The following is a 144,179-nucleotide window of genomic DNA, read 5'->3' as shown; positions in this document are numbered from 1 at the left end:
TCCCCTTGCCCAAACCGCACTGGCTGCCACTTCCAGACATCTTCAATGTTTTGGGCGTATAGACAAAAGTTTTTTAAAAGGGCGGGTGAAAAGTGGGGTACTTTAATGGAGTGGGTTGGTTGGTGAGGTGACTGAGTGAGTGTCCCCTAGTACAGTAAGTAAGTAGTAACAGTCAGGAAGTACAACTAGCAGTTACAATAATCAGTAGTAATCACAAGTAAATTTAGTGTGTGTACACTCAGACAGTGAGTGCACGCACGCAGGAGCTAGTAGCCTATGAACACAGTGACTGAGTGTCCTAGACTCCTAGTACAGTAAGAGTAAGTAGTAACAGTAAGTAGAACTAACTAATTACAATAATCAATCAGCGATCAGAAGGAAATGGAGTGTGGGTGGTGTGTGTACACTCAGACAGTGAGTGCACGCACGCAGGAGCTAGTAGCCTATGAACACAGTGACTGAGTGTCCTAGACTCCTAGTACAGTAAGAGTAAGTAGTAACAGTAAGTAGAACTAACTAATTACAATAATCAATCAGCGATCAGAAGGAAATGGAGTGTGGGTGGTGTGTGTACACTCAGACAGTGAGTGCACGCACGCAGGAGCTAGTAGCCTATGAACACAGTGACTGAGTGTCCTAGACTCCTAGTACAGTAAGAGTAAGTAGTAACAGTAAGTAGAACTAACTAATTACAATAATCAATCAGCGATCAGAAGGAAATGGAGTGTGGGTGTGTGTACACTCAGACAGTGAGTGCACGCACGCAGGAGCTAGTAGCCTATGAACACAGTGACTGAGTGTCCTAGACTCCTAGTACAGTAAGAGTAAGTAGTAACAGTAAGTAGAACTAACTAATTACAATAATCAATCAGCGATCAGAAGGAAATGGAGTGTGGGTGGTGTGTGTACACTCAGACAGTGAGTGCACGCACGCAGGAGCTAGTAGCCTATGAACACAGTGACTGAGTGTCCTAGACTCCTAGTACAGTAAGAGTAAGTAGTAACAGTAAGTAGAACTAACTAATTACAATAATCAATCAGCGATCAGAAGGAAATGGAGTGTGGGTGTGTGTACACTCAGACAGTGAGTGCACGCACGCAGGAGCTAGTAGCCTATGAACACAGTGACTGAGTGTCCTAGACTCCTAGTACAGTAAGAGTAAGTAGTAACAGTAAGTAGAACTAACTAATTACAATAATCAATCAGCGATCAGAAGGAAATGGAGTGTGGGTGGTGTGTGTACACTCAGACAGTGAGTGCACGCACGCAGGAGCTAGTAGCCTATGAACACAGTGACTGAGTGTCCTAGACTCCTAGTACAGTAAGAGTAAGTAGTAACAGTAAGTAGAACTAACTAATTACAATAATCAATCAGCGATCAGAATGAAATGGAGTGTGGGTGTGTGTACACTCAGACAGTGAGTGCACGCACGCAGGAGCTAGTAGCCTATGAACACAGTGACTGAGTGTCCTAGACTCCTAGTACAGTAAGAGTAAGTAGTAACAGTAAGTAGAACTAACTAATTACAATAATCAATCAGCGATCAGAAGGAAATGGAGTGTGGGTGGTGTGTGTACACTCAGACAGTGAGTGCACGCACGCAGGAGCTAGTAGCCTATGAACACAGTGACTGAGTGTCCTAGACTCCTAGTACAGTAAGAGTAAGTAGTAACAGTAAGTAGAACTAACTAATTACAATAATCAATCAGCGATCAGAAGGAAATGGAGTGTGGGTGTGTGTACACTCAGACAGTGAGTGCACGCACGCAGGAGCTAGTAGCCTATGAACACAGTGACTGAGTGTCCTAGACTCCTAGTACAGTAAGAGTAAGTAGTAACAGTAAGTAGAACTAACTAATTACAATAATCAATCAGCGATCAGAAGGAAATGGAGTGTGGGTGGTGTGTGTACACTCAGACAGTGAGTGCACGCACGCAGGAGCTAGTAGCCTATGAACACAGTGACTGAGTGTCCTAGACTCCTAGTACAGTAAGAGTAAGTAGTAACAGTAAGTAGAACTAACTAATTACAATAATCAATCAGCGATCAGAAGGAAATGGAGTGTGGGTGGTGTGTGTACACTCAGACAGTGAGTGCACGCACGCAGGAGCTAGTAGCCTATGAACACAGTGACTGAGTGTCCTAGACTCCTAGTACAGTAAGAGTAAGTAGTAACAGTAAGTAGAACTAACTAATTACAATAATCAATCAGCGATCAGAAGGAAATGGAGTGTGGGTGGTGTGTGTACACTCAGACAGTGAGTGCACGCACGCAGGAGCTAGTAGCCTATGGACAGTGACTGAGTGTCCTAGACTCCTAGTACAGTAAGAGTAAGTAGTAACAGTAAGTACAACTAACTAATTACAATAATCAATCAGCGATCAGAAGGAAATGGAGTGTGGGTGGTGTGTGTACACTCAGACAGTGAGTGCACGCACGCAGGAGCTAGTAGCCTATGGACAGGGACTGAGTGTCCTAGACTCCTAGTACAGTAAGAGTAAGTAGTAACAGTAAGTAGAACTAACTAATTACAATAATCAATCAGCGATCAGAAGGAAATGGAGTGTGGGTGTGTGTACACTCAGACAGTGAGTGCACGCACGCAGGAGCTAGTAGCCTATGAACACAGTGACTGAGTGTCCTAGACTCCTAGTACAGTAAGAGTAAGTAGTAACAGTAAGTAGAACTAACTAATTACAATAATCAATCAGCGATCAGAAGGAAATGGAGTGTGGGTGGTGTGTGTACACTCAGACAGTGAGTGCACGCACGCAGGAGCTAGTAGCCTATGAACACAGTGACTGAGTGTCCTAGACTCCTAGTACAGTAAGAGTAAGTAGTAACAGTAAGTAGAACTAACTAATTACAATAATCAATCAGCGATCAGAAGGAAATGGAGTGTGGGTGTGTGTACACTCAGACAGTGAGTGCACGCACGCAGGAGCTAGTAGCCTATGAACACAGTGACTGAGTGTCCTAGACTCCTAGTACAGTAAGAGTAAGTAGTAACAGTAAGTAGAACTAACTAATTACAATAATCAATCAGCGATCAGAAGGAAATGGAGTGTGGGTGGTGTGTGTACACTCAGACAGTGAGTGCACGCACGCAGGAGCTAGTAGCCTATGAACACAGTGACTGAGTGTCCTAGACTCCTAGTACAGTAAGAGTAAGTAGTAACAGTAAGTAGAACTAACTAATTACAATAATCAATCAGCGATCAGAAGGAAATGGAGTGTGGGTGGTGTGTGTACACTCAGACAGTGAGTGCACGCACGCAGGAGCTAGTAGCCTATGAACACAGTGACTGAGTGTCCTAGACTCCTAGTACAGTAAGAGTAAGTAGTAACAGTAAGTAGAACTAACTAATTACAATAATCAATCAGCGATCAGAAGGAAATGGAGTGTGGGTGGTGTGTGTACACTCAGACAGTGAGTGCACGCACGCAGGAGCTAGTAGCCTATGGACAGTGACTGAGTGTCCTAGACTCCTAGTACAGTAAGAGTAAGTAGTAACAGTAAGTACAACTAACTAATTACGATAATCAATCAGCGATCAGAAGGAAATGGAGTGTGGGTGTGTGTACACTCAGACAGTGAGTGCACGCACGCAGGAGCTAGTAGCCTATGGACAGTGACTGAGTGTCCTAGACTCCTAGTACAGTAAGAGTAAGTAGTAACAGTAAGTACAACTAACTAATTACGATAATCAATCAGCGATCAGAAGGAAATAGAGTGTGTGTTGTGTGTGTACACTCAGACAGTGAGTGCAGTGCGCACACGCAGGAGCTAGTAGCCTATATGAACAGTGACAGTGAGTGTCCCTACGGGTACAGTAAGAGTAAGTAGTAAGTAAGTACAACTAACTAACAATAATCTATCAGTAATCAGAAGGAAATAGAGTGTGTGTACACACAGACAGTGAGTGAGTGCACACACGCAGGAGCTAGCTAGTAGCCTATAAACAGTGACAGTCAGTGAGTGTCCTACTCCTAGTACAGTATAACTACAATACTATTAGTAAAGGACAGCAGAAATACTGGTATAGATGAGAGAAATAAACAGAGGACAGCTGCCCACAGAGGCAAGGCCCCCCTGAGGCCTAAACCTGTAAGCTTGCAGCAGCTGCCTGTCTCTAATGTAACACACAAGCTACTAACTAAAATACAATGTCTAAATAACTAACAACAATATAGGTGTGTATAGGAGGTGTATGTGAGCAAAAACGCTAGGTAAATGACCACAATAGAGCTCTTGCTAAGCCAAAGCACAAAGGAGCAACTCTCTCTCTGTACAAGTCTCAGGCAAGCACGGAGAAACGGAACATGGCGGCCGCTATTTATAGGGTAGGGGCTGGCCAGGGTCCCCCTCTGTGATTGGCTGCCGTCAGAGGGCCTGGGAGCCCTCTGATTGGCTCTAAGGACATCAATCTGGGCTATGACGCTATTCGAGCTCGGTACCGAGCTCGAATAGCGCCGGGTTGCTCGAATAGCTCGAATAGTGAATGGGCTATTCGAGTGTACTCGGATAGCCCATTCGAATAGCTCCAGCTATTCGGAGCTCGAATACCGAGCTCGAATAGCTGAAAAAGAGCTCGAATATTCGAGCTACTCGAATATTCGAGCTCTGCTGAGCACCACTGGTAGCAAGTGCTCAGCACAGGTATCCTTCAGTCTGTTCACAACAGCAATAATCCTTGACCGTCATCAGAGTGTGTATCTATGGATTCCCAGTCTAGATCAACGGGTGCCAGTCAGTAACGGAGGATGAGTGGCACATTTTAAGTGCATTTTACTTTTGTCAACAAATAAGTGGATCTTTTAGATCAAAAGTGTCATACTCAAGTCCTGCAGGTCCAACACTCACCATTCTATGTGGCCCATGAGAGCTTTAAAAGTGCATGATTATAAGCAGTAAAAGATGACAGCACACTGCCTCCCTGTTCAAATGAGCACACTAATTTCAGTGTTTTTGGGTGAAACATTGTCAGTTACAGCAAGGGAGCAGCAAAAACCCATGGAGCTCCCCAGCAACATTAACATAGTGCGCCTCTTGTAATCAAAACCGCCCCCCCCCACTCTCCTCCCCTGATAAAATGCACACACACAATGCTTTTCTTCCCTGTACTCACTTACCGCAGTGAAACAGTGTAATATTTACCTGCCATTCTCCTGCACAGTGTTGGGTCTCTTCTTTTTGTCCTGACAGACGCACACGCCCTCCTTGCATAACTCCAGCTCCCCATCACATGACATTTACTGCCAGTGGTATGCAGCACAGAGCGTGTGGCAGGAAGATCGGGAGACTGGAGCTCTGGATCAGGCAAACATTGCACTGCTCGGATGATCTGCTCTGCAGAAGGAGGAGGATGAAAAAGCACCCATAGCCCTTCTCCCCCACAGTGTGACTTCAATCCAACCCTTCCCGGGGGGCTTTAGTCCCATGTCATGTGACAGGGATGGAAGCCACATAGTTATTGACTGGCTGCAGAGCACTTGTAAACTGAACAGGAAGTGAAGAGGACCTGTTGTATAACTGCCGAGTGCAGGCAATGTATAGGCTCTGTCCTGCTGCCGCTCTGAAGGACCACCCCTCCCAGTTTCCGCTCCTGGGCCCCCTCAGCTTCCCCCACGTGATGGCGGGGGTTCACAGGGACTATTGTTACACACCTGTCCCTTGTTAACTTGGAACAGCTTAAGTGATGTTAACTATAGAGTTGTGCAGATTCTATCTCTGTATTCAACAGTCTCCACACTATATGCACACTAAAAAAACAAAACAAGAACAAACAAACCTTTCTCTGTAACAGAATTAGAGAATATGAATACATTTAAACTGATGCCAAATAAAGAAGAATCTACAGGTGTGAATATGTAATGCAATGATGGGAATCCAGTGCTTTAGTTATATAGAAATATGGAAGTTGCATAAAAATATGTGTACTTTAAAGATAATTACTCAAAATATCCATTTACCGAAAGTTCAATATAGATTCCCTTTAAGTCTTCAATTCATGCAGTGTGTGAACCATTATATACTGGGGATGAAGTAAGAGTAAGATATAAAAGATGTGCGTATTGAGATATTTCCAAAAGCACTCCTTCGTAAAATCTCCCAGGACCAATGCTATTGCTTGATATACCATTTTTCCAATATCCCATTTGCCCTACCAATCTCATTTCCTCATCAATTCTAGTCTTCAATATTTACATAAGGATCTTTAATTTAAAATAGATCTTCAATTACCTTACCATTTTTCTCCTAGTAAGTGTTTTTATGTTTAACTTAACTACAGCGAACCATTTAATCAAAGCCAATATAGAGAATTATACTAAAGCCATTCAAGACTAATTTGTGTAAATTATATACTAAAATAAACTAAATGGTGTAAAGTATAAACAATCACAGAACAAAAAAAAAACAAAAAATGTTTCTGTGGATGTGTTCTGTCCAATGTCCACTCACTCATGATGCTCAGAAACATCAGGGGTGGCATTTGGATTAAAGTCCCCTAAGTTCTTAGGTATTAAAGGTCTCCCCATCTCACTGAGATGTGCAGGTAAGCTAGCTATTTCTTCCTCTAGCAACTTTCAAAGGATGGAGGTATTGGTATGTGTTCCCAGGTAGGTATGAACATGCTTAGTAGAACTCATAGAGAAGCTGATTGATCTGATGATAGATTTGTAAGCTACTGATTTGCTGTGATGACTTCATGATTTAACGCATGATCATGAGCAGCAAGTCAGAGCCTTAAAGGGGCACTGAGGCGAAAAATTGTAAAATGTAAAAGATGTGCAAACATATACAAATAAGAAGTACGTTTTTTTCCAGTGTAAAATGAGCCATAAATTACTTTTCTCCTATGTTGCTGTCACTTACAGTAGGTAGTAGAAATCTGACTAAAGATTTTGGACTAGTCCATCTCTTCATAGGGGGTTCTCAGCAAGGCTCTTATTCTTTATAAATATATTCTCTAAAAAGGATTTAAACAATAATGCTGGCCACTGGCCAGCTTCCCTGCTCGCTACATAGTATTTGGCAGTTGGAAAGAGCAACTGCATTTCACTAAGTGCTTTTGAAAATAAATACATTCCTGAGAATTCCCCATGAAGAGATGGACTAGTCCAAAACCTGTCGCTTCTGTCAGATTTCTACTACCTACTGTAAGTGACAGCAACATTGGAGAAAAGTAATTTATGTCTCATTTTACTATGGAAAAATGTACTTCTTATTTGTCTATGTTTGCACATATTTTAAATTTTAATTTTTTTTGCCATAGTGCCCCTTTAAGGCTCATTCACACCTACCAAAAATCTGTCCAACTATCTTCCAAACGTTTCTGTTGTAAGATAAGTTGGCCGTGTGTATGGCTGGCAAACAACCAGATGAGCAACTGATAACAGGTTGCTTGCCAGATCCAACCGGAGGATCAATCTGACCAACTAGCATGCAGGTGGGGTTGTGTGTACAGCTGTGTATCAGCTGATCAAACTGAACACATGCTTCTCCATAAGGAGTTGGTATCCCTATTCCCAAGCTTTCTTTGCTGGTCTAGTCAAATTTTTGTAACCAATAAAATTAGCCCAGTTTATGGAAATAACAAATTCACCACTTACCAGTAGAGATGTCGCGAACCTGTGGATTTTTGTTTGTGAACTTGTGAATGCGAACTTGCAAAAAAGTTCACAAACTGGCGAACATAGCGAACCGCAATAGACTTCAATGGGCAGGCAAACACTGTTTCTGACCAGAAAACGAAAGTGATGGAAAAGATGTTTCATGGGGTCTAACAGCTGGAGGGGGCATGACGGAGTGGGATACACGCCAAAAGTCCCGGAGAAAATTACGGATCTGATGCAGAGCAGGGTTATAATCCCTTACATTCCCATTGCATTCTTAAATTGGAGGCCTAAAGTGCTTGAAAACATCTTGTGTGTGTAGACATGGATCAGGTAGTGTAAGTAGTGTACTGCTTCACACTGACAGACCAATCTCAATGTGTAACACACCGCAAACAGATGACCGTGCTGGTGTGCACGTTGGCGAGAGTGCAGGCAATGGCGGCTTTCCAGCCCATATGTTTAGGCTAAGATAGCTCAATGACAGAACAACAGTGACTGTCTAGCTGATCGAATTTGGTCTGTCCACAATGAAGCAATGACCTTATTTTATTGGGTGTGCCCCCCAACACACTGTAGCGGTTTCCCCTAGCAACGGGGATGGGAAAGTTCATATACGAGACAGCAGGCTTCCAATTTTGTAAAAGTCAGGCTCCTGCCTGGTTTATTTTTGAAAATAAACAGTTGCCAGAAAATACAAACAGCAAAACAAAACCTTGCTCGGCTGAGCAACTACCTGTCTCACTTTTAGTCCCTAACTGACTACACATAAACAGGGTTTCAATAAGACAGTCCAGCAAATGGCAACTTACATTTAGACATGCAAAGATTAGTTTTTCCTCCATGCGTGAGAGCTCTGTTCCCTCCAGAGTTTAGGAACCCAGTGAGCTACTTCCTGGTCAGCCTGGCTGACTTTTATACAGCACCTGTGCTCCACCCTGCACAGGTGTAAAACCCGGGCTGGGCCAGATGGCCAGGGAACCCACCCACTCTCCCCTGGCCAACTCCAGGACCCTAAACCGGCTCTTGAAAGAGCCTATTTTACTCATGCAGTTTTTTTTTTTTTTTTTTTTTCTCCTGGAGCTTTATCTAACCCAATACCTCAAACGAGGTGACACATATATTCCATCCACAACCTTCTCTTGCAAGGCAACTGACACCCTATCACATATCCCCCCCCTCTGTTCGAACCCGTGGGGTCGGACACTGTTTGCGACCATACAGTGTGTCCTTGATAAGGCATCCGCATTACCTTGCAATTTCCCTGCACGATGTTCAATGATGAAAGTGAAATTCTGAAGGGATAGGAACCATCTGGTAACCCTAGCATTTCTTTCTTTGGCCTGGGACATCCAGGTCAGGGGTGAGTGATCAGTGATGAGCCTGAACTTCCGCCCTAACAGATAGTATCGTAGAGATTCCAGTGCCCATTTAATCGCCAAACACTCTCGCTCCACGATGCTATAGTTCTTCTCAGCAGGTGTCAACTTTCGGCTCAAATAAACCACTGGGTGCTCCTCACCTCTGACCAACTGTGACAGGACCGCCCCCAAGCCCACACTTGAAGCATCCGTTTGCACTATAAACTGGCTTTTAAAATTTGGGGCGATTAACACCGGTTGATTACAAAGAGCTAATTTCAGCTCTTGAAATGCTCTTTCCGCTTCAGGATTCCATTTCCCCATTACTAACTCCTTCCCTTTTGTTAAGTCTGTTAATGGGGCTGCTGTAGTGGCAAAATTCGGGATAAACTTCCGATAGTACCCTATCATGCCAAGAAACGTCCTCACCTGTTTTTTTGTGGTTGGCCTAGGCCAGTCTTTGATAGCTTCCACTTTGTTTAGCTGTGGCTTTATGAGACCCCGCCCAATTATGTGTCCAAGGTAACGGGCCTCCTCTAATCCTATCGTGCATTTCTTTGGGTTGGCGGTTAACCCTGCCTGTCTTATTGAATTTACCACCGCCTGAAGTTTATGGAGATGACTTTCCCAGTCCATGCTAAACACGACCACATCATCCAAATATGCTGCTGCAAAGTGCTGATGTGGGCGCAATATCTCATCCATCATACGCTGAAATGTTGCAGGGGCTCCCTGCAATCCAAAGGGCATGCGTATATACTGGAATAGGCCATAAGGGGTGGAGAACGCAGTCTTCTCTCTAGCTTTATTTGTTAACGGGACCTGCCAGTAACCCCTAGTAAGATCCAGAGTTGTAATATATCTTGCTGGTCCTAATCTCTCAGTCAGCTCATCAATTCTCGGCATCGGGTAGGCATCGAATTTTGACACTGCATTTAACTTACGGAAATCATTACAAAATCTCAGGGACCCATCTGGTTTTGGGACTAAAACAATGGGGCTACTCCACTCACTCGTAGACCTTTCAATGACTCCCAATTCTAGCATTTTTTCAACCTCTTTTTTTACAGCCTGCCTGCGAGCTTCTGGAATTCTATAGGGCTTTAGGCGAACGCGAACTTTGTCATCCGTAATAATGTCATGTTTGATAATGGAGGTACAACCTGGTAACTCTGAAAACACCTCGGCATTCCTTTGTAAAAATTCTCTGACCTCCTGCTTTTGGACGCTGGACAGTGAATCTGCAATTTTTACCTCTCGCACCCCCTCCTGGATGGTGGAATGCACCTGCACAGTGGCTGACATAACCTCTCTATCTTTCCACGGCTTTATCAGATTGACATGGTAAATTTGCTCTTTCTTTCGTTTATCTGGCTGGTAAACTTTATAGTTAACTTCACTCACTTTCTCACGAATTTCATACGGCCCCTGCCACTTTGCCAAGAATTTGCTTTCCACAGTGGGAATCAAGACCAAGACACGATCCCCAGGGTTGAAAGACCTCACCTTGGCTGATCGGTTGTAAACCCGACTTTGGGCTTCTTGTGCTCGTTGCATGTGTTCCCGAACGACTGGCATAACAGCAGAGATCCTATCTTGCATGCTAGATACGTGTTCAATTACGCTCTTGTGGGGAGTGGATTCTTGTTCCCACGATTCTTTCGCAATGTCAAGAAGTCCCCGAGGACGTCTCCCGTACACTAGTTCAAACAGAGAAAACCCCATAGAGGACTGGGGAACTTCTCTAACCGCAAACATGAGATATGGTAGAAGACAGTCCCAATCTCTACCATCTTTTTCTACAACTTTCTTTAACATCCCTTTTAGAGTCTTGTTAAATCGCTCCACCAGCCCATCGGTCTGTGGATGGTAGACCGATGTGCGGAGCTGCTTTATTCCCAGAAGTCTGCACAACTCCTTCATGATTTTTGACATAAAGGGGGTTCCCTGATCCGTGAGGATCTCCTTTGGTATACCAGTGCGGGAGAACACATGCATTAACTCTTTTGCAATGGTCTTAGAGGCCATGTTTCTTAACGGTATTGCCTCAGGGTAGCGTGTAGCGTAATCTAAGATCACAAGAATGTATTGGTGACCCCTGGCTGACTTACCAAGGGGCCCAACCAGATCCATTGCCATCCGCTCAAAAGGTATAACAATAATAGGCAAGGGAACCAGAGGGCCTCGGAAGTGAGCCATCGGGGCCGTCAATTGGCAGTCTGGGCAAGATTCACAAAATCTCTTTACATCGGCAAAGATACCTGGCCAATAGAACCTCTGTAAGACCCGTTGCTGAGTCTTCTCGGCCCCGAGGTGACCCCCCAGGACATGCTTATGAACACCGTTTTGCGAAAGGGTTGGGGCACTACCAACTGCTCGACCAGGCTTTCTCTCATCTGGTTCATTCGGTACAATAGGTCATTTACCACCACAAAATGAGGAAATGCATTTTCCGTCTCAGACCCCTGAGGTGTACCATCAATCATAATGACATTTTCCCAGGCCCTAGTCAGGGTGGGATCCCTCAGCTGGGCTGTCCCAAAGTTATCTCTGGAGACCTCCAAATCCCGCATCGCAGGCTCTATGGAAGGCTCCAGAGGAACTTCGGGTTCACCTGCAAACACAGTCAAGGGAGAAATATCAGCTTCATTGCCATTGGCACCCAGATTACTCAAAATCTCCCTGGGTACCTCATTTTCAGGGGTACAGTTCTCTGAGTCCTTGTTAGGAGATGAAGTTCGGGGTTCTTTACCCCTCCATAATTCTCAGAAATGTGGAAAGTCTCTTCCCAGAATTACGCTATGCAACAGCACTGAGGACACACCCACCTCATGGCAAACAGTTCCACAATCAGTTTCAAAAGTCACAAAAGCAGTGGGATAACTTTTAGAGTCACCATGTATGCAAATGACCCCAATGCGGGGTTCATTAAGCTGATCAGAGTTCACCAGTTTAGCATGCACTAGAGTCACTAAACTGCCTGAATCTAGCAACGCATGAACAAATCTTCCATTAATTTTCACAACTGACATGTGTAAGTCAGTATCAACAGTACATACCGGCCGGGCGAAGAGGGACATCTTTCGAGCGTAGTCACACTCCATAGCCTCCGCAGGTAAGGGACACCGAGCCGCAATATGACCCCATTCATTGCATCTCCAACACTGTATGAGGTTGCGTACTCCCGAGGGAAAGTTTGTACTGCCTTTAATTTCATCTTTGGGTTTCTCACCATACTGTCTGTCACCTCCGGGTTCCCGGGGAGCAGCCCTCCTTCCACCAGCTAGGTGAGGGACTCGCCTCTGCAGGGTAGCCTCCTTTGCTGGAGACCAGGCTAGGAAATCCTCCGCAGCAATGAAGCGCTCAATCATCTCGACCAGGTCGTTGGCTGACGTTGGATCGGCATGGCTCACCCACTTACGCAGTTTAGGAGGCAGAGATCTGAGGAACTGATCCATAGTGACCCTCTCCACGATCTGGGCAGGTGTAAGGGTCTCGGGCTGTAACCACTTTTTTACCAGATAAACCAGGTCATGCATCTGTGATCGTGGTGACACTTCAGGGCGGTAAGTCCACTTATGCACACGCTGGGCCCGTACAGCGGAAGTGACGCCCAGTCGGCGAAGTATCTCTGCTTTTAGTTTCTCATAACTTTTAGCATCCTCTGGGGCCAAGTCAAAGTATGCTTTCTGAGAGTCCCCACTTAGGAAAGGCGCCATCAGTCCGGCCCACTCAGCTGTAGGCCAGGCCTCCCTCTCTGCAGTCCGTTCAAAGGTATGGAGGAAGGCCTCCACATCATCGTGTGGTGTCATCTTTTGAAGAAAGTGGCTGGCTCGAATGGATCCCGTGTTACTGCGAGAATCCGGGTTCCCCTCCCTAGTGCGTTGTGCCAACTGCTGCACCACCTCTGTAAGGGTTTTACGATCCTCTTCCACAGCTGTGGCCACGTCAGATAGTTGTGCGGCCAACAGTCGGTTAGCCTCTTGCTGGGCTTCATTAGTCTGTTGCTGTGCTGCGACCGACTGCAACAACTGGGCGTTGGTCTCTCTCTGGCCTGCATTAGCCTGTTGCTGTGCTGCGTTAGCGATCAACAGTTGTTTGAGAACGTCCTCCATGTCTGAGGATCAAAATTTTTCAGCCTCCTCTTAAGTTTGAAAATTGGAGCCTTTCCCCTTTAAGACTTGGCTGCAGTACTTGCTGTCTCGCGTGCCCGCATCCTCCACCAATTGTAGCGGTTTCCCCTAGCAACGGGGATGGGAAAGTTCATATACGAGACAGCAGGCTTCCAATTTTGTAAAAGTCAGGCTCCTGCCTGGTTTATTTTTGAAAATAAACAGTTGCCAGAAAATACAAACAGCAAAACAAAACCTTGCTCGGCTGAGCAACTACCTGTCTCACTTTTAGTCCCTAACTGACTACACATAAACAGGGTTTCAATAAGACAGTCCAGCAAATGGCAACTTACATTTAGACATGCAAAGATTAGTTTTTCCTCCATGCGTGAGAGCTCTGTTCCCTCCAGAGTTTAGGAACCCAGTGAGCTACTTCCTGGTCAGCCTGGCTGACTTTTATACAGCACCTGTGCTCCACCCTGCACAGGTGTAAAACCCGGGCTGGGCCAGATGGCCAGGGAACCCACCCACTCTCCCCTGGCCAACTCCAGGACCCTAAACCGGCTCTTGAAAGAGCCTATTTTACTCATGCAGTTTTTTTTTTTTGTTTTTTTTCTCCTGGAGCTTTATCTAACCCAATACCTCAAACGAGGTGACACATATATTCCATCCACAACCTTCTCTTGCAAGGCAACTGACATCCTATCACAACACTCATATAGCCGGTTATACCTTCTTTGTGATACGCAAGCCCCTTCATCACCAAGGGGAATTGACACATGTACATGCCTTTTGTTTTGTTGTTGCAGCCACAGCGCAGCCAGAAAAATTAGGCAGGCATGTACACGCACCAGAAAAATTGTTATAGCGGCCCCTTAAAAATTTTGGAATGCACCTGGAGTCCTGGACCCTGTTGGTGGTGGCGGAGAAGGCAGTCAACCGGCCTGCAGGCAGAGATGCTGTGTGGGGACAAACTTAGACTTGGGGCAGGCAGTCACACGGCGTGCTGGCAGAGATGCTGTGTGTGGGGACTGACTTACTCTTCGGGCAGGCCTGACCGTGCTTTGCAGACCAGGCATCCGTGGTCAGATGGACCCTTGACCCAATGCTGTGTGCCAGAGATGACACCACTTGCCTTTCAACATCACGGTACAGTTTGGGTATCGCCTTTTTAAAGAAACAGTTTTGGCCTGGTATCTTCCACTGCGGTGTGTGGCTTTGCTTTGTGTGCTGCTTTTCCTCAGGTGGTCATCCCATTGCAGTTTGTGCTTTTTCATCATGTGCCTTCGTAAGGCAGTTGTCCCTATGCGGGTCTTGATCATTCCACTGCTCAATTTTCAGTGGCAGAAAGTACAGATGGCATTGCTCTCATCTGAGGCAGACACACAAAAAAATTTCCAAAATCTCTGAGCACTGGGATGATGCACTTTGGTAATGGCTGCGGACTGAGTGTTAAGTGGGGTGCCAGAATCAGAGCAGGAGGAGGAAAATATGTCATGCTTCCGTGTGGAACCTGAGGACGATGAGGTGTTCTGTGTTAAATAGTCAACTACATCCTGACAATATTGGGAGTTCATGGCACGTGCCTGCTTCTGAACACTGTACTTTGGTCGACTGCCGCACAAAATCATGACAGCACTACCTCGAACAGACCCGTCGAATGGCCAACCTCTTGCTCTGCCTCTGTCTTTTGTTTTATCCATATTGGGGGGATAAAGTGAAAGGTATGCACTGACTTGACTAATACAATGTGCAGTCACACAGATGCAGTGAAAGGTATACATTAGAGATGGCCCGAACGATTCGCCGGTGAACTGCCTTTCCGGAAGTTCAGTTCGCCCCCATAATGCACCATTAGGGTCAAATTTGACCCTCTACATCACAGTCAGCAGGCACATTGTAGCCAATTAGGCTTCACTCCCTCCTGGAGCCCCACCCCCTTATAAAAGGCAGGCAGCGTCAGGCAGTGGACTCACTCGTGTGCCTGCAGTAATTAGTGAAGGGATAGCTGCTGCAGACTCTCATAGGGAAAGCTTAGTTAGGCTCTTGTAGGCTTGTTAGCTTGCTCCTTGCTGATTCTTATTGCTAAAAAGCACCCCACAACAGCTCTTTTGAGAGCTAATCTTGTTCTTGTGATCTATTTTTTTTTCTGTGTGTCCCACTGACATTTGTATTGCATAGACAGCCTTGATAATTCATACTGAGTGTGCCACTGCCAGGCCCAGCACATTCAGTGACTACCTGTGTGTGTGACAGGTGCACATTTTAATACCGATTACTGCATATACCTACCTACCTGTTGTTCAAAGTGCACTCACCTACCGACGTGAGCTGAGCGCACGCAGTGTCAATGGGCCTGTCCGCTACCTGTCTGTGTGTGACAGGTGCACATTGTAATACCCATTACTGCATATACCTACCTACCTGTTCACAGTGCACCCACCTACCTACGTGAGTTGAGCGCACACAGTGTCATTGTGCCTGTCCGCTACCTGTCTCTGTGTGACAGGTGCACATTGTAATACCATCATTGCATATACCTCCCTACCTGTTGTTCTCAGTGCACCCATCTACCTACGTGAGCGCATGCAGTGTTACTGTGCCTGTCTGCTACCTGTCTGTGTGTGACAGGTGCACATTGTTTTTGATCACTACCTCGGGACATGCATGCCATGCCTGCTGCCTTCCTTGGATGTGTGGTGGTGGTAGCCATTTCTTAGGCTCCCACTCCGGACTGGAATCGAACCGGGATTCCCCGGCCATTACCCGTGGTCACTCGCAATGGCAGACTTGCCCTCCATTAAAGATTCTTGATGCAGGTACTGAACAGCAAGCAGAACAAGTATTTTAAAAAATAGATGTAAGCTTTAACAATGGTAGATGGTAAACTGAAAAAGTACACCTTTATTTCTAAATAAAATATTTGCACCATACATTGTATTAGGGAAATATTTTGAACATTGCAATAACCGGGACAAACGGGCAAATAAAATGTGTGGATTTTATATTGTTTTCCTTTTTTTTCTTATTATTCCTTTTAAAATGCATTTAGAATAAAATAATTCTTAGCAAAATGTACCATACAAAGAAAGCCTAATTGGTGGCAAAAAAACCCCAAGATATAGATCATATAGGTGTGATAAATAGTTATAAAATTATTGACGAATGAATGGAAGGAGCGCTGACAGGGGAAAATTGCCTTTGTCCTGCAGGTGAAAACACCTGCTGGCTGAAGTGGTTAAAGTAAAACTCCTCTGCCACCTAGATCCACCAGCAGATGCCCCATTATCTCTCCAAGTCGGGATACACTGCACATTAGCGGCCCAGCCAAGCGCACGTGCCCCATCGCGCTCCTGTCGCCGGGAGTGTTCTGCGCATGTGTTGACTGGTTGAAGATAACAGGGCATCTACCTGAGGATATAGGCGGTGAGGGAGAATGGCGAGGGACTGATTAGCCTGAAGGGGGCTGGAGGAAGCCCCAGGTATGTATAATTTTTTTTTCTATTTGTTCATCTCAGGTACACTTCAAGAACCTGCCATTAGTTTTATGTATAATCACTCTGACCTATTTGTTAGGATTCATGGTAAAGACCCGTATTTTCTTTGTGAGTTTTTTTTTTCTATTGCACCTTGTGAATTCATGAATATACTGTAGTAACATTACAAAGTATAATAATAACACTTTTTTTTTTACAGAAAGTTATTTTGTAATAAAATATAGATAATACCATAACAGAAACTGTTTTTTATGGTTTTGATAGTAACATATTATTAAAGCTGCTGGAAATGTAATGATTCAGCTGTCATTGTCTATTAATGTTCTAGAGGCAACATCACTCCCATCCATCTGTGCAAAACCGTTGCTGTTATTTCAAGCAATTTGTTATTTATTCGCCACTTTACTTGTCTGTGGATTCATCAATGAGTAGTATTTTTGGAAACAAGAAGGGGGAGGAGGTGGTCAAGTTTTAACAATGTTACATTTAACAAGTTTTCATATTTAATCTATCACTTGTCTTCACCTCCACCTCTCATTATTTCCCTTTTTCCCTTTTACTCTTCACTTTCTTTGTTCTTCTGCCCATTAAATCTAAACTAAAACTGGTGATAGTTAACAACACTTGTTATTAGTTTCATAGTCATTCTCTACAAAGACAGTTTTTATATTATGGGCATTTAGTGTAAACATGTTTTCCCCTTGTTTGGTAGAGAGATAGGCTTTATTAAATGCAGGCACTTCAAGCTGTCTACATTATATAGGGGTACTGGAAAGTCTTTATATTGCACTTTTCTCCTGGCGGACTCAAAGCACTTTAGGGCTACAGTCACTTAGGGCCCATTCAACGGTCTACCACAGACTGAGCCTTATCCAAACACTCCTTACTGTTTTAAGTACTGGCTTGAGCTGGGATTCAAACCCTGGTCAAAAGCTCAAACCCTACATCAAAGGCAACTGCCTTAAATGATCACTATTGCAAAAGATTTAATTTTCAACACCCCCACAGTAGTTACACCAAGCATACAGAAGATTCCCTGTGTCACTTATTTTAATTTCTAGTATGGTCCTTTAAACATTCAAATGTCACTGGATGCTATATACGTCAGTGCTCACGTTCGTGCGCTGCCGAACTTCTGTAACTGTAATGCTTTTATAGGAGTAGCCTGGTCAGGTGTTGTAAATAACAGATGGTATAGGTTTTTTTTTACGTGTTCCCCAACTGCCATATCCCAGAGAAAGCTCATGCCGTCTAACCGCTATTCCTCCTCCTCCGATACTAGAGAAAGTTCCCCGCACTCTCCCTGCAGGGCAGGCATTCAGGGAGGCAGCTCTCAGCACAGTGCGGATACTGCTGTGTAATGACAAGCTGGAGCCGCTCTCCCCATCCATTGAATTGCCGGTTCTCTGACTGCTTGCAATGATTCATATGAATCATTGCTGGTTCTCTGCCTGCTTGCAATGATTCATATGAATCAAATATATTCAAAACTGCAACTCGCGCTAAAATTAAAATATTTATCTCTTATTCAAAATTCAAAAGAGCGTTTGCAATACATATACCAGATATATCCCAAAACAGCAGCAACAACCCCAAACAACATCCACTCCCCCCAGACAAACCTCTCATAGAAGGGCCCTTCTAAAAAATAAAAAAATAAATAAAATAAAAAGATATAAAATATATATGTCTGTATATAGCTTGTTCTCCTTCATATTCCTAAAATCAATGGCTGTCCCGTTTCCAGGGAAAAAAGACTCAACCAGATTAGGGATGATCAGAATGAACAAATTCCGTTCCGCCGGAATTGCGGAATTCTGCTAGCGCTAAATTCCATCACCATTACATTTCCGCTGAATTTTGCGAATTATGCGGAACATGATGAGCATCCCTAAAGCAGATAAGCAGGTAAATAACGGCATAGAGACAAGTCTCAATTGGTCAATCTCCTGTTCAATTGTCCTTAGTGCTCAGAATCGTATCACTGCTTCAACTCACAGTTATGCTGATTATATACGTGTCAGAATCAAATGTTACTCAGACTAGAAGACAGTCCCAGCCGCTCACCCCTTCTTCGCTTACCACGCCAATGCGTACCCCGCAATGCGGCCGGACGGGTGATTCCGATAGCTTCAATCCACCTGCTGCCTCTCCTGGCTGGCCTCTTGTCGCGGCATACGTCACTTACGTTTGTAAAACACAAATGCCGCTCGCCGCACATCCGCTCAGCTGGTCTTCGGCTAGCTCTTACTAGTTGGTGACATCACCTTGATCACTGGAACTTTGTCTTTGAAATAGCCGCTGCGCGTTAACATGGCTAATACAGTTCAGGATCTTTCAGCAGTTTATTAAATTCCTCTCATAAACCTCAACGCCTTTTAGCCGATATCGTCGGCCCTCATCAGGAGGATTTACTTGTGTACCGCAGCCGGCCATCTTTCACATATATACACGTATCTTCTATCACCTCTAGGATCCACCCATATGCAAATATTGTGGGAAGTTCATCCATCTTAAAGGCATAGTTTCCAATTGCCATTTCTCATTATTTATGCACTGTGGTGCCATAAAAAAACATATATAAAAAATAATGATAAAATCCATACATGCACACACTCTCCGTCACTTAAAAAAGGCAAAAAGTTCAATCTCGCTATTTAGCCCCTTTGGGGCGAATGTATCCAGTAGATAGATCCATTTTGACTCATTCTGAGACATCGTATCTATATAATTTCCACCTCTTCTGTTATGTTGTATTATTTCTAATCCAAAGAAGATAGCACCTTTTAGACTTCCCCCGTGTTTTTCTTTGTAGTGCTTAGATAGTGGGTGTCCCTCATTTTTCTTTTTAATATATATATGATTCATGTGAATCATTGCCGGTTCTCTGCCTGCTTGCAATGATTCATATGAATCATTGCCGGTTCTCTGCCTGCTTGCAATGATTCATATGGATCATTGCAAGCAGGCAGAGAACCGGCAATGATTCATTTTGGCGTCTAATTACATTGTACAGTGCTGCGATCTGCAGCAGCGCTGTACTGGGGACAGCCGCGTGACACGGCTGTCCCCCTGGGTCACTAGAGAGCGATTGGCTCTCATAGGCCGAAGTCTATGACAGCCAATCGCCATGATTGGCCGGCTGCGGGGAGGGAGAGAAAAGAAATAATAAAAAAGACTATATTTATTAAAAATAAAATAAGAAAAATATTTACAAAAAATAAAAAATAAACACAGGGGGAGCGATCAGACCCCACCAACAGAGAGCTCTGTTGGTGGGGAAAAAAAGGGGGGGGGATCGCTTGTGTGCTGTGTTGTGCGGCCCTGCAGCTTGGTCTTAAAGCTGCAGTGGCCTATTTAAAAAAAAATTGCCTGGTCACTTGGGGGGTTTAACACAGTTTATCTCAAGAGGTTAAAAAGCAGGTAAACTTAAACAGGGCCAAAACCACTTATATAATAAAATACATTAAAAACAATAATGCACGTACATTTTAAATCACATTTTACAGCATTGTATATCACCATCTCTTTGCTGGGTGGATTATAGTGCCCCACGTCTCCTTCCCACTTAGCATGTGTGACCCTGACTCCGCCCTACCTGTTTCATCATGCAATGACTCATCAGAAGCTCAGGGGCTTAGCCATTAAACACTTCCCACTGAAATATTTGCCCCACACCAACAAATAATTTGTCGAGAAAATGACTGCATGGTAAATCACTGGACCTTTATCGTTCAACATTAAATGAACCATTACATCTTGGTTTTGTGTGCTGAAGTTGGTAAGGTTCCCCTTCCCCACTCCTACCTCTCCCTAAATTCTCTTCCATATTCCCTCAGTGTCTGCCACATGCAACTTGCTGCCTGCTGCCTACGACTGTACAAATAACAACCAATGTAGTCACGCAATGATTTGTATTCCCCACTGTGACCATATCAGTGAATATAAATAAGTCCAGACACTGGGAAATCCTTGTTCACAGTCTTAACCTACATATTCCTTATTATCCAGTGACAAATAGAACAATGATGTTTTAATACTTCTTCTGTTGTAATGCATTGTGTAGCATTAAGTTTTATCAGCAACAACCCAAGTCTAATTGAAATACTGGGGGGGGGGGGGGGGGAGGAGCATAAAAGTCACAGGCATAAAATGTAAAAACAAATTAATTGCGCTCTGCTTTTTGTGAAAGCATATTTTATTCCGAGGCATATAACTCACTATATCAACTGCAAATATATTTTTCCTGCTATATCAGTAGAACCCATTTGTTTCATCAAGTAAAGTCACTGGAGGAAAACCATAAAGACCATAAAATATAGAAAAGGTTTTTAGAAAGCACCGTAATGATCAAGAGGCAATGCACAGTAATTGCATTTTACTTGAGAAAGCTTTTGTATCAAACACCAAGCAGCCTTTGCCAATGCTCTTTTCATCATGGGCTGTTGTTGTCTGCGCTATAGTTTCATCAAATCCTAATGACTTTAACATCACAATGCATTCTTTTGTGATCTGACGTCCGTACCTTGCTTCTAAGGCAAATAGTACGTTTCTGGATGCATTCTGGGCATTTTATGTTTGATCCTCAGCACACAGCCAACTCTCTGTTCTCCAGCTTTAGTTTTTGTCTGTCCAGTGTCACAAGGTCACAATTTATCTTAAAAGTGAAAGTTTGGATGCAGCTCAGACTAAAAAGGATGGATGCAAGAAGGAAATATTAAAATGTTCAATACAACAACAACAACGGTAGATATTGATAACGTGGAATGAACCATTCTGCAGGAAACTGGTTTGCATCAGATTTCCAGTGTGCAGAGAATGAATGTTTCTTGCAGATCTGCAACACAGTATCTTTATCCACTAAGTAAAGTAGAAAAAAATGTCCTTTGCAGTCTGTATTAATTCATTAGTGGTTGAAGTCAACTGTGAAAGTGTACCCAAGGTGAACCTCAGGTCACGAGTCAGATACTTACCTAAGAAGAAGAAAGCCTCTGAATACTTTAGAGGCTTTCAATGCGATCCATAGGTCCACCATTGTCGACCTCCCAAAGAAATCCAACAAGTTCTTGTCAGACGAGCTCTCAACGGGGCTCCTCTTCAAGGACAAGCATGGAGTACTGTGCCTCACCAGCACCTATGCAGTAAGCCGGAGCCACACAGCTCCATGCCACTGGCCGGGGTGTGGCCAATGCTTGCATGGGTGCAGTGCGGCCACACTCATGCATGCATCAGTTGCGATGTGCAGGAGGATTTTCCAGGGCAGTGGGGGAGGTCCAGAGGATGGCATGAGAAGCCTCTGGAGGATCCAGGGGCTTCCCTCTCCTTAGATAAGTATTTGATTTTTGATGCAAGGTTCACCTTGGGTTCTCTTTAAATAAACAGGGAGGTAGAAATCAGAATCAGTTTTTAATGGCCTGGATCAGACAATATGTGGAAACTGGAAACCTTATAAATGCCGGTCCTGGTTGCCTTGATAGTATAATACAGACCAGGCTAGGGCCTGATGTATATCAGAAAGGTAGGAGGCGCCCTTGTTGGATAATCAAATTATTCTGTGTGTACAAAATCATATAAAAAATAGATCGCCTACCTTATGAATGGAAACTTCACTCGGTAAGGGAGATAAATAGATTTATTGGTAAAAAAGCACTTTGGACAACGCGTTTCGTGGCACAAACCGCTTCCTCAGGTCAAAATACGGTGCTTGTTAGCAGGTACGGACAGCCTGGGCGCCCACGGTGAGAAGTTTTTATTATTGAAGGAGCTGCGACCACCTACTGAAAAGACCGAGTGGGGATGGACTTTCCCCACAAGCCTATTTGAGTGGTTGCCTCGTTAGCAACCCATATTTGTGAGTATTATTACTCTTATTTATAGACCTTTTTACAAAGATAATACACCATAGGGGCTCCAGGTGTCTCTGTGGTTTTTTCGTTATCTGTATCTACCACAGTGCCTGATGTACTTCTCCCTCCTGCTCTTCTCCCTTCTGGCTGCTCAATGGTGAGCTTATAACAGAGTTCAGAGGTCACCAGGGCCACATGATGATCATTTTAACAGCCCCCTATAACAAGCAACATTACTACCTGGTGAGGTTTGGAGGTCCACGGGGTAAGAGGGGAGTTTCCGCACCGGGTGACACCAACCCTAGTGATGCCTCTGATTGTGTGTACCGTATTTTCCCTGCTCATTTAAAAGTTTGTAATTAAAAGCTACACTTTACAACATTGATTATTAATTATAGGCTTATACGCCCTGACCTTGTGGCCTGGGTTCACATGACATAGTATAAAATAATGCGTTTTTTTTGGCATGTGCGTTATTTTGTGCATTTTTGGTGCATTTGTTGTGCGGTTGCGTTTGCATTTTTGATGCATTTTGCGTGCATCTTTACACGTTTTTGGATTATGCGTTTTTCATGCGTTTTTCTATTGCGTTTTATGCAAATCACTAGGAAGACAACAGGAAGAGAAAATGCATCACTAAACAATTTTTTTAAGCAAAAATGCATAAAAAAGGCATGAAAAATGCATACCATTGCGTTACCATTGACTTTCCTTACATGCGTTTTGGCAGCCCTCCTACATATATGTATGTATGTAAACGCATAGAAAATGCATATGCGTTTTTTTACATGCGTTTTTTTCCTGCAGTCCATAGACTTCCATTAGCGGCAAAAACACAGCATTTCCCACTATGCTAGCGTTTCTGCCATGTGTGCACCCAGCCTGTATCTTTGTTTTTCTTATCTATATCAATTACCAGAGGGGTGGCCTGCTCACTACATACAGTATAAGCTCTATCACTAGCATGGAAGGCCTCCATGCTTTTACTATTCATTTAAAAATAAAGCAGAGCATACCGTAAGTTGCATAACACTTTACAGTGATGATCCCTGCACAGTACCACATTGTAAAACTGCTCACGGCAAAATAAATATTTCTCTTCACCTTTAATGTGCACAAGCACCTCATCCTGTATGGTAAACTGAGAAGCAGACATGTCACAAAGTTTGACACTTGGCATTACACTTCATTATAACAGATTTGCTTGGCCGAAGCCAATACACAGCTGGGCCTTTCTACTCCGCTGACTCTGCATGTCAGAACAGAGAAGAGAAAATAATAAAAGTGGCTGGATGGATTAATGACCCCTTCAGTAACATCGTCTTATGTTAGACGAGATACTGGGAATGCATGTCGGCCTTATGTGCTAGGTAACTCCTCCATCATGACCACTTCTAGCAATGCTGAAGAGAACTACCCATGTGAAGCAGCACTCACCCTCTAGAAACAGAGAGGTTACAGAAGTTCAACTGCCTTTTGACCTGGTATGAATCAGTAACATTAAATTCAACTGCTCTTGCTAGGTAGAGGGGAGAAAAAAAAGCTTATTTTATTGCTTTCTGCAGGGGAAGACTATCTGTATTCAGTTATACCATACAGGCATATGCAAAACTTTAGATTGAAACATAAAAACAGCACGGATGTGTCAACAGGAATTTATTGTTGAACACAAATCACGTCTAGGGAAATCATGTTTTGCGATTTCTCAGTTAGTGACATTCCTAAGGCATAATGTAGTGTATGAACATGTCAGTTTGTATTGTATCAACCACAAAGTAAAAAAAATCCTAACTATATATATATATATATATATATATATATATATATTTATATATATATATATATATATATATATATATATATATATATACAGTGGGATGCGAAAGTTTGGGCAACCTTGTTAATTGTCATGATTTTCCTGCATAAATTGTTGGTTGTTACAATAAAAAATGTCAGTTAAATATATCATATACAGTAGGAGACACACACAGTGATATTTGAGAAGTGAAATGAAGTTTATTGGATTTACAGAAAGTGCACAATAATTGTTTAAATACAATTATGCAGGTGCATAAATTTGGGCACTGTTATAATTTTGTTGATTCCAAAACCTTTAGAATTAATTATTGGAACTCAAATTGGCTTGGTAAGCTCAGTGACCCCTGACCTACATACACAGGTGAATCCAATTATGAGAAATAATATTTAAGGGGGTCAATTTTAAGTTCCCCTCCTCTTTTAATTTTCTCTGAAGAGTAGCAACATAGGGGTATCAAAACATCTCTCAAATGACCTGAAGACAAAAATTGTTCACCATCATGGTTTAGGGGAAGCATACAGAAAGCTGTCTCAGAGATTTCAGCTGTCTGTTTCCACAGTTAGGATCATATTGAGAAAATGGAAGACCACAGGCTCAATTCAAGTTAAGGCTCGAAGTGGCAGACCAAGAAAATTATTGGATAAACAGAAGCAATGAGTGGTGAGAACAGTCAGAGTCAACCCACAGACCAGCCCCAAAGACCTACAATGCCATCTTGCTGCAGATGGAGTCACTGTGCATCGTTCAACCATTCAGCACACTTTACACAAGGAGATGCTGTATGCAAGAGTGATGCAGAGGAAGCCTTTTCTCCACCCACAGCACAAACAGAGCTGCTTGAGGTATGCTATAGCACATTTGAACAAGCCAGCTTCATTTTGGAATAAGGTGCTGTGGACTGATGAAACTAACATTGAGTTATTTGGGCATAACAAGGGGCATTATGCATGGAGGAAAAAGAACACAGCATTCCAAGAAAAACACCTGCTACCTACAGTAAAATATGGTGGTGGTTCCCACATACTGTGGGGCTGTGTGGTCAGTGCAGGGACTGGGAATCTTGTCAGAGTGGAGGACACATGGATTACACTCAGTATCAGCAGATTCTGCAGACCAATGTCCAGGAATCAGTGACAAAGCTGAAGCTGCGCCGGGGCTGGATCTTTCAACAAGACAATGACCCTAAAAACTGCTCAAAATCCACTAAGCCATTCATGCAGAGGAACAAGTACAACATTCTGGAATGGCCATTTCATTCCCCAGACCTGAATATAATTGAAACTCTGTGGTGCAGAGTTAAAGAGAGCTGTCCATGCTCGGAAGTCATCAAACCTGAATGAACTAGAGATGTTTTGTAAAGAGGAATGGTCCAAAATACCTTCAACCAGAATCCAGACTCTCATTAAAACCTACAGGAAGCAATTAGAGGATGTAATTTCTGCAAAAGGAGGATCTGCTAAATATTGATTTCATTTCTTTTTTGTGGTGCCCAAATTTATCCACTAATTTTGTTTAAACAATTATTGCACACTTTCTGTAAATCCAATAAACTTCATTTCACTTCTCAAATATCACTGTGTGTGTCTCCTATATGATATATTTAACTGACATTTTTTATCACAACTACTAACGATTTATACAGGAAAATCATGACGATTAACAAGGTTGCCCAAACTTTCGCATCCCACTGTGTGTATATATATACATATACATTAATAAAATAAAAAAATAAAAAACCTCTGTTACATTAAGACTCTGAAGTCTCATTTTTAGCTGTAGCTCTGCCTCCTCCGCTGTCAATCTCTGCCGATCGCTGCCTCCTCCCACCCCTCTCATTCTTCTTTCACTGAGAGGGGCGGGAGGAGGCGTCGATCAGCAGAGATTGACAGCGGAGGAGGCAGAGCTACAGCTAAAAGCTATGCCTCTCCAGGGCAGCACGATCTGCGACCTGCAAAGTCGTGGAAATTTGTAGGTCGTTTTTTCTATGAAAAAACACACATTTTGTGGGGATTCAAGTAAGGCTACAATCAGGGCCAGCCCTAGACTTTTTGCCACCTGAGGCAAATTTTGAAAAAAATATTGCTGCCACCCCCCCACGTGGGGGGGGGGGGGGCGCCACCGCCGAGCTGGAGGGGTAGCGGGCAGGACAGGGGTATTGGGCCTAGCGGCGGGGAGGGGGGTCGGACCCCCCTCCCTCACCTGGGTCCCCCGATCTGCGCTCCCCTCCAGCCTTAAATAGATCAGAAGCAGCCGCTACTCGTAAGAGGCATGGGTGGGGAGGACTCACTGTGGTGATATATTGAGGTGCTGATGATATTAGGGAGTACAGGAACATATCTCTGTCATTTTTCTGTCCGCTATATCTCACATGTGTATTCTGCTTTGAAGTGATGGTCATCTGGCTGTACTACATTTGCATCTAAAGGGACTTCAGTGAATAAGCTGGGGTAATCAGACAATGGCAGAAGTGAAGTGTGGAAGTCATTGACACTTGAAACATTTACACTTCTGTTCAGGAAGAGCCTCCTGTGTGTTAAACACTATTTCGTTGTGAGGAAATTAAATTATTGGTGGAGGTGCAAACTATATCCTTATCTTTGATCAGCTAGGAAATACTGTCAACATTGGGGTTGTCACTAGTGTTGGGCGAACAGTGTTCGCCACTGTTCGGGTTCTGCAGAACATCACCCTGTTCGGGTGATGTTCGAGTTCGGCCGAACACCTGATGGTGTTCGGCCAAACCGTTCGGCCACATGGCCGAACTAAGAGCGCATGGCCGAACGTTCCCCGAACGTTCGGCTAGCGCTGTGATTGGCCGAACGGGTCACGTGGTTCGGACCCGAACGCGCTCTGATTGGCCGAACTGTCACGTGGTTCGGGTAAATAAATACCCGAACCACGTCATATCTCCGCCATTTGTCTGTGGGTTTAGCTTTGGGTAGGCAGGCAGGGTAGTTCGCGCTCCAGCCACGCTAGCCAGGGTCCCCCCTGTCATTGTGTCGCTGCTGGGAACAGTAGTACACCGCTTGCTCAGCCACACTATATAGCATTCTGTTTACTGCCACTCTGTGTACCTCGCTCAGCCACATTATATAGCATTCTGTTCACTGTTCTGTGTCTGCTGGGAATAGTGGTACACCGCTCGCTCAGCCACACTATATAGCATTCTGTTCACTGTTCTGTGTCTGCTGGGAATAGTGGTACACCGCTCGCTCAGCCACACTATATAGCATTCTGTTTACTGTTCTGTGTCTGCTGGGAATAGGGGTACACCGCTCGCTCAGCCACACTATATAGCATTCTGTTTACTGTTCTGTGTCTGCTGGGAATAGTGGTACACCGCTCGCTCAGCCACACTATATAGCATTCTGTTCACTGTTCTGTGTCTGCTGGGAATAGTGGTACACCGCTCGCTCAGCCACACTATATAGCATTCTGTTTACTGTTCTGTGTCTGCTGGGAATAGTGGTACACCGCTCGCTCAGCCACACTATATAGCATTCTGTTTACTGTTCTGTGTCTGCTGGGAATAGTAGTACACCGCTCGCTCAGCCACACTATATAGCATTCTGTTTACTGCCACTCTGTGTACCTCGCTCAGCCACATTATATAGCATTCTGTTCACTGTTCTGTGTCTGCTGGGAATAGTGGTACACCGCTCGCTCAGCCACACTATATAGCATTCTGTTCACTGTTCTGTGTCTGCTGGGAATAGTGGTACACCGCTCGCTCAGCCACACTATATAGCATTCTGTTTACTGTTCTGTGTCTGCTGGGAATAGGGGTACACCGCTCGCTCAGCCACACTATATAGCATTCTGTTTACTGTTCTGTGTCTGCTGGGAATAGTGGTACACCGCTCGCTCAGCCACACTATATAGCATTCTGTTCACTGTTCTGTGTCTGCTGGGAATAGTGGTACACCGCTCGCTCAGCCACACTATATAGCATTCTGTTTACTGTTCTGTGTCTGCTGGGAATAGTGGTACACCGCTCGCTCAGCCACACTATATAGCATTCTGTTTACTGTTCTGTGTCTGCTGGGAATAGTAGTACACCGCTCGCTCAGCCACACTATATAGCATTCTGTTTACTGCCACTCTGTGTACCTCGCTCAGCCACATTATATAGCATTCTGTTCACTGTTCTGTGTCTGCTGGGAATAGTGGTACACCGCTCGCTCAGCCACACTATATAGCATTCTGTTTACTGTTCTGTGTCTGCTGGGAATAGTGGTACACCGCTCGCTCAGCCACACTATATAGCATTCTGTTTACTGTTCTGTGTCTGCAGGGAATAGTGGTACACCGCTCGCTCAGCCACACTATATAGCATTCTGTTTACTGTTCTGTGTCTGCTGGGAATAGTGGTACACCGCTCGCTCAGCCATACTATATAGCATTCTGTTTACTGTTCTGTGTCTGCTGGGAATAGTGGTACACCGCTCGCTCAGCCACACTATATAGCATTCTGTTCACTGTTCTGTGTCTGCTGGGAATAGTGGTACACCGCTCGCTCAGCCACACTATATAGCATTCTGTTTACTGTTCTGTGTCTGCTGGGAATAGTAGTACACCGCTCGCTCAGCCACACTATATAGCATTCTGTTTACTGCCACTCTGTGTACCTCGCTCAGCCACATTATATAGCATTCTGTTCACTGTTCTGTGTCTGCTGGGAATAGTGGTACACCGCTCGCTCAGCCACACTATATAGCATTCTGTTTACTGTTCTGTGTCTGCTGGGAATAGTGGTACACCGCTCGCTCAGCCACACTATATAGCATTCTGTTTACTGTTCTGTGTCTGCTGGGAATAGTAGTACACCGCTCACCCGCCACTGTATAGCATTGTGCTCTGTGTCGCTGCTGGGAATAGTGGTACACCGCTCACCCGTCACTGTATAGCATTGTGCTCTGTGTCGCTGCTGGGAATAGTGGTACTGTATAGCATTTCTGTACTGCCACTGTACTGCTGCCAGTCAGCGTGTACTGTAAGGATAAGTGAAATGAGGAAGAAATCCGGTGAAAGAGGGAGGTGCAAGGGAAGAGGTGTTTCCCCTGACGGTTCACGTACAGGCCACAGGGGAGCACCCAAGAAAACCCACTCAATACCGCCCATGTTGTCCAGGACAACAACCCTCACAAATCCAAAAGAACAGGACCAGATAATTACTTGGATGACCTCTCAAGCGTCCAGCAGTGGGTTAAGCAGCACCAGCACATCACGCACGAGGTCCGAGTCCTCAGCCAGTTACAAGGAGCCAGTGGGCACAAAGCTGACACAACCGGCAGCGACACCACGCACACAACTGCCAGATAACCAGTCCGATGAATTACCTCAGGACACAATGGGGTATTCGCAGGAGCTATTCCAAGCCCAACAAACTTCCACCTTTCAAAGGTCAATGGAGGAACAGCCAGAAATGTTGTGCCTGGATTCACAACCGTTAACTGTGGGAAATGCACCGCGCACTGAAATACAAGGCGAGTCCGAGGAGGACTCGGAAACCCAAATCCCAGAGCAATTTGGGCAGGAGGGGTTGCAATTGCAGGAGGTCGGCCGACAAGATCTGGAAGACGACGTTGGAGTGTGCTGCGCAGAGGTTGTTGTGGGGAGCTCTACTCCACGGCGGCGGCCCACAATGACATATGACGAGTTTGAGGAGATGGAAGAGGAGGGTATGGACAATGTGGACAGAGACCCAGATTTTGTTTGTGAACGAGAACATCGCCGTCGTAGCAGCAGCACAGATGAGTCTGTTGAAGAACCCACTGCTGCACGAGTTCGCCTTGTGCCACAAGGTAGGCGGCGCGCAATTTCAGGCACCACAAGCGTGGAAGTTCAAGTGAGAGGCAAAAGAGGAGCAAACAGAAATCGCCAGCAAGGAGGCAGGTGCTCCAAAGTCTGGGCTTTCTTTGAAGACTGCACTGAGGATGTTACCATGGCGATTTGCAAGGTGTGCAAGACCCGCCTGAGCAGGGGGAAAAGTATTAACAACCTCTCCACCACCAGCATGAGCCGTCACATGCTATCCAAACATCCCACTCTGTGGGCAAACGCGTCAGGACAGGGTACCAGCAACAACACTGCCTCCCTTGGGTTCACCAGACTCACCACCAGACCCGCCTCAGCAGCAGCAGTAGCCCAGCCATTGCGTGGTTCACAACATTCACAAACATCAGACGACGCTGACACTGTCACTTTCCGGAGTAGTGCTCTTGAGGTCTCCCAGTGTTCATCAAACACAACAACCAACAGCCCTTCCGTGTGCAGCGCTACGGTTCAGTTGTCTGTGTCGGAGATGTTTGAGCCCAAGAGAAAATTGCCAGCAAATGACCCCCGGGCCGTGGCAGTAACAGCCAGCATAGCCAAGCTTCTGGCCTGCGAAATGCTGCCATATCGAGTGGTGGAGACAAACAGCTTCAAGGGCATGATGTCAGTGGCCATCCCACGTTACGTGGTTCCCAGCCGCTACCACTTTGCGCGCTCTGCAGTGCCTGAGTTGCATGAGCACGTGGTCAGCAAAATAACCCGAAGCTTGAAGAATGCTGTTGCCTGCAAGGTTCACCTCACCACTGACACCTGGACGAGTGCGTTCGGCCAGGGTCGATACATCTCCCTTACCGCGCACTGGGTGAACCTTGTGGAGCCTGGCAGCGATTCCTCACCTGCTACGGCACGGGTGTTGCCCACGCCACAAACAGCTGCACCGCCGTCCCTCCCACTGGATAACAACAGCAGCACCTACCTCTCTGACTCCTTCTCCTCCAACGCATCTCAAAGCTGTACCTCATCCGGAAACGCTAACCCAGCAGCAGTAGGATCGTGGAAGCAGTGCAGCATAGCTGTTGGCATGCGTCAGCAAGTGTTGCTGAAGCTAATCTGCCTTGGGGATAAGCAGCACACAGGGGAGGAAATTTGGAGGGGAATAAAGGAACAGACGGATTTGTGGCTGGCACCGCTGGACCTGAAACCGGGCATGGTTGTGTGTGATAATGGGAGTAATCTCATTCACGCTTTAAGGTTGGCTAAGCTGACACACATCCCTTGCCTGGCGCACGTGATGAACCTAGTAGTTCAGCGGTTCCTGAGGACATACCCAGGCGTGGACGATCTTCTGTTGAAGGTGCGTCGAGTGGCCAAACATTGTAGAAATTCCAGTACTGCTTCGGGGGCACTCGCCAAGATGCAGGAGCGCTTCAATCTCCCCCACCATCGCTTGCTGTGTGATGTCCCTACGCGCTGGAATTCTACGCTGCACATGCTAGCCCGCTTTTGCGAGCAGAAGAGTGCAGTGGTCCAGTACATGACGGCGCAGTACCGAGGCGCATCCGGCCAGCTGCCAAGCTTCTGTGGATCCGATTAGGCCAACATGTTGGACCTCTGCCAAGTCCTCCAAAATTTTGAGCAATCCACGTTGCTTGTGAGCAGTGACAACTCTTCAGTCAGCATTACCATACCACTGCTGTGTTTACTGAAGAGTTCGATGTTAAAAATCAAGGAAACAGCTGTCATGATGCAACTGGGGGAATCTGAAGGAGAAAACGATCAGCGTGATGGTACCAACATCAGGCCATCCGCCTCAGGGAACGCTGGCCCCAGCAGCTATGACGAAGAAGAGGAGGAGGAACAGCTGGAGTTGGAGCAGGAATTTCATGCCACCACTGACGAGGGCCAGAGCGGTGCACGTTGGACTTCCACAATTCAACGCGAATGGTCAGCAGAAGCAGACCAGGAGGAAGGTGACGACTATGATGCATCACAACAACTATCACAACGCTCACAAGAGGATGATGAGGATTCTGGTAGGACTCTGGCACACATGGCTCAATTCATGCTAGACTGCATTGAACGTGACCCACGCATTGTGCGCATTCTGGACAACACCAATTACTGGGTTTATACCCTTCTGAAGAAAGAGTCAGACAGGTCAAAATGGAAGAATACCAGCAGGCCCTTGTGGAGACTTTAGAGAGGAGATTGACATCCTCCCCTCTCCTCTAGCCAGTTGTACGCAGACAGACTGACTTCCGCAAACCCAGGACGACCAGGAGGGCAGCAAACAACGCAAGCCGCAGCTAGTACCCAAAAGGGAACGGTATCGGCAGTGTCCTTGGAGTGGGAAAATTTTCTGACACCCATGCAGCAGCAGCCCACTGAACAGCAAGCGTGCAGATCCACCTCCAACACCGATCGCCTGGAGAAGATGGTCAAGGACTACATGTCAGATGACGTAGCTGTGTCGAACAATCCATCTGCACCCTTCAACTATTGGGTATCGAAGCTAGACACCTGGCACGAACTGGCAATGTACGCAATAGAGGTGCTGGCTTGCCCGGCAGCCAGCGTTATGTCGGAACGCTGTTTCAGTGCTGCCGGAGGCATCGTCACAGATCGGCGTATCCGCCTCTCTACAGAAAATGCAGACCGTCTGACTCAAATTAAAATGAATCAATCCTGGATTGGAAATGACTACGCAACACTCCAGGACCCCAACCAAGTAACATGACCAATAAACATCTGGGATGGTGTAGCGTTTCCGGTCCCTGTTTATTGAACCTCTCATCTGTATTACATTTATGACTGCATGGCGGCAAAAAGCATTGCTGCTTTATCCGCACACTTTTTGTCCTCATGCAAGGCCTGGGTTGTTGTGTCTCAAAAACCGTGGCCTTCTCCTCCTGCGCCTGCTCCTGTTCCATCACGTCTGCTGCTGCTGGGTTAGCGTTGCCGCGTGGTCCCTGTTTATTGAACCACTTATCTTTATTACATTTATGACTGCATGGCGGTACAAAGCATGCTATCCGCACGCTTCTTGCCCTCATGCAAGGCCTGGGTTGTTGTGTCTCACAAAGCGTGGCCTTCTCCTCCTGCGCCTCCTCCTGCTCCATCACGTCTGCTGCTGCTGGGTTAGCGTTGCCGCGTGGTCCCTGTTTATTGAACCACTTATCTTTATTACATTTATGACTGCATGGCGGTACAAAGCATGCTATCCGCACGCTTCTTGCCCTCATGCAAGGCCTGGGTTGTTGTGTCTCACAAAGCGTGGCCTTCTCCTCCTGCGCCTCCTCCTGTTCCATCACGTCAGCTGCTGCTGGGTTAGCGTTGCCGCGTGGTCCCTGTTTATTGAACCACTTATCTTTATTACATTTATGACTGCATGGCGGTACAAAGCATGCTATCCGCACGCTTCTTGCCCTCATGCAAGGCCTGGGTTGTTGTGTCTCACAAAGCGTGGCCTTCTCCTCCTGCGCCTCCTCCTGTTCCATCACGTCTGCTGCTGCTGGGTTAGCGTTGCTGCGTGGTCCCTGTTTATTGAACCACTTATCTTTATTACATTTATGACTGCATGGCGGTAAAAAGCATGCTATCCGCACGCTTTTTGTCCTCATGCAAGGCCTGGGTTGTTGTGTCTCACAAAGCGTGGCCTTCTCCTCCTGCGCCTCCTCCTGTTCCATCACGTCTGCTGCTGCTGGGTTAGCGTTGCCGCGTGGTCCCTGTTTATTGAACCACTTATCTTTATTACATTTATGACTGCATGGCGGTACAAAGCATGCTATCCGCACGCTTCTTGCCCTCATGCAAGGCCTGGGTTGTTGTGTCTCACAAAGCGTGGCCTTCTCCTCCTGCGCCTCCTCCTGTTCCATCACGTCTGCTGCTGCTGGGTTAGCGTTGCCGCGTGGTCCCTGTTTATTGAACCACTTATCTTTATTACATTTATGACTGCATGGCGGTAAAAAGCATGCTATCCGCACGCTTTTTGTCCTCATGCAAGGCCTGGGTTGTTGTGTCTCACAAAGCGTGGCCTTCTCCTCCTGCGCCTCCTCCTGTTCCATCACGTCTGCTGCTGCTGGGTTAGCGTTGCCGCGTGGTCCCTGTTTATTGAACCACTTATCTTTATTACATTTATGACTGCATGGCGGTACAAAGCATGCTATCCGCACGCTTCTTGCCCTCATGCAAGGCCTGGGTTGTTGTGTCTCACAAAGCGTGGCCTTCTCCTCCTGCGCCTCCTCCTGTTCCATCACGTCTGCTGCTGCTGCTGCTGCTGGGTTAGCGTTGCCGGTCCCTGTTTATGGAACCTCTTATCTTTATTACATTTATGACTGCATGGCGGTACAAAGCATGCTATCCGCACGCTTCTTGCCCTCATGCAAGGCCGGGGTTGTTGTGTCTCACAAAGCGTGGCCTTCTCCTCCTGCGCCTCCTCCTGTTCCATCACGTGTGCTGCGGCTGGGTTAGCGTTACCGGTCCCTTTTCCTGGAACCTCTTATATGTATTACATTTATGACTGCATGCCGACAAAAAACATGTTACCTGTGCAAAGAAAACAGACATTTCCCGCATTTAAAAGACAGTTTTCCCTTTGAAATTTTAAAATCGATTTTCTCAAAAACTATAAGCTCTTTTTGCTAATTTTTTTTTCCTCTTGTACCCACTCCCAAGGTGCACATACCCTGTAAATTTCGGGTATGTAGCATGTAAGGAGGCTTTACAAAGCACAAAAGTTCGGGTCCCCATTGACTTCCATTATGTTCGGAGTTCGGGTCGAACACCCGAACATCGCGGCCATGTTCGGCCTGTTCGGCCCGAACCCGAACATCTAGATGTTCGCCCAACACTAGTTGTCACCTGTAACGTGGACTAGGGAAGTCTTTTCATGTATGTGCTAAAATACACTTTAACCTAGGAAATAATGTTGAGGAAACCTTTTGATGTCTGGTAGGATACAATCTTACCTATTGAATTCTGCAACCTTCAAGAAGCTAAAACAGGAACCCTTTGACGTTTGCATATCACAGGAAGATTATGACAAACGTTCGGTGATGTCACAAACGGGGAAATTGCATTAATTCCTGGGGGCTGGACATTAAATGCCCCAGGGGACACTTCAGAGTATAAAAAGAAGAGCCAGATACCTAGAAAGGATCTTCTCTTGGAGGTAGCGCTTTAGCTAGGGATGATCGCGACTTCTGGTCGAAACGGCGTCCTCCCGTCAAACAACGTTCTAAGCTGGTAACGTTCTTTTTTCCCCCGTTTATTTTTACGCAAATATCCGTGTGTGTATTTTTGTAACTTTTACTTTTGGAACTTTTTATTTTGTTTTTTTTGGAATCTTTTGTATATATTCTGTTCTGCATTGTTCCACCTTTTTCCCTGGAATATTAAATTATTGTTTAATAAGCCTGACTTCTGCTGTACTAAACTAACACTCATAGCCTAAAAGAGACTGAAGTGTAACCGTGTATAAGTTTCATGCCTAATTGTACGCTTGAGCAATACTACCGTATGAGATTGTAATTGCATTGTGTGTATGAGGCACTTCTGCACTTCTGCGGTTGACAGCCGAGTGGGAAGTCTAACAGTATCGTTCGGAACAACTGTTAGTGGTTTTGCTGCACGACAGTGTAACTTGCATTACAAATCAGTGCCTGATTGTGCTGTGTTACTGTACAACTGTACTGTGTGTGTGGGTGCGTGGCATTCCCGTATTCGGCCTAAGCGCAAAGCTGACCCGAATCCGAAAACGCAGAGTGCGCGTTGAGCCCTCGACAGCTGAGTGGACGTGTCTAGCAACGGCTAGTGGTGGCAGTGGGAAGTGTTTGAGGGGTCCCAGCCTGGTTTGTAGCTTAAATAAGGCTGTTCCCCGCTTAATCTGGTCAAACCCGCAGTCGGGAACCGTATACGCAGGCGTGCCGCGGGCCGGTTCCTGACATAATTGGATGGCAGTGGTGGGATCGTTTAGTACATTAGTACGCAGTCTAGCTCGCTATTCTGAGTACTAAAGGCTGGAAGCTTGCTAGAAGCAACTAGCCTACAGAAGTCTACTCAGTGCAGAATCTATATACGTTTTTTTTTTTTGTTCAAGGATACACACTTGGTATTTTGCTTTCCCTTCCCCCCTTTTTTATTTTTATTTGGCAATACGATGGCTCAGAAAGCATCCAGCTATGCAAGGCAAAACAAAGAGATGCTAGTCAACCTGCGTGAGCACAGAGGCATCGAGACAGTGAGCGGCCAGACGAAGGAGCAGTTGGTTCGTGCCCTCGAGCAGTTGGTTCGTGCCTGCGTCTTAAGCTGATCTTACTGCACCGACAGGCAGAGGAGGGGAGAGCTGAACGGCGACGCCAGGCCGAGAGTGAAAGACGCCAGGCAGAGGAGGGGAGAGCTGAACGGCAACACCAGCTGGAGCTGGCTAAATTTCAGCAGCAGAACCGGTCTGCTGGACCCGCAGAACGCGAAGGTGAGCGAGTCCACAGAATCCCCCTGGATAAGTTCCCCGCTATGGACAAGGACTCTGACATAGACACTTTCCTACAGGGGTTTGAAAGGACTTGTCGGCAGTATGGGGTGCCCCGTGAGCAGTGGGCAAGATACCTCACACCAGGGCTAAGAGGCAAGGCCCTGGAGGCGTTTGTGAGTCTCCCCCAGGAGGAAGAAACAGACTTTGAGGCGATTAAGAAAGCCATCATTGCACGATACCACCTCACGCCAGAGGTGTATCGAAAACATTTCAGGACAGTGCAGCGAGGTCCTAATGACAGTTACCTGGATCATGCGTGCAACCTGCCCACTGCCTTCCAGCAGTGGTTAAAAGGACTGTCAGTCAAAACCTTGGATGCCCTGCAGGAGCTGATGATAAAAGACCAGTTCCTACACACCTGTCCTGTTGAGATCCGGCTGTTTGTGCTGGATCGAGAACCAAAGACAGTGGATGAGGCTGCAGAAATGGCCAATTACTACACCGCCCATAGAGCACCTGAGTCCCGGAGGACTACTACGCCCAGCTGGAGGGGAGAACAGATTGCTAAACCTGTGTCACCCAGCACCCAGAGGAGGCAAGCACCGTTGTCTCCTGGATTCAGGCAACCAACCACTGACACTCTGAAATGCTTTGTATGTGACAGGGTGGGTCATATCAGCACGACTTGCCCAGAGAGGAAGAGAGAGGCCCCAAAATCCAGTGAGGCCTCAAACCTCAGTGAAGTCCCAACGGCTTTGTGTGCTACCAGGAATGCCACTGGCTATGCAGAGAATCTGCAGCTTGTCACGGTTGGGGGTACAATTGCCACTGGGCTGAGAGACACTGGAGCAGAAGTGACTCTCATACATCCCCAGCTTGTGAACCCGGAGCAGTACATACCTAGGAAAATGATTGCGGTCAGAGGAATTGGGGGTGTCACCCCAGCCATACCCACCGCCTTGGTTCACCTGGATTGGGGGGCCGGCAGCGGATTGAAAGAAGTTGGGGTAACTGACAAAATCCCCATCAACATTTTGCTGGGTACAGACCTGGGACGGTTAATGGCCCGGTATGAGCCTACTCTAAACCCCGGGGAGCCTGCATCCCCAGCAGAAGTTCAGGACTCTTGCAAGGTACTGTTTGATAACGCAGTGCAAGTGGGGAGTGCTGGTGAGGCCCCAGGGGCTACGGACTGTATACTAGGAGCCAGCCCTAGTGATTCTCCAGTGCCTAGGCCTGGAGTGGGACATGTTGATCCGGAGAATGCAGAAACTGATGATGTCCTTTATGACGCGCGGACTATCGAGGCGATTGATGCAAGAACTGTTGATGCTACTTGTGAAGTGCTGGGTAGCACTGGGTATAATGCAGCAGATAATGTTGATGTGGAATGTAATGTTCTAAATGTCAATATGTGTAAGATGGATAATGCTGATGTCATATGTGTTGTGCTACATAATGCTGTGTGTCAGGTGGACACTCCGTCGGCTGCAGGAGTAACCAGCCAGGCTCGCTGGGCTGCAGCAGATGGATTGCCCACTGAAGGGGCAGACGGCACCAGGCCAGGTCTTTCCCCTTCAGATGTTTTTAAGACCAAAGGTGATGTGGTTTATGATATGTGTAATGTGGGCGCTCCCTCAGATGCCGTGGTAAACCGCAGCGCTAGCGGGTCTACAGCACAGGGACTGTCCACCGAAGGGGCAAATGTTGCTGGGTCAGCCACATCCAATTTGGAACCTGGCCCTGAGGGCCCAGGAGCCTCTCCATCTGCAGCCTTCCTGGAATGTGTGACAGGCAGCACTGAGCTCTCTGGGGCTGTTCGATTTGACAGCAGCCTGGAACAGCTCAGGGGTCTGGCCAGCAGGTCACCAGCTGGGAGGGGTGGGCTGAGAGGGTCCTGGGAAGTTATTCCCTCTGAGCTGTCCGAAGTGGAGGAGGCAGACCGGCAGATAATCGTTCCCCAAAGGGACAGAGAGATAGCTCCTGCCACTATAGAGAAAGTGCGTGTAGCAATGGTTGGAACCCTTCCCCAGCTGCAGCACTGTCTCTATGGTCGCGAATTCAAGGTTGTCACTGACTCGCATTCCCCTGGTTGGTTACGTCAGGTTGTCAAGGGCAATGACACATTGCAGCAACCTGACCTAGCTTTCCATTCGTATAGCTTGGAGCTAACTGACAGGTGGGGAACCCTCCTGAGGATGGTAAAGGGTTACCCCACCCGGCCAGGGCGTCAATGTAGGCTTTGGCATGATGATTTGTTAGAATCACCTGCCAGTGCCATCTGGAAGGGGAGCAATCATGGGAATGCTGATGGGCTGTCCCGTCAAGCAGAACCAACAATGTAGGTGCTGGCAGAATAATCTGGGGAGATCATCTGCCTTGCCCCATTCTAAAGAGGGGAGGTGTGGTGATATATTGAGGTGCTGATGATATTAGGGAGTTCAGGAACATATCTCTGTCATTTTTCTGTCTGCTATATCTCACATGTGTATTCTGCTTTGAAGTGATGGTCTTCTGGCTGTACTACATTTGCATCTAAAGGGACTTCAGTGAATAAGCTGGGGTAATCAGACAATGGCAGAAGTGAAGTGTGGAAGTCATTGACACTTGAAACATTTACACTTCTGTTGAGGAAGAACCTCCTGTGTGTTAAACACTATTTCGTTGTGAGGAAATTAAATTATTGGTGGAGGTGCAAACTATATCCTTATCTTTGATCAGCTAGGAAATACTGTCAACATTGGGGTTGTCACCTGTAACGTGGACTAGGGAAGTCTTTTCATGTATGTGCTAAAATACACTTTAACCTAGGAAATAATGTTGAGGAAACCTTTTGATGTCTGGTAGGATACAATCTTACCTATTGAATTCTGCAACCTTCAAGAAGCTAAAACAGGAACCCTTTGACGTTTGCATATCACAGGAAGATTATGACAAGTGTTCGGTGATGTCACAAACGGGGAAATTGTATTAGTTCCTGGGGGCTGGACATTAAATGCCCCAGGGGACACTTCAGAGTATAAAAAGAAGAGCCAGATACCTAGAAAGGATCTTCTCTTGGAGGTAGTGCTTTAGCTAGGGATGATCGCGACTCCTGGTCGAAACGGCGTCCTCCCGTCAAACAATGTTCTAAGCTGGTAACGTTCTTTTTTCCCCCATTTATTTTTACGCAAATATCCGTGTGTGTATTTTTGTAACTTTTACTTTTGTAACTTTTTATTTTGTTTTTTTTTGTAATCTTTTGTATATATTCTGTTCTGCATTGTTCCACCTTTTTCCCTGGAATATTAAATTATTGTTTAATAAGCCTGACTTCTGCTGTACTAAACTAACACTCATAGCCTAAAAGAGACTGAAGTGTAACCGTGCATACGTTTCATGCCTAATTGTACGCTTGAGCAATACTACCGTATGAGATTGTAATTGCATTGTGTGTATGAGTCACTTCTGCACTCGACAGCCGAATGGGAAGTCTAACAGTATCATTCGGAACGACTGTTAGTGGTTTTGCTGCATGACAGTGTAACTTGCATTACAAATCAGTGCCTGATTGTGCTGTGTTACTGTACAACTGTACTGTGTGTGTGGGTGCGTGGCGTTCCCGTATTCAGCCTAAGCGCAAAGCTGACCCGAATACGAAAACGCAGAGTGTGCGTTGAGCCCTCGACAGCTGAGTGGACGTGTCTAGCAACGGCTAGTGGTGGCAGTGGGAAGTGTTTGAGGGGTCCCAGCCTGGTTTGTAGCTTAAATAAGCCTGTTCCCTGCTTAATCTGGTCAAACCCGCAGTCGGAAACCATATACGCAGGCGTGCCGCGGGCCGGTTCCTGACACTCACCTCTTCCTCGTTCCAGGCCAGCGTGCGCTCCACTGACGTCACTTCCTTCAACGCCGCCCACTGTATTGTAAGTGGACGGCGTTGCAGGAAATTACGTCAGTGGAGCGCACGCTGGAATGAGGAAGAGGTGAGTCCTCCCCGCCGTGCCTCTTATGAGTAGCGGCTGCTTCTGAACTATTTAAGGCTGGAGGGGAGCGCAGATCGGGGGACCCAGGCGAGGGAAGGGCTAGGTCCAATACCCCCGTCCTGCCCGCTACCCCTCCAGCTCGGCGGGCCGGCTCCCCGCACCTACCGACGGGCGGATGCTGCCCCTAGAAATGTGCCGCCTGAGGCAAAAGAGTCACCCCGCCTCATGAGCGGGCCGGCCCTGGCTACAATGCTTAACAAGATTACATTAAAAAAAAAGGTGAAAAATGATACTTCAGAGTCTCTTTAAGTCTGTCCTTTGTCCTAATTTGGTTTTATCTACTGTATTTCAGCATGAATACAGAGTTTAGGATAAGTACAGTATATATGTAATGGGGCGCTAGGCAAGGTATTAGATTTGGGGCCCTTGTGGTCCTTTTGGTAAGCTGAAGTGAGGAGAGGTCAAAGAAGGTGGCAGGTGGGCTCATGGACGCCCAATAGGCCCCAAACACCAGCCAAGGATGCCTGGTGGATGATCCTTGCTCTGGTGTGGAGTGTAAAACTGTTTTTTAGCTATGCCTGTCTTTAACACTGACTCTCATGCAACCAGAAACTCCACTTAACCAGCATCAGCCAATATATATATTTGTCAATTCAGTTTTGATCCCGTTAATTTGTGGGAGGTACAATTCATTTGCTTTTTTTTGTAATTCTAAATGAAATCTATAAAAAACTAGAGTCTGCACTGATTTTTATTTTAAAAACTCAGTCCTTATCTAAATGGAATATGTTAAGTAAAGATGCATAAAGGGGGTGGTTTGCACAGTTTCTTTTGAAGCAGGCAGGTGGTGGGAAGGATGTGAAATTGAGGTAGAAGTTTAAGCTTTATTCAGAAGCCTTCACTTATTAGTACTAATGTTATAATAATATAACCTGGTCCTCAACACAGCAAAGACTGTTGAACTAGTCATTGACTTCAGGAGAAACCCTCCCCCCCTCCCACCTGTCCTCATTGGAGGGACAGAAGTCTCTAAGGTATCATCGGTTCGGTTCCTCGGCACGACTCTCACTAACAACCTGAAATGGGGGCTTAACACCACCAAAATTCAGAAGAAATCCCAGCAGCGGTTGTTCTTCCTGCGCCAACTGAAGAGATTTGGCATGCCCAGGGAGCTGCTGACCAGCTTCTATACCGCCACCACAGAATCTATCCTCTGCTCCTCTGTAATTGTCTGGTATGCAGGCGCAGCGGCAAGCGACAAACACAAGCTGCAGAGAGTCATAACTGACGCAGAGAAGATCATCGGCTCTCCTCTTCCTCCTCTTGATCTCCTCCACTCTTCTAGGATGAGAAAGAGGGCAACCATGATCTCCCGCGACCCCTCCCACCCAGGCAGCCACTACTTCAGGCTCCTCCCATTGGGCCGCCGCTACAGGACTTTACCATCCAAAACTACTAGGCGGAAAAACACCTTCTTCCCCCAGGCTGTTCGTCTACTGAACTCTAACCTTCCCCGGCCCGGCCTGAATCTCTAACTGCCGGGTCGGTCAGCCGACTCCTGCCTCTGCCTGCCCTGGTTCTTTATCCAGAAAGAGACTGTGGACGTTTTTAGTGCACCTTATTATTACCTGACTGCCCTGCACAGCAGTGATATGGCCAGAACGGTCCTTGACCACTGCATTCCTATTTTTGTATTTGTATATTGTATGCGTTTTGTATCTGTCTTTCTCTGTCTGTCTTTACACTGCCTATGCCATGTGCACCACAAATAATTCTGATTACAGCTCTTGCTGTACTTGGCGAAATAAAACTGATTCTGATTCTAAAACTGATTCTGATTATAGATTAGAATAAAGCTAAGGAATGCCTCCTGGTTAGGCAGTGTTGATTAAAAAAAAAAAAAAGATTCCTCCTTTATAGTCACAAGCTCTGTTAGTTGCAGACATTTAGAGAAGGAAAAGTACATTGTCACAACTAAAGCCAATGCAGGTCATGCAGCTGCTACAGGAATCAGCAGCACTGGGAGCAGGGCCATTTCTAGACAAGATTGGAATGAAAGAAGAGCATTCCAAAGCTGGCATACATTCAAGCAAACCTTACCATAAAGCCGTAGTTTAGGCTTGCATTTTAAAATGCGTATTTTGTGAAGTTTATTATAATTTTTAATGCACAAAGTTTTATTCATATATGTTTGCAAAACTGACATCACGTGCAAATGTCATGTGCAGCTTGGTCAGATTTAATAAGAGTCTGTGAACTGTCCAAATTTATCCCAATAGCCTATCATCCCATAAGGAAGCATGCTTAAAGGAAACCATGCTTAAAGGGAAGTTCATTTTCTGCGTATGTCTCTCTGGCGGCTGCATGGGGCTGGAGGAAGCCCCAGGTATGTATAAAGCTTTTAGTTTAAAACGTCTCTGGTGCACTTTAAAGCGGATCTCAGGTGTAAAAATAAGATCCACACTATCAGCACAGGCAGCAGCAGTTGTAACAAAGTAGATGGAACAAAAAAGTCTAAAAACTGACCACATGGTGGGGGGGGGGGGGGGGGGTCTCAGCATTTGGCCTGAGTACCCTCTTCTTTCATCTGTGCCACTGGGCCAGCCTATCTCAGAGAGGAAAGGTGAAGAGAGTAGTATGGCAGTGCCAGCTACAGTAGGAGGCCAATCAACTCTGTCACAATGCATCCCCTATTGCTTAATGTTGGAGATACTCTTTAACATCAATGAGTGTGAATTTGCTGGTGATAAACAGAAAGAGGGTAATTCTGATCATTCTCAGCATCTTGGGCATTGTGTCACTTCAGACGGCTATAAAGTGTCACATACCTTCATTATGCATGTTTGCTTTGTTTGTAGAAGGTTTGCTGAAACTGTCCAGACCATTGAACAGGACAAGGTCATACAATCTAAATCTCCACTTCAGGACAGGAACTGAACTGGCATTCATGAACATCTTTATCAGTGGTGCTCAGCAGAGCTCGAATATTCGAGTAGCTCGAATATTCGAGCTCTTTTTCAGCTATTCGAGCTCGGTATTCGAGCTCCGAATAGCTGGAGCTATTCGAATGGGCTATCCGAGTACACTCGAATAGCCCATTCACTATTCGAGCTATTCGAGCAACCCGGCGCTATTCGAGCTCGGTACCGAGCTCGAATAGCGTCATAGCCCAGATTGATGTCCTTAGAGCCAATCAGAGGGCTCCCAGGCCCTCTGACGGCAGCCAATCACAGAGGGGGACCCTGGCCAGCCCCTACCCTATAAATAGCGGCCGCCATGTTCCGTTTCTCCGTGCTTGCCTGAGACTTGTACAGAGAGAGAGTTGCTCCTTTGTGCTTTGGCTTAGCAAGAGCTCTATTGTGGTCATTTACCTAGCGTTTTTGCTCACATACACCTCCTATACACACCTATATTGTTGTTAGTTATTTAGACATTGTATTTTAGTTAGTAGCTTGTGTGTTACATTAGAGACAGGCAGCTGCTGCAAGCTTACAGGTTTAGGCCTTAGGGGGGCCTTGCCTCTGTGGGCAGCTGTCCTCTGTTTATTTCTCTCATCTATACCAGTATTTCTGCTGTCCTTTACTAATAGTATTGTAGTTATACTGTACTAGGAGTAGGACACTCACTGACTGTCACTGTTTATAGGCTACTAGCTAGCTCCTGCGTGTGTGCACTCACTCACTGTCTGTGTGTACACACACTCTATTTCCTTCTGATTACTGATAGATTATTGTTAGTTAGTTGTACTTACTTACTACTTACTCTTACTGTACCCGTAGGGACACTCACTGTCACTGTTCATATAGGCTACTAGCTCCTGCGTGTGCGCACTGCACTCACTGTCTGAGTGTACACACACAACACACACTCTATTTCCTTCTGATCGCTGATTGATTATCGTAATTAGTTAGTTGTACTTACTGTTACTACTTACTCTTACTGTACTAGGAGTCTAGGACACTCAGTCACTGTCCATAGGCTACTAGCTCCTGCGTGCGTGCACTCACTGTCTGAGTGTACACACACCCACACTCCATTTCCTTCTGATCGCTGATTGATTATCGTAATTAGTTAGTTGTACTTACTGTTACTACTTACTCTTACTGTACTAGGAGTCTAGGACACTCAGTCACTGTCCATAGGCTACTAGCTCCTGCGTGCGTGCACTCACTGTCTGAGTGTACACACACCACCCACACTCCATTTCCTTCTGATCGCTGATTGATTATTGTAATTAGTTAGTTCTACTTACTGTTACTACTTACTCTTACTGTACTAGGAGTCTAGGACACTCAGTCACTGTCCATAGGCTACTAGCTCCTGCGTGCGTGCACTCACTGTCTGAGTGTACACACACCCACACTCCATTTCCTTCTGATCGCTGATTGATTATCGTAATTAGTTAGTTGTACTTACTGTTACTACTTACTCTTACTGTACTAGGAGTCTAGGACACTCAGTCACTGTCCATAGGCTACTAGCTCCTGCGTGCGTGCACTCACTGTCTGAGTGTACACACACCACCCACACTCCATTTCCTTCTGATCGCTGATTGATTATTGTAATTAGTTAGTTCTACTTACTGTTACTACTTACTCTTACTGTACTAGGAGTCTAGGACACTCAGTCACTGTGTTCATAGGCTACTAGCTCCTGCGTGCGTGCACTCACTGTCTGAGTGTACACACACCACCCACACTCCATTTCCTTCTGATCGCTGATTGATTATTGTAATTAGTTAGTTCTACTTACTGTTACTACTTACTCTTACTGTACTAGGAGTCTAGGACACTCAGTCACTGTGTTCATAGGCTACTAGCTCCTGCGTGCGTGCACTCACTGTCTGAGTGTACACACACCCACACTCCATTTCCTTCTGATCGCTGATTGATTATTGTAATTAGTTAGTTCTACTTACTGTTACTACTTACTCTTACTGTACTAGGAGTCTAGGACACTCAGTCACTGTCCATAGGCTACTAGCTCCTGCGTGCGTGCACTCACTGTCTGAGTGTACACACACCACCCACACTCCATTTCCTTCTGATCGCTGATAGATTATTGTAATTAGTTAGTTCTACTTACTGTTACTACTTACTCTTACTGTACTAGGAGTCTAGGACACTCAGTCACTGTCCATAGGCTACTAGCTCCTGCGTGCGTGCACTCACTGTCTGAGTGTACACACACCCACACTCCATTTCCTTCTGATCGCTGATTGATTATCGTAATTAGTTAGTTGTACTTACTGTTACTACTTACTCTTACTGTACTAGGAGTCTAGGACACTCAGTCACTGTCCATAGGCTACTAGCTCCTGCGTGCGTGCACTCACTGTCTGAGTGTACACACACCACCCACACTCCATTTCCTTCTGATCGCTGATTGATTATTGTAATTAGTTAGTTCTACTTACTGTTACTACTTACTCTTACTGTACTAGGAGTCTAGGACACTCAGTCACTGTGTTCATAGGCTACTAGCTCCTGCGTGCGTGCACTCACTGTCTGAGTGTACACACACCACCCACACTCCATTTCCTTCTGATCGCTGATTGATTATTGTAATTAGTTAGTTCTACTTACTGTTACTACTTACTCTTACTGTACTAGGAGTCTAGGACACTCAGTCACTGTGTTCATAGGCTACTAGCTCCTGCGTGCGTGCACTCACTGTCTGAGTGTACACACACCCACACTCCATTTCCTTCTGATCGCTGATTGATTATTGTAATTAGTTAGTTCTACTTACTGTTACTACTTACTCTTACTGTACTAGGAGTCTAGGACACTCAGTCACTGTGTTCATAGGCTACTAGCTCCTGCGTGCGTGCACTCACTGTCTGAGTGTACACACACCCACACTCCATTTCCTTCTGATCGCTGATTGATTATTGTAATTAGTTAGTTCTACTTACTGTTACTACTTACTCTTACTGTACTAGGAGTCTAGGACACTCAGTCACTGTGTTCATAGGCTACTAGCTCCTGCGTGCGTGCACTCACTGTCTGAGTGTACACACACCACCCACACTCCATTTCCTTCTGATCGCTGATTGATTATTGTAATTAGTTAGTTCTACTTACTGTTACTACTTACTCTTACTGTACTAGGAGTCTAGGACACTCAGTCACTGTGTTCATAGGCTACTAGCTCCTGCGTGCGTGCACTCACTGTCTGAGTGTACACACACCCACACTCCATTTCCTTCTGATCGCTGATTGATTATTGTAATTAGTTAGTTCTACTTACTGTTACTACTTACTCTTACTGTACTAGGAGTCTAGGACACTCAGTCACTGTGTTCATAGGCTACTAGCTCCTGCGTGCGTGCACTCACTGTCTGAGTGTACACACACCACCCACACTCCATTTCCTTCTGATCGCTGATTGATTATTGTAATTAGTTAGTTCTACTTACTGTTACTACTTACTCTTACTGTACTAGGAGTCTAGGACACTCAGTCACTGTGTTCATAGGCTACTAGCTCCTGCGTGCGTTTACTCACTGTATGAGTGTACACACACTAAATTTACTTGTGATTACTACTGATTATTGTAACTGCTAGTTGTACTTCCTGACTGTTACTACTTACTTACTGTACTAGGGGACACTCACTCAGTCACCTCACCAACCAACCCACTCCATTAAAGTACCCCACTTTTCACCCGCCCTTTTAAAAAACTTTTGTCTATACGCCCAAAACATTGAAGATGTCTGGAAGTGGCAGCCAGCGCGGTTTGGGCAAGGGGAAGGGCAGCAAGGGAATCAGGAGGAGAGGGAGCAGCATTGTGGCAAGCCGCGGCCGCGGGCGCGCCACCATGCACAGTTCCGCAGCAGCAGCAGCAGCGTCAGTGGCTAACATTCCTCCCATAGCCACTGGCCGTGGACGCCTTGGGCGCCGCCCAGCAGGAGCATCTGCAACTCACGCTGCAGAGACACAGCAGCAGCAGCGTGTAGCACCTGCTCCCATTTTCCTCCAGCCGGGTCGGAAACGTCCCATTGAGGAAAAGGATGCAGACACTGTGGTGCAACTCATGACGGAGGATGAGCAGCCCGCCATCAGCTCTGCATCCGAGGCCTCCACCCTCACCACCACCACCACCACCACCCCTGTTCGCAGCAGCCGCCCACCAGGGTCTGGGGAGGAGGCCAGTTCACCGTCACTCGCCGACCTGTCATTCAGCAGTCTTTTGACCCCAGGCATCATGAGTAAATTGTCTGCTGTTGTTGGCGATCTTGAGGAGGAGATGCTGATGGGCACTTTGGGGGATGAGGGATTGGACAGCAAGACTGTGGCGACAGTCAAGCAGCCCATCCATGCATCAGGAGAGGAGTTTGGGGGGTCCTCATCCCAGCAGGACATGTTTCAGGAGGGGGAGGATGATGATGACCCGGTGACAGACAGAGACTGGGTGCCACCACCTCCAGGGGATGTCGTCCTCAGCAGCTCTGAGGAGGAGGAGGAGGATGCGCTTGTGGGCCTTGCAAGGAGGCGCATCATTGCAAGCATTGGCAGCGTCCCACAGCCTGCTGGTGTCTCAGGCTCAGCAGCAGCAGCAGCAGCATCAGCCAGTACCACCACCAGCCGCACCCAAGCCCCCCCCCCAACCACCACAGGGAGACAGGCAGCAGCGCTTTCATGCCGTAGGGGGAAGTTTCTGTCACCAATCTGGCGGTTTTTCACCATGCCCACTGTGTACAGCAAGTACGCCACTTGCAACCACTGTCAGCGGAAGTTGAGCAGAGGTGCAGACCCCTTAAAGTTCAGCACCAGCTCGCTCATCAACCACCTTGCGGCTAAACATTTCCACCAGCATGAGGAGTTCCAGAGGCTGAAGGCATCTGCTGCTGGCAGTGGCACCACACCCATCACTGCACAGCCTTCAGCAGCAGCAGCAGCAACAGCAGCCACCCGCCCTCCTGCTCCTCCAGCAGCACCAGCAGGAGTGCGGAAACGCACTGCTCCTCCCCCCTCTGCAACTCCTGCCGCCGACACTGAGGCCTGTTCTGGCAGCCAGTCCTCAGTGGCCTCCTCTGCTGTGTCTGCTGATTCCCGTGTCAGCAAAAGGCCACGCCAGAGCCTTTTGAGCGAGTCCTTCCAGGGGGTGGTTAGGGCTCTGCCTCCCAGCAGCCGTCGCGTGCGGCAGCTGAACGGCTTGCTGGCACGGGCCATGTGCTCCCAACTTCTGCCGTACACGCTCGTGCAGGAGGGGAGCGACATTCGTGCGCTGCTTGCTTGCGCAGCCCCAGACTGGCAGCTCCCCAGCAGACACTTCTTTGCCCGCAAGGCCATTCCTGCACTGCACCGCTTTGTGATGGCCAATGTGGAGCGAGGGCTGGAGCACGCGGTTGGTGAAAGGGTCCACGTCACCATGGACTCCTGGAGCAGCCGCTTCGGGACAGGCCGCTACCTGTCCTTCACTGTCCACTGGGTCAGCTTGGTGGAAGGGGGTGAGGATGGGAGAGCAGCAGCGGGCACAGCAGCAGCAGCAACACAGTGGGTGGTGCCACCCCGCAGGGTCAGGGGAACTGCAGCAGGTTCCTCCGATCCTCTGCCATCCTCCGGCACACCTGGCCAAACCCCCCGCCTCAGCAGCAGCGTGAAGGCCCGCCACTGCCAAGCGCTGCTGCACTTGGTCAGCCTTGGGAAGACCAAGCTGACGGCAACCCATGTGTTGGCCAAACTCCAGGAGCAGGAGAGGATTTGGCTGACCCCCAGAGGCCTCAGAGTCGGAGAGGTGGTGGCCGACAATGGGGCCAATCTGGTTGCCGCAATAGACAGGGGAAACCTGACCCACATCCCCTGTCTTGCCCACGTGCTGAACCTGGTGGTGCAGAAGTTCCTGCGCACCTACCAGGGGATGGGCGAACTGCTGGAAACGGCAAGGAATGTTGGGCGTCACTTCCGGCGCTCGGCTGCAGCCTGTGCGAGCCTGGAAGACGTGCAAAAGGAGCTGGATCTGCCACGCCATCGGCTGATCCTTGACGTTCCGACTCGCTGGAACTCCACCCTGGCGATGTTGGAGCGTCTGGTTGAACAGAGGCACGCTGTCAAACAGTACCTTGCCCTGGCCACTGTTTCCGCAGCTCAGAGAAGGGACAAGACCAGCAACATCCCGTCCATCGTCCCCGATGATGACTGGAGGCACATGCAGCAGGTGTGCTTAGTGCTGGCTCCCTTCCTGCAGGCCACAAACATGGTGAGCAGGGACCATGCTATGGTCTGCGAGTGGGTGCCCCTGGTTTCTCTGCTGAACAGGGCCCTCGATGCTTTGCTGGAACAGGGAGCGGCAGCCTTGGACCAGCAGGAGCGGCAACCAGCTGCGCAGTCCACCTCTGAGGGGGAGGAGGAGGAGGACTTGGTGGAGGTCCCTGACCTGGCTGCTGATGAGGGGGATCAGCACAGCGCAGCTGAGTTGGTGCGGGGGTGGAGAGAGGATGAGGCGGCAGAGGAGGAGGATGAGGACAGCACTGACGTCGATGTGCCAGCAGACGTGGCCCGCCTCTTCCCAATGGCAGCGCACATGCTGACGTGCCTGCGCAGGGACCCCAGGGTGATCCAGATGAAGCAGAGGGAGGACATCTGGATCAGCATGATGTTGGACCCACGCCTCAAGGGGAAGTTGAGCCAGTTCCTGCCGCCTGCAGGAGGAGACCCAGCGCAACAAATAAGGAGCTTGCAGCAGGCCCTTGTTGAGCGCTTGGAGGAAGCCTTCCCCCAGCCTTCCACCCCCACTGTCCAGCAGCCAGCACAGAGGCAGCAGCAGGTGCCTGCATCCAGCAGCAGCAAGCGCCCCACAGACCTGCTGTCTCTCAGCCACGAGCTCTACAGGACTTTAGAGGCTCCGGCAGCAGTGACTAGAGAGGAGATGCATGCAGCAGCATCCTCCTCCGGTCACAGCCAGCGCCTGACCCGCATGGTGGCTGACTACATGGGGTCGTACAGCGGGCTTGACAGCGATGCCCCTGTTGATCCCATGGAGTATTGGGTCAAGTGCATGGAGATCTGGAGCGAGCTGGCGCAGTACGCCCTGGAAGTGCTGTCCTGCCCCCCTTCCAGCGTGCTGTCCGAGCGCTGCTTCAGTGCAGCTGGTGGCGTGGTCACCGAGAAACGCTCACGTCTGTCTCACAAGTCTGTGGACAGACTGACGTTTCTCAAGATGAACCAGGCGTGGGTGGAAGGCGAGTTCCTGGCCCCTGTTGTCGGCGAGAGGGGGACATGTACTGGCTGCCGGAACCATCGTTAATGTGCCTTACCACCCTTTACCACCTCCTGGCTCCTGCTCACTAAGCCAGCCTGGTTCACTTTGACTATTACGTCGCCTGCAGCCACACATTTTACACCTACAGTGGGCTGCTGTGTACTGCCCTTCTGCTGTCTGTCTGTGTTTCCCACTGCCAGGGTACACAGAATTACCTTCTTCTGCTGCCACTCTGCCACCAGCTATTACGTCAAACAATAGCTATATTGGTTGCAAAACCAAAACCAAACAAACCATTAAAAAAAAAAAGGTTTAATTTTTCTGAGGTGCCCGGGTTGAAAACTGTGTTGTTCCAGTTGTGTATTGGACACAATGTGGGCTGCACGACCGCTGTCTGGGACCTCCTGTTGTGTTTATTTACAGCCCTGGTATCACCGCTAGGTACCAGGGCTATTATGTCACGCTGCCTACCTGCTGCCACACTCACACTGCTCCTCCATACCTCCTCCTGCTGCTGCTGCTGCTGTCTGTCTGTGTTTCCCACTGCCAGGGTACACAGATGATTTACCTTCTGCTGCCACTCTGCCACCAGCTATTACGTCAAACAATAGCTGCTCGCCTACTCCTCCATTCCTCCTCCTCCTGCTGCTGCTGTCTGTCTGTGTTTCCCACTGCCAGGGTACACAGATGATTTACCTTCTGCTGCCACTCTGCCACCAGCTATTACGTCAAACAATAGCTGCTCGCCTACTCCTCCATTCCTTCTCCTGCTGCTGCTGTCTGTCTGTGTTTCCCACTGCCAGGGTACACAGAATTACCTTCTTCTGCTGCAACTCTGCCACCAGCTATTACGTCAAACAATAGCTATATTGGTTGTAAAACCAAAAACCAAAAAACCATAAAAAAAAAAAAAGGTTTAATTTTTCTGAGGTGCCCGGGTTGAAAACTGTGTTGTCCCAGTTGTGTATTGGACACAATGTGGGCTGCACGACCGCTGTCTGGGACCTCCTGTTGTGTTTATTTACAGCCCTGGTATCACCGCTAGGTACCAGGGCTATTATGTCATGCTGCCTACCTGCTGCCACACTCACACTGCTCCTCCATACCTCCTCCTGCTGCTGCTGCTGCTGTCTGTCTGTGTTTCCCACTGCCAGGGTACACAGATGATTTACCTTCTGCTGCCACTCTGCCACCAGCTATTACGTCAAACAATAGCTGCTCGCCTACTCCTCCATTCCTCCTCCTCCTGCTGCTGCTGTCTGTCTGTGTTTCCCACTGCCAGGGTACACAGATGATTTACCTTCTGCTGCCACTCTGCCACCAGCTATTACGTCAAACAATAGCTGCTCGCCTACTCCTCCATTCCTCCTGCTGCTGTTGCTGTCTGTCTGTGTTTCCCACTGCCAGGGTACACAGAATTACCTTCTTCTGCTGCCACTCTGCCACCAGCTATTACGTCAAACAATAGCTTTATTGGTTGCAAAACCAAAACCAAACAAACCATTAAAAAAAAAAAAAAGGTTTAATTTTTCTGAGGTGCCCGGGTTGAAAACTGTGTTGTCCCAGTTGTGTATTGGACACAATGTGGGCTGCACGACCGCTGTCTGGGACCTCCTGTTGTGTTTATTTACAGCCCTGGTATCACCGCTAGGTACCAGGGCTATTATGTCACGCTGCCTACCTGCTGCCACACTCACACTGCTCCTCCATACCTCCTCCTGCTGCTGCTGCTGCTGTCTGTCTGTGTTTCCCACTGCCAGGGTACACAGATGATTTACCTTCTGCTGCCACTCTGCCACCAGCTATTACGTCAAACAATAGCTGCTCACATTACTCCTCCATTCCTCCTGCTGCTGTTGCTGTCTGTCTGTGTTTCCCACTGCCAGGGTACACAGAATTACCTTCTGCTGCCACTCTGCCACCAGCTATTACGTCAAACAATAGCTATATTGGTTGCAAAACCAAAACCAAACAAACCATTAAAAAAAAAAAAAAAAGGTTTAATTTTTCTGAGGTGCCCGGGTTGAAAACTGTGTTGTCCCAGTTGTGTATTGGACACAATGTGGGCTGCACGACCGCTGTCTGGGACCTCCTGTTGTGTTTATTTACAGCCCTGGTATCACCGATAGGTACCAGGGCTATTATGTCACGGCGAGCTGCCTGCCTCATTGACTGCCTGCTGCCACACACTCATCCTCCTCCTCCTGCTGCTGAATTTACCTCCTGCTGTCTTTGTGTTTCCACTGCCAGGGAGCACATACAATGGCGCTTCCAACATGCGTGCGCCCACCAGCTATTTGTTACGCTCAAAAATAGCTGCATTTCTTTTAAAAAAAATTGAAAAGAGAAATACGTGAAGAAGAAGAAGACGATATTGAAAAAGAAGGAGAAGGAGAAGATGAAGATGAAGAAGAAGATGAAGAAGAAGATGAAGAAGATGAAGAAGAAGATGAAGAAGATGAAGAAGAAGAAGAAGATGAAGAAGAAGAAGAAGAAGAAGATGAAGAAGATGAAGAAGAAGAAGATGAAGAAGATGAAGAAGATGAAGAAGAAGAAGATGAAGAAGAAGAAGAAGAAGATGAAGAAGATGAAGAAGAAGAAGATGAAGAAGATGAAGAAGATGAAGAAGAAGAAGATGAAGAAGAAGATGAAGAAGATGATGAAGAAGAAGAAGAAGAAGATGATGAAGAAGAAGAAGAAGAAGAAGAAGACAATATAGAAGAAGAAGAAGAAGATATAGAAGAAGAAGATCTAGAAGAAGAAGAAGAAAGATAAAGAAGAAGAACAAGTATATACAGTAACACTACTGAACAAAATTAAGGACACAACTTCTCTTTCCACCTTTTTTTTTTAAAGGAACATCCCCACATAATCACTTGCTGTTGTTACTTGGAAAAAAAGATGTTTCTTGCATCATTCACCCTCAAAACAAGTGTTGGAAGCTATTTAAGGCCAATTCGAATAGTCAGCTCGAATAATGAGCTCGAATACCGACTCGAATAGTGAGCTCGAAGTCCGAGGTCGAATCGAATAGTAAAAATTATTCGACTCGAATATTCGACTGACCTCGAATAATTTACTATTCGAATTCGACCAAACTCGAATTTTAAAAAGGGGTATTTGAGCATCACTAATCTTTATTAACACCCTACTACTTTGTGCATAACACAACTGCTAAACTTATATAATAAAAACCACTCAGAGATCAACCTGGTTATAAATGCTGTGTAATTGCATAGAAAACAATTTCCCACATACACACAACCATAATCCCTCAGTATTGCACCAACCCATACACAAACCCCGGAGCGGTGGCCACCTATACAGCATTTAAAAACCCTCCTTGCATGAACTAACCTAAGCTAACACTTATCCCACCTCCTATCATGTCCTAAAACGATGAAAGGCACTACGTGTCCTAATGACACTTGCATATGCCCAAGTTCAGTCACTCCTTAGAAAAAACGTATTCCTGACATGGGGGGGGGGAGTGTAGCAGCAACAGTTCAATAGCAGGCTGATCGCACACACAAACGTGATAGGAAACAGGGTAGCTGTAGGCAGCTCACAAAGTCCTCCGGACAAAAAAGTAAAACTTCTGGTACAACCAGGCTCACCCAAGTTCAGACCTCTCCCCAGTGCATTTGGGGGGGCCCTTTCACCGACCGTTGTCGTCCATTCCACCCCGCTCTGGCCCAATCACAGCCACCTGGCTTGCATCATGTAGATGAACTTCCGTGCGGGCGTCCCCGCAATTATAGATGTTTAGTTGGGTACTATGCGGATGCTCCCGCTTGATTGCGCCACCGCAATCCGCGTTACCCGCTCGATGCTGCCTTAAACTTGCGGCCGGGAAGGCAGGACTATTCCCACGGTCTTCACACTACGGTGGCCTGGATGGTACAAACTTAGCCGACGCGTTTCATCAGATCCATCTGATTTTTTCAAGGCAGAAAAAGAAAATGGCTCAATACTCCCTCTTGTGGGTGGTTTTATAGCAGCACTTTGTCCGGATCACAAGATTCAAGAGGATAATCTGAAAACTGCTCCATATCTCCATCTTGTGGCCATATAAATTATTAGCAGTATTTTTTCTCAATGCCACGGTTCCAATTGTTTTTCTGGTAAAGATTGAGACCTATCCACCTAATCTCTAATGGACAGTATTTCTAGCTATCTATACTTTTATTCTACCACCAAAGATCCTGACTTGAGACAATATAATCGTTATTAGCTGCTCCTCCCACTCAGGGATATCCTTCTAAGCCTCATTCGCTTTCATATTTAGATATAACATGGTTTTACATTTGTGGGGGGGGAGAGGACCCAGGGGATTTAAACAAAAGACGTCCACCAAAGACAAACCCCATTCACAGTAGACGTTCAGGGACCCGGGACACGCACTTAAAGGAAAACCCCCAGATTAAAGTCAACATTTAAACCTAAAGGGGCACGTGATTTACACTTGTATATCCACATACATTCCTTTTGTAGCAAAATTCTATCAAAATCTCCTCTTCTTGGGTTGGTGCAATACTGAGGGATTATGGTTGTGTGTATGTGGGAAATTGTTTTCTATGCAATTACACAGCATTTATAACCAGGTTGATCTCTGAGTGGTTTTTATTATATAAATTCATGAACATCTGGCTACCTCCTCTGTAACACAACCCAGCCTGCAACCCTGTATTAACAACAACTATGCGCTTTGAGTCCTATGGGAGAAAAGTGCTTTATAAATGTTGTAATGTATTGTATTATTGTATAAAGGTTAGGCACAACACACACCATACAATCTTGGTTGTTCAATCTTACCCCTTTCATGTAGTATAAAAGCTTATCCAATCAATCATTCCAGGTATTTTCAATCTGTTGGCCCTTATACTACATACTACATAGATTTGGTAAATCTGTACAACCAAGATTGTATGTGTAGAGCTTTATACATATTCAGTGTGTAAATTGTTTGATCTTTGGCACTGCTCCATCAAACACATAGGCCAGAGTTACACTCCTGTTCACTCTAGGGCTGTTTCTTCTACACAGCCTTTACAGGCACAGGCCTAGAGTGCCATTTACTACCCACGGTGCATCCTGTGCAATCTGGTTGCATAGTTCTGTGAGTAGCAGCTTCTGCATCTAACACAAAGCCGCACAGCTGTCACGTTAGGCTGCTTTCCCTTGCGTGGTATTCCCTTACAGTGTCCACAACTTCAGGTTTCTGTTTCGCTGATTCATTTCAACCAATCCTGAGTGAATTACAGTGGAGTCATGGAAAACCTGTGTGAACTACTGTTTGCAGAAATGTCCTGAGGATTTTCCTCAAACTTGACAAACTATCGGTATATAAAATGATTTGCAAAGTAAAATAAGATCAACAGCATTTCAAAAAAAAAAAAAAAGCATTTTACTTCAAATACAATCACAACATTGATTGGTGGTTTTTGTTAGAAAATGTACTCAAATCACATCCAGGAAGGAAGGGGGAGGGAAGGATTGGAATAACCACACTACTCAATGGGTGAGGGATAGCTACAGTATAGAGGCATCTCAATGGCTGCTAAAATATGATGAATGATTGCTTCAGCTGTCAGAGATTTCATGTCAGTACACACCCTGATGATGACAAGCTCTTAGACATCAGTCTGACTATTTATAAAATTCAGTTCTCTCACGTTTCCGGGACTGGACTTAAACTTTAAGTTTTTTTTTTAATATGTGCAAGTAGTCTGGAGCCAGAGTGTCTGTAATGCAGGCCTTAAAAAAGAGATCTCAGAATTTTGGCTGAGCTAAATCATTTCAGCATTAAAAACTAAAAGTGAAGTCAAGCAGTAAACTGATTAAAAGTACACCTGAAGTCAGCATAAATATAAAAAAAACACAAAAAAAAAAAAAAAAAAAACTGGCCCTGTTTGCCCCTTCTTCATGGATTGGTGCTCTTTTTTCACCTTTTAATAAAATAGTTGTTCTTTAAAGATGGTGCCAATGCATGGATAATGTCCGGGTCAACAAAGTCTCCCTCATGCTCAGAGCCGGTAGTCAGTGGAGAAAGGTTGTGGAATGGGCGGAAATGGACATGGAAAGACACAGAGATCTTCGTCATTCTTGTCTATACTCGACAGTTGGCCAGTGGAATACTTGAAGAATGGATTGCAAAGACCAGGGGAAAGTGGAAAGAGACACAGTGCTGAGAAGCATATGTCACTTAAGCAACCTTTAAAGTAAACCTGAGAGGAGGAAAAGCTAAAAATATATACTTACCTCCATGATCTAAAGGCTCTCCAGGCTCCTTCTTGCCTTCTGCCTCCCCTCTGTGTTGTTGCCATAGCCTACAGTTAGACTGCCAGTGGGAGCATACACAGTCTATTTGCATGCCCTCTCCGTACAGACTTCCACATACAATATGCACCTGCTGTCACTGGGAACTTTTGGCATGCGCAGCTTGCATAGTCCTTTATATACTGTGCATAGCCAGGACACTCTCCTGAAGAAAGGTGAATGTAGACATTACAAATATTTTAAATATTAGTAATATCTCATAACCAAAATAAGCTGCGGCTGTACTTTTTTTGTTGTTGTTGTCTCAGGTACACTTAAGGGCTATTTTACATGGACAGTATGACAGGGATTATTGAATATGTAGAACAACTGAACATAACTCCCTGTTAGAGGATGGTGGTTGATGACTGTTCAGCTGTGAAATAATTGTTCAAGTAAAAAAACCTTTGGCATAAAGAAGCATAAGACTTGCATAAAAAAATTACATTTATGGAAATTATACATGCACTGTATTTTTACACTATGCACTATTCGGTGGTAATATTGCTGTGCACAAGCAAGCCGATATTACCAGAAACAAAGCAGTAGATACTGGTTTACACCACTAGAAATAGGTTAAATGGCTATCTAAGTAACAAGGGAAATTTGCCTTTAACAGCACCACTGTAATCTTATGAAGGTACCTAAGAAAAACTCAAGTCCTAAACATGAAAATATTACAATAACATTTTATTATGATAGCCAAGTAAACAAAACATAACCTTTAAAAACAATTAAAAACACATTGCAAGGACTGCACAGGGCCCATGCCAGACACAAAAACGGGCATATAAATAGTGCAATCACAAGATGTAACCCCCTCCTTCACTAGGGCTAAAGTAAGCCTCTGCAAAGGCAGGACCCTGGTCATATGGTACCAATAAAGTGCAATATAAGACATAATAGTGCAGATTTATACATATAACAAGAAACAATTGCTCGTGCATAAGATGGATACATTAAATATATCTAGAGAACCTGACATCAATATAAGAGGTAGGCACAGTGCAATGGCAGTGCAAATCAATTTAAATCAATTCAAGAGTAGAGATGTGGCGAACTGTTCGCCCGGCGAACATCTCTGGAGCTCTTACTACTTCCGGGTCGCACTGACCCAGAGTAGTACGCCTGCGCTGCCCGGCTGAGCGCGTCCTAGATCGCGCTCCTGTTGCCGGGCACTCTCTGCGGGCCGGGCAGCGCAGGCGTACTACTCCGGGTTAGTGTTGGGCGAACACCTGGATGTTCGGGTTCGGGCCGAACAGGCCGAACATGGGCCAGATGTTTGGCATGTTCGGCCCAAACGCCGAACTCAATGGAAGTCAATGGGACTCCCGAACATGCCCATTTTGGGGGCCCTATGGGGTCACAGTCATAAGGGGGGAGCATGCCCCGATCGCGGGGGGGGGTCGGAAATTCCCCCCACCCCCTCTGCTAGCGCTCCCCCCTCTGCTCGCTTCCCCATAAAAAAAGTTTAAGGCAAGTTAAATAGTACCTGGTGGCTGGCACTGGCAGTGGAGTGAGGAGGAGTCCGAGTAGCAGAGTGACGCGTTGAGGCCGGGCAGCGGGCGGTTCAGCGGTAGTACCCTTGTGGTACTTCCGCCCTTTCTCTGACCTCACGTCCTCTACGTGATGATGCGTACCCTCGTATGCAGAGGACGTGAGGTCAGAGAAAGGGCGGAAGTACCACAAGGGTACTACCGCTGAACCGCCCGCTGCCCGGCCTCAACGCGTCACTCTGCTACTCGGACTCCTCCTCCTCCTCACTCCACTGCCAGTGCCAGCCACCAGGTACTATTTAACTTGCCTTAAACTTTTTTTATGGGGAAGCGGGCAGAGGGGGGAGCGCTAGCGGAGGGGGTGGGGGGAATTTCCGACCCCCCCCGCGATCGGGGCATGCTCCCCCCTTATGCCTGCGACCCCATAGGGGGGCCGTATTGCGGCATGTTCGGGCGAACAGGGCCCTGTTCGGCGGGCATTGAATAGTTCGGGCGAACCCGAACTAAAAAGGCCGAAAACCATCAGGTGTTCGGCCGAACTCGAACATCACCCGAACAGGGTGATGTTCTGCAGAACCCGAACAGTGGCGAACACTGTTCGCCCAACACTACTCCGGGTCAGTGCGACCCGGAAGTAGTAAGAGCCCCAGGGATTTGGAGATGTTCGCCACATCTCTATTCAAGAGCAATATTATCTACAAGGGAACCATACAATCCCAATGAAGTATAGAGTGGTGAGGGGTGTCCAACATAACAGATGCTATATCCTTAAAGGAGTACTGTAGGGGGTAAGGGGAAAAAGAGTTGCAGACCATACTGTGCCTGCGCAGTACACTCCCAGTGACGTCAGCAGGAGTGAGAACGTGGCCACGTAGGGGCAGTTGTTTTCCAACTTTAAAGTCGGAAATTCCAGAAGTGACCTGCCGGCAGGGACCGGAGCATCGGTGACGTCTACGGGGGGCTGTTAGAAGCCCCAGGTAAATTCAACTCTTTTTCCCCCTACCCCCTACAGTAGTCCTTTAATGCATTGGGTGGTCAAGGACCACTTCTTTAGAAGGACTCATGTAGAATTTTTTTTCATTTTTTCCCATTGAAATGCATTTAGAGTAAAAAATTCTTAGCAAAATGTACTACCCACAGAAAGCCTTATTGGTGGCGAAAAAAAAAAGGTATAGAACATTTTGTTGTGATAAGTAGTAATAAAGTTATTGGTGAATAAAAGGGAGGAGCTCTGACAGGTGAAAATTGCTCTGGTACGTTGGGGTAGAAACCGCTGGGGGGGGGGGGGTGAAGTGGTTAAAATAAACATATGATGCACCTGTAAATTAATATTACATACTTACCTTCTTCTTACAATGATTCCTTCCAATTCTGACAACACTTTGTTAGAGCTGAAATATATCAGTTGCTGTCAGCTATAACTGAAAGGACAAATGATAAGCAAGTTAATGTCCATGTTTTTCTATAGCTCAAGTGGGTGATATTACAGTTTAACAGTGTACTGACCAGGAAGCTGTTATGGAGTAATGTTCATTTTCAAAATGGAGGATGGAAAACTCCATTGATCAAAGTGAACAAAGAAGACACAGAAGAGGAGAAAGAGATTGATGAGTAGACTACACGAAAGGTAGGTCTGATGTGTGTATATTTATTTTGACTTTTAATTTGCAGTTCAGGCTTGCTTTAAAATATGGCAGCCTCCGTATACCTCTTGCTTCAGGTTCCCTTTCAGGAAGGATGATGAAAACTGATTAACCAAATGTATGTCTGTGTATTTAAACTTGTTAAAATCCTTGAACTATATAGACATGATTGATATGGATAGCTTAAAGAGGAACTCCAGTGAAAATAATGTAGTAAAAAAAGTGCTTCATTTTTTTACCATAATTATGTATAAATGATTTAGTCAGTGTTTGCTCATTGTAAAATATTTTCTCTCCCCGATTTACATTCTGACATGTATTACATGGTGACATTTTTACTGTGGGCAGGTTTTGTAGCTGCTCCTAGCTGTTTTGGCTGTTAGAGACAGCTGTAAACAGCTAATTCCTGTCTGTGAACCTTGTTACATTGTAACAAACTGCCAAAAGTACAGCGGTACTTAGAGCTTCTTGTGGGAGGGGTTTCAGCACAAAATCAGTCATACAGCGCCCCCTGATGGTCTGTTTGTGAAAAGCATTATATTTCTCATGAAAAAGGGGGTATCAGCTACTGATTGGGATAAAGTTCAATTCTAGGTTGGAGTTTCTCTTTAATACTTAGGGCAAGTAGAGATCAGCTTTAATTTTCTAGCGAGCCCACATAATGTTTTCTTTTTTCTCATGGTACTCATTTGTATAGTCATCTACAGCGAGGGTAGCAGACAATACAAACATTGGCTTATGCTCGCAGGGAAACAGTGTTTGTAGTGCTGTTTTAAGATGCCATAGTTTGCAATTCCAGTGACTAGTAGTTCTTAAATTGTTCTTGTAAATTACCAAAACAGAGCAATAGAACAGAAGGCAGATGCTCTATTCATCTTTCCTTGACTACTTTATTAGCACTGTTAAAAATTCAATTGGTGTTTTACACAAGATAACTTGTTGCAGGAAATACTTTGACAAAAATCACTCCTATCTACAGTAGCATAATAAAACAGGAGGAAAAAAAAGAATATTAAAAAGTCGACTGTTTCTCTTGCATCCCATTGCATCTGTGTTAATTGCCCTACATGCTGCCGGTAGTACAAAGCTCTGACAGTTCTCTACATCAATTTAGAGAAGCTGAGATATATTCTAGGTCTTTACAATAAAATATGTCCTGCATTCCGATTGCTGAACAAAGGCAATATGATACATGAATCATTACAGTTGAAGATTCATCTTCAGCATCTCAAATTATCACCTGGAGCAAAATCCAATTTTCTGCAGGAATTTAATAAACCTTGATAACTTTAGCAAGTAATAGTTCTACTGTTCTAGTTGATACAATATGCAGTATGTTACCATATAATTTACTGGAGTGATAAAAGTTATATAGCTTTTGCGCCATTAAAAGTACTACTGCTTAAGAGGTGCTCTAGAGGACGACACACACACACTGTGACAGCAAGGTTAAAGAAAATTCTCTGAAAGATGACAACATCCATAAGGCTGATGTGACAGTGAGTGTGTTGTGAGCTTGCTAAAACTCGTATGTGCCCCCCCCCCCCCCCCCCCCATAAACATACACAGTGGAATAGCATCTTGTTAGAATAATGACATGAAAGGGTTCTTAATTCTCACTGGGATAATATCCTAGGGACATACAGTTAACCACAGTTTGCATAATGTAAACTATACATTTCCATAGAAGACTATGAAAACTGTAATATTGTGCTTCACAAGTGCAATATGCTGGTCAGACCTTTGCAAAGTACCAAATTTCATGGACTCTTTATCAAATATGATTTTCACATTATCTATGTGAGGTTTCATTGGTCAGGTTAAAATGTGCCCGAGCCCAAGTTCAGGTCAAAAAGCAAATACTTTCCTAGGAAGAGGGAAGCATCTTTATCCTATAGAGGCTTCCAATGCTGTCCCCCCCTGTCCCCAAGCACGGACCACCAGAAGATTACTATCAAGAGCTTATTGGTAATCACATCGAGCCAGCGCTCCTCTTCAGGCACAAGCGTGGCCATATTGCGTGCACAAGTGGCTCCGTGCTACTCTGCAGGCGTGGCTGTTCCTGTGCCAGAAGAGGAGCGCTAGCCCTACTCTTCTTAGGTAAGTCTTCTCTTTAAAGCCAGTAAAATGTTGATGGGCCCCCAGTGGCGTATCTAGGCAAAATTGCGCCCATGGCAAACACTGAAATTGCGCCCCCCCCCCATCATTTAGCGTGGGTATGGGGAGAAGAAAGGACGTACTGCGCATACACAGCGCAATATGTCTGGGTCCTTGCAGGTTATTATGCGAGTCACTTGGGTCAGCCAAAAGAACATCAATTACTGCATGAGAACAGCGAGTGACAGAGGGGAACGGAAAGTGGTATTAACTTATCTAACCTTACACTACCCACAACATATGCCTGCCTATTTAACCTTCTGCAAATGGTATCTAAAAAACTATCTTCCTTTAAGGGAACTTTACTAGTTGGACAGTAGTGGGTGAATGATTGATTAATCACTTAATATATGTAATGTTACCTTATATAACTTATTTTCACTGTGCAGCCAGATAGCTCTCTGTAGTGATGGGCTGGGCTGGGCTGGGCTGGGCTGGCCACCTAGCTGCTCTTCACACACACACACACACACAGACAGTCAGTGGTGTGCACTATGTGCACTCGCTGTCTGCGTCACCTGACCGCCTGCTGCACTGCAGTGCTACATACACGCACTGTCTGTCTCTCCTCCTCCTCTCCCAGCCACCCCATCAGCCCCAGCGGTATGGCAGCCAATCAGGAGGGGGATCGCACTCGCAGGGGATGACAGACAGATGCAGCAAGTCATTGGCACTAGCCTGGCCGCTGTTGCTATGGCGACCATCACGCTGGGAAGAAGAGCAGCAGGCAGCCAGCAGGGACAGAGGATCTGGTCTGGAGGCTTGAGCAGCTTTGCAGCCACAGCGCATGGAGGAGGAGGATTGCGACTGGCACTGTCTGGACTCTGGCAGCCGCAGCAAGTAGACTCCATGTGGTGCCCAGGTGCCGACATTACTATGGCAACCAGATGCTGGGGGCGGGCCGGCAGCGCAGCGGGGAGGATCAGACCGGCGGAAGTAAAGGAAAGCCCACACTGAAACAGTCCCGCTCGCTCGCCTCTCTCCTTCTGTGGGCGCCGGGCGGGCGGCACAATATACAAAACAGCGCTGGCGGTGAGCCAGCCCAGCTATTTGGGAGGGCGCATGACCACATCCATCATGCCAGCAGCACTCGGCGCAAGAAACATACTTAAAGGGGTGATGTAATGATTAATGGGGATGCGCCCCCCCCCCCAGGTGAGGGGGAGGGGCGCCCATGGCAGGTGCCCTATGTGCACCCCTGTAGATACGCCCCTGTGGGCCCCCCAATGTGTTCACACTTCTCTCACCTTCCCTTGATGCCCTTCACAACCTTGGGGCCCATCTCACCAAGTTCATAAAACAAGTGTGGTCATCATGCTCTTCACACCCATAACAAGTGTAGCCGCAAACACACTTGATCTAAAGTATAGTCCCTTGTATCAGAGGAAGGGAATTCAAGTAGTTGTGGCCAGGCATGGGCGCAAATTCGGCTTCGAGTGAGTCCGGATAGTTGTATCCGGATCTCACCCAGTAATGCTGTGCGGTGTGGGCGGGGGGTCAAGCTTACCTGTCTGACGTCTTCTTCGGTCATTCCTCGGCGCCTCCCACGATGCGGTCCACGCGCCTCACGTGATTACAAACACTTCCTCCTTCAACCCGGAAGGAGGAAGTGTTTGTATTCACGTGACCGCCGCTTGGAGCGCATCGTAGGAGGTACCGAGGGATGGCCGAAGAAGACGTCAGACAGGTAAGCTTGACCCCCCGCCCACACCGCACAGCATTACTGGGTGAGATCCAGAAAAAAACTATCCGGACTCACCCGAAGCCCAATTTGCGCCCATGCCTAGTTGTGGCCCCACTGCACAGGGGCTACTCCCCTCTAGTTACACCCCTGGAACCTAAGCTGCCGAGCTCAAGGTGGGCAGTGGCAACACAGTGAGGGTGGCCACAGAGCTCTGAACTTTAATTGCAACAGGAGGCACGGTTTACCAATTATCTGTATCTCCGTTCATTCTCTGAACTTATATTAGGGTACTGTTTAAGGATAATTACTTGCATTCTTTTGTACTTACACTAGAGGTAAGATTAGGCTATGTTTTCCATTTAGGGTTAGGTGAAATTATCAGCTTATAATAAGGTGAATGAAATGTAACTAGAGAGATCATTTAAAGGTATACTGAGCAGGTTTAAAAATCGCAATTTGTACTTACCAGGGGCTTCCTCCAGCCCACCGTAGGCCGCAAGGTCCCCCGGCATCTTTATGGCTAGTTGAGGAGCTAGTTGACTGTTGCTAGTAGGAATGGTCGGAAATGCCCATTTCCGATTTTGCCGAAATTGCGATTGTTGCCAATGCCAATTTTCAATTTCCATTTTTACGATTTTCGTTTTCCAATTTTCTGTTTTTCCAATTTTCAATTCTGAAATTTCAATTCTTCGGAATCTGAATGAGCATCCCTTCTTGCAACTAAGGATGCTCATTCGAAATCCGATTTACTGCAACTAAGTAATTTTAGCCCAATCAAAAAACTCAGAAGCATTGGATCAATCAAAGAAAGCAGAATTTTTCAGCAAAAAAAAAATTGACCAATCTCAAGATTCGGTTTTTCCAATTTCTGTTTTTTTTTTTCAAATGACTAATAAAATACTCCTTGAAGATCAGAAAAGGGAAAATGAGAAATCGAAAAAAAAAAAGGAAAATTGGAAAGATGGAAATTGGCATTGCCTTAAATCGGAATTTCTGCTGAATCGGAAATGGGCATTTCCGACCATCCCTAGTTGCTAACCTCTGAGCTGTAGATTGTACGTTGACGTTGTCGTTGACGCTGTAAGTGCACTTATCACTGAAGTCAAACTTCAATTAGTAGTGATAAGTGAAAATGTAAGTATTTTTGTATGTGTTTCCACAAAATAATGAAAAATTTGACATTCATTTAAAATGATCTTTAAAAAAAACAGGCACAGTCAGCAAGTAAATGTGTACTGAGAATATGACCATGGGCAGCGTGGACATATAGCACATTCATGTAAAAAGGAAAAGGGTGCCACGTTAATTTGGGTGCTGGGAAAAAGCCGCTAGTGAAATATTGGTACAATTACCAATACTCCCCTATTAGGCAAGTCAGATTGTATGCTAAGATCAGGGCTGGTAGTAGACAGAGCTGGGTCAGATGGCAGGGTAGGAGGGATTAGGGCTGGTAGTAGACAAAGTAAGGCCAGATGGCTTCAGTCATAGCGGGTGCTAAACACAGCAGGGTGAGATGAACTTCTAGGATCAGAGCTGATAGTGGACAGAGCAGGGTCAGATGGCATGCTGGGATCAGAGCTGGCAATAGGCACAGCAGAGTGAGATGACCAGTTGGGATTAAGGCTGATGGTAGACAAGACCAGCTGAGATGACCCTCTGGGATCAGAACTGGTGGTAGACAGTGCAGCAGGGTTAAATGGCAGGATGAGATCAGGACTGACAAAAGATGGAAACTCATAGCAGGGTCAAATGGCAGAGTGACATTTTCTTCTTTCTACAAAAATAAATCTTTTACTCATAAACGTTTGCATGAATTAAACATTTTAAATGCATTGCTGATAACTGCATTCAGAAAAAAAGATCCCTCAAGGCCTGAACTTGGATTTTTGAAATTAGACTAATAACCTTCATGTTAAGACTACTCATTCTCTTTTTTATTTAACCCTCCTGGCTGTGTGAAAAATTCCGCCAGGAGGCAGCGCAGCAGTATTTTTTTTTTTTTTTTTTTAAATCATGTAGTGAGCCCAGTTTTTTTTTTTTTTTTTTTAAATCATGTAGCGAGCCTTTGGCGATCTCCGATCAGGAAATCCCGTTCAAAGAACGGGATTTCCTGGAGGGCTTTCCCCGTTGCCATGGCGACGGGGCGGGATGACGTCACCGACGTCAGCGACGTCGTGACGTCATTGGGAGTCCCGATCCACCCCTCGGCGCTGCCTGGCACTGATTGGCCAGGCAGCGCAGGGGTCTGGGGGGGGGGGCGCGCGCCGCAATGGATAGCGGGGATCGGGCGCGGGGCAGCGGCGATCAGTGTGCTGGCCAGCAAAAAAAAATTAAGAAAATCGGCCGAGCAGGGCCGGAGAAAACCTCCTGCGCGGCTTACCCCGAACTACGTTCGGGGTTACCGCCAGGAAGGTTAAAGACGTGAAACCTATTTTTGTAACCAGACATGTTTTGTTTTTCTACACTGTTTGTGCCAAGGTACTGTGCCTTTCCCAGACACAGCTAACCAGGGCTGCTGCTGCATGAAGCCTATTTATTTTCTATGTTATCATATCAAGATGACAAATAATTCCACTAAAAAGACAGGTGGAAAGCTTGTTGTAATGCTTGTAGAAGCAGTATTATGCTGTGTTAGCCATCAGTAAAAGCAATGATACCATTTATTGGCTAACTTCTAAGTTAAGGTGCCCATAGACCTAACGATTATGCGTAGATTAGACAAAGAGACAAATTTATCTCTAATTGAATCTGATTAGAGATACATTTGTCTTTTTGTTGATTCTGTCCATACACTACAGGCCAATTACTGTCCGATTTTAGCATGAAATCTTCAGGGAATCGGCGCCGCCGCTGCCCCTAATGCATAAATGTTCCCCCCATGTGTGCATTTATACATTACCTGTCCTGGAGCAGCCTCCGCGCAGTGTCCGTAACCTCCAGGCAGCTCTCCATACACGCTACTGGCGCATAACGTCTGATGTCGGTGCATAGCTACTGAGGGCAGACAATGTGCACCAGTAGCATGTATGGAGAGCCGCCTGGAGGTTACGGACACCATGCAGAGGCTGCAACAGGACAGGTAACGTAAAAATGCACACACAGGGGGCACATTTATACATTGCGGCGGCAAACATCCAACAAGCTACAGATTTTGCACACGACAATCATATTAAAACATTTTTACAAATGACAAGCGACCAATATTGGGAATTTTGCCTGGTCCATCTGGTGGATCAACTTAGTTGACTGTTGGGCAGATATTGTTCAGTTGGTCATGTGTGTACAATGTCGTTCAAATGACATTGTAATATAGAATACATAATTCATTGCATAATGTCACCTCTTCTAGCATGCACAATAAGTTGGTCATTTGCAGTATCGGCTAGCAGACAACATCATTGGAAAGACTCGTCAGTATATAGGGAGGGACCCATGGGAGGAACCACAAATCCCTGCAGCCCCGAACCAGCTCGAAGTGGATGGAACCACTGTGGGATCGAGTGACAGGTAAGTTCATGACAATGCCAGAATTGTATTTGCGTATTTCCGCTCTGAATTCAACACTATAATATCATTGATGTTACACAGCAAGCTCTTCCAACTAAGCATACCTGAACCCCTCTGCAAATGGATAACAAATCTCTTGACTGAAGGTTAGGCTGGGGAAACATCTCGGGCTCTTAGATAATCCTCACTGGAGGCATATAGTGGGACAACTTTGTTTCTAGTGCAGCAGCAACAACTTGTAATTTAACGTTCTTAAGACCATGGAGATGATAACAGACTTTAGGAGAACTCCTCAAAGCCCAGCACTCACCCCCCCCCCCCCTCATCATAAATGGATCTGCAATGACCTAAGTAAAGTCATTTAAATTTCTTGGGTCCACAATCTCCAATAACCTAAAATGGAATAACAACATTGTCACCATCATCAAGAAAGCATGACAGAGGATGTAACACCCACAGCAGCTGGAAAAGTTTGGCCTGCCAGAGAAATTAATGGTGCAGTTCTATAATGCAATCATCTGATCCATCATGACATCATCTATGACTGTCTTGCTCAGCTCATTCTCCGTACAAGAAAAGGGGAGACTGCAGCACATCATTCAACCAGCAGAAAGTACAAATGGTTGCAGCTCTGACCCCTTTCACCTTGCTCACTCCATCATCTGCTTTCAGGAGTGAGATACCAGTCAGTTGCAACAAAAAACTTCCAGGCATAGGATCAGCTTATTCCCTCAGGCAGTGGCTAGCTTAGTGCAGAACCATGCTGGGAGCATTACTGTAACAAACGTATCTGGTGTTGTCTCTGGAGGCTGCTCTGACAATGTTGAGCAGCTGCAAGAAGCTTCCTCTTCCTCTTTGTTCAGATGCATCCCCGGCTCCCCTGTAGATGTTAGTCAGCGTGTTGTTTCTGTCAGTCTCCCTAGGAGGGCACGGGCAGCTCAGAGCTAAGGTTAAGGTCAGGTTAAGGAGTCGTGTCTAAGGTGTGTCAGCTGATTCCTGCGGTCAGCTGACATTTGCTGCAAGGATGTTGCTGATTAGTCCGATTTTCCTGGGGGCTTGGTCTGTGATCTATTCCTTCTATACAAGCCCAGGGCATTCAGTTACTCACTGTCCATTATAGCTATCAGTTCGCTGAGCGCTGGACCTTGCCTTGCTATTGTGCCTAAGTCAGCTAGCTTTCAGATATATATACTGTATGCAGACATTGCCGATATATATGTACTCTAGTTAAATCAGTCTTGTATATTGTATATTCTCCTGATTGTTTTCCGGTGTATGACCCGGCGTGCCCCTCACTTTTTTTAGTCTCATCCTTCCTGTACTGCAGACATCTGATACTCGGTTTTGACCTCAGCCTGTTTATGACTCAGTCGCTGCCTTATCCTTCCTGTCTTGCAGACATCTGATACTCAGTTTAGACTTCGGTCTGTTTACGACTGACCTTTGGCTATCCCGACTTCTCGATTTCTATATATCTGCTAGTATCTAGTGTCCTGCCCAGGCATTACAATTACAGCACAGAACTGAAATTGAATGCTTCTCGCCGTGTTTGCTACCCCTTTAACTTATATACTGACCTTGACTTGTAATATCTATACTGTCCTTCCTTGTATCCTATTGTCTGTGTATGTTAAAGAGAAACTCCAACCAAGAATTGAACTTTTCCCCAATCAGTAGCTGATACCCCATTTTACATGAGAAAGACAATGATTTTCACAAACAGACCATCAGGGGGCGCTGTGTGACTGATTTTGTGCTGAAATCCCTCCCACAAGAACCTCTGAAGACCGCGGTACTCCTGGCAAACAGCCACAATGTAACAATGTTCAGAGACAGGAAACAGCTGTTATTAGCTGTCTAACAGCCAGAGCAGCTAGAAACAGCTAAATAACCTGCCCACAGTAACAATGTCTCCATGTAATAAATGTCAGAATGTGAATCTGGGAGAGGAAAGATTTTACAATGAGCAAACACTGACTAAATCATTTATACATAATTATGGTAAAAAATGAAGCACTTTTTTTACTACATTATTTTCACTGGAGTTCCTCTTTAAGCAACTACCAAGTCAAATTCCTATAAGTGCAAACTTATTTGACCAAATAAAATTGATTCTGCAAGACCCCTAGAGTTGAGCCGAAATTTTCGTAATTTTGCATTACTATAATTACGCATGCGAAATTTGCGATTACGGTGCGAAATTACGGTAGCGTAATTGCCATTAAAATCGTAATTGAAAATACCGTAAGCGTAATTTTCAACGCGTAATTTCGCATTTCGTTCATGCCGTAATTTCGCATTAAACGCTACCGTAATTTCGCGTTAAACCGTAACGCTCCGTATAATATAAAAAAGCCGCCGACTTTAAGGGTTAATAGCAAAGCCCCCTTAAATGCAAAGAGCCTCAAATTTGGAGAATATATTAAGGAGATCAGGAGGAATAAGAGGAAATTTTTTTTTTCAAAAAGACCTTATAGTTTTTGAGAAAATCGATGTTAAAGTTTCAAAGTAAAAATGTATACATTTAAAAACCCGCCGACTTTAACGGTTAATAGCAAAGCCTGCTTAAAGTTTAGGAACACCAAATTCCTAGGGTATATTAAGGGGATCAGTGGGAATAAGAGGAAATTTTTTTTTTCAAAAAGACCTTATAGTTTTTGAGAAAATCGATTTTTAAGTTTCAAGGGCAAAAATGTCTTTTAAATGCGGAAAATGTCAGGTTTTTTTTGCACAGGTAACAATAGTGTATTATTTTCATAGATTCCCCCAAGTGGGAAGAGTTTTACTTACTTCGTTCTGAGTGTGGGAAATATAAAAAAAAACGACGTGAGGTCCCCCCTCCCAGACCTCTTTAACCCCTTGTCCCCCATGCAGGCTGGGATAGCCAGAATGCGGAGCACCGGCCGCGTGGGGCTCCGCACCCTGACTATACCAGCCCGCATGGTCCATGGATTGGGGGGTCTCGGAAGGGGAGGGGCAGCCAAGCTTTCCCCTCCCCCTCCGAGCCCTTGTCCAATCCAAGGACAAGGGGCTCTTCTCCACCTCCGATGGGCGGTGGAGGTGGAGGCCGCGATTTCCTGGGGGGGGTTTATGGTGGAATCTGGGAGTCCCCTTTAAAAAGGGGTCCCCCAGATGCCCACCCCCCCTCCCAGGAGAAATGAGTATAGAGGTACTTGTACCCCTTACCCATTTCCTTTAAGAGTTAAAAGTAAATAAACACACAAACACTTAGAAAAAGTATTTTATTGAACAAAAAACATAACCACGAAAAAAGTCCTTTAATATTCTTAATTAACCATTAATACTTACCTGTCCCTTTAAATAAATGATCTCTCGCAATAGCCTCGGAAATGTTCTATCAGTTACAATGTAACAAAGTTATTACAATGTAACAACTTTGTTACATTGTAACTACGCCGCACCCGACGTCACTCGCCGCTCAGCCGCCGCATACGCGTCCGTGCTGCACGGACCCGACAGAGCTCTGAGCTATATAGCTCAGAGCTCTCTAAGCATCTTTGTATTTGGGCTCCAAGGAGCCCCATTGGTCCTTAGCAGACCAATGGGGTTCCTTCTGATTTGAAGGAACCCCATTGGTCTGCTGAGGACCAATGGGGCTCCTTGGAGCCCAAATGCAAAGATGCTTAGAGAGCTCTGAGCTATATACAGTAGCTCAGAGCTCTGTCGGGTCCGTGCAGGACGCTAAGTCCCCGCCGGCCCCGCTGCCCTCCCCGCCTCTCCCACATGTCACCCACATGTCACCGACATGTGGGTGACAGATGTGGGCGGGGTGGACAGCGGGAGCTGCGGGGACTTAGCGTCCTGCACGGACGCGTAATTGCTGCGGCGGCTGAGCGGCGAGTGACGTCAGGTGCGGCGTAGTTACAATGTAACAAAGTTGTTACATTGTAATAACTTTGTTACATTGTAACTGATAGAACATTTCCGAGGCTATTGCGAGGGATCATTTATTTAAAGGGACAGGTAAGTATTAATGGTTAATTAAGAATATTAAAGGACTTTTTTCGTGGTTGTGTTTTTGTTCAATTAAAATACTTTTTCTAAGTGTTTGTGTGTTTATTTACTTTTAACTCTTAAAGGAAATGGGTAAGGGGTACAAGTACCTCTATACTCATTTCTCCTGGGAGGGGGGGTGGGCATCTGGGGGACCCCTTTTTAAAGGGGACTCCCAGATTCCACCATGAACCCCCCCCTTAGGAAATCGCGGCCTCCACCGCCCATCGGAGGTGGAGAAGAGCCCCTTGTCCTTGGATTGGACAAGGGCTCGGAGGGGGAGGGGAAAGCTTGGCTGCCCCTCCCCTTCTGAGACCCCCCAATCCATGGACCATGCGGGCTGGTATAGTCAGGGTGCGGAGCCCCACGCGGCCGGTGCTCCGCATACTGGCTATCCCAGCCTGCATGGGGGACAAGGGGTTAAAGAGGTCTGGGAGGGGGGACCCCACGTCATTTTTTTTATATTTCCCACACTCAGAACGAAGTAAGTAAAACTCTTCCCACTTGGGGGAATCTATGAAAATAATACACTATTGTTACCTGTGCAAAAAAACTGACATTTTCCGCATTTAAAAGACATTTTTGCCCTTGAAACTTAAAAATCGATTTTCTCAAAAACTATAAGGTCTTTTTGAAAAAAAAATTTTCCTCTTATTCCCACTGATCCCCTTAATATACCCTAGGAATTTGGTGTTCCTAAACTTTAAGCAGGCTTTGCTATTAACCGTTAAAGTCGGCGGGTTTTTAAATGTATACATTTTTACTTTGAAACTTTAACATCGATTTTCTCAAAAACTATAAGGTCTTTTTGAAAAAAAAAAATTTCCTCTTATTCCTTCTGATCTCCTTAATATATTCTCTAAATTTGAGGCTCTTAGCATTTAAGGGGGCTTTGCTATTAACCCTTAAATTCGGCGGCTACCTAACATTGATCCATGCGTCAACTTTTCCGCTTGGGAGCATGGTCATACGCATTAATTTCGTAATACCCACTGTAATGCGAAAATTACGCTTACGCGAAATTTCGCGAAATCCTTCTTCATTACGATTATGTACTTACGGCCATAATCGTAATTACATAATTACGCGAAATTTCGCGAAATCGTAATTACGTCATTACGCTCATCTCTAAAGACCCCATTTACAACAGGAACATTTTATATAGCTCTTTTATAAAAAAAAAAAACATTTCTTTCAGTGCATGGGGGATACTGAAGAGCAGAAACCAGTTTTGATTTTTTTCTTCCACAATTCTAAAAAAACACTAAGCATGCCATGCAAACAATCATAAGCATGCCAGTGGGAGTGCTGTAAAAACAGCCCAGGAGATTTGGGAGCAGCCAGCATCACCACAGGCCGTTATAGAAATTACGGCTATAGCAATGCTCAGTGAGTAATTTGGGGGAGCCATCAAAAGATGGAGCACAAATTGCTATAGAAAAACACTGTAATTTGGCCGACCAGCAATAGCTGGAAGCTGCATTACATCTTTCCCCTACTATCCATGACAGCCTGGAGGGGGAATAGTAATTAATGCCACCAGGACTTGTACAGAAGCAGGGAAAGTCATTTATCAGCTTCACCCTATGCCCAAATCTCCCGGCGGCAGTTTCATAGGTATGCTGCTAGTAGCCCACAGGCTCCTAAACTCCTTGTCAGAGTAAAGGTGTGTGTACACCTTTGATGGATGTCGCCCATTGGGGTCAGGACCCAATCCCCTTAGGCAACGTTGCTGGCCCAGGCTGCAAAAACGTATAGCTGACAATGTGCTGTGTTGCTATTGAAGGGGGGGTTGGAGGGGGTGGGGAGAGACAATGAAGCGTGAGGGGCAGGGGAGGTCGCTGGTCGGGGGCCTCTGTACACAGACCTGATTATCAGCTGAGGTGGTCGTTATTAGTCACCTCAGCAGACTTTAATCAAGTGTATGTATATGAGGCTTAAGACAACCCAGTGTGCCAAGAGGGTAATTCTGATAAGAAACAACATTCTTATCTTCCTAAACAAAAGATTCTTCTTACTGGTGTAGGTCTAGGCATAGGCATAACTATAACCCATGTGAACCCTGTGATGGTGGAGGTGGGGATCTACGGCTATAGGGGTCCACTCTTCCTCCCCTTTTTTGTGAGCGCACGCAGTGTAATATTTAATACCACCAGTCACTGTACCTGTTCACGGTACGTGTGTGTGACAGGTGCATATTTGTAATACCCATCACTGCATATACCTACCTGTTGTGTTAAGTGAGTGCACGCAGTGTGATATACCACACATTGTATTAGTCAACTCAGTGCATACCTTTCTCTTCATCCCCTTCAATATGGACAAAACAAAAGGCAGAGGCAGGCCACCTGGCAGGTCTGTTCGAGGTCGTGGTGTCGTGATTCCGTGCGGCCCTCGACCAAAGTACAGTGTTCAGAAGAATGCACGTGCCATCAGCCCCCAATATTGTCAGGACGTAGTTGACTATTTAACACAGAACACCTCATCTTTCTCAGCTTACGCACGGAAGCGTGACATATCCTCCTCCTCCTGCTCTGATTCTGGCACCCCACTTAACACTCAGTCGGCGGCCACCACCAAAGTGCCATTACTCCAGGGCTCAGCGGTGTGGAACTTTTTTGTGTGTGTCTGCCTCAGATGAGAGCAATGCCATCTGTGCTCTCTGCCACCGAAAATTGAGCCGTGGAAAGACCAAGACCCACGTAGGGACAACTACCTTACGAAGGCACATGATTACAAAGCACAAACTGCAATGGGATGACCACCTGGGGAAAAGCAGCACACAAAAGCAAAGCCACACACCGCAGTGGAAGATACCAGGCCGCAATTTTTTTCTCAAAAAAGGCGATACCTAAACTGTACCGTGATGTTAAAAGGCAAGTGGTGACATCTCTGGCACACAGCGTTGGGTCAAGGGTCCATCTGATCACGGATGCCTGGTCTGCAAAGCACGCTCAGGCCTGCCCGAAGACTAAGTCAGTCCCCACACAGCATCTCTGCCTGCACGCTCTGTGACTGCCTGCCCCAAGTCTAAGTCACTCCCCACACAGCATCTCTGCTCGCAGGCCGGTTGACTGCCTTCTCCGCCACCACCAACAGGGTCCAGGACTCCAGGTGGATTCCTGAATTTTTAAGACCGCTGCTAGCGTATACATGCCTGCCTAATTTTTCTGGCTACACTGCGGCTGCAACAACAAAACAAAAGGCATGTACATGTGCCAATACCTTGCCGTGGTGAAGGGGCTTGCGTATCACAATGAAGCAATGACCACCAGCTATATGAGTGTCTCGGGGGGGGGGGGGGGTTTGGGCACACCCACGATAATAAGGTTCTTGCTTCATTGTGGACAGACCAAATTTGATCAGCTGGACAGTCATTGTTCTGTCATTCATCTACCACAGCCGGCGCCCATATGGGCTGGAAAGCTGCCATCACCTGCACTCTCGTCATGGTGCGCACCAGTCCAGCACGGCTGTCACTACACAAACAGCTGTTTGCAGTGAGTTACACAGTGAGTTTGATGTGTCAGTGTGAAGCAGTACTCCCTGATTGATGTATACACATGCAAGATGTTTTAAAGCACTTTAAGCCTCCAATTTAGCATGCAATCTGATGTATGCCCTTAAAACACTGCTTTGCGTCAAATCCAGATCTTTCCCCTGGACTTTTACCATGTACCCCACTCATCCATGCAAAAACTCAGATGTTAGACCCCTTGAAACATCTTTTCCATCACTTTTGTGGCCAGCATAAGTGCTTCTAATTTTCAAAGTTTCCTCCCCATTGAAGTCTATTGCGGTTCACGAAAGTTCGTGCAAACCGAACTTGTGCGGAAGTTCGTGTTCGCGGTTCACGAACCGAAATTTGGAGGTTCCGACCATCCCTACTGGTTAGTTTTCAAGTGCCATGCACTACATGCAGCAAGTCAATCACCATGTGGGGACTGAATCTCCATGGTGATTGGCTGGCTGCACACAGTGCAAGGCACTTTAAAAAGTACCAGGAAGTGAGTGGAGGAGACGCGTACAACGGCAGCCATCAGCTGGCAGTATTTACACCTCTGGCAGCGGGACGGTTTCCTAGTGATAGGGCCCCATAATGGTGTTTTAACTGGGGGTACCCAGAGCCGGGACAAGGTCCTTCAGCACCCAAGGCTGAGACAGCAAAGTGCGCCCCTCCATCCCTCCCACCCCAGCCATCACACATTGATTGCTAAAAGACTAAAAGGCACCCCAGGGCCTCCAACCTCCCCAACACCTTAATCTTTAGTTATCTGGCTTGCAGTCACTGCCATGTATCTCCTTTTCTTATTTCTCTCTGCTTCAAACACAATTGGGAATGGCAGCTGAATGAATTGTGCACCCCCTCCAACACTGCGCCCTGAGGCTGGAGCCTCTCCAGCCTCTGCGGCCCTGGGGGTACCCATGTGTTCAAGTTATTTCTCTGGGTCCGTGCCTCATTTCTTGGGCTGAAAATGAAAATTTTGCATGTTAAAGATAAATAATATGACCATAAGATGCAGGCCCAGATTTACATCACAGGAGCCTATAGGCACAGAGGTACAGTACACTAGACTTCGCCCTCCATGAACCTACAAACCCTACTAAACTGTACTCGTGTGCTGGCTGTCCCAGCTGTCACTTCTCCCTTACTTCCCTTGCCTGTCATAGGAAACTACAGGTGCCCCTTAGTATTTGGTAGCCAGAAGTACCCTCAATATTAAATAGCTAGTGGTGCCCCTGACTGAAGGAAGATCTGGTCAGTGGAATGCAGGGAGCTGAATGAGTAACCTCTCATTTACACTCTCATCAGGACTGTGCATAGGGAAGGAGGGAGGTGCTCGGGGAGGGGAGTGAGACGCCTTTCCAACATCAGGCGCCTGTAGGCACGTGCCTAGTGTGCCTTATGGTAAATCCGGCCTTGATAAGATGCAATCCTATTTGATTTTTTTTTTAACCTAGAATATTTCCATCTGTCTTTGTGACACCAATCATCTTATCTTTCTATTGCTGTAAAAAACCTTTTAAGCAGCTAATATTAGCTTTCCCACATAATTTGTAGGGTGCATTTTCACTCTCCAGATGCTGAAAAGCTATTACATAGCGTAAGGTTAAAAAAGTCATGAAGCAAGTTTCATGCATCAAGGCCATAACACCAAAATCTCCCCTGATGAGGATGTTCACATTCTTTGCAGAAATATAAACATAATATAGCACCTTCATTCATTTTAATCAAGTTTGCAATTAACACAAAAAAAACTTCACTATCGTCAGGTTGATTGAAACGTGTTAGGAGGCTAATTACACAGGAAATTGTTCTACAATATGAGGTCGACAAACCGCAGCTTGAAATTAGCAGACAGGTTTAATTACATATAGGTGGGATTTCAGATGTATGTCACTGGCATACTGGCACACTAAAACTATTTCCTCATCTTTTACAACACGGATTGAAAGCAACTTAAAAAATAGGTCTAAAGTACTTTAAGCGATTTTTTATTTTCAAATATTTTAGTTACCTATAAATTGTTTTTGCAAATTTGTCTTTCCAGTTCCATTCATTTTACTGTAGTATATCTAAAGCTGAATAATCACCTGGCGATGCAGGAAAATGGATCCCAGCGAAGTTTCCCTACAACGTGCGTTCTCCGATCCATCTTCCTGCCAGCAGGTACATGCGTGGGGACACGATGGGTGCGAACCACAGTTTAAACGATTCCGAAATTTGCATGGGAGTCATCATGGATTGTAAAGATCCGATCCACCATGACGGTCATTATTGCCGCGCGTTGCCATAAATTGTCATTTATTTAATCATTTATTTAATCACGCACCTGTAGGTCGCAAGATCATGGAAACAATGACTCAAAAAAATCACTGGTCGTCAGTAAAATCATAATAGAAGTCACGCAGTGAGGACGGGCCTTAAAATCCGTTGTGACGGTCATTATCCTTGCGCATCGCCAAACGTTGTTTGCGTAATGAAGCGCCTGTACCAAGCTGCAAGTTCATGGAAACAATCGCTCGTCACATAAAAAGTCAGTGGTCATCAAAAAAAAACCAACAACATAGAAATTGCGTAGAGGGTACGGGTCTTTAGGGTCTGATTCACTGTGGCGGTCATTATCGCCTCACATCGCTAACTGTCATTTGCGCAATCGCGCACCTGCACACACATCGCAAGATCACAGAAATGATTGCGTGTTGCTCCAAAAATTACTGGTTGTCCAAAAATCATCATAGAAATTGCATAGTGGAAACGGGCCTTAAAGTGGCTACGGGCCTTAAAGATCCAATCCATCCACCCTGATAGACATATCACTGTGCATCGCCAAAAGTTGTTGGTGTAATCCTGTGCCTGTACTTAAGTCATGAGATCACAGAAACAATCGCTCATCGCTCAAAAAATCCTCAGTCACCGTAAAAATCTTTGTAGAAATTACGTAGTAGGTACGGGGCTTTATAGAGACAAGTGCATTCAAAACAGGGATGCAAACTAACTACTCTACCATCACATGAAAAGATAAATATCCCAGATTTGAAGAAATACATAATATGGAGAAATGCAGAACTCCTTTTGCAGACCTGAGTGAGGTGAGTTGTCATGTGTGTCTGTTTACAAAGCTTGTTCCGATCAGCTCAGAGTTGTCTTGATGTCCTTGAGCACCTCCTAATACTTTTAGGCTGTTCTTTCACTAAATGTGTTTGAACATTCCAAGGCAGGTGAGGGGAGTGAAAGCCACCTCAGAATCATCCTTCTGCTTAAAGAACGTGTGTAGATAAAAGCATGTGTCATTCAGTTCACTACGAAGAGGAAAGAGGAAATAGAAGTTTATTTTTTACCAGATTCTTCTGCAGCCATATCACAATGTTGTGTTAGACAGCATACCATGGGTAATGTAGGCACCACTTCTCTTAGACAACTGCATTCAGTTACAAATATTAAATACCGGTAAATGACTGCAGTATTACATAACATTGAGGCAGGGAACACACTTTGTATGCATTTTCTGCACAGAAAAACTGGGAACTCATGTTAATCAATGGGCTAGTTCACACTTAATGTGTTTTTCGCTCGAAGAAAAAAAACTGACATTCTGCGTCATGATTCTGCACATTTTGTCAGTTTTCTCTATCAATTACATCAGCTGCTGTGAAAAAAACGTGTGTGTTTTCCTGCATAGAAACACACTTGGTGTGCAGAAAAGTATGCAGAAAAAAGCACACAGAAAACTTAAAGACAAGTGTGTTCCCTGCCTGAGCAAGGCTGCTTTGTAAAGGTAGTGGGGTGAAGCGTGGCTGTTTTGCAGAGTACGTCCTAAAGCTATGAAACATGTGGGCTGGTATTGTGTAAAAGGCTGTCACACGCTCAGGGGTGCTGAATTCCCTGGGTATTCAGTAACCCCCAGTATGAGGTAGCCCCCAGTATAGGTAACCATGGCATAAGTAGCTAGATGTATCACCAGTATGGGTAGCCACAGGAGTCCTCAGTATAGGTATCCAGACTACTCTCCCAGTATAGGTAGCCAGTTTAGCTTCAGTATAGATAACCCCCTAGTTTAGGTAGCCAGATTCATCCCCCAAGTATAATTAGTACCCATGTATGAGTTTCCAAATTCTCCCCCCAGTATAAGTAGCCCTCCCCCAATTATCAGAGTCCAGATTAGGCAAGTCCATTTCCACATCAGACTCCACTTTACCCACTCTAATAGGGGGCACGTATTGCTGCTGAACTGAGTGTGGAGGAACTAAAAGGCTGCTTAATACCATTAACTACTAGGTGGTGGGGAGGGGACACAAAGTCTGCCTGATACTGGTATCAAGGTAAGGGGGGGGGGGGGGCATTGCTTAATACTGCTTTCTGAGGATGGGGAATTACATACACAATTTATCACGATTGTTTGATTGATTGGAGCCTTTTTTTAAAATTTGATAACTGCTCCCTTGAGGCTCCTCTGCACGGCTCTGTTTCTGTTACTATCTAGTTGTTGCGGTGGTGCAACTTACAATGCATGGTAGGGAGAGCTGAAAATAGCCTGTCTGACACACAGCCTCATGGGGCGTAATCACATCAATGGGAACTACATCTCCCAGCGTGCATCATACGTTCCCAGCATGCATTGCACCACTGGGCACCTATAAAAACACTGCAGGAGCCTGCAGATTCTGCCATTTTAACATTTCAGCAATATTTTCAGGAGTCTATTCTAATGCCTGATGGATGAAGAAGATGAAAGGAAACATACACTGTATAAAAACACTGTTAGAAAACTGAACTGAAATATCCTTTTACACTTAGTGGAATGTGATTTGCAAGTGACAAAATGGTAACTGCACCACCTCACACCCCACCATTACACGTGCTTCAATATATGCAGTAGACTCAGAGATGAATTAAGATGTATTGGGGCCCTAGTAAATTTGGGGCTCACTTGTGATCTTTTTGGTAAGCTGAAGTGGAGAGAGGTCAGAGAAGGTGGCAGGTGGGCCTCTTGACACCCTCTAGGCCCCAGGCACTGGCCTAGGTGGCATAGCTCCCAACTGTCCCTTTTTTGGAGGGACAGTCCCTTTTTGGGAGCCCTGTCCCTCTGTCCCCCTTTCCCCCTCATTTGTCCCTCTTTCAGGACTTTGTCCCTCTTTCTATGTAAATATATATATATATATATATCCTACTAATATAATAAATGGGAAAGTTCGGATGTTTGGATGTTTGGATGTTTGGATGTTTGTTACTCGATCACGCAAAAACGGCTGAACGGATTTGAATGAAATTTGGCACACACATAGTACATTACCTGGAATAAAGTATAGGATACTTTTTATTCCCATAACCAAAAAGAGACAAATACAAATTTCACTGGAAAATGTAAACTGCAGCCATACACTGTTACACTGGAGGTGTGTTTAGCTTCAAAGGGTAGAATGGTTAATTTGCATATATCCAGCAGTGATGCACTGGGAGACATCTCAAGCTCACTCCAACCTGAATTATCGCAAATTCTTTCTGTTTTAAGAGAGCAAACGTTTGTTTTTCTTAACATCTTAGTAAGGGGGCTTTTAGGACCATTGTAGTCCCTTACACACTCCAATGAGTTCTGGGTCACCATGAGCTTGCTGGGTAGCATGTCCCTCTCGGCGTTACAAGCCCTACTGTATAGAGCCAAATTAATCTATGCTATGCACTGATAAGGATCAAACAATTCAAAACAGTCTGTATGCATGTTGGATTATTATGGTGCTGTATAATTTAACAAGCTGACACAGCATTGCATTTCAGCGGTTCTGGAGGTGTGTTTAGCTTCTAAGGGTAACAATGGTTAATTAGCATATTTACAGCAGTGATGCACTGGGAGACATCTTAAGCTCACTCCAACCTGAATTATTGCAAATTCTTTCTATTTTAAGAAAGCAAACTTTTGTTTTTCTTACACTGTTAATGGTAGGGTTCTCAAACTTTGCACAGTTGGTCGTTGAGTGACTAGGGTTATTATTCAGAAAAGTGGTTGGAGCCTATAAAAGCCAATCAAAATTCAGCTAATGATTTTCAAGGGGAATATTTACATTTCTGCCATTCTTGCACTGTTAATGGCACAAGCCTCAAACCTGGTATAGTTGATCATTGGGTGACTGGGATTCAATTTCAGAAAGGGGGTGGAGCCACAAATAGCCAATCAGATTTGTTTCATTCCAATGCAAATTATTGTTGCCAAACACCGCAAAGCTCACAAACTTGGTAATTGAGTAATTGATTAATTGTGTGTTAGGGTTAGGAAAGTGGGCACAGCCAACACCAGCCAAATACATAAGTGGGCAACGCCGGGTCATAAGTGGGCGGAGACAAATACAAATTTTACTGGGAAAATGTAAACAGCAGCCATTCTTACACTGTTAATGGTAGGGCTCTCAAACTTTGCATAGTTGGTTACTGGGTGACTGGGGTTAATATTCAGAAAAGTGGGTGGAGCCTACAAAAAACAATCAAAAATTACCTATTGATTTTTCAGGGGAATATTTCATTGCTGCCATTCTTGCACTGTTAATGGCACAAGCCTCGAACCTGGTACAGTTGATCATTGCGTGACTGGGGTTTAAATTTATATAAGGGGGTGGAGCCCCAAACAGCCAATCTGATTTGTTTCATTTTAATGCAGGTTATTGATGCCAAAGACTGCAAAGCTCACAAACTTGGTCATTGAGTAATTGAGTAATTGTGTGTTAGGGTAAGGAAAAGTGGGCGCAGCCAACACCAGCCAAATACATAATCGGGCAATGCTGGGTCATCAGTAGGCGGAGACAAATACAAATTTCACTGAGAAAATGTAAACTGCAGCAATTCTTACACTATTAATGATAGGGTTCTCAAACTTTGCACAGTTGGTCACTGGGTGACTGAGATTAATATTCAGAAAAGTGGGTGGAGCCTACAAAAGCCAATCAAAATCCACCTATTAATCTTTAAGGGGAATATTTAATTGATGCCATTCTTGCACTGTTAATGGCACAAGCCTCTTGCACTGTTAATCACCTGTACCTGGTACAGTTGGCCATTGGGTGATTGGGGTTAAAATTCAGAAAAGGGGTGGAGCCACAGCCAATCAGATTTATTTTATTTCAATGCAAATTATTGATGCCAAAGACCTCAAAGCTCACAAACTTGGTCATTAAGTAATTTTGTGTTTGGGTTAGAAAAAGTGGGCGGAGCTAGCACCAGCCAAATACATACCTGGGCAATGCCGAGTCTTCAGTGGGCGGAGACAAACACAAATTTCACTGGGAAAATGTAAACTGCAGCCATTCTTACACTATTAATTGTAGGGTTCTAAAACTTTGCACAGTTGGTCACTGGGTGACTGGGATTAATATTCAGAAAAGTGGGTGGAGCCTACAAAAACCAATCACAATTCACCTATTGATTTTCAAGGCAAATATTTAATTGCTGCCATTTTTGCACTGTTAATGGCACAAGCCTCAAACCTGGTACAGTTGATCATTGGGTGACTGGGGTTAAATATTTAGAAAAGTGGTGGGGCTACAAACAGCGAATCAGATGTGTTTCATTTCAATGAAAATTATTCATGTCAAAGACCACAAATCTCACAAACTTGGTCATTGACCATTGACAATTGTGTGTTAGGGTTAGAAAAAGTGGCCACAGCCAACAGCAGCCAAATACATACCCGGGAAACATCAGGACATCAGGGGGTGGAGAAAAATAAAAATTTAACTGCCAGAATGTAAACTGCAGCCATTCTTACACTGTCTGTCAATGGCAGGGTTCTTAAACTTTGCACAGTGGGTGACTGGGATTAATATTCAGAGCCTACAAAAGCTAATCAAAATTCACCTATTGATTTTCAAAGTAGTGGAGCCACAGCCAATTATTGATGCCAAAGACCGCAAAGCTCACAAACTAGGTAATTGTGTGTTAGGATTAGAAAAAGTGGACAGAGCCAACACTAGCCAATTACATACCCGGGCAACGCCGGGCGACCAGCTAGTATATATATATTTCTATACTAAAAATGTGTTTGATTGACTCTAAACTTTATTCCCATCCTTTAAATTGATATATTACTAATTTTAAAATGTTAATATGAAGGAAAATGAACCAGGATAGAAAGGACCAGTGTGGTTTGAATTATAAAACAACATATTTTTTAATGAAATATTTATGAGTGCTTACCTGCAAAAGAGTGCAAGCCCCACTTATGGGATAAAATACACACTGGGCATACACATGACCTGTCTACCACTTGGAGGATGTTAGTTTCCTATAACAGCTTGCATGCAACTTGTTAAGTACTTGTCCCTCCCACTGTCGAAGAAGTCTTTCCTCCATGGGAGGGAACCTAACACTAACTAAATCCTACCTATGCATATGCATAGCCTGGGCGCGCTACCAAGTAAAATTGAGAATTGCGCAAAAAAGTGGGATCAGCGCATCACCAGGCCGCCTCTGAATGGCCTCTGCTCAGAGATGCGCTGAGCCCCCCAGAAACTACAAACGCACCTTGAACCCAAACAGAGGCTCTGCATATACACCAAAGGCAAAACTGTTAAGTGGGAGCAGCTGACCAGAAATAAATTAAAACATAGCAAAGAAATGAACAGCGCTACTTAAAAACAGATGAGTGCTTACCTGCAAAAGAGTGCAAGCCCAACTTATGGGATAAACTACACACTGAGCATACACATGACCTGTCTACCACTTGGAGGATGTTAGTTTCCTATAACAGCTTGCATGCAACTTGTTAAGTACTTGTCCCTCCCACTGTCGAAGAAGTCTTTCCTCCATGGGAGGGGACCTAACACTAACTAAATCCTACCTATGCATATGCATAGCCTGGGCGCGCTACCAAGTAAAATTGAGAATTGCGCAAAAAAGTGGGATCAGCGCATCACCAGGCCGCCTCTGAATGGCCTCTGCTCAGAGATGCGCTTAGCCCCCTTAGTTTCTGGGGGGGCTCAGCGCATCTCTGAGCAGAGGCCATTCAGAGGCGGCCTTGTGATGCGCTGATCCCACTTTTTTGCGCAATGAAATATTTATGGTATGCGTGACTAGAGGCGTGGTGAGGGCGTGGCCAGGGGTGTGGCAAGGGCATGGCTTAAGTGTCCCTTTTTCTTATCTCAAAAAGTTGGGAGGTATGTAGGTGGCATGGTGGATGATCCCGCTCTGGGCAGACTGCATTGACAGGGAAGTTGGAAACAACCTACCTTCAAACAGTTGCATCCTTCAGTCATGTGTATACTGCTGGACAGGAAGTACATCATCTGAAAATCTTCTGTGCATGCGCAGCACACTGCAAACACGTCAGAAATGCAAAATTTGCATGTTACATTGACTTTCATTGCTTTGGTGCCTGTTAATGTATTGTAGCTTCTGTGTCAGCTGGAGCACTTTCATCTCATTGCATTGCAGAAATTGTGTCATATTCCATTGACTTCAATGGCCATTGCAATGAAGTGCATTAAGTGGAAGTGACCAGTGGCGGCTCTGGCTTAAAATTTTTGAGGGGGCACAATGGGGGCACAATGACTGGCAGATGGGGCCCATTTGGGTGATCAGAATCGATGTTTGTATGACGAGCTTTAGATATTGTTTGCCTAAATTATGTATTAAAATTATGGTTAACTAGTTTAGCAATGATAGGAACCCAATGTAAACATCACAAACATAACTCAGATGGCTTATGAGCAGAGCAGATTGTCCAAATTATAGTGCTATTATTGAATAAAAGTTACCTACAGATGTACTTGGCTAGTTTGCTTGCATGCTTTAATCTTTACTTACTAGCAAGCTGCTCCTGTGTGGACAGATCACAAACAAATCATTTCAGCCCCCAACTTTTGTCTCACAACTTCACAAGCAAGGGGAGGGGAACAAAGAAGGAGGGAGAGAAACACTGTGTGTGTAATTCCTTATCTTAGTAGCTAAGCATTGCTGGAGACTAGAGTTTGTATAGTTTATTGGCCAATTTAAGAGAAAAACAATACGCTTTTGGCTTGTAAGCCTTCTTTAGACTGTATTCATCTTAATGGACAATGTTAGAACAAACAGTCTGAAGGAGGTAAATACATTTTTTGCAAATATAAGTGTCATCCAGATAAATTAATTACAAGGGATCTTACAAGGACTGGGACGTATGTATGGCAAATAGATAAGACCATTGGCTTACTTAACACCTACATAGACTCAGACTGATATGGAGAGTTATTTTTATAGAGCCTATCCTATTCACTTTACTCTTCTAGAGCCTGGAAACAGTTAACGATATGTGGTGGGGCGGGGGTTCATTCAGGAGGGGCACAGTAATACCCGGGGGGGGGGGGGGCAGTGCCCCAGTGTGCCCCAGTGTAGCGCCACCCATGGAAGTGACACAATTTGGTAAGTGTAAAATGGGCCTCAGGAGCTAGTATTTCAACACCATGCTAATCAGGACCCAGTACCAAACCAAACTGAGCTGATTCCATAGGTATTCATGTGCAGCTTTTATCTATTCACTGCAAATTCAAAGAAAGACACTATTTGGCTACAGTCACTGTAAGATATATCTGTGCTGGTATTACAGTTTCTGAATTTACAGACTGTACTGTAAATAATTCACCTGTGTTTTTGTTTCAACGTTAACTATCACCCTCCTGCTGTGTTTTCTGCAAGAGTTTTAGAAAAGTTTGTATTTGATTGAATGTTATTTCTGACACTCTGATTCGTTTCATACACACAGGATATAACACAGGTACTCTTGGAAGTAATGTACAAAATATAGTGCCTACAAAGAATGTATCTATTGAGCACAGCAGCACCTGAAACAAAAGGAACACTTTCATATGGAAGTGGTTTACCCCATGCAGGCTTCTGACCAATAGGTACTAAAATGTTGCAAGTATGATAAGATTAACACATAATGATGTCATTTTGACAGCAGGTATAAAACAGCATTAGAGAAGATGGATTACTTAGGAAAATAGCCTCTTCAATTAGAGGGAGGTGTCAATTGCTCTTAAATGTCCTACATATGTCAAGGGATATCACACTGATACCAGAAGGCTACAGAGGAGTTAGATCATTAGATGACATGAGAGGCAAAACAACCCCCCAAAAAAGGGATTATGAAATCTTAAATACTTCCCCAGTGGAATAGCCAGAAGGCTACAGATCAGACATTCTGAGAAATGTTACATACAGCACTCCAAAGCATGCATGGAAACTACAGATAATCAAGCAAATGCTGCTCTCTGAGTTTATGCAAATTTTGTTGCTATTTGCATTCACCTTGGAAAGCAAACATTTGATAAAGGCACCTGTTTAAAATGATGCAGGGTAGCTGTATTAGAATATATGTAAATTTAACAATAGATATTCTACTACTTCCTCCATTTAGTAAAATATCGGTAATATTTATCAATATTTACGACCTAAATTCTCCCCACACTTACACAGACTGGCAGTGCCTACACTAAATCTCCCCCCCTGGTGGGTGTCTAACCTTAACCCTCCAACGGGGGGCGACTAACCTTACCCCCACCCACCGAGTAACCTTAACCCCTGCTAAAATGCATCCTGTTTAGAAGGGTGCCCGCTATATTAGCAGGTGCAGAGATCATTAGTTATGCGATCTGTGTCCTGTTTACAAGGGCGCCCAATATAATAGGTGCCCTTTTAAGCAGTAAGTCACCTGGGCCATTTTCATCTACTCCCCTTGGAAATGGCCCAATCTAACTGCACGTATTTGTCCCAATTACAAGCTGTATGCAATTTGTAATTGTAACACGCTTCCAAGGAATCTGAAAATGAGTTCACACCGGGGACATTCCTGCCATTTGGTGCAGGAGGGGGCCGAGCGCACCGGGGATGTACATCTCAGGGGGTGTCACCATGGCCTCCCACAGAGGCCATGTTGCAGGAGGGGGAAGCAGCAAAAAAAGGAGGGGGAGCAGGGACAGCGGTGGGGAGGGCGGCCAGACCCCCACCTTCCTTTACTTGTGTCCCCTCCTTCTTACGCTTCCCCCTCCAGATTAGCGCTGCAGACAGAAGCGGCCAGGAGTGGCAGGAGAGGAATTACTCACCAGCCTCCTGCATTCCAGGCGATGACGCGCAGCAGCATCGTCACGTGGACCACCTTCTCCACCGCTCACTGTGCTTTGGCTAATCAAGAAGCATAGTAAGTGGTAAAGAAGGCGGAGACCAGTTCAGTGACGATGACACTGCGCGCCATCGCCTGGAATGCAGGAAGCAGGTGAGTAATTCCTCTCCAGCCGCTCCTGCCCGCTGCTGTCTGTACTGCTAATCTGGAAGGGGAAGTGCAAGAAGGAGGGGACCCAGGTGAGGGAGGTGGGGGGTCTGGCCCCCCTCCCCACAGCTGTCCCCGCTGCCCCTCCTTCCAAGCTTCCCACATAACGGGGTCAACTATACTATCTATACTGAGGCAACTATTCTACCTACACTGGAGGCAACTATACTACCTACACTGGGGGCAACTATACTACCTACACTGGGGGCAACTATACTACCTACACTGGGGGCAACTATACTAGCTACACTGGGGGCAACTATACTACCTACACTGGGGGCAACTACACTACCTACACTAGGGGCAACTACACTAGCTACACTGGGGGCAACTATACTATCTATACTGAGGGTAACTTTTCTACCTACACTGGGGGCAACTATACTACCTTCACTGGGGGCAACTATACTAGCTATACTGGGGATAAGTATACTACCTACACTGGGGGCAACTGGGATGACGCTTACTGACCCAGCCACGCCCACTCCCCAGCGAAACGGAGCGAAACGGAGCCCAGGACATCGGAATCCGCGCTGCTGGCCACAGCGCGTCATCCTCCACCACTGAGGGAAGCGGCTGGCATTCCGCTGACATGCGATTTTAACTCCTATGTTTGTGAGTAGAACTTTTATGTGTCAATAAAATACCCTGAAAACGTTTAATGCACTATGGCGCGCTCTATTCTTTCTTAGTTGTTTTGCCAATCACCCTATCTGGAGCGCTGCAGTGTGGAAACTTTAAAGGGGAACCATCTGTGACAGTGTGACCTCTTGGCTGGAGCGCAGGATAACTTCGTGTGTAAAATGGGGGCAACTATACCATCTATACTGGGGGTAACTTTTCTACCTACACTAGGGGCAACTATACTACCTTCACTGGGGGCAACTATACTAGCTATACTGGGGACAAGTATACTACCTACACTGGGGGAAACTATACTGCTACACTGGGGGCAACTACACTAGCTACACTGGGGTCAACTACACTAGCTACACTGGGGTCAATTATACTATCTATACTGGGGTAACTTTTCTACCTACACTGGGGGCAACTATACTACATACACTGGGGGCAACTATACTACATACACTGGGGGACAACTATACTAGCTATACTGGGGACAACTACTTTTGTTATACTGGGGGCAACTATACTACCTACACTGGGAGCAACTATTCTAGATATACTGGGGACAACTACACTAGCTACCTTAGGGGCAACAACACTAGCTACATGGGGGGCAACAATACTGCCTACACTGGTGGCAACTATACTACCTACACTGGGGGCAACTATACTACCTACACTGAGGGCATGTAAGGAGCTTACCTGAAGGGTCCTGTGATGTGGAAGCGTCCCTCGACGGTCCCTCCGCTCCACTCACTTTCGGGTGCGCAGGCGTGCATGGCAATGCCAGTGATCCCTCCTGACAGTGGTGCATGCATCCTCTCAGGACAAGCAGGGCACACACGGTTTCAGACTTCAGCCGTACGCGCTTAGACGCAGGAGGATGTAGTGTCAGCTAACATTGCTAGTCAGCTGACACTTAGGTAGGACTTGTAAACTTGTGTCAGCTGACTTTGCTGGTCAGCTGACACTAAGGCAGGAATTATAACTTAGTGTCAGCTGATCTGTTAGTCAGCTGACACTCAGGAAGGGAATTGATGCTCGCTGATTGGGTGCTAAGTGTGTGGCCGGCCACTGATTGGGTGTTTACTGTATTTAAAGCGTGTGGTGTCAGTCTAGCATTGCCCGTAATAGCTTTGGCTGTGTGCTTTTGCTGGGTGTGATATTATATTGTTATTGGATTATCTGTGTACCAACCTTGCCTGGAAACTGACCTCTCTCTGATCACTGCCTGTACTGACCTTTCCCTGGAATCTGATTACTCTCTGACTGCCACCTGTACCAACCCTCTGCCTGAATTTGACTACTCTTTGATCTCTGCCTGGACCAACCTTGGATTGCCTGACTCTGATATTGCTTGCTCCTAGTGTACTTTGATATTCCTGATCATACGTGTATGACCTCGGATTGTTACTGGACTTACGCTTGTCTCCTGTTAACTCCTGGTGAGTTATATAGTTCAATCTACGTCCAGCTCCTATACCTTTCACCTACAAGGCCTGGGTGTAACCGAAGTTGGGCAGGTGTTGTTCCTCACCTCCCATTCAAGCGGGGATGCGCCACATAGGGTGAAGAAGGTGGTGTTAGATTGGGGCATAGGAGGTGAGCTGTGAGCTGATAACTTGCCAAGCCTGACAGGGCAACTATACTAGCTATACTGGGGCAACTATACTACCTATACTGGGGGCAACTATAGTAGCTACCTAAACTGGGGGCACCTTTAATACCTATACTAGGCCAACTTTATGGGGGCAACAATGCTACCTATACTGGGGCAACTAAATTACCTATACTGGGGGCACTATACCCGACATTACCCGCCATGGCGTGCTTAGCATGCCACACTCGCTCCTCTCCTTTTTTTGGGGAGGAGTTGTCTTTTAATACCCAGGACCAGGTGTAAAATGTCCTAGGTAAGCCACTGGTTCACACCATTGCCCATACAATAATACGGACATGTTCACATATCTGCTTTGTAATGAACCACATTATGCACTTTCTACAATGCTAATCACGAACACATTACCATGGCAATACTATACGCTATGAAAAATAATGTGCATGTTATAACATGCAGAGTGTGCATTTCAAGATGTACCTGTTGCAGCACAGGCATTACTCGACATACATAATGTTAACTTAGCTAAAGCGTTAAAGTTAATGGGGACTTGAAAAAAAAAATCAACCAGATATTTACCTAAGGAGAGGGAAAGCTCTGGGTTCCCGCGTTCCAGCGATGCATCCTCCGGTAGCAGTATTCAACCAACTGGTCAAATACTGCTGTCTGCCACTGAAGGGGGATTCGGAAGTCTTTGGAAGCTCGAGTACTCCTGAAGACGGGCTGCTCTGTACTGTGCCTGCACTAGTGCGCTCACGCATGTGCAGCATGGAGCTGCCCATCTTTGGGAGCTCTCAGGTTCCTGAAGACATGTGAATCCTCCTGTGGCAGGGGATTCAAATGGGGAGCCAGAGCTTAAACAAGGGTACCGGGAGAGGAGTGAGAAGGCTCAATAGGACCGAGAGCCGTCCCCCTCCTTAGGTAAGTATCTGTTTTGTTTTTATCAAGTTCCCATTAGCTTTAAGACAGCAGTGTTATCTGTATGTAAATGCAGCCATCAGAAAGGAAGTCAAATGCAACCTTGGTTCTCTTGAAGTGTAAACAGAAGCAAATTAGTTTACTCTGGGTAATGAAAAAATGCTGATAACAAAACGTGAAAGCTGAAAAGTTTAAAAAAAAAATTCTGTTGGCAGCTAAATGAACCAGATTGTATGTCACATTAAAATGCTGCTGTTCAAACTTCTGAGATTACATTTAAACCCTCAAATTGAAAATAAAGGTATCCACACCCATCATGCGATTTTGGCAGACAATTGACCAATAGACAGATCTATCTCTGATCGAATCTGATCAAACAGAGATCTGTTGGCCGCCATGAACCACATGCCAATTCCCCATCGATTTCAGCATGAAATCTTTCAACAATTGGCCTCATGACGCCACCTCGTCACCTTCAGCCGCCTCCCCCAATGTACATGTACCCCTGGTGCTCTTGCATTAATACGTTATCTATCTTGTGTTGGCCACTATGTCCAGACTCCTCTTCCACGTTCACGCCCCACGTGGTTGCCATCATAGTGCACATGGGGTGCATGTGTGACGTCACACACGCCCCGTGTGCAATACGCCGGCAACCACGTGGGGCGTGAATCGGTATATGGTCATGTCACAACTGATAATTCAAAGAACTGTTGGCCAACTAATGAGATAAAGTAGAAACGGTGACTCCGATAATGATGTTGGAGGGAACATGGTCAAATATGTCTAGTATCTCTTCAACCCTTTATTAAGGACTGTTATTCACAGGTATGAAGTCTACTAAACTACATCTGCCACTACATATGCCTTGTATATTTTGCACATCTTCCTGCCAAAACAACAACCATTCCTGCTACACCACCACTAAAAAAAACAGATAGCTTAATTTATACTATATACATCAAGAAAAATCAGAAGACCTACATTTTAAGGGCCCTTTCACGCCTAGTCTGTTGCGTTGCAACAGACAATATCATCACATTGCAATGTGACCTTTGAAAGACTGGTTCTCACCTACCTGAAGGGACACACAGCCACCTTAATGGACCCCCTGCAATTCGCTTACAGGGCCAACCGGTCTGTGGAGGATGCCATTAATATCAGTCTAGCACACATCATGGCTCATCTGGACAAATCTAACACCTATGCCAGGATCCTGCTCCTGGACTTCAGTTCCGCTTTTAACACCATCTGTCCGAACATTCTGCATGACAACCTGGCACGACTCGGTGTGGACCTCTCTCTCTGCACCTGGATCAAGGACTTCCTCACCGACAGGACACAACTAGTGAGAATCGGCGGCTGCTCCTCTGGGGTCAGAACTACCAACACAGGGGCCCCGCAAGGGTGTGTGCTGTCCCCAATTCTTTTTTCCCTGTTCACAAACAGCTGTACATCATCCGCTGACCCTGTCAAGGTCATCAAGTTTGCGGATGATACCACCATACTAGGTCTCATTGGAGAAGAAGGGGAATTTGTATATCGTAGTGAGATTGAGCGGATCCTCAGGTGGTGCATGGACAACAGACTGGTTCTAAATGCAGCAAAAACTGTGGAACTGATTGTGGACTTCAGAAGGAATGCCCCATCTCCCCATCCAGTCTACATTGATGGCACTGAGGTCTCCAGAGTACACAGCGCACGGTTCCTTGGCACCACCATCACTGAGAACCTAAGGTGGGATGTGAACACCTCCGTAACTCAAAAAAAAAGCCCAGCAGAGACTGTTCTTCTTAAGGCAGCTGAGGAAGTTTGGTATGCCGCGGGAGCTAATGACTAGCTTCTACACGGCCACCATTGAGTCTGTCCTCTGCTCCTCCATCATTGTCTGGTACTCGGGGGCAAATACAAAGGACAAGCACAAACTTCAGAGGGTAATCAGCACCGCTGAGAAGATCATCGGGTCACCTCTGCCTCCCCTGGACCTCCTCCACACATCCAGAATGAGGTCCAGGGCCAACAGGATTACTGACGACCAATCCCACCCTGGCAGTGGCTTCTTCGACCCCCTGCCCTCAGGCCGTCGCTACAGGACCATCCCCACCAAAACCACCAGGCACAGAAACACCTTCTTCCCCCAGGCAGTTCTCCTACTCAACGAATGAGAGCATGCGTGCATGCCTGTAGTCCACACTGTTCCACGTGTTATAATTGTATCACGCTACTCTTGCACAATGGGGCTGTTTCAGCCACACTATGCTTGGTTATTGTTACTATCAATGTTGTTGTTATATTGTCACTGTTAACTGTTGTATTCCTATGTCGTACTCCTATATTGCTGCTGTTATACTGTTGCATTCCTATGTAGCTACTACTAATGCTCTCAACTCGCAATACCATCAATGTCTGCCATGTGTCCACAAATAATTCCGGGTGCGGCACCTGTTGCACTCGGCGAATAAAGCTGATTCTGAGTCTGATTCTGATGCAATGATATTCCTATGGGCCTTTCCCATAGAGTGCAATGCGGCACAGTGTGGCGGGTCCCAGTGCAGTTACACACAGCATGCTGTGCATTAACCAGGTAATGTGTGTCTGTCTTTACAGTGGCAGTGAAGCATAGTTTCATTGTACTGTATGCTTCACTGTATGGTTGCACCGCAGCGGCAGCAGCAACATGTGGCGAAACTTTTCAGTTACTTTTCGTTACAATCTTATCGTAACACAACTGATTGAATGTGAAGGGGCCCTTAAACTTTTACCTTTAAGAGTCATCCCCACTGTAACCTGCAATGCACACAAGGAAACTTTTTTTTATTTTTTTCAACAATATGAGGTTTTTGCTGTATTTGTGTTGATGTTACCCATAAGGTGTGAGCAATCAATGCATTAGGTTTGTGAAATGAACTGCATGTGAGCATATAATCTTGACCACTAATCAGGGGTGTAACTGGAGGGTAGCAGCATCTGCGATTGCAGGGGGGCCCAGAGCTGTGGGGCCCCAACTACCAGCCCTCCCTTACCCTGATACAGAGGACTGTACTTCAGATCAGGAGATTGTGTGGCTGCACTTGTGATGGGTGTGAAGATCATCATAATGGCCACACATGTTTTATGAGCTTTGCAAGATGAGCCCCAAAGCCACGAAGGGCAACAAGGGGAGGCAAGGGAAGGGGTGTGAACATGGGGGGGCATGAAAGTTTTGCAGGGGGGGCATGAATTGTAGTTATGACGCTGCCACTAACAGAAGTTGCAACCGCATCAGGGGGCCTTGGGCCAGGGAGACCCATGGGGCTCTCCCTCAACTACAGAATTAACTCTTTTATTGCTCCTGTGCTGGTAATTATCACTTCTATAGATGCTTTGAATAGTAGTGATCATTATCAAACTGTTTCCCATCCCCTACTTGCACCTCTAACACTGTGGTTGCCCTTGGCAGGTTTTGGTGTGCTGTATCAATTGTTATGTGTAGAGTGCTTGAGGGCTCAATGTAAAACTTGCACTGGGGACCAGAGCTCCTTAGCTATGCCATTGGCCACTAATATATGTTTGACAGCAAAAACAAGTCATGCACTAGTGGCCCACAAAACACAAGTAGTAACAAACAACACACATACATAGACATATGTGCTATGTTATTTCTCATTGCATTGCTTTAAAAAAAAATGATGGTGCTTTTTAGTATTCTGAACATCTACAAAACATCTCATCATTGTGACAAATAATGGGAGAGTAACAAGCCCATATCTGCACAGTAAAAATGTTAAATTGATCATCCCTAACATTCTGTGTGTGCAGGCATCCTGCATTCATTTCTTCATTTATTTCTGTATTCATTAAAACAGCCAATTGTTTCACTCGTGTGAAGCTGAGCACCATCTGCTGCACTCACTCGGAGAGTGTGCTTATCTGGCTTCCTCTCGGACATACAGCATCCACTTAAAGGCTTTTAATACTGTCAATCTATGGTAACTGACAGCGCTGCAGTACAGGAGAGAAAAAAACAACGGACAACTGTGGCAAAAATTTGGCCGGGGCTGCAAAGCGGAGTTCTTCCAGGGTGAAAAACGGTAATGTTAATTGCTCACATAAGAGGGATAAACCAGTGTGCAGTAATTGAATTTTTATGGAAATAAACAAGCAGCAGATTTACTGTGGCTGACAAGTTAGCAGGGGGGGTTATCACAATAGCATGACATTAACTCTTTCATTAGATGTACAGTATCAGACGCCTAGGAAAAAAATAACAACCGGGGTCTGTTATTTGTACCGGGTGGATGTCAAATCAAACTTGAATATGTAGGCCCGAGTGCAAAATGTTTTCAGGCGACTTGCCAACCCCCCATTGCCTGTCACGCTTTTTAATTAGCCTACATGGCAAGGAAAAGTTTATGCCTTAAAAAAAAAATGAAGACATTCAGGCAGAGCAAATACATGAAAAAAGAGGAAGGGAGAGCGACAGATAGAGACATCATGCATCAGTGTTTTAATTAATAATCCTCTCTGCTGCACATCTTTATATGCAGACATTACAGACGGTTCAGGATGTTAGGAGAGAGATTGGGATGCATGAATGATTTTAACTATGGACTGTGCTACCCCTAGTGGCCATCTGTGAGAGCTGCAGCTCATGTTATCTATTATGACAGATTTAACACTGAAATGCAAAATGTGAGATTATTTTCAACTACGAACATAATTTACATACTTACCTTTCCTGTCATTGCTGAGAATAGTGTTATATACATTCCAGCAGATTGTGCATAAGCTTATAGTGTGGTGAAATGAGACTGATCTGCTGTTGTTAATATGCCTAAAGTCTTATACATAGATAGGATTCTATGCATACCTTTTATTTGCACAGTTGCAGCTTCCTCCACTAGAAATGAATCTCTTTCACTGTCTAGTTTTCCTGGGAGTCTCTTCCTGACTGTTTGACTCCACTGCGTCTCATTAGTCTGGACAAGAGAGCTCCAGAGCGAGATATAACCTTTCAGTGTCAGGGATAGCCATCAGGACAAAAAAATCAGCTGGTAAATTCATTTCTAGGATATTTGAAAACCAAGATGGCAGCCCCCATGCAATAAAGACAGCATATTCTGCAGCACTGGCCAGCAAGGTGAAAAAATCCCACGCTCTACTAAAATAATATTATTAAGAGGTACAGTATGTAAGACATAGCAGATATGATTTTAAGTGTTGGAAAGTTTAGTTCAAGTTTAGTTCAAGTTTAGTTTCCATTAAGTAAAAAAAAAGTAAATAATGGAACTTCAAACAAAATATTTTTCTTTTTTAGTTTTGGATAGAATAGGAAAGTATAAGAAATCTGTTATGTTTTTATTGCTGCTTATCTTCCAACTAACATTTTTCATGAGTGGTCCAGGTAATTCCTATGATCACAAGGTAAATGGAAATCTCTTTAGCTGAGATCCTGCAATCACACATTTTGAGAGTGGCTAATGCAAGCCCCCCAAGTGTCCCGGTCCTGGGGGACTGTCCCGATTTTGGGGGGTGCTCCCGTTATCCTGCTATCACCCTCCAGTGCCAGCTGGGCAGAGAAGGGGAAAAATTGATTGAAGTGCCAGCCACGCCAATGCGGTATGCGGGGTCTCCCTCTGTATCATTCATCCCTCCCTCCCTCTGAATTTGCCCCCCTGTCCCCAGGTTTGCAGAGTAAGTGTGTGCAGCGGAGCGGGCTGTCATCTTACCATTCATCCTCGCGTACCGGCAGCCGGCTTCACTCTGCTTCCTGTTTCCTATGACGTCACAGGAAGCAGAAAGCAGAGTGAAGCCGGCTGCCGGTACGCGAGGATGAATGGTAAGATGACAGCCCGCTCTGCTGCACACACTTACTCTGCAAGCGGAGGGGACACAGGGGAGCACATTCAGAGGGAGGGAGGAATGATACATAGGGAGGCCCCACATACCGCATGGTGCAGCTGGCGCCTCGATAATTTTTTATGGTATGCGTGACTAAGGCGGTGTGGTTAGGGGTGTAGCCTAAGTGTCCCGCTTTCAAATTTTAAAATTTTGGGAGGTATGGCTAATGGCAGGTGTTTAATCATCTCCAAAAGTCAGTGTTAGGCCTGCACCCCACTAGAGAGTTTTTTCGAGCATTTAGGGAGCGCTTTAAATCACTAGCAATTTCCCTAAACACTCTGCAAATGTAAATGGATAGAAAATCGCAATCGCAGGACATACAGCATTTTGGGAGCGTTTCCATTCTAATGAATTGTATAGGAGCAGAGAAATTGCTCCTAAAATCGCTTTCAAAACGCTATCAGAAATCACCAGCGATTGCGATAGCGTTTTGCGCTTTCTAGTGGGTTCCAGGCCTAACTGAACTAAAGTTTTTAGTGTAAGAGGGAGGAGATTCCCAGTGATCAGAGAGTATAGGAGTAGTGACCTATTGCTACTATTTCACTAGCGCGGCCACTACTACATTAATTAACCACAACATTTCACTAGTGAGCCCGCTACATTGTTAATTGATGTAATAGCAGCTGTGCTAGTGAAGTATCAAGGCAGCGATACGTCACTACCGCGCGATAAGATAAAGCATCGGTGCCACTAGAGTGCAAGGAGATGTGAGGAAGTTGTGCTAATTAATTAACAAGAGTTGCAGGAGTAACAGGAGTTTACTTGCGCTGTTTGGCTGCGGTACTGTTAGTGAATCAAGCCCAATGCCCTAATGGAAAGGTTAACGTTAACATATTATCAGCCGCGCTAGTGAAGTATTGCGGTCGCGCTACTTCACTTTGCACGGCAGATAAAACAGCGCGTGTAACTTAGAAAGGAGGGCGCGTAGTGTAGTAACAGTACTGTGTGTAGCGTGTGCGCACTGATTTTTAACTTGCGCTGCTAAAGTGCAAAATGAATCAACGTCTTTGTATTTTCTGGTGTTTAAACTTTTACAAGTTTAACCCTTTTCATTTCTGAGAATGTGTGACCATGTGGCATGGGACACCATGATTTTTGCTTGTGGCCCAGTAATACACAGAATGAGCTATGTTGTAAGGGAAAATCGAATAAAGAAATGCATAAACACAGTCTGCTATGTTTCATCTATTTTTATTTCCAATGCTGCGCATGATGCACATATTGTTGATATCCAGAAGTGCCCTTTATCTTTTGGCATTCTAGTAATGCCCCAATCCACAAGACTGTTGAAGATGTACTATCTGACATCAAAATATTAGCAGCAAATCGTTTAAGTTCTCTACCATGAGGCAAGAAGAGTTTCCAGGAATCTGTAATCTGCACACTATATTTCCTCTAGCAATGGGAGAACACACTAACAACAGCTGCCGGGTAGACTAGCATGCACCGGGTGATTGTCTTTGGAGAACTGAAACCTGTCTATCTCAGAAAATGACAATAGCAATTAACGAAGGTTATGTCAGAAAGCATTCTGTAGCTTTAAAGATAACTAGCGATGGGAAACGCCTATCCAGATTGCATAAATGGAAATAGTTAATTGAACAGAGGGTATGTCTCAATATTGAACTATCCATTCCAGTAGAAGGCATAGTTAAAAAGCAAAGGCATAGCATAATCCTGCTCCTCCCCCCAGCAAAACTCCACCTGATGGGACCACATGATTAATCCCCCTCCCCCAAGATCGCAGTGCACTAGGGTCTATGCCATCTCCCCGGCATAGGGGAGGGGGCTAAAGGGAGCCTGGTCCTGTGGCAAGTGGCAGAGAAGCGGCAGCATTGTGATTTGAGACAGGTCATCCACCGTAATGTTATTATGACTACATCAGCACTGGGGGAATTTAACTTAAAGGGGAACTGAAGAGAGAGGCATATGGAGGCTGTCATGTTTATTTCCTTTTAATCAATACCAGTTACCTGGCGGCCCTGCTGGTCTATTTCTCTGCAGTAGTATCTGATTAAAACCAGAAACAAGCATGCAGCTAGTCTTGTCAGATCAGACTTATAAGTCTGAACCACTGAAACACCTGATCTGCTGCATGCTTGTTCAGGGGCTATGGCTAATAGTATTAGAGGCAGAGGATCAGCAGGGCTGCCAGGCAACTGGTATTGCTTAAAAGGAAATAAACATGACAGCCTCCATATACCTCTCTCTTCAGTTCCCCTTTAAAAGTTAAACACTGTAATTTGTGTGCCGGCAATAGCCAGACCCCGAATTACGCAGCTGGAGGTACAGGCTAGGAAATCAGTAGGGGATATTTGTTATATTCCCCTACTTTGCCTAGCGAAGTGACTGACAGGGTTTCACTCCCCTCCTGACTGTACCCAATGCACAGAATATCTCCTTGTGGCTGCTGTCTGTGCATGTAATGTGCCATTCATCAAGAGTGACATGGAGCTACAGTGAAGAGAGGAATGAGGACCTGTCACTTCACTGGAACAAGGTACTAAATGTCGCTGCCGCTGCTCTGCACAGTGTCACAGGACTGTGCACCCATAGCACACACACGCATGCACGCACACACACACACCATAACAGCAGTGGTCACAGGGGCCATTGTGATGCTGGTTAAAAGACGTCACCTGGTAATGAATGTACAAAGTGAACTTAAACAAAGCAATGGATTTGATGAAAGATGAGTGATATCTCCTGGGACTTTTGAGGACAATTATTAAAACCTCTTTGAATTGAAAATATACAAGGGCATGGGTAAGTATGATCCACCAGAAACCTAAGTACACTAGAGTATGTGTTATGCGTAGTCCTAGTCTTTCATTAAGTAATAAGTAATATGAACACCCCATGTGTAAAGACAAGCAACAGACCTGGTTTCTAGCGTAAAGGGCTAGAGAATCATTATGGCATATACAAAAACTCAAGAGTAAATCAATATCCCAAGTAGAACTGTAGTTAGGGAATAAAGGCTGAGAAAATGCTGCCCCATTAATTAGTGTACTACAGTATATACAAACTCTGGGAATAAAGTCAGGAATAGTGATCTTAATGTTAAAAAAGCATAATCCTAAAATATTGAATTGGTCAAACTCTAATAAAATAATTGTGAACAACTCCAAAACTCTCCAAAAACCTTCCAGCTTGTAAATTTGTGATTTTTTTCCTCAAAAGCAATTAAATAATTCAGCAAGCAAACAATTATAGCATCTTTCTTTCCTTGATTCAAGCAAGGGTTTACTCAAGAGCAATGAGGTTGGTTCACAAAGTAGCATTAGGCTGTAATGCGTGGATTCACACACTTACAGAATATGCATAATGGTTTCTGTGCATACATTTGTAACACTCAAAACTTACCATCCGTTAAATACTGAATGCATAAAATAACAGGTGAGCAAACAAGTAACAAATGCAATGACTGCGCAAGATACTTCATGATGTGATTGTTTCTTCATTATGTTATGCTTCATATATGTAACAGATGTTAAAGCGAAAGCCAAAGCTCGTGCTGTTACCCTGAATAGAGGGAAGCCTCAGGATCCTATTTAGGCTTCCCTGGGTGGTCCGCAGTCCCCCTGTTGCTGAGCGCAGCCCCCCCCTCTCTACTTTGGGGCCACACGGCTCCTCTTCCGCATTCTTGGCCGCACATATGAGAAGCTTGAGCCTGCCCATGCATGTGAAGTAGCACGGAGGCTCCATGCTACTGTGCATGCGCGGGTGGGCTTGAGTGTCTACTGCGTGGCCATGAATGAAGAAGAGGAGCGATGGGTGACAGCAGACCACTAAGAAAAGCCTCAATAGGATCCTAAGGCTTCCCTCTCTTTAGGTATGCATCTGATTTTGTACCCGAGCTTTGGCTTGGGTACGCTTTCACCTTTTCGGGACCGGCCACCTACCCCCCCTTAAGGACCAGGCATTTTGCGCGGGAAGTGGGTGCGCGCATTTGGGGGGGTCAGGCGGCCGGATCCCGTGTGTGGCTGGCTGCTTTTGTTTCCCCCCATGTTGGCCTGGGCCCCCCCTTCTGCCAGCAGCCTTCACTTACCTTCCAGGCTCCAGCGATGAGCCGCACGGGACCCTCTTCTCCGGCCGGCATCTCAGTTCTGTCTGAAGATCAGTTCCGGGTCGCGGCTTGATGACGTCATCAAGCCGGGACCCGACGCTGACGTCAGATGGAGCGGAGATGCCAGCCAGAGCGGAGGGGGGTGCCGATCGTCGCTGGAACGGCAGGGAGGTGAGTGGATCCTCTTCTTTTCCCCCCTGCCGCCGTAGCTGTCAAAGGGATCACTACGATCCGACGGCGATCGTAGTGATCACGTGATCAGCAGCCATACGCGATGGCTGCTGATCACTCGGGGGAGATGTCGGCTGTCATATGACAGCTTAATCTCCCCCTCCGGGTGCGCACGATCGCGTCGGGAGCGGAAACTGCGGGCCGGCGTAGATCCTACGCCGCATCAGGCTAAAACAGCCACAAGTGCGGCGTAGAATCTAATGCCGGTGGTCCCGAAAAGGTTAAAGAAACTCTGTATTAAAAAAGTCCCCTGGGGGGTACTTACCTTTGGAGGGGGAAGTCTCAGGGTCCCAATGAGGTTACCCCCATCTCTGTAGCTTCAGAGAATCCAGCTCTGGCTCCCTCGAATCTTCCCACAATCTTCTCCCGATAAGCCTGAAAAGGCTTGATTTATGTCCCTCTCCAGGATCCAGCGCAGGCACACTAGTGGTTCTTCGTTCGGGCTAGGCGGAAATAGCCGAGCCCAATCGTATCTGCTCTGCTGCGCAGGCGCAAAAGGACTCATGCTTGTGCAGTAGAGTGGATCGTTCGTATTCGGCTATTTCCCCCTTAAAGGGATACTTAAGCGAAAATAAAAAACTGATTTTTACTCACCTGGGGCTTCCCTCAGCCCCCTGCAGCTGTCCGGTGCCCTCGCAGCCTCGCTCCGATCCTTCTGTCCCCGCCAGCGGCCACTTCCGGTTTCGTCGACATCCTCCGACAGGCTGGGAACGCGAGTGATTCTTCGCGTTCCCAGCCACAATAGCGCCCTCTATGCTGCTATTGCGGCCAGAAGGCTGTTAGTCCTGTGTGCTAAAAAAAATGTGCATAAATAATTAAAGGTGTGACCTACTTGAAATAAAAGATCACAGGACTGTCTAATACATTTTCTGTGGAAACATTCTGCCAAGCCTTGATTAGCTAGATTTTAGAACACCTTGTATGGATGTACACTCTGGGTAGAATGAAAAAAGAGATTTTGATTCTTGTTGACCTTGATTTTAAAGGGGCACTATGGCGAAAAATTGTAAAATTTAAAATATGTGCAAACATAAACAAATAAGAAGTATGTTTTTTCTCTTCATGGGGAGATTCTCAGGGATTTATTTAAAAGCTCTTAGTGAATGGCAGTTGCTCTGTCCAACTGCCAAAAAACTGTGTAGCTATCAAGAAAGCTGGCTAGCATCGTTTACATCTTTTTTCGGGAATATCTTTATAAAGAATAAAAGCCTTGCTGAGAATCCCCTATGAAGAGATGGACTAGTCCAAAAGCTGTCGCTTCTGTCATATTTCTACCTCTACTGTAAGTGACAGCAACATAGGAGAAAAGTAATTTATGGCTCATTTTACTTTGGAAATAAACGTACTTCTTATTTGTCTATGTTTGCACATATTTAAAATTTTACAATTTTTCACCATAGTGCCCCTTTAAATATCTCCTGAGACCTAATGAAATTGAATGAGACTGAAAACTGGATGGATAGCTCAAAAGAAGGGAGGGTGCTGCCTCTACTTTCACAAATATCCTTGGTTCACACCCCTGTTCTAAAATTAGTGTCAGTGCCCACACTTCAGACAACTATAGCTCTTTGCCACTCATCAGAAGATTGAAGTATCTTCACAAATAACTAAGGCTAAAAAGACTCTATACAAATTATCGTGGTGTGTAGGGATAAGGCATTTGATAGCATGTTGGTCTGGTTCATTACAAAGTGAGCTAATAAAGGAAATGAAATGAGAGCAATTTTTCAAGAGCTTCCAGTCTCTAGGACTGGACTTTATAGGAGCCTATGCAGTTGATGATGAGTACTACCAACTGATTGTTCAACTGGGTAAAAGGTAATTGTCCCAATAGAGTAAAATAAACGCAGAGAGCTCTTGAGTATGTGATGGCTAAACTTTTGTAAAGGCACTATTCACTATCATTCACTATTTAATAGCAATAATAGGATTCTATTACTGCTTCAACAATAACAAGCTATAAACTGGGAAAATGGAAATGGAAAATTCAAAGACCCAACCAGTTTGAACAAACTGTCCTACGGGAAAGCACACCTGAACTGAGAGGGATATGGGGCTGCCATATGTATTTCCTTTTAAACAAAACCAGTTGCCTGGCAGTCCTGCTGATCATCTGCTTCCAATACTTTTAGCTGAGACCCTGAACAACCATGCAGATCTGGTGTTTTTAACTGAAGTCTGAGTGGATTAGATGCATGTTCCTTTCAGGTGGGTGATTCAGATACTACCACAGCCAAAGAGATCAGCATGACTACCAAGCAGGGAATTGGTATTATTTAAAAGGAAATACATATGGCAGCCTCCATATCCTTCTCAAGGAGCTTACAAACTTTGACCAATGTCCCCCATTGGGGATCAAGACCTGATCCCCTTGGGCGACATCACTGGGCCGGGCTGCACAAACCAGTGTCAGCTGTGTAGGGGACAATGCGCTGTGTTGCTATGGTGGGGGCGGAGGGATGACAAGCAGTGCGTACTTGGTGTCATGCAGCAGGCGGGGGAACAGTGCGAACAACAGGATTGGCAGGGGTTCAGCGTCGCTGAGGGTGAGTAGATCCACCCAGCGGATCACTCACGGGTTGGGTATCGGGGATCACTGGTGTGTCAAATGTGTGTCTAAGGCTTAATTTTAGGTGTCCTTTAACTATTAGGGGCCTGCTTAATGAATAAGCCAAGTACATGTACAGTATACTGCATAGAAGTATGAGAAATAAGAAAGGAAGGATGTTTACTTGTAAAGGCCTGTTATCAGAAAACAACTCATTCACCCTTTTAGTCTCTACTAGCAGCCCATTTGCTGCACAGGCATGCTGTTCAGCTCTTTGGTGTACTACCTATAGAGAGTACACTGTCACAGTACATCAGGGCTGGGCTGAGGCAGTGGCTGGATAGGCTCTAGCCTCTGGGCGCAAAACCGCGAGGACATGGAGAGGGGGACTCAACTTCTATCCTCCCTGCTTCTCTTTCGGCCACCCCTCTGTCACTGTGTGGTGGTTAGTGTTGGGCGAACAGTGTTCGCCACTGTTCGGGTTCTGCAGAACATCACCCTGTTCGGGTGATGTTCGAGTTCGGCCGAACACCTGATGGTGTTCGGCCAAACTGTTCGGCCATATGGCCGAACTAAGAGCACATGGCCGAACGTTACCCGAACGTTCGGCTAGCGCTGTGATTGGCCAAATGGGTCACGTGTAGTGTTGGGCGAACATCTAGATGTTCGGGTTCGGGCCGAACATGGCCGCGATGTTCGGGTGTTCGACCCGAACTCCGAACATAATGGAAGTCAATGGGGACCCAAACTTTCGTGCTTTGTAAAGCCTCCTTATATGCTACATACCCCAAATTTACAGGGTATGTGCACCTTGGGAGTGGGTACAAGAGGAAAAAAAATTAGCAAAAAGAGCTTATAGTTTTTGAGAAAATCGATTTTAAAGTTTCAAAGGGAAAACTGTCTTTTAGATGCGGGAAATGTCTGTTTTCTTTGCACAGGTAACATGCTTTTTGTCGGCATGCAGTCATAAATGTAATACATATAAGAGGTTCCAGGAAAAGGGACCGGTAACGCTAACCCAGCAGCAGCACACGTGATGGAACAGGAGGAGGGTGGCGCAGGAGGAGAAGGCCACGCTTTGAGACACAACAACCCAGGCCTTGCATGAGGACAAGAAGCGTGCGGATAGCAATTTGCGTTTTGTCGCCATGCAGTCATAAATGTAATACAGATGAGAGGTTCAATAAACAGGGACCGGAAACGCTAACCCATCACAGATGTTCATTGTTCATGTTACTTGGTTGGGGTCCGGGAGTGTTGCGTAGTCGTTTCCAATCCAGGATTGACTCATTTTAATTTGAGTCAGACGGTCTGCATTTTCTGTGGAGAGGCGGATACGCCGATCTGTGACGATGCCTCCGGCAGCACTGAAACAGCGTTCCGACATAACGCTGGCTGCCGGGCAAGCCAGCACCTCTATTGCGTACATTGCCAGTTTGTGCCAGGTGTCTAGCTTCGATACCCAATAGTTGAAGGGTGCAGATGGATTGTTCAACACAGCTATGCCATCTGACATGTAGTCCTTGACCATCTTCTCCAGGCGATCGGTGTTGGAGGTGGATCTGCACGCTTGCTGTTCTGTGTGCTGCTGCATGGGTGTCAGAACATTTTCCCACTCCAAGGACACTGCCGATACCATTCCCTTTTGGGCACTAGCTGCGGCTTGTGTTGTTTGCTGCCCTCCTGGTCGTCCTGGGTTTGCGGAAGTCAGTCTGTCGGCGAACAACTGGCTAGAGGAGGGGGAGGATGTCAATCTCCTCTTTAAAGTCTCCACAAGGGACTGCTGGTATTCTTCCATTTTGACCTGTCGGACTCTTTCTTCAAGCAGTTTTGGAACATTGTGTTTGTACCGTGGATCCAGAAGGGTATAAACCCAGTAATTGGTGTTGTCCAGAATGCGCACAATGCGTGGGTCGCGTTCAATGCAGTCCTAGGCCGAAGAGGTCATAGCCTAGGGTCACAAAAACCTGTTTATTTGGGCTATTTCAATGGTAGTGATGGTGACGTACATAAATCTCAGCCATGGCCGTTAGCAACGTCTGAATTTCACAAAATGTCTCATGCAGGTAGAAGACATATTGTTAGACTTGGATTCCAAAGATGGGGTCCCTACATCTCTGCAAACCAGAGTTACAGGGGTCCAAAATTGGTAAAATCCCCCATAGGCTTTCATTGGGCCTCCTATTTACAGTTCCAAAATCTCACATCTTTTCAAAGGGCAATGGCTCAGCAGTACCAAATTTTCTAGCATTGTAGGGACCCTTAGGGGGAACATGACTGGTGAGTTTCGGGCCCCTAGGCCAAAGAGGTCATAGCCTAGGGTCACAAAAACCTGTTTATTTGGGCTATTTCAATGGTAGTGATGGTGACGTACATAAATCTCAGCTATGGCCGTTAGCAACGTCTGAATTTCACGAAATGTCTCATGCAGGTAGAAGACATATTGTTAGACTTGGATTCCAAAGATGGGGTCCCTACATCTCTGCAAACCAGAGTTACAGGGGTCCAAAATTGGTAAAATCCCCCATAGACTTTCATTGCCTCCCTATTTCACTTTCCAAAATCTCACATCTTTTCAAAGGGCAATGGCTCAGCAGTACCAAATTTTCTAGCATTGTAGGGACCCTTAGGGGGAACATGACTGGTGAGTTTCGGGCCCCTAGGCCAAAGAGGTCATAGCCTAGGGTCACAAAAACCTGTTTATTTGGGCTATTTCAATGGTAGTGATGGTGACGTACATAAATCTCAGCTATGGCCGTTAGCAACGTCTGAATTTCACGAAATGTCTCATGCAGGTAGAAAACATATTGTTAGACTTGGATTCCAAAGATGGGGTCCCTACATCTCTGCAAACCAGAGTTACAGGGGTCCAAAATTGGTAAAATCCCCCATAGACTTTCATTGCCTCCCTATTTCACTTTCCAAAATCTCACATCTTTTCAAAGGGCAATGGCTCAGCAGTACCAAATTTTCTAGCATTGTAGGGACCCTTAGGGGGATCATGACTGGTGAGTTTTGCCACTGCTGAGCCATTGCCCTTTGAAATGGTGTGAGATTTTGGAACGGTAAATAGTAGGCCCAATGAAAGCCTATGGGGGATTTTACCAATTTTGGACCCCTGTAACTCTGGTTTGCAGAGATGTAGGGACCCCATCTTTGGAATCCAAGTCTAACAATATGTCTTCTACCTGCATGAGACATTTCATGAAATTCAGACGTTGCTAACGGCCATAGCTGAGATTTATGTACGTCACCATCACTACCATTGAAATAGCCTAAATAAACAGGTTTTTGTGACCCTAGGCTATGACCTCTTTGGCCTAGGGGCCCGAAACTCACCAGTCATGTTCCTCCTAAGGGTCCCTACAATGCTAGAAAATTTGGTACTGCTGAGCCATTGCCCTTTGAAAAGATGTGAGATTTTGGAAAGTGAAATAGGGAGGCAATGAAAGTCTATGGGGGATTTTACCAATTTTGGACCCCTGTAACTCTCGTTTGCAGAGATGTAGGGACCCCATCTTTGGAATCCAAGTCTAACAATATGTCTTCTACCTGCATGAGACATTTCGTGAAATTCAGACGTTGCTAACGGCCATGGCTGAGATTTATGTACGTCACCATCACTACCATTGAAATAGCCCAAATAAACAGGTTTTTGTGACCCTAGGCTATGACCTCTTCGGCCTAGGACTGCATTGAACGCGACCCACGCATTGTGCGCATTCTGGACAACACCAATTACTGGGTTTATACCCTTCTGGATCCACGGTACAAACACAATGTTCCAAAACTGCTTGAAGAAAGAGTCCGACAGGTCAAAATGGAAGAATACCAGCAGGCCCTTGTGGAGACTTTAAAGAGGAGATTGACATCCTCCCCCTCCTCTAGCCAGTTGTATGCCGACAGACTGACTTCCGCAAACCCAGGACGACCAGGAGGGCAGCAAACAACACAAGCCGCAGCTAGTGCCCAAAAGGGAATGGTATCGGCAGTGTCCTTGGAGTGGGAAAATGTTCTGACACCCATGCAGCAGCACACAGAACAGCAAGCGTGCAGATCCACCTCCAACACCGATCGCCTGGAGAAGATGGTCAAGGACTACATGTCAGATGGCATAGCTGTGTTTAACAATCCATCTGCACCCTTCAACTATTGGGTATCGAAGCTAGACACCTGGCACAAACTGGCAATGTACGCAATAGAGGTGCTGGCTTGCCCGGCAGCCAGCGTTATGTCGGAACGCTGTTTTAGTGCTGCCGGAGGCATCGTCACAGATCGGCGTATCCGCCTCTCCACAGAAAATGCAGACCGTCTGACTCAAATTAAAATGAATCAATCCTGGATTGGAAACGACTACGCAACACTCCCGGACCCCAACCAAGTAACATGAACAATGAACATCTGTGATGGGTTAGCGTTTCCGGTCCCTGTTTATTGAACCTCTGATCTGTATTAAATTTATGACTGCATGGTGACAAAACACAAATTGCTATCCGCACGCTTCTTGTCCTCATGCAAGGCCTGGGTTGTTGTGTCTCAAAGCGTGGCCTTCTCCTCCTGCGCCACCCTCCTCCTGTTCCATCACGTGTGCTGCTGCTGGGTTAGCGTTACCGGTCCCTTTTCCTGGAACCTCTTATATGTATTACATTTATGACTGCATGCCGACAAAAAGCATGTTACCTGTGCAAAGAAAACAGACATTTCCCGCATTTAAAAGACAGTTTTCCCTTTGAAACTTTAAAATCGATTTTCTCAAAAACTATAAGCTCTTTTTGCTAATTTTTTTTTCCTCTTGTACCCACTCCCAAGGTGCACATACCCTGCAAATTTGGGGTATGTAGCATATAAGGAAGCTTTACAAAGCACGAAAGTTCGGGTCCCCATTGACTTCCATTATGTTCGGAGTTCGGGTCGAACACCCGAACATCGCGGCGATGTTCGGCGAACGTTCGCGAACCCGAACATCTAGGTGTTCGCCCAACACTAGTGGTGGTATGTGCACTCCCAACTGAAGAGTATGAAACACATCGTGCAAGAATTACAGCACACACATGACACACCTCCTTCCGGCTCCAGGTTTAGTTGAAAGGTAAGAACATATTTACAACTTTGCAAAAATAAAAAAAAATATGAAAAAAACTAAATTATTTTATGCTTCATCACATTCAAGATAATATATTGAAGTATGTGAACAAATGCCTATACACATAGCTCTTCTTTTGGGTAGTGCCATTTTACCTTACAGAGCTAGAGTTTCAGAATCTAATATTAGTCGATATACAAGGAACCTGTATGCTTCCCTCATGTTTGGCCGTTTAAGCCTCATTTACACGGTACAATTTTCCATCAGATAGACAGATCTATTATATAGATCTAATGAGAAATTGCATTGTGTGCAAACGTCCAAATTGCTTCAGATCAATTTTGCGATAGATTTCGCATTGATAAGTCCCTCAAATCTATTGCAAAATCTATCACAGTCCAATTGGATTGGTTGGAAATTATCGAATAGATCTGTCTAATAGATCCGATCTGATGGCAAATTGTACCGTGTAGATGAGGCTTTAGCTTAAAGAACATAATTACTTATTTTTTACAATATTACCCGTATATTCCGGCGTATAAGACGACCCCCCAACTTTTCCAGTTAAAATATAGAGTTTGGAATATACTCGCCGTATAAGACTACCCCTCTTCCAATGCACATCAAATAAAAATAAAAAAAAAATTCAAATACTGGTACGATTGTATGAACAGATACTGGTGCTGTACTGTATGTGGTACCCAGTATATAGTGGTAACAGTATATAGGCGATTGACTGGTTGGATTGGTCAACTCTCCCTCTCCCTAAGCGGATTGGTCAGCTCTACCTGTCTCCATTTATCAGAGCGGTATGGAAGAATAGATTGCGCTGTGCACATAAAACACGCCTCTTTCACCTGTCTGGACCACCCTTGTATCCTATTTACCTCCTTCTCTGCCTGTCAGATCTTGCACATGTACGCTTGCACCGCTTCACTACAGTCCTCAGCTGCGAGATCTGAGAGTCGGTAACAGGATAGGGCATCTCACCCGGAAACAGTAAATTCGGGCGCCTGAGGCTAGTGGACAAATCGGGCGCCGCCATTCACTCCTATAATAAATATCGTTTAATGGGCGCCCGATAGGAAAAAAGGGCGCCGGTGAAAAATAACGTTTTAAAAGCGGCGCCCGGAGACTTAATGTTTTATTACTGCTTCTCATGATTACACATTATTTAATTATTTATACATTTTTAAATATTATTTTTAAACGAAAAACAGTACAATATTTTTTTTCAAACATTATTTTTAAACGAAAAACAGTACTTTTTTTTTTTTTTTTTTTTTACATTATTTTTAAACGAAAAAAACAACAGGGGGGTCTTAGGTTTAGGCACCAACAGGGGGGTCTTAGGTTTAGGCACCAACAGGGGGGGTCTTAGGTTTAGGCACCAACAGGGGGTCTTAGGTTTAGGCACCAAAAGGGGGGTCTTAGGTTTAGGCACCAACAGGGGGGTCTTAGGTTTAGGCACCAACAGGGGGGTCTTAGGTTTAGGCACCAACAGGGGGGTCTTAGGTTTAGGCACCAACAGGGGGGTCTTAGGTTTAGGCACTAACAGGGGGGTCTAGGGGTTAGGGGTAGGTACAGGGAGGGTTACTTAGGCACCAACAGGGGGGGGTCTTAGGTTTAGGCATCAACAGGGGGGTCTAGGGGTTAGGGGTAGGTACAGGGAGGGTTACTTAGTAATTTTTTTTTTTTAACGTTATTATACGTTTCAGTATTTTAACGAAAGATTAACGTTTTTACAATTGCCGATTTAATGCACATTATTTAATGATTTATAACTTTAAAAAACATTAATTTTAAACGAAATACCGTACAATACATTTTTAAACGTTATCCATGCTTATCGTTAAAAACCCGGCGCCCTTTTTTCCCAGCGTCCCTTTTTAACGTACGCTCCCCCTGCATCAATGTCACCCGGCGTGCAAGACGACCCCTGACTTTTCAGATGTTTTTCAAGGGTTAAAAAGTAGTCTTATATGCCAGAATATACTGTACTTATTAATATTACAATATTACTTTATAAAATATACAGTTATCTGCCCACTGTAAAAATGACAGTATCTTTACTGAAGGCAAGGTGAATCGCTGTGGGATGTTTGTTTGTTGTGAAGTGAGCAGGAACAACACCTGGTCTCCCAGAATGCTTTGAGGCAGAAGGCTGTGTGACATCATTGCTTAGCATCACTGGGAGAGCAGGTTGCATACAGCAATATCTAGATATAGGAAGTGTTTCTGATGCTAAAACCAGAGTAATTAACATAAAAACTGTGCATTCTGAATAATGTATTACATTCTACTTTATGTCATTACGGTTCCTCTTTAAAGTATAGTAGGGGCATTCGTTTATTAGGCTGTTTGTGGGACATTAAGCAACATGAACTGTTCAATGTCTTTGTAGAGCTCTGCATAAAATGTCAGTGCTATATAAATTAACAACAATATCAACCTACTTATTTCAATGTTCAGTTCAAAGGAAACCTGACTTAAAAAGAAAGTTTCACTTAACTGGGGTTTCTGCCAGCTCCCTGCAGCCGCCCTATGCACGTGCCATCCTGGAACGATCCTCCGGTTCCCCGCCACAGCTAAGTTATCAACGACTTGCAAGTCGACGGCCACTGTGCCTGTGCAGCCCTGGCCATGCGGGTCTTTGTTTGTGCTCCCGTCGCCGGGAGTGTCCTGCGCAGGGGGTTGGCAGAAGCCCCAGGTAAGTGAAACTCTTGTTTGTTTACGTATTTTCAGGTTTCCTTTAAGTGTTAGCTATTCTATAACATACTAGCACCGAAGCTATCTTTATGAAGTCTGTATGTGCTATAAATCAGTACATTAATAGTTTGTCAAGCTGGTAACAAATGTTTACTGTATAAAATGCTGAGTCTAATATGTGTATTTACATCCACCTATATATTTGATGAATCAGCATTTGGATACTAATTTAACTATCAAGTGAAAACTGCTGATTAAGGTAAAACTAGCACAGCTAACTACTTGATTAATAAGTAATTAAAAGGTAGGCCATTAGCTACTTATTAAGTAGAAATACGCTATGTCCTTAAAATAGATACAATTAATATTTATTTAGATGTATTCTGGCAAGAGAAGGACTTCAATAAGCCTTAAAGTGGACCTGAGCATAGGGCAGAAGGAAAACATAGGGAAATGCCTTCTGGCTGTATTTATTTACAGAGTTTAGCCTGTCTAATTCCCCCTTGCCTGTGTCTAATCACACGTAATTTGATCACTCAGCTGTGACAGCAAAAGCAGATAACCTATTTGGTAAACACAGGATGTTAACAATATATCTGATTCCATGAAAGCAGGAAGTAGACACTCTGCACATTTATTGCAGGATTGTATCAGCTGTAACAAATAAATGTTTTTCTTTAAAGGTTATAATGCTATTGTGTACCTTAGAGCAAAGAGGAAGCTCTGAGTTAAAGGGCAACTGAAGTGAGGAGACTATGGAGGCTGCCATGTTTATTTCCTTTTAAACAATACCTGTTGCATGGCAGCCCTGCTGGGCTGTTTGGATGCAGGAGTGTCTGAATAACATCAGAAACAAGCATGCAGCTAATCTTTCAGATCTGACAATAATGTCAGAAACACCTGGGGCTTGATTCACAAAGCGGTGCTAACTGTTAGCACGCCTGTGAAAACCCCCTTAGCATGTCTAAACTAGCTTTTGGCGCGCAAAACTTTATGCGCATAAAACTTTATGCGCGTAAAACTTTCCGCGCACACTGCACAGAGCCCAGGGCGCTCCGCGCGAAGTGCCCATTAAAGCCTATGGGACTTAGCGCGCGCATAGAACTTTGCGCTCATAAAACTTTACGCGCAAAACTTTGCGCGCGATCTGATTGAGAAATCTGGTGCTAACCTACTTAGCACCCTGGTTAGCACGTCTAAAGACTTTAGACGTGCTCAGTAGGTTAGCACTGCTTTGTGAATCAAGCCCCTGATCTGCTGCATGCTTGTTCAGGGTCTGTGGCTGAAAGTTTTAGAGTCAGAGGATCAGCAGGGCTGCCAGGCAACTGGTATTGCTTAAGGGCTCGTTTCCACTAGTGCGGCGTGCGTCTCGTAGACGCACGCCGGCACTGAGCGGGTGGGCGGGATCGCAGGCGATTCCCATCAGCCGTGCCATGCACGGCTATGGGAATCGCAGCCTCCGCCGCGAATTCTGTGGGGGTTTCCGGCCGAATCGCTACTGCAAGCGATTCGGCCGGCGGCGCCGTTGTCCCCTATGGCAGAGTTTCCCCGCGCGATTTGCCTGCGGGGAAACTCTGCGGATTCGCGGCCGTTTCCGCGAGAGTGGAAACGGGCCCTAAGAGGAAATAAATATGTCAGCCTTCATATACCTCTCTCTTTAGTTGTCCTTTAAGATCCTAGTTCAACTCTGGCAGCAAACAAAAAATATTGTTTTCTTAGTAAACGTAAGAAGGTTTTTGGAGGTCTCTTTCTAAAGAGTAGCCATACTTTAGATAAAAAACGAAAGGTCTTGGTGGTGTCATCCTAAAAATTAGGTAGGCCTTAAAGAGACACTTAAGCCAGGAAAAAAATGAGTTTTACTCACCTGGGGCTTCTACAAGCCCCATCTGCAGCAGTCCTGTGCCCTCACAGCCACTCACTAATCCTCTGGTCCCCCGCTGCCAGCCAGTTTCGTTTTTGCCGACAGGCCCGTCAGGACTGGCCAAGCGTAGCTTTTTCTGAATTCCCGAATGTAATTAGTGCTATTGCGGGCCGCAACGCGTACAAAAATACTCGTTGCCGCATTACGAACGCATAGATATGTGGCAACGCATATTTTTGTACGCGCTGCGGCCCACTATATCGCTAATTACAGCCGGGAATGCGGAAAAAGCTACGCGTGGCCAGTCCTGATGGGCCTGTCGGCAAAAATGAAACTAGCTGGCAGCGGGGGAGCAGAGGATTAGTGAGTGGCTGCGAGGTCACAGGACTGCTGCAGGGGGCTGGTAGAAGCCCCAGGTTAGTGTTGGGCGAACACCTGGATGTTCGGGTTCGGGTCCGTTCGCCGAACATGGGCCAGATGTTCGGCATGTTCGGCCCGAACCCCGAACTCCCCTGAACATCCCGCTTTTGGGGGCCCTATGGGGTCGCAGGCATAAGGGGGGAGCATGCCCTGGTCGCGGGGGGGGGGGGTCGGAAATTCCCCCCACCCCCTCCGCTAGCGCTCCCCCCTCTGCCCGCTTCCCCATACAAAAATTTTCCGTAAAGTTCAATAGTACCTTCAGTGGCTGGCTGGCACTGTGGTGTGAGTGAGTAGGAGGAGTCCAAGTAGGACGCGTTGAGGCCGGGCAGCGGGCGGTTCAGTGGTAGTACCCTTGTGGTACTTCCGCCCTTTCTCTGACCTCACGTCCTCTACGTGATGACGCATACAAGGGTACGCGTGACGCGTACCCTCGTATGCAGAGGATGTGAGGTCAGAGAAAGGGCGGAAGTACCACAAGGGTACTACCGCTGAACCGCCCGCTGCCCGGCCTCAACGCGTCCTACTCGGACTCCTCCTACTCACTCACACCACAGTGCCAGCCAGCCACTGAAGGTATTATTGAACTTTACGGAAAATTTTTGTATGGGGAAGCGGGCAGAGGGGGGAGCACTAGCGGAGGGGGTGGGGGGAATTTCCGACCCCCCCCACGACCGGGGCATGCTCCCCCCTTATGCCTGCGACCCCATAGGGGGGCAGTATTCGGCCGAACAGAGCCCTGTTCGGCCTGTTCGGCTGGGCATTGAGCTGTTCGGGCGAACCCGAACTAAAAAGGCCGAACACCTCACTCGAACATCACCCGAACAGGGTGATGTTCTGCAGAACCCGAACAGTGGCGAACACTGTTCGCCCAACACTACCCCAGGTGAGTAAAACTCATTTTTTTTCTGATTTAAGGTTCACTTTAAGCTTCATATACACACTCGACTGCTGCCATTAGCAAACCAATGTGTCCCTGGGGACAATGCGATGAATGAACGACGTCGGGCGGGTGCATTTAAATACACTGATGTACGCACTAAACTGCCATCATTAGCAAACAAACATTACCTGGTGACAATGCAAGAAATGGCACATTTGAATACACTGGTAGCACAACAGTGGTCTACCAATTGTGCTGTTAGCTCACAGCTGGGGATCTGGGAGTACATAACTAGCCAAACACACACGGTTTAATGGAGCAATTGTTTATCATTGTCTGATAAATGTGTCTTCAACCAATTGACAGTGACTATCATCCAAAATGGATCTGCCAGGATGGCTCAGTCTATTTGGATGATAATCAATTTCCATTGGTGTCGTTTACCATTATTGTGATTATTTCTGATGATACTCGAGTGTCACATTGTTTTGGATGATAACGATCATCATCTAGCAGGTATAAGGAGTTTTAGAGCAGCAGAAGTTGCTATTGCTTTAAAAAAAATGGGATAGAGACAATGGGATGCATTGGTAGGAAAACAGAATGAGTTAGGAGTAGAAAGAAGCTATGCCAGGATTTCCATGACCTTCTTGCTGTCCTCTAATTTCTTCAACATTTTTCTGGCTGACAGTCTTGTGATTTTCTGAGTGCTCTGCCAGATGTATGGTCCTCCGATTTTCCCAGCATTCCTCCATATGGTAATCCTCCAAGCATGCTAATACACCTCAAGTTATGATTTACTGTGTGTTTTTTATTGCTATCAATAGCAAATTCACATTAACACAATTTAATAAAATACATATTTATTGCATGTACATAGTAAAACCTTTAGCAATAATTATTTACCACAACAATTGCCAAAACAACAATATCCTGACAAGGACAATATGCCAGTTAGTTGCCTGAATTGTCATCATCCTTCATCTGAAAATAGTGTGAATGGCTGGCAGTCACATTGGCGCTAGAGACTTAAAGTGGAATAAAACTCTGACGCAACATTCAATAAAAATGTGTTGTCCTACTTTGTATTACCCATTTAGTTAACATATCTGCTTTTGTGCACAAGTAATATTGTCTTTTTACAAAATACAAGATCCCTCAAGTACAGTGTATCTGCTCTGAAAGCTACCATTGAATTGCATTGCATAGCTGCTGTAGCTGCTGTGTTTATATAGTAAAATCTAGTTATCATTTCTCACCCCTCTCTCTGCTTCTCAACTCAGTTAAGTTCAGTTTCAGCATGCTGCTGGCTCTTTACTAAATGTATCTGACAAAGGAGGAATGGAAGCAAATGATGCTATTACCTCTTTGGATGCGGCCAGAAGCTGCCTACTGATGCAAGGAGCTTTCCACTGAAGAACAAAGTGCTGTGTTTAACTGTTTGAATGATGTTCTGCTACAATTTGTTTTGTGGAAGTAGATTTTATGCTGTAAATAATCATTTTAGAGCATAGAAGAAATGCTGAGTTGTATGCCACCTACATATATTTCATGAAGAGAAGGAATGAGAGAAAGAGTACCGTATGTGCTGATCATGTTCAGATACATTCAAAAGTCAAATTTTAAAGAGTATGTCTGACTTGGACTAAGAGAACACTTGTACATCATGAGGAGCATACCATAACTGTATGTGTGAAACAGTAGCTAATAAAGGGCACTTGGGCTCTATGTGGACAACTATAGCATGCACATCATAATAATATAGCAAATGAGAATGGTGAATATATTTAGGAATAATGATTGCCTGTTGACATATTGACAGTGGCATATGTGCCATTGTTGCCAATTCATCCCTGACTAATTACCGACATATATGAGTTACAGATTGTATATTGTTAGTGAAAGAACTTGCCTATCTTAGACATGTCAATAACTAAAAAGATGAGTTGCCAACTTAGACGTCAGTAAGCAAAGGAATGAGCTGGCAGCCCTAATGTAGTCATTCTGGCTTTGGCATTTCTCCTGTTGTTTTGCACTTCATCACATTGTGTGATTTGAAGTGTACTGTGTAATTGAACAGACCACACAGTGTACACAGACAGCGAGATATGCTGAGAGAGATAGTATGAACACACTTGCCTCTCAAGCTGCTAGGATGGCTTTAGTGTCCTTTTATTCCTACTAAGTATCCCATTTTACAGTCGTTTTTCTGCACTACTGCACAGCATATAAAACATGGTATAAATGGTCAGATCCCAATCTACAGCACTGAATTTACTGAACGCAAGCAATATTTGATCTCAGGCAGTCATTCATCTCTCCTTACACATCTCTCCTTCTGATCTTTACCTACTGGAGGCTTCTCACACTGAAGAGAGATGATTGTACTATATTTCATAAACATTCGGTGGGAGCGCAGAGGGACAGTCCCATCTGTTATTTGTTTTCAGCTTTGCTTACTGATAAAACAGGAAGGACAGCTTGCTGATGGCCTCTTTGAAGCAAAAGGCTTCTCTCCTACCTCCAATAAATGCCTATAAATTATGTGTTCAGCAGGCAATATTGGTCCTTGCTGAAGTCCAACATTACCGATGCTAAATTAAATTCATACATTATGCTTCATTTCCACGTTTAATAATTCTGACTGGCAGAACCAAATGGGTATGTCTTTATTTTTATAGAAACATTATGCCAAAAGGTAGAAGGAAATTTGGGTGCCAGCGGCTAATAGACGATTTGGGCGCCCTAATGGGTGCTAATGCAAATATTGTTAATACGACGCCCAAAGCAGAAATTTGGGTGTTTTATTAATATCATTTACAACATAATAACATTAAAGAACTTACGAGGCGAAGATGGTAAAAAAAGTTAAATACCTATTCAGTTTTATGACCCTTAGGGGATGCCATCCGCATCCCCCCTTCCATTCTGCGGTGTTTGTAAAGCAATTCCCAGGCTCGTGGGGGTCCCGACCCGAACCCTCGGGTCGTCCTCAGCTGCCCCACTGAAGATGGCTGCCAGGTCTGGCTGCTCAGTTCTCACAGCGGCAAGTGCGGCTGCGCAGCTCTAAGTCCTCCTCCAGCTCTGACCTCATTACAGCAGTCTCGCATGCTTTATGTACGCGAGACTGCCAGTTATGAGGTCGGAGCTGGAGGAGGACTTAGAGCTGCGCAGCCACACTTGCCGCTGTGAGAACTGCGCAGACGCAGCCGGACCTGGCAGCCATCTTCAGTGGGGCAGCTGAGGACGACCCAAGGGATCGGGACAGGACCCCCATGAGCCTGGGAATTGCTTTACAAACACGGCAGAATGGAAGGGGGGATGTGGATGGCGTCCCCTAAGGGTCATAAAATTGAATAGACAATTTTATGACCCTTAGGGTCATAAAATTGCCTTATTTGTGGCTACAAGCACTATTAGGCACTGCTATTTGGCCTGAGGAAGTGGGTATGCACCCACGAAACGCGTTGCCAGTGCAATAAAATTCTATTAATACGTGAATTTGTCTTCATTGAGGTAAGCCACCTCACTTTTTTCATTTTATTTGTTTTTAACGTATTTTATCTGCTCTGGGCGCCTCTTCCCCCTTTACCTCATAAAATTGAATAGGTATTTAACTTTTTTTACCATCTTTGCCTCGTAAGTCCTTTAAAGATCTTTGAAATCTATATATATAATAGAGTAAGTGCCTCAACCTTCAAGCAAGAAGAAGAAGTAGCGCCCTGCCCCCAGGGCCGGTCCAAGCAAGAAGAAGGGGCTGGTCCAAGCAAGAAGAAGAAGTAGTGTCATATCAAACCAAGGGCAAAGAGGGATCATTTGCATATTTAGTAGCAGTGCATTGTGGGTAACCACAAATGTTCACTTATAGCTGAATTATTGCATATTTCCTTCTGTTTTAAGAAGGAAAATTACACCAAGCTTTGTTTTTTTTTAGTAGGAGGTCTTTTTGGTCTCTTTTATCCTCCTATAAATTCTTAGTGGTTTGGGTCACCCTGAGCTGCTTGGTTACTCTGTTGTACCGGTCCAAGCCCTATCTCATACAGCCTTATCAATCCCTGCTATGTACTGATGAGGACTAAACGGCTGAACTAGGCTGTCACATGTGGGTTTGATATGACTTTGTAAAACTTAAAGCTATAGGCTTGCTTGACTTTCCAAGGGGGAAAATGAATAATTTGCATATTTAGTAGCGGTGCATTGTGGGTAATCACAAATGTTCACTTATAGCTGAATTATTGCAGATTTTCTTCTGTTTTAGGAAGGCAAATTGCATCAAGCTTTGATTTTTTTTTTTTGTAGAAGCTCTTTTTGGTCCCTTTTATTCACCTATACATTCCGAGTGGTTTGGGTCACCCTGAGCTGCTTGGTTACTGTATATACCCGCATATAAGCCTAATTTTTCAGCACAAAAAATGTGCTGAAAAGTTACCCCCTCGGCTTATATGTGAGTCAGTGGATCAGAATAGATGGTGGAGAAAGTTTTGTTACTGGCAGAGGAGCATAAGGACCGTGCACTAGTGATCCTGCTCTCAACAGATGGCTCCCTGCTGTGCTCATGCCTTGCATCTCTTGCAACATGCTCAAGACTATGTGATAAGGGAGAATCCACCGCTGCACTGGGAGCTGCCAGAGACAGTGCTGGACCCTTAGTTGCTTAATCCAGTCAAAGTGCAAAGTAGTAAGGAAGGTCTGCAACGATGTCTCTTTCCAATGCTCAATCTTTATTCAGGACATGTCCTCATGACAGTATAAAAGCACAGCTGACATGTTTCGGGCCAAACATGCCCTTAATCATAGCTAGCGATGCTCAAGACTACCTGTGTACCCTGGCTTGTGGAGCGAAGTGTGCAAGCAACATGTCATCAGTGTAGTGATCAGGGATTATTCCTGTGTGGCAATTGCTGTGTCTCATATCTATGACGCCATCTATTGTCATCTTGAGAAACAGCTGTATCATCCTGGGGCACATCTGGCTAAGGTGAGAGGGAATTACTTCTACTGGGAGCACATCTGGCTACTATGGCAAGGGGTTATACTGTGGAGAGGGCTTATATGCGAGTCAATCACTTTTTCCTGGTTTCTGAGGAAAAGGTGGGCACCGCGGCTTATACGCGGGTCGGCTTATATGCGAATATATACGGTACTCTGTTGTACTGGTCCAAGCCCTATCTCATACAGCCATATCAATCCTTGCCATGTACAGATGAGCACCAAAAGTCTGAAACAGGCTGTCACATGTGGGTTTGATATGGCTGTGTAAAATTTAAAGCTATAGGCTTGCTATACACCAGTGGTTCTGGATGCTTGCTTGGCTTACTAAGGGTGAAAAGGAATTATTTGCATAATTAGTAGCAGTGCATTGTGGGTAACCACAAATGTTCACTTAAAGCTGAATTCTTGCATATTTCCTTCTGTTTTAGGAAGGCAAATTACACCAAGCTTTGCTTTTTTTAGTAGGAGGTCTTTTTGGTCTCTTTTATCCTCCTATACATTCCGAGTGGTTTGGGTCACCCTGAGCTGCTTGGTTACTCTGTTGTACTGGTCCAAGCCCTATCTCATACAGCAGTTTCAATCCCTGCTATGTACTGATGAGGACCAAAAGTCTGAAACAGGCTGTCTACATGTGGGTTTGATATGATTGTGTAAAATTAAAAGCTATATGCTTGCAATACACCAGCGGCTTTGTATGCGTGCTTGGCTTACCAAGGGGGAAAAGGGGTAATTTGCATATTTAGTAGCAGTGCATTGTGGGTAACCACAAATGTCCACTTATAGCTGAATTATTGTAGATTTCCTTCTGTTTTAAAAAGGAAAATTACACCAATACAGTGTGCGGCATTGCAGGAAGTGATGACAGCGGAATGCACGATGGAACACGGAAGAGGTGAGTCATCCCCGCCTGCTGCCTCTTACTAATAGTGGCGGCTGCTACTGTGCTTAAGCAGGAGGGGGAGCGCACATGGAGGACCGGGGTGGGGGTGGGGGTGGGGGGGGAGAGCACATGGGCGACCCAGTTAAGGGAGGGTCCAACCCCACCTCTCCACCTCTGTGCCCAATACCCCCTTCCTGCCCTCTACCCTCTTATGCGGCGTATGCTACGCCGCGGGTCAGCTAGTATGTTATAATTTTGAAACTTGCAACATTATGTTATTTTGTTTGTTTTAAGTTATCAAATATTTTATTGTTTGTATGTAATAATTTTACATTTCTGTAATGATCCGCTCAGCTGGATGCACTGGCAAACAGCTGTTTGACCATTCCTCTAGTCTGTGGGCTGCAGGTCTCTGCAAGAGAGACCTGTCTTTACATTACAAGTTTCTGGTCTGTTCTGCTGCTGAGAAATTTGCATACACTCGTTATGCAAATCCCCTACCTGCCTCCTTTGATGACTGGCAGTATAAAGAGCTATGTTTCCCAGAGTCATTGGCTGGTCATAAGGGTTAGTTCCTGTGTAACACTCCTGAAGTGTCAGCCTTGCTCTTTGTTTGAAGATTAGTTTAGAGTAAGTCCTGGAACTGCACTAGGCAGATTCCCTAGTGCAGTTAGGATTGCATATCTGTTTTGGTTTGTCTGTTGTGATTGTTCTGTCCCAGCGGTGGTCGACAGGAAGTCATTCTGATCTTTGTTCTTGGAGTATAGCTGGAGCAGCGGTTGCTACCAGCTATCTCCTCTATCTGTCTTGCCTGGATCACACTCGCCTTGCGCTAGTGCTGTGGATCTGTCTCTCTCACTTATTCCTGTTTTCGTGTATCTGTCTTGTCTGCTACGAATGCATGCTGGAGGCTCGGTGAGGTAACCATTGAGCAAGCGCTCGCGTCCTCTGTTTCATGTTTGTCTGTCGGTGGTTAGTTAGGCGTGCTTGTCTCTGTTGTGCTTAACATGCGGAGACCGCGCATAAACGCGTGCACTGTTGCGAATGAGTGCGGTGTTCGCGTTTAGCTAGCGTTTGTTATTTTCCTTATCTTCTCATTGTACCATTTGCTGTGCCTTTGCTACTCTCGTGTTCTGCCTTGATGTAGCCTTGTGTCACCTCGGGCAATCGCATCTCTCGCGATTGCGTTCCTACTTCATATCTGCTGTTGTGTATGCACCGTCGCGGGTTGGCGACTAGTTTGGTGCACACACATACAATCTGTCCCTGTGCTCATTCTCTTTTGCAATCGCTTCTCTTGCGATTGCGTTCTCCCTTGGTTTCCTTTGTTGTGTGTCCGCCGTCGCAGGGTGGCGGCTAGATTGGTGGACATACATACATTCCTCATCTGTACTTATTCGGTCTTGTGTCGCTGTTAGCAATCGCCATCTCTGGCGATTGCCTTCTCACTTTGTCTTCATGGTTGTGTGTTCATCGTCGCAGGGTGGCGACTAGTTTGGTGGACACACATACCCTCTGTCGCTTTGATCTCTCTCTTTCAGGGCTATCTTGCCCTGCGTTTCATCCCTTCGTGCAATTCCTGTCTGGCGTGTGTGGCAGGGCAGAGGAGCTGTTACTCTGCACTCCACAGCTCCACCTGTCGACAGGAATTTCCCTTTACAGGTGCATTGCACCTTTTGCTGGGTTCCCTCAAATTACACGCTTGTGGAGGATTTCCGCAGTGTCAGCGCACGCCCTGTGCGCTGATCACGGAGAGAATTCCACAATCGTTACAATTTCTAAGGGTGTTTGTGCAGGGGGTTTAGGGTTTAGCATCAGGGAGAATGTTTGTGCAGGTTGTGGTTAGAGATACCACCAAGGGAGTGGTCTTAGGGTTAGGCACCACCAGGGGGGTAGGTTTAGGGTTTGGCACCACTAGAGGAGGTCTTATGGTTATTCACCACTCTGGGAGGTCTTATGGTTAGGCACCACTAGGGGAGGTCTTATGGTTAGGCACCACTAGGGGGGGTCTTATGGTTATGCACCACTAGAGGAAGTCTTATGGTTAGGCACCACTGGGGGGGGGTTAGGGTTAGGCATCATTAGTAGAGTGTTCTGCGTGAGAGTAGGGTTAGGTTAAGCTGTAGTAAAATATCTGTAAGATTTGTTTTTGTTGTTTTATTATAGTTATTAACAATTTTCACTCCGCAATACTATTACCATAAAACACATCATCTACACTTTAAAAAGAAAGAACATCAGTTGATATTAACAACATTTTTATTAAACAAATGGATATTAACAATATTTTGATTAATGAAACCCTGCACCCATTTTTCGTTGTACCCTTGTTCATGTATGCTGCCAAACACCCTACTGTCTGTTCAGCTGTTACTGTTTGTGTCACCTTAGGGGTACAGTCAAGTTTTCAGTGAGATTTTGCCCGGCACAATAAAGAATTGTACTATATTGTGCTTTTCTAGAACATTACAAGACCTTCTGGGAATACTTTTACATCTAAACTCTTGTGTGTGCACAAAGAGATTCAAATTCCTAATCTGCTGGATTTGGGGTTTGTGCCTTGTATAATATTTCAGAGTTCCAAGAGGGATTCCCTAGTGGAGGGACGTCTACTGTCTTCTGTTTATGAGCTGTGCCAACACACTTTCAGCAAGTCTATCTCCGACGCACATTCACACACTTTGCATCCTGCCAAAGCCATTCTGCTGTGCTTCCTCTGCCAAGAACTGGAGAGGGAAGATATTCCAAAACCAGCCACATCAATCTGAGTTCAAACAGGGTTCCCACAAACGCATAACTGCTTATTATTTAGAAAGTAGCAGAATTATTATTCATAGTGTTTGCTGCTTTTGTCCAAACCAAATGTGACCATAATGCTTTTGTGTTTAATGTCCATATAATGGGACAGTTATCGGAGTGCAGGTCTATTATGTTATATTTGAGTAGCAAGGAAAAAATAAATAAATGTGTGCATTTAAAATCCCACCACTATATTTAAAGGGATTCTAATATGCTATCAATTAAAAGTAATATTAAAATGTAAAATAATTGCCTCTGTAGTCGACATAAATGTATTAAAATAAATGAAAATCTAGGAACAAACATTAGTAAAAGATGATAACATTAGTAAAACATTTTTTTTTCTAATAAACAAACAAAACAAAAATGCCTTAAACTATATCCCCCCCCCCCCATTTTCGGAAAATCTACCCCCCCCCCCCCACATACACACACACTCCCCCTTGCTTTTCTAGCACCTATCCCTATCCTTCTCAAAAACCTGGAAGAAAAGTAATTCTTCAACTAATAAAGTTGTTCAGCGCCAAAATCCCAGAATCAGAAAGCTGCTGATAAACATCAAAAACAGCTTCCAAACAAAATGAAAAAAGGGCTGCGATATAATGTGGCATTCTGTGATTGATGTGAAATTTTGCTGCTCTGGCATTAAGCTAGTTTTGGTGAGTGTTTGGTTGATACCTTATCAACTGCTGTACTTATTGAATGTACTATACCAGATACTGCCAGAGAACATCCCAGATAGATTTGTAAATTGTAAGCTCGATCTCGCTGCAAATCGAGCATTTCTCACTACCAAAGTAAGAAAGGCCCAGTGATTCACCATGCAGTCTATATCTCACTAAACAAGCAAGGACAAAGCTAGGGATGGTATGGCACCAACATTTGTGCAGGAAACACGGAATGGGTGACTCCTGAATGAATCATTTACTCATTAAATCCCAATGTTACAGAGGAGGGAGATCTGTATGTTTGGAGAAATGTGTCTTTACTTTGTCCTTTCATGTACTTACTTCACCATACAGTGCTGATCTAGGGTTAAGGTACAGGTGATTTCTTCATTTGCAAATATTCTGTTTTTTATATCCTTTTTTTCCAAGTATCATTTACCACCCTTAGGGCTGGTTCACACTGTGGCTAGGACAACATTTTTCAGAACTACATGCGTTTTTTTTAAGCTCACACTCCTGAAAAAAAAGCATGCAATTCTGCAAAGTGTTCTCCCAGGCCCAGCCAACAAGTGCTGTTCTAAACAACAGTGATTTGAAAAGCTCTTGTTAATGTAATGCTATGTGTGGGTTCTCACTTGAGTGTTGTGATTTTTTTTAAAACCACACATAGCATTTCATTAGCAAGTGCTTTACAAATCACTAGTGTTTAGAAAAGCGTAGTGTGAAACCACCCTTACTAAGCAATTTCTTTGGTTGTAATGAGTGAAGAAGATACTGAGGCAATCATACAATCAGGTAATCCTAAACAATTAACATCTGTATATTGAATGTCAATTAGCCATGACCTGGATAAATTAGAACCTTCACAGAAATGTCTCATTAACCAATGAGAGCATGACACTAGTTAGCAAAGTGATTCAATGTGAAAACAGGTAAATGCTTCTTCCTACCAAATAAACAGTAACTGCAAAGCAGTATTATAAAGAAGGGAAGGCACAATGTAGTATGGGAAAGATGGGAAGATTAAAAACACAGTGAAAATATAATGTACACCAGGGATGCTCGGATGTGCCTCATCCACGAATTCGGCAATCCGCGTGGTTGCAAAAAAAAAATCCGCATTCGGCCCCGCCGCATGCGGATTTTCGTCCACGTCCACGCAACCACGCGGATTTTCTGCCGTGAATGGTGTGATCACGCAAGGATTCCCGCCCGGAGGCGGATTTTCTTTTAACGTTAATAACAAAGCCCCCATACATGCTACAATCCCCCAAATTGCATGGATTATCGAGGTGATAAGGGGCAACATAACTTCAACATAAAAAATTCAAAAATTTTGTTTTTTTTTTTAATGGCTGTTAAAGACAAATCACCACTGTAAATGGGGCTATTAATTGGTAATACGTGGTTTTAAAAAGGGATATACGCGTTAAGCAATCAAAGAGGTGAAGGCGAGTTCCAATGGCACTTGGCGGCGAAGGTACCGCTGGAGAAGGATGAGTGGCTGACGCCAAAAAGGCCCCAGAGAGGTTTTTGTAATTTGTTTTTTTTTTGCAGCAATTAGCAATGACATCGCAGCAGAGTTGTCAGTGGAGTGCAGTGGTGTGCAGTGGTGGTAGCGACTGAGTCAGGAGAAGGACTATGCGGGCGGTCAGTTCAGCAGCACAGAAGGACCACGGCAACATACTGGTAGTAGTAGTAGCAGCACAGCGTCATAATGCTGGCCAAAAAATTAAATGCACCCGGTGACCCGGGCAGTGTGAACGCAGACAGAGTACATTGGTGGAAGCGAGTGAGTCAGGAGGAGGAGGACAATGCGGGCGGTCAATTCAGCAGCACAGAAGGACCATGGCAACATGCTGGTGGTAGTAGTAGTAGCACAGTGTCATAGTCCTGGCTAAAAAATTAAATGCACCCAGTGACCCGGGCAGTGTGAACGCAGAGTGCAGCAGCGGGAAGCGACTGAGTCAGGAGGAAGAGGACAATGCGGGCGGTCAGTTCAGCAGCAGCAGCACAGAAGGACCATGCCAACATACTGGTGGTAGTAGTAGCAGCACAGCGTCATAGTGCTGGTCCAAAAATTAAATGCACCCGGTGACCCGGGCAGTGATAACGCAGACAGAGTGCATTGGTGGTACCGTGGTAGCGACTGAGTCAGGAGGAGGAGGAGGACAAAGCGGGCGTTCAGTTCAGCAGCAGCAGTAGCAGCAGCAGCACAGAAGGACCATGGCAACATACTGGTGGTAGTAGTAGCAGCACAGCATCATAGTGCTGGCCAAAAAATTAAATGCACCCAGTGACCCGGGCAGTGTGAACGCAGAGTGCAGCAGCGGGAAGCGACTGAGTCAGGAGGAGAAGGACAATGCGGGCGGTCAGTTCAGCAGCAGCAGCACAGAAGGACCATGCCAACATACTGGTGGTAGTAGTAGTGGCACAGTGTCATAGTGCTGGCCAAAAAATTAAATGCACCCGGTGACCCGGGCAGTGATAACGCAGACAGAGTGCATTGGTGGTACCGTGGTAGCGACTGAGTCAGGAGGAGGAGGAGGACAAAGCGGGCGTTCAGTTCAGCAGCAGCAGCAGCAGCACAGAAGGACCATGCCAACATACTTGTGGTAGTAGTAGCAGCACAGCGTCATAGTGCTGGCCAAAAAATTAAATGCACCCGGTGACCCGGGCAGTGTGAACGCAGACAGAGTACATTGGTGGAAGCGACTGAGTCAGGAGGAGGAGGACATTGCGGGCGGTCAGTTCAGCAGCACAGAAGGACCATGGCAACATACTGGTGGTAGTAGTAGTAGTAGCACAGCGTCATAGTGCTGGCCAAAAAATAAATGCAGAGACGAAAGGAGAGGCCAACAGGCACCGCAATAACAGATGTTCAGCATAGATGTAATAATCTTGGGCTGCAGCACTGGTCTGGTGTATATCTGGCAAGGATAGCGTGCTCAAATCCAGACAGAATACACAATATATATAGCACAATAGGAGATACACAGGATTGGCACATGCAGTTCCTTGTTTTTAAAAACAGCTTTAATGGATCCGGCTGTATATCATGGGAAAACATAAAATGAATTTCCAATCACTTTAAAACGTTCCTACCAGTTCCAGTGCTTGGTGGGGTGAAGTGGGAGCGGTGGCTTGCCTGACGCACGTTTCGCTCGTATGAGCGTCCTCTGAGGCTCTGCGCAGAGCCTCAGAGGACGCTCATACGAGCGAAACGTGCGTCAGGCAAGCCACCGCTCCCACTTCACCCCACCAAGCACTGGAACTGGTAGGAACGTTTTAAAGTGATTGGAAATTCATTTTATGTTTTCCCATGATATACAGCCGGATCCATTAAAGCTGTTTTTAAAAACAAGGAACTGCATGTGCCAATCCTGTGTATCTCCTATTGTGCAAAAAATAAATGCACCCAGTGACCCGGGCAGTGTGAACGCAGAGTGTAGTAGCGACTGATTCAGGAGGACAAAGCGGGCGGTCAGTTCAGCAGCTCAGAAGGAGGACCATGGCAACTTACTGGTAGTAGTACCATAACACCAAAAAATTAACCAAGGTAGGCACTAGGCAGGTAGTAACTGTCTTTATAAAGACAGGCATAGTTAACAACAGCACATGCAGCAGCCACTTCATGTCCCCCTGTGTCCGACAATAGGGGCCAGGAACTCACCTTCCACCCAAGCCTGGTTGATTTTCAGGAAGGTGAGTTTGTCCACAGAGGCGTGGGAGAGCCGAGAGCACTTCTCTGTGACCACGCCACCGGCCGCACTAAAGCATCTCTCTGAGAGGACACTGGAAGGAGGGCAGGATAGGAGTTCCAGGGCGTACTGGGAAAGCTCGCTCCAGATTTCCAGTCTCTTGACCCAGTACTCCAAGGGGTCCACGGGGCTGTCGGTGTCATTGAGCCCGCTGGATGACCCCATATAGTCAGACACCATGGTGGTCAGTCGTTGCTTGTGCTGGTTGGTGGTGGATGCTGTGGCGGGCACCTCTGTTCTGGGCTGCTGCACTGCATACAGGCTCTTGCTTAGGCTCTTCAGGTCTCCGGGGTGCCAGTTGCTGCTGCTGCTGCTGGTGCTGGTGGTTGTTCTTGTGCTGCTAGTGGCAATGGCAGGCACCTCTTGCTGGCTTGGCAGAGCAGTTACAGTGGGGGTGGAAGGCTGGGGGAATGCTTCCAGTAGTCTGCGCACAAGGGCCTCCTTGTTAAGAATTGTCTCTTTGTTAAGAATTCTCTTACAGCTGTCCTCAATGATGAGATGGAGGAAGATTGCGAAGATGTGGAGTCCGTTTGGGTAAATATTCATGGTGGAAATAAAAGTTGCCAATTGCTTATTGGGGTATGCTACAGGCCACCTCTTATTAATGAAGCTGCAGAACTGTGATTAGTACAGCAGATTGAAAAAGCTGCAGGTAAAAATGAGGTCATAATTATGGGCGACTTCAACTTTCCAGACATTGACTGGAGTATTGAGGCTACCCATTCTGGTAAAAGCAGCAGATTTCTGGCAGCACTACAGGACAATTACTTGACTCAAATGGTAACTGAACCAACTAGGGGGAATGCGTTACTGGATCTGATCATTTCTAATAGACCAGATAATGTATCAAATGTGCAGGTTCAAGAACATTTGGGAAATAGTGATCACAACATGATAACGTTTGATCTGGTGACTGATAGGCCACGGGGCAGCGGGACCACTAAAACTATGAATTTTAGAAAAGCAAAGTTCACTCAAATTAGGCAGGCACTAAGTTTGGTGAACTGGGATAATGTATTACAAGGGGAAGACACTGAAGGGAAATGGCAAGCTTTTAAACTTATACTCAATCAATACTGTAGTATGTATATCCCATATGGAAACAAAATGTCTAGGAATAAAAAAAGGCCTCTATGGATGAATAGAAAGGTTAAAGATAAAATGAAGAGGAAAAGGAATGCCTATAAGGTCTTAAAACAGGAGGGGACCGAGGCTGCACTAAGCAATTATAAGGAGTGCAATAAAAGTTGTAAAAAAGAAATTAGGCAGGCAAAGATTGAAGCTGAAAAACAAATCGCTAAGGATATCAAATCTAACCCAAAAAAGTTTTACAAGTACATTAACTCTAAAAAAAGAAAGGTTGACTGTATAGGACTCCTAAAGGATGAGGATGGGAACTCAATGGTGGATGACCAAGGTAAGGCAGAGTTATTAACCACTTGAGGACTGCAGGGCTAAACCCCCCTAGTGACCAGGCCATTTTTAGCAAAATTGGCCACTGCAGCTTTAAGGCCAAGCTGCAGGGCCGCACAACTCAGCACAAGTGATTCCCCCCCCCCCTTTTCTCCCCACCAACAGAGCTCTCTGTTGGTGGGGTCTGATCGCTCCCCCCAGGTTTATTTTTTTTTTTATAAATATTTGTGTTGTCACTTTTTTTTTAAAAAACCCTCTTTCTTTAAATCCCTTCCCTCCCTCGCTCCCTCCCTCCCCACAGCCGGCCAATTACGGCGATCGGCTGTCATAGGCTTCTGCCTATGAGAGACGATCGCTCTCTTGTCCCCCATGGGGACAGCCGTGTCACACGGCTGTCCCCAGTGCAGCGCTGCTGCTCATCGCAGCGCTGCACGTAGTAAACAGACGGCGTGATCGCCGTCTAACAGACTGAAGGCGGGGCGGAGCTCCGCCCTCCGAGCATGAGATGCGCGCGCACCATGCGCGCGATCTCATGCAAAACAGAGCCCCAGGACTTTACGCCAATTGGCGTTAGGCGGCCCTGGGGCTGCTGCCGCGGCCACGCCTACAGGCGTGACGCGGGCGGCAGAAGGTTAAATGCTTTCTTTGCTTCTGTCTTCACAAAAGAAACAGCACTGTTGCAAACTACAGAGGCGGAAGAGTCTCAATCTTCTAACTGTAATATTAAATACTTAACACAGGAAGAAGTGAAGGCAAGACTAAATAAATTAAAAATAGACAAGGCACCTGGCCCGGATGGCATGCATCCTCGGGTCCTAAGGGAATGAAGTTCAGTTATAGATAAACCCCTTTATCTTATCTTTTGTGACTCTCTTGCAACTGGCAGAGTCCCAGTGGATTGGCGTACAGCCCACGTTTTCCCATTATTTAAGAAGGGCAAAAAATCTGATCCAGGAAATGATAGACCTGTAAGTTTAACATCAGTTGTATGCAAACTATTTGAGGGGTTACTAAGAGATACTATACATGACTTCATAGTAGAAAATAATCTTATTTCTCAGCATCAACATGGGTTTACTAAAGACAGGTCCTGTTTGACTAACATGCTCAGCTTTTATGAGGTAGTGAATGCTAATATGGATATTGGGAATGCTGTAGATGTGATATACTTGGACTTTGCAAAGGCCTTCGACACTGTTCCCCACAAAAGTCTGGTGCAAAAGTTGAGGATGCAAGGACTGGGGAAGAGTCTGTGTTCATGGATAGGGAACTGGCTAATGGACAGAAAACAAAGAGTTGTGGTCAATGGATCGTACTCAAAATGGGAGACTGTTAGCAGTGGGGTCCCACAGGGGTCTGTTCTGGGTCCAGTGCTCTTCAATTTATTTATTAATGACCTAGTAGATGCAGTAGTGAGCAATGTTGCTATTTTTGCAGATGATACAAAATTGTGCAGAATCATCAACTCTCAGGAAGATAGTGTCATATTGCAACAGGATCTGGATAGGATGGCTATATGGGCACATACATGGCAGATGAAATTCAATGTTGACAAATGTAAGGTCATGCATTTTGGACGTACTAATGGTCTAGCACCATACAAAATAAATGGGATACAGTTGGGGCCATCAAACTTGGAGAAGGACTTAGGAGTACTCATTGACAACAAGTTAAATAATCGTACTCAATGCCAAGCAGCTGCAGCTAAAGCTAACAAAATTTTGGGATGCATTAAAAGGGAAATAAAAACTCGAGATGCTAGCATAATATTGCCCCTGTTTAACTCTCTAGTAAGGCCACATCTGGAATATGGAATTCAGTTCTGGGCACCACATTACAAAAAAGATATTGCAGTTTTAGAGCAGGTGCAGAGACGAGCAACAAAATTGATGCGTGGGATGGAAGGTCTCACTTATCGAGAAAGGTTAGATAAACTGGGTTTTTTTAGTCTAGAGAAAAGACGCCTTAGAGGGGATCTAATTAACATGTATAAATACATCAGAGGGCAATATAATACCTTGGCGGATGAGCTTTTTGTCCCTAGGCCTTCTCAAAGGACTAGAGGACATGATCTGCGCATGGAGGAAAAACGTTTTAGCCATTTATTTAGGAAAGGGTTCTTTACAGTTAGAGTGATTAAGATGTGGAATGCATTGCCACAGGAAGTTGTTATGGCAAACTCTATACCTGCATTTAAAGGGGGCTTAGATGCTTTCCTTGCGTTGAAAGACATCCATGGCTACAATTGCTAGGTAATGCCTAATGATGTTGATCCAGGGATTTTATCTGATTGCCATCTGGAGTCGGGAAGGAATTTTTCCCTTTAGGGGCTAATTGGACCATGCCTTGTAAGGGTTTTTTTGCCTTCCTCTGAATCAACAGGGATATGTGAGGGAGCAGGCTGGTGTTGTACTTTATACTGGTTGAACTCGATGGACGTATGTCTTTTTTCAACCAAAATAACTATGTAACTATGTAACTCCCTTGTGCGTTGCTCGGTGGTGGATGGCGTCATGAAGTCTCCCAGCTTCCCCTTCAGACGGGGATCAAGCATCAAGGTAATCCAGATGTCCTCCCTTGAACGCATCTGGATCACCCGGGGGTCCCTGCGAAGGCAGCGCAATATGTGCACAGCCATGGGAAACAAGTGGGCCCTGCCAGCAAGATCTTCCTCGTCCTCGCCATTGTCCCATAACGCATGCCTGTCCTCTTCCTGTGCCATGTCATTGTCCTTCTCAAACCGCCATCCACGTACAACGCCTGCTGCACTCTGCTCCTCCTCCTCCTCCTCATTCAGGTTAGGGACCTCCAACTCTTCCACTACCTGCTGTGAGCCCTCCTCTAAACTGGACTGTGCTGCCATCTGCTCCTGTTCTTCCAACTGCCTCAGGGCTTCATCCCCACGCTCAATTAAATTGTCCATTGCCTGCTCCAGTAGACAAACCAAGGGCACCCACTGGCACACAGAGGCCCGCTCCTCACTGACCATCTTGGTTGCCTCCAGGAAGGGACTCAGCACCAGGCATACTTGCTGCATCAGTGTCCACTGAGTGGCAGTAATCATGGGGACTTGCTGGTTGCTGGGGACACTTGGGTCTAGCATGTAGGCCCTAAGAGCCAGCCTGTGCTGACACAGCCGCTCCAACATGGCCAGAGTCGAATTCCAGCGAACTGGCATGTCGATGATCAGCCGGTGTTGTGGCCTTCCATACTGCTGCTGTAAGGTGGACAAGAGTGCAGAGGCAGTGGCTGACAGGCGGAAAAAGCGTACCACCGCCCGGGCATCCTGCAGCAGCTCGCTCATCCCCTGGTAGGTGCACAAGAAGCGCTGCACCACAAGATTGAGTACGTGGGCCAAGCAGGGGATGTGCTGGAGGTTTCCCCGCTGCACTGCTGCCACCAGGTTGGCCCCGTTATCGGCTGCCACATACCCCACTTCCAGGCCTCTGGGGATCAGCCACCTCCGCTCCTGCTTCCTGAGGGCGGCCAGGACGTTGGTGGCCGTAAGCCTCTCCTTCCCCAGGGTCACCAATTTCAAAGGGCTTGGCAGTGCCGAGGCTTGGCGCTGCTGCTGCTGAGGCGGGCTTGCTTTCCGGGTGCAGAGGGAGTGTCGTGACAGGACCCTTCTGCATCCCCCCTGATCCCGCGTGGTGGCACCACTAGCTGGGCTGATGCGCTCTTGTCCTCCCTCCCTTCCATCAGTGTCACCCAGTGGGCCGTAAAGGACAGGTAGCGACTAGTGTTGGGCGAACAGTGTTCGCCACTGTTCGGGTTCTGCAGAACATCACCCTGTTCGGGTGATGTTCGAGTTCGGCCGAACACTACATGGCCGAACTAAGAGCGCATGGCCGAACGTTCCCCGAACGTTCGGCTAGCGCTGTGATTGGCCGAACGGGTCACGTGGTTCGGACCCGAACGCGCTCTGATTGGCCGAACTGTCACGTGGTTCGGGTAAATAAATACCCGAACCACGTCATATCTCCGCCATTTGTCTGTGGGTTTAGCTTTGGGTGGGTAGGCAGGCAGGGTAGTTCGCGCTCCAGCCACGCTAGCCAGGGTCCCCCCAGTCATTGTGTCGCTGCTGGGAATAGTAGTACACCGCTCGCTCAGCCACACTATATAGCATTCTGTTTACTGCCACTCTGTGTACCTCGCTCAGCCACACTATATAGCATTCTGTTTACTGTTCTGTGTCTGCTGGGAATAGTAGAACACCGCTCGCTCAGCCACACTATATAGCATTCTGTTTACTGCCACTCTGTGTACCTCGCTCAGCCACACTATATAGCATTCTGTTTACTGCCACTTTGTGTCTGCTGGGAATAGTAGTACACCGCTCGCTCAGCCACACTGTATAGCATTCTGTTTACTGCCACTCTGTGTACCTCGCTCAGCCACACTATATAGCATTCTGTTTACTGTTCTGTGTCTGCTGGGAATAGTAGTACACCGCTCGCTCAGCCACACTATATAGCATTCTGTTTACTGCAACTCTGTGTACCTCGCTCAGCCACACTATATAGCATTCTGTTTACTGCCACTCTGTGTCTGCTGGGAATAGTAGTACACCGCTCGCTCAGCCACACTATATAGCATTGTGTTTACTGCCACTCTGTGTACCTCGCTCAGCCACACTATATAGCATTCTGTTTACTGCCACTCTGTGTCTGCTGGGAATAGTAGTACACCGCTCGCTCAGCCACACTATATAGCATTGTGTTTACTGCCACTCTGTGTACCTCGCTCAGCCACACTATATAGCATTGTGTTTACTGCCACTCTGTGTACCTCGCTCAGCCACACTATATAGCATTCTGTTTACTGCCACTCTGTGTCTGCTGGGAATAGTAGTACACCGCTCGCTCAGCCACACTACATAGCATTCTGTTTACTGCCACTCTGTGTACCTCGCTCAGCCACACTATATAGCATTCTGTTTACTGCCACTCTGTGTACCTCGCTCAGCCACAGTATATAGCATTGTGTTTACTGCCACTTTGTGTCTGCTGGGAATAGTAGTACACCGCTCGCTCAGCCACACTATATAGCATTGTGTTTACTGCCACTCTGTGTACCTCGCTCAGCCACACTATATAGCATTGTGTTTACTGCCACTCTGTGTCTGCTGGGAATAGTAGTACACCGCTCGCTCATCCACACTATATAGCATTGTGTTTACAGCCACTCTGTGTACCTTGCTCAGCCACACTATATAGCATTGTGTTTACTGCCACTCTGTGTCTGCTGGGAACAGTAGTACACCGCTCACCCGCCACTGTTTAGCATTGTGCTCTGTGTCGCTGCTGGGAATAGTGGTACACCGCTCACCCGCCACTGTATAGCATTGTGCTCTGTGTCGCTGCTGGGAATAGTGGTACACCGCTCACCCACCACTGTATAGCATTTCTGTACTGCCACTGTACTGCTGCCAGTCAGCGTGTACTTTAAGGATAAGTGAAATGAGGAAGAAATCCGGTGAAAGAGGGAGGGGCAAGGGAAGAGGTGTTTCCCCTGACGGTTCACGTACAGGCCACAGGGGAGCACCCAAGAAAACCCACTCAATACCGCCCATGTTGTCCAGGACAACAACCCTCACAAATCCAAAAGAACAGGACCAGATAATTACTTGGATGACCTCTCAAGCGTCCAGCAGTGGGTTAAGCAGCACCAGCACATCACGCACGAGGTCCGAGTCCTCAGCCAGTTACAAGGAGCCAGTGGGCACAAAGCTGACACAACCGGCAGCGACACCACGCACACAACTGCCAGATAACCAGTCCGATGAATTACCTCAGGACACAATGGGGTATTCGCAGGAGCTATTCCCAGCCCAACAAACTTCCACCTTTCAAAGGTCAATGGAGGAACAGCCAGAAATGTTGTGCCCGGATTCACAACCATTAACTGTGGGAAATGCACCGCGCACTGAAATACAAGGCGAGTCTGAGGAGGACTCGGAAACCCAAATCCCAGAGCAAGTTGGGCAGGAGGGGTTGCAATTGCAGGAGGTTGGCCGACAAGATCTGGAAGACGACGTTGGAGTGAGCTGCGCAGAGGTTGTTCTGGGGAGCTCTACTCCACGGCGGCGGCCCCCCACAATGACATATGACGAGTTTCAGGAGATGGAAGAGGAGGGTATGGACAATGTGGACATAGACCCAGATTTTGTTTGTGAACGAGAACATTGCCATCGTAGCAGCAGCACAGATGAGTCTGTTGAAGAACCCACTGCTGCACGAGTTCGCCTTGTGCCACAAGGTAGGCGGAGCGCAATTTCAGGCACCACAAGCGTGGAAGTTCAAGTGAGAGGCAAAAGAGGCGCAAACAGAAATCGCCAGCAAGGCAGGTGCTCCAAAGTCTGGGCTTTCTTTGAAGACTGCACTGAGGATGGTACTATAACGATTTGCAAGGTGTGCAAGACCCGCCTGAGCAGGGGGAAAAGTATTAACAACCTCTCCACCACCAGCATGAGCCGCCACATGCTATCCAAACATCCCACTCTGTGGGCAAACGCGGCAGGACAGGGTACCAGCAACACTGCCTCCCTTGGGGTCACCAGACTCACCACCAGACCCGCCTCAGCAGCAGCAGTAGCCCAGCCATTGCGTGGTTCACAACATTCACAAACATCAGACGCTGACACTGTCACTTTCCGGAGTAGTGCTCTTGAGGTCTCCCAGTGTTCATCAAACACAACAACCAACAGCCCTTCAGTGTGCAGCCCTACGATTCAGTTGTCTGTCTCGGAGATGTTTGATCGCAAGAGGAAATTGCAAGCAAATGACCCCCGGGCCGTGGCAGTAACAGCCAGCATAGCCAAGCTTCTGGCCTGCGAAATGCTGCCATATCGAGTGGTGGAGACAAACAGCTTCAAGGGCATGATGTCAGTGGCCATCCCACGTTACGTGGTTCCCAGCCGCTACCACTTTGCGCGCTCTGCAGTGCCTGAGTTGCATGAGCACGTGGTCAGCAAAATAACCCGAAGCTTGAAGAATGCCGTTGCCTGCAAGGTTCACCTCACCACTGACACCTGGACGAGTGCGTTCGGCCAGGGTTGATACATCTCCCTTACCGCGCACTGGGTGAACCTTGTGGAGCCTGGCAGCGATTCCTCACCTGCTACGGCGCGGGTGTTGCCCACGCCGTAAACAGCTGCACCGCCATCCCTCCCACTGGATAACAACAACAGCACCTACCTCTCTGACTCCTTCTCCTCCAACGCATCTCAAAGCTGTACCTCATCCGGAAACGCTAACCCAGCAGCAGTAGGATCGTGGAAGCAGTGCAGCACAGCTGTTGGCATGCGTCAGCAAGCGTTGCTGAAGCTGATCTGCCTTGGGGATAAGCAGCACACAGGGGAGGAAATTTGGAGGGGAATAAAGGAACAGACGGATTTGTGGCTGGCACCGCTGGACCTGAAACCGGGCATGGTTGTGTGTGATAATGGGAGTAATCTCATTCGCGCTTTAAGGTTGGCTAAGCTGACACACATCCCTTGCCTGGCGCACGTGATGAACCTAGTAGTTCAGCGGTTCCTGAGGACATACCCAGGCGTGGCCGATCTTCTGTTGAAGGTGCGACGAGTGGCCAAACATGGCAGAAATTCCAGTACTGCTTCGGGGGCACTCGCCAAGATGCAGGAGCGCTTCAATCTCCCCCACCATCGCTTGCTGTGTGATGTCCCTACGCGCTGGAATTCTACGCTGCACATGCTAGCCCGCTTTTGCGAGCAGAAGAGTGCAGTGGTCCAGTACATGATGGCGCAGTACCGAGGCGCATCCGGACAGCTGCCAAGTTTCTGTGGATCCGATTGGGCCAACATGTTGGACCTCTGCCAAGTCCTCCAAAATTTTGAGCAATCCACGTTGCTTGTGAGCAGTGACAACTCTTCAGTCAGCATTACCATACCACTGCTGTGTTTACTGAAGAGGTCAATGTTGAAAATCAAGGAAACAGCTGTCATGATGCAACTGGGGGAATCTGAAGGAGAAAACGATCAGCGTGATGGTACCAACATCAGGCCATCCGCATCAGGAAATGCTGGCCCCAGCAGCTATGACGAAGAAGAGGAGGAGGAACAGCTGGAGTTGGAGCAGGAATTTCCTGCCACCACTGACGAGGGCCAGAGCGGTGCACGTTGGACTTCCACAATTCAGCGCGAATGGTCAGCAGAAGCAGACCAGGAAGAAGGTGACGACTATGATGCATCACAACAACTATCACAACGCTCACAAGAGGATGATGAGGATTCTGGCAGGACTCTGGCACACATGGCTCAATTCATGCTAGACTGCATTGAACGCGACCCACGCATTGTGCGCATTCTGGACAACACCAATTACTGGGTTTATACCCTTCTGGATCCACGGTACAAACACATTGTTCCAAAACTGCTTGAAGAAAGAGTCAGACAGGTCAAAATGGAAGAATACCAGCAGGCCCTTGTGGAGACTTTAGAGAGGAGATTGACATCCTCCCCCTCCTCTAGCCAGTTGTACGCCGACAGACTGACTTCCACAAACCCAGGACGACCAGGAGGGCAGCAAACAACACAAGCCGCAGCTAGTGCCCAAAAGGGAATGGTATCGGCAGTGTCCTTGGAGTGGGAAAATTTTATGACACCCATGCAGCAGCAGCCCACAGAACAGCAAGCGTGCAGATCCACCTCCAACACCAATCGCCTGGAGAAGATGGTCAAGGACTACATGTCAGATGTCGTAGCTGTGTTGAACAATCCATCTGCACCCTTCAACTATTGGGTATCGAAGCTAGACACCTGGCACGAACTGGCAATGTACGCAATAGAGGTGCTGGCTTGCCCGGCAGCCAGCGTTATGTCGGAACGCTGTTTCAGTGCTGCCGGAGGCATCCTCACAGATCGGCGTATCTGCCTCTCCACAGAAAATGCAGACTGTCTGACTCAAATTAAAATGAATCAATCCTGGATTGGAAACGACAACGCAACACTCCTGGACCCCAACCAAGTAACATGAACAATGACCATCTGTGATGGGTTAGCGTTTCCGGTCCCTGTTTATTGAACCTCTTATCTGTATTACATTTATGACTGCATGGCGGCAAAAAGCATTGCTATATCCGCACGCTATTTGTCCTCATGCAAGGCCTGGGATGCTGTGTCTCAAAAGCGTGGCCTTCTCCTCCTGCGCCTCCTCCTGTTCCATCACGTGTGCTGCTGCTGCTGCTGCTGGGTTAGCGTTTCCGGTCCCTGTTTATTGAACCTCTCATCTTTATTACATTTAAGACTGCATGGCGGCAAAAAGCATTGCTATATCCGCACGCTATTTGTCCTCATGCAAGGCCTGGGATGCTGTGTCTCAAAAAGCGTGGCCTTCTCCTCCTGTGCCTCCTCCTGTTCCATCACGTGTGCTGCTGCTGCTGCTGCTGGGTTAGCGTTTCCGGTCCCTGTTTATTGAACCTCTCATCTTTATTACATTTATGACTGCATGACGGAAAAAAGCATTGCTATATCCGCACGCTATTTGTCCTCATGCAAGGCCTGGGATGTTGTGTCTCAAAAAGCGTGGCCTTCTCCTCCTGCGCCTCCTCCTGTTCCATCATGTGTGCTGCTGCTGCTGCTGCTGGGTTAGCGTTTCCGGTCCCTGTTTATTGAACCTCTCATCTTTATTACATTTATGACTGCATGGCGGCAAAAAGCATTGCTATATCCGCACGCTATTTGTCCTCATGCAAGGCCTGGGATGCTGTGTCTCAAAAAGCGTGGCCTTCTCCTCCTGCACCTCCCCCTGTTCCATCACGTGTGCTGCTGCTGCTGCTGGCTTAGCGTTTCCGGTCCCTGTTTATTGAACCTCTCATCTTTATTACATTTATGATTGCATGGCGGAAAAAAGCATTGCTATATCCGCACGTTATTTGTCCTCATGCAAGGCCTGGGATGTTGTGTCTCAAAAAGCGTGGCCTTCTCCTCCTGCGCCTCCTCCTGTTCCATCACGTGTGCTGCTGCTGCTGCTGCTGGGTTAGCGTTTCTGGTCCCTGTTTATTGAACCTCTCATCTTTATTACATTTATGACTGCATGGCAGCAAAAAGCATTGCTATATCCGCACGCTATTTGTCCTCATGCAAGGCCTGGGATGCTGTGTCTCAAAAAGCGTGGCCTTCTCCTCCTGCGCCTCCTCCTGTTCCATCACGTGTGCTGCTGCTGCTGCTGCGTTAGCGTTTCCGGTCCCTGTTTATTGAACCTCTCATCTTTATTACATTTATGACTGCATGGCGGCAAAAAGCATTGCTATATCCGCACGCTATTTGTCCTCATGCAAGGCCTGGGATGCTGTGTCTCAAAAAGCGTGGCCTTCTCCTCCTGCGCCTCCTCCTGTTCCATCACATGTGCTGCTGCTGCTGGGTTAGCGTTTCCGGTCCCTGTTTATTGAACCTCTCATCTTTATTACATTTATGACTGCATGGCGGCAAAAAGCATTGCTATATCCGCACGCTATTTGTCCTCATGCAAGGCCTGGGATGCTGTGTCTCAAAAAGCGTGGCCTTCTCCTCCTGCGCCTCCTCCTGTTCCATCACGTGTTCTGCTGCTTGTGCTGGGTTAGCGTTACCGGTCCCTTTTCCTGGAACCTCTTCTCTGTATTACATGTATGACTGCATGGCGACAAAAAGCATGTTACCTGTGCAAAGAAACATGACATTTTCCACATTTAAAAGACAGTTTTTCCTTTGAAACTTTACAATCAATTTTCTCAAAAACTATAAACTCTTTTTCAAATATTTTTTTTCCTCTTGTACCCACTCCCAAGGTGCACATACCCTGCAAATTTGGGGTATGTAGCATGTAAGGAAGCTTTACAAAGCACGAAAGTTCGGGTCCCCATTGACTTCCATTATGTTCGGAGTTCGGCGCGAACACCCGAACATCGCGGCGATGTTCGGCGAACGTTCGCGAACCCGAACATCTAGGTGTTCGCCCAACACTAGTAGCGACCTGTCCCAAATCTGCTACTCCACGAGTCCATGGTCACTTGGACCCGCTTGCCCACAGAGTAGTCCAGGGAACGGGCCACGTTTTCCACCGCAAACTTTTGGAGTGCTGGGATCGCGCTCCTGCTGAAATAGTGGTGACTGGGGACTTGCCACTCGGGGATGCCAAATTGGAGCAGCGTCCGCATGGCGCTCCCCTCCTGCACCAGGGAGTAGGGAAGCAGCTGTGATGCCATGGCCCGGACCAGCAAGCCATTTAGTTTGCGGATCCGCCTGTGGCTTGGAGGCAGAGGCTTGGTCAGACCCTGAAAGGTGTAGCTCAGCAGGGTCTGACGACGCTGGGATGCAGGGGAGTCAGAGGAGAGAGACGAATACTGGCTGCCAGCCTCAATGTCTGTGTCCTGAGTAGCCGAGGTGGAAGAGCGCTTGCATGCTACTACTGCTGCTGCTGTGGGGGATTCACGACCCTGAGGGAGGGATGATGCTGCTGCGCTGGTGGGCCTTCTGCTCTCAGGAACCCCTGCCAGCAGTGCCTGCTTCCTCTTAAACTCTGCATACTCGCGGCAGTGGCGGCTTCTCAGGTGGCCCTGGAGGGATGAGGTACCCATCTTGCTCAGACTTTTCCCACGGTTCAATCTTTTGCTGCATAACCTGCACACCGCATACCTTTTGTCATCAGTACATTCCTCAAAGCAATCCCACACTGGTGACTTTAATTTACTGCGGCCCCCACTAGCAGAGGGTGCAGCGGAACAATGTGTGGTAGTAGTTGCCGGGGGTTGCATGGTGGTGGTGCCGGCTGAAGCAGTGTCCTGTCTACTTCCTCCACGTCCACTGCTGCTGATGCCCCTGCCCCTGCCTGACATATGGCGATATCCTTGCCTAGGCCGAGGTGACTCGTCATCCTGCTCTGACCATTCTTCCCCGGACTCAGCAGGCTGCGCATAGTTAGGGTCCACAACGTCGTCATCATCAGCAGCATCATCATAATCCAGCTCTTCCTCTGACTCCCACGCCTCCTCTTCTGTCCCTACATCCCCAGACACAGACCCCTCTTCTTCATCACCAGAACTCAACAACGCTTGTGATTGTGGCCCGATCTCAATCTCTGCCACATCAGTCCCCAGTAAGTCCTGAGCTTCTTGCATCAGCAGGTTCCCAGATGCCGGACTGAGGGACAGAACGCTGTCATCCTGGGAGGGCTGCTGACCAGTGGGTGCTGGGGTGGATGTCACAACAAGTGCGGGACGTTGGCTGCTGCTGCTGCTGCTTGGAGTGGTGCTCACAGTAGAGGTCTGGAAGGAAGTCATGATGTCCATGAGTACGTCAGGTTCCATTTGCTCAACCACCACACGGGGACCAGAAACTTTAAAATATTTGGACAATGGCGTCCGCTGACTCGGCCCAGGCTTTGCTGCCCCCCTTTCTGCTGCATCACAACCATGTACAGCTGGGCGTCCTCTCCCTGGACGTGGAGCCAATTGAACTCCCTTTCCTCTCACCCCGCGAAACCCTGCCAGACATGTTGCTAGTAATGAATCACTGGATGCAGTGGGCACAGTACAAGGTCACTGAAGGATGCACCAGGCACAGTACAACGGCACTGAAGGATGCAGTGGGCACAGTACAAGGTCACTGAAGGATGCAGTGGGCACAGCAATGGGCACTGGATATACAACTAGGTCACTGAAGGATGCAGTGGGCACAGTACAAGGTCACTGAAGGATGCAGTGGGCACAGCAGTGGGCACTGGATATACAACTAGGTCACTGAAGGATGCAGTGGGCACAGTACAAGGTCACTGAAGGATGCAGTGGGCACAGCAGTGGGCACTGGATATACAACTAGGTCACTGAAGGATGCAGTGGGCACAGTACAAGGTCACTGAAGGATGCAGTGGGCACAGCAGTGGGCACTGGATATACAACTAGGTCACTGAAGGATGCAGTGGGCACACAAGGATGTCACACTGTGTAATGAGATGCTTATATGCCAGCAAGCGAGCAGTGGGCACTGGGCACGGCTCAAGGTCACTGACAGAATGAATGAACAGCACTGGCAGAGAGTGGCGGTACCGGCGGTGTGACTGGCTGCCTGCAAATAGTACAAGTGTATAACTGTCACTGGAATATACAAGTGAACACTGCAGCTGCACTAACCTGCCTGCCTGCACTACACACAGATAATCCCCACTCCCACTACACTGACTACACTGCAGCACTGAACCTGCCTGCACTACACACAGTTAAATAATCACTAGACTCCCACACTCCCACTACACTACACTGACTAGAACTAACTACAGCAATCACTCACTGACTAGCTAACTGTGTACAGTATAAGAGCAGTGTTAGCAAAAAAAAACGCTTTGTTTTTAACACAATAAATGCACTTGCTCAAACAACAATGGCCTAGAGATAATCCTCTCAGCACCACAGTCTAGCAAGGACAGAGCTTTTCCATCATGGCCGCCGCTTTATATTCAGGAGGGGAGGGCATAGCTCCCCTCCTGTGATTGGTTGCTAGGGCCTGGCTAGGGCCCTCTGATTGGCCTGCAATGTGTCACTTCCGCATAGTTTGACGCATTTCTGCTAACCACGACTTCAGCGCCGGGTTTCACAAGCGTGAATGCGGATTTCTGTCCGCATTCACGCGAAGCCGAAGCAGATTTTCGTGGTTGAAAATCTATTCACGGCTTAGCGTGTCCGAGGCGGAATGCGTCAAAATGGTCGTGAATCCACGCGTAGGCATGATCACGACCTGGCAGTGAGCATAACTGATGTACACTTAATGGATATGTGAAATTATTCGGACTTTTGCTTGTGTAAATGGCATGTTATTATAAAATAGGAAAACAAAAAAAATAGCATGTCAATTCTTTTTTTTCCCTTGTCAGCCTTCACGTCCCATATACAGGAATATTGTATGTTTGAATAGGGTGTTGAGGGGTAACAACCTCCTTTTCCTGCTGTTTATATGTGAAGGAGATTGTCCCTCATGCTAAAGGCCCATACACACATCGGATTTTTGCGAACGAACCGTCGTTTGAACCTTCCGTCGTTCCGTCGTTCGCACGTCAAATCCGGCGTGTGTACAGACTATCGTTCGGGTGATAAGACTGGTTTTCAGCAAAACCAGTCTTATCACCCGAACGATAGTCTGTACACATGCCGGATTTGACGTGCGAACGACGGAACGACGAAACATTCAAACGACGGGTCGTTCGCAAAAATCCGACGTGTGTATGGGCCTTTAGTCCCTGGTAACTTCCTAGCCCTTCATAGCTTGAATACACAAATCCTGGTGATCCGGTGTGGAGGCATACAAATGAGTAAATACTTTCTTACAAAAGAGGTTGCCTTTGTTGCTTTATTTGGTTCCTTCCTTTTAGGGTGGGAAGTGAGGGAATTTCTTTTAGATGGAAAGCAGTAAAAGAAAACTAGGTTATAACTCTTTCATACACTGTCCAAAATTGCATGCCACGTGGATGCACGGCACGTGGCCGTGGACAGTGGCCATTTTCCGTAATTACGATTGGTTCTGTAATGGAAATGAATTGGACTTTCATGTTTAATGTGGAAATTTGTCCATATTCGAAATTGCATTCCAGTCCAGAGCCTCTTGATACATTTAAAATGACAGCAAATTTGGGGCGAAATGCAAAATTACAAGACAAAAATTACAATTACAGAATTCTGAATTACAGTTTGTATGGCAATTGTAAAATTACAAATTTGCGTCATAGCGGCAAAATTTGCGTCCGTAATTACGGAGACACAAAATTACGCAAATTTTGGCTCAACACTAATATTACTAGTATCCACTACATTGTATACAATTTCTTGATCATCTTAATGAATTTGTGAAGACTAACCACCCATCTGTAGTTAACTAGTCACTTTAGAGCAGGGGTCTCAAACTCAATTTACCTGGGGCCACAGGAGGCAAAGTCAGGATGAGGCTGACTTTGATAAGGGATTTCACAAAAAAAGTCCTCAAATGTCATTATTAATAGTTTTAATTATTTCTTCTGAACATGAAGTGTCTGAACTATTTTGCCTATTTTACCTTATAGTTCGCTTCAGTGCTCCCATTACAAGTAATCCGCCATGTCCCCGCCGCAAAATGAGGGCTGCAGAGCCGCCAAATCCCCCGGGGGGTAATCCGCCGGCATTTCGTGGAAGGGGCAGAGCTTTCAGCTTCAGCTCTGCCCCTCTTGACGTCAATCGCGTCGGATCACGGCAATTGACGTCAGGAGGGGCAGAGCTACAGCTGGAAGCTATGCCCCTCAGCGCAGTCGTGGCGGGGGATTTGGGGGCTCTGCAGCCGTCGTTTAGCTTCAGGGATGCGGCAGATTACTTGGGAGCACTGAAGCAAACTATAAGGTAAAATAGGCAAAAATAGTTTGCTTCAGTGTCTCATTTGCTGGCGCGGGCCACAAAATATTGTACCGAGGGCCGCAAATGGCCCGCGGGCCGCGAGTTTGAGACCCCTGCTTTAGAGGGAAGCATTTTTGAACCTTCTCTTCTGCTACTTATATAGCATAGATCTTGTTATGACCATAAATAATATCATTAT

The sequence above is a fragment of the Hyperolius riggenbachi genome, chromosome 1, assembly GCF_040937935.1.
Source record: "Hyperolius riggenbachi isolate aHypRig1 chromosome 1, aHypRig1.pri, whole genome shotgun sequence".
NCBI lineage: Eukaryota > Metazoa > Chordata > Amphibia > Anura > Hyperoliidae > Hyperolius > Hyperolius riggenbachi.
This window is presented reverse-complemented; position numbering follows the sequence as displayed.